The sequence below is a fragment of the Aptenodytes patagonicus genome, chromosome 3 (genome assembly GCF_965638725.1).
Source record: "Aptenodytes patagonicus chromosome 3, bAptPat1.pri.cur, whole genome shotgun sequence".
Classification (NCBI taxonomy): Eukaryota; Metazoa; Chordata; class Aves; order Sphenisciformes; family Spheniscidae; genus Aptenodytes; species Aptenodytes patagonicus.
In genome coordinates, this window is record NC_134951.1 from 120,714,123 (window position 1) to 120,847,683 (window position 133,561).

Here is a 133,561-nt window from a genome sequence, read left to right on the forward strand (position 1 = left end):
GACCAACATTCCGACCCCAACGGAAACTGGGGGGGGCCCTGGGAGGGCCCTGGGGTGGGGGTTCTCTCCACTATGGCCATGTCTGCCTTGCACTGGGGAGCCCAGAGCAGGACACAGCAGAGGGGAAGGACCACCTCCCTCCGCCTGCTGGCAGTGCCCCTTGCCTTGGGCTTCACCGCTGGTTCCTGGCCTCCAACTAGCCTTGGTGCCACTGGTCACCACCCTCTGGGCCCGGCCGCTCAGCCAGTTGTCCATCCGCTGCACTGCTCATCAGCCCACGTGCCGTTTGCTTTCTTCCAGTCTTCAGGCACATCTCCCTTTTGGAGCGGCCGCACAAGGCCATCTGCCAGCTCCCTCAGCACTTGAGGGTGCACCCCGGCGGGGCCCGTCAGGGCCTTGTGCATCTCCACTTTGCTTAAGTGTTCTCTAATCTCATCCTCTGCCACCTGACGGTCTAGCCAGATCCTCTTGCACTAAGGGTGCCTCTCCTTTGCTCCAGCCTTTCCCCCAGGCCTCCGGGGCCTGGGATGTCTGCAGGCTGGTCTTGCTAGGACCGTCATGCCGCAGGAGGGTTGGCAGAACCTAGACCAGCCTGAAGGGCTGCCGTAGCCTAGTGAAGGCCAGGAGAGTTTTGAGAGGGAGCAGCGTAAGTCCCAAAATGTGACCCTATGATGAGCTTCATCATTACATCTCTTCAGAGCAGCTTGTATGGGGGGGCTATGTTTTGCATCGGTGCTGAAAAGAGCCTTGATAACCCAGGGATGCGTTAGTTTCTGCCGAGCAGTGCTTGCACAGCGCCAGGGGCTTTTCTGCTCCTCAGACTGCCCCGCCAGCGAGCAGGCTGGGGGTGCCCAAGACGCTGGGAGGGGACACAGCGGGGACATCTGACCCCCAGCTGACCAAAGGGAAATCCCACAGCATACGACGCCGTGCTCAGCAATAAAACTGGGGGTGGAGGTTGGCGGGGGCTGCCCTTGCTCGGGGACTGGCTGGGCATCGGTCGGTTGGTGGTGAGCCGTTGCTTTCTTGTGCATCACTTGTTGTTCTTGGGCTTCATTTTCCTCTCTCTCTCTCTCGTTTGTTGGTTTTCTTTTTCTTAACATTTCTTTTTAAATTCTAAAACTCTCTTTACCTGAACCCACGACTTTCCTCCCTTTTACCCTTCCGATTCTCCCCCTGCATCCCACTGCGGAGGAGTGAGCGAGCGAGCGAGCGAGCGAGCGGCTGCGTGGTGCTGAGCTGCCGGCCAGGGTTAAACCACAGCAGCCTGTGAGCAAAATAGTTACCTACCGACGGTGAGAGTGCTCACCCTTCCTCCCCCGTCACGGTGCGGGCGTGCCCTCTGTCACGCCGGGATGCACAAAAGCCTCAGCAGTCCGGCTGCTGGTGGAGCCGCTTCAAAAGCTTTGTGGGTGAGCTGAGGCATTTCTACCGCCCAGCGTGGAAGTTGAGCTCTACCATTGCCGTGAGTTAGGGGGCTCTGAGGAAAGTGCCCGACAATCAGTGTGCAAGGAGGATGGCTGCAGGGGACAGCAAGCTGCAGGTGACGGTGGCTGCATAAGGACCTTTAGCCCTTCCTGGCCACCGTGCCCTGCCCACGTCTCGCCCTCGCTCTGACCTCATGGCGCTGCTCCTAGGAGGTACCCAAAACTCACCAGGACGTGGTCCTGGGCAACCTGCTCTAGGTGAGCCTGCTTGAGCAGATGTTGGGCCAGATGACCTCCACAGGTCCCTTCCAGCCTCCACCCTCCTGCGTGACTCTCTGCTCTGGTTTCACTCCTAAAGGCCCTCAGCTCAGCCCTGATGCCCGCTGGAAAGGATGCGGGGACAAGGGACGATCCCCAACTCCTCCCCGAGGAGTCATCACAAAACAACAGCTCCCCACTCCAGAATATCCTGTGGCAGACACAGTCAGGAGAGAGAAAAGAGCATTTTATTGTGGACTTCAACTGTGGGGGCCCAGGAGTCGCAGCGGTTCAGCCGGCGAACATGAATCGGCACCTGCAACGACAGAGTCAGAAAGCTCTGATAAATCCATAAAGGCAGGAAGAGGCAGGCCTTTTGTTCCCCTCTCTTTGGGGAACACAGGTTACGAGGAATTGCTCATGGCCCAGAGGAGAGACCTGGTGCTGGCATTGGCTACGGGATGGCTCTGGCGCCTTATCCCCATGGCTGATGCCCTTAGAGACCTGCGCGCGTGCAGAGACGCACAGTGCCCCTGTGCCACGCAGCAGGGCTCCATGGGGAGCTGCCATGGAGTTCTTTCCAAACCCTGCGCAGCACCATCCCTCGCCGCCCCTTGCCAGCGAGTTGGACTGACTTAGAGCAGCAGCAGCAGTGTTGAGAGGGAGAAAGGTGGGCAGCAGAGCCTGGCACACACCTGGGCTTCCTGACCTCCTGCGCCTTCCTGCGTCTTTTCGTTGGTCCGTCCCCCAGAACTTTTTCTCTCTTCCTCCTCTTCTTTTCCTCGCGGCTTTCACTCTCCTCTCCCCAGGCCTCTTTTCTCTTGCGGTTGCTTCTGTTTTCCTCGTGCTGGGGAGAGCCTGCAAACCTGTCCATCCCACAGGGGTATTAGTTAGGGAAAGCCACGATCCACTGGAGTCAGTTCCGATTTTAACCAAAGCGGGCTCATTTTACCTTCTCTCCTCTGAAAGGCTCGCCAGTTCTTCTGGGCGCCCCAGGGAGTCTGCCGCGCTCTGGGGGGCGCTTGGAGGCATAGCAACGGGTGCCTACAACAGAAACGTTGGAGTTGGCAGGTGGCAAGAGACGACCGGGAGCGGTAGGCGACTGTTTGCCAAATTGCCACCTTAGCTCTCCAGAGGAGATCCCTTTGGCTGGCTTGCATCGGCCACGTTTCGCACCGTCCCCCCGCCCCCCGCAAAATAGACCCCACGAAGCTCTGACGAAGTAGGACCTGAGCAAGACCCCTTTGAAGCTGACAGCTACTCCCCTCTGTCTTTCTGCAGGTATTTTGTGGGCGTTTTGTTTGATGAAGCACGTGCCCAGTGCATTGGAGAAACAACCTTGCCGGTTTTCCGTACTCTGTATCGTCCCGGGGGGTGGAGGAATAACCCAAACAGGCAGCAGCTCTGCTGCCAGGCAGAGGCAGAGCAGCGACTTGGCCTCATCAGAAACGCCCCTCCTACACCAGACACGCTGTCCCAGTGTCTGGGGAGCTGACATACCTCTCCCGTTTCAGACCCCACCACCGTCTCTCCCCCAGCTTCTTTGAGGACAGCGAGCAGAGAGGGGGGTGCATGCGGCAAGGCTTCTGCCTCACGCTCGCTGTCTGCTGTGGCTGCGGGGACACTTGGCTCTTCCAAACGCAGATCTAGAAAGAAAAAGCGTGTGCAGCAAAGTGACTTTGTGGAAGTAAAAAACAGCTCAAGCAAAACCCACCCGGAGCCCTACACCACTTCTGTGTTCAGCCCTCTGATGCCCTGTCTGCAGGCTTCAGCTCATCTTGCAGAGCAAACCGTTCATGCCCCGAGAGGCAGTGGCCAAACAGAGGCGACGGGACAAGCGGGGCTGAGAGGACAGCACTCGATGCCCAGCCCCGCCAGAAACCACGCTGAGGTTTCTGGCGTCGCAAGCCCCAGCCTGTCACAACCCTCGGTCCCTCCTCTTACCGCTGGATCTCTCCGTGGGGGCTGGCGACTCCTCGGCTGGTGGGCAGGAAAGGTCAGTTGTCTCCTCCCCAAAGACGTCCCTGCAGTTCTCCACCAGAAACTCCACCAGCACCTTCACCTGCACACATCAAACCCTTGGTCTCAACCCAGCTGCCTGAAAACGGACCGAGCAGCCTTTCCCACTCCTGAGCCTTGCCTCTGCGCAGAAGGCTGTGGCTGTGGGGCTGCTCTTCCAGGCAGCCACCCCAGCAGCATTTGCTCAAGGGAGGAGGCATCCAGAGACCCCTGAGCAGCCAAGCTCTGACGGGCCGGGAAGGCTGCAGCCGGCTGCTCAGTACAGCGTACCTTCTCAGCCACCTCCAGCATGGCCTCCAGCGGGAGCAGGTCCTCGTCGGCTGGGCTCAGCAGGTTGGGCCCCACGCAGATGGCCAGGTTGCTGCAGCTCATCCTGCTGGCGGACGCGTTGTGGCCGATGTGCTGGAGGAGGGACAGCAGCCGCTTCAGGAGGAGGAGGTTGGCTGCAGGCAACTTCTCGGCCACCCTGAGGGAACAGGAGCACAAGGTTCATAAAGCAGATGTTGCCCACAGCCGTCCCCCAGGCTTGCCCAGGGCCGGTGGGAGCCAGCGGCTGTCTTGCGCAGCTTTCCAGGTGCCCTCAGCCAGCGGTCAGGGCTCCTGCTCAACAGGCAGGCTGCTGCCCGCGCTTACGCTTTCAGCTCTGAGATCTTCTCCTCCTTGCTGGTCTTCTGCATCGCTGCCATCCAGTCCTCGTAGAGGTCGTTCACGAGGAGCTTGGAGGGGATGCTTCGGAGGAAGTCCTGCAAGGCCAAGGGCTCCAGCTGAGCCTTTGAACACTCCAGGCCAGCCAGGAGCTCCTCCAGCTGCAGGTCAGAAGCGCTCACCTTCAAGATGACGGCCAGCAGCAGCGCGGGCTGGCTTCCCAGGTTGACGTCTGCGCCGCGGTCCAGGGCCTCCCGCAGCTCCCGAAGCGCTGTCCCGCTGGCAGCTCTGCGGAATATCCCTTCTGTCGACGGCCCTTGCTGCTGCAGGACAGCCAGCAGCTCCTGCGGGCGAGGCAGGAGGCCAGTTGCTTGCCTGAGGAGCTGCCTTCCAACAGCGGTGGCCAGAGCTCTGCCCCAAACGTGGCTCCTTGCTGGGGGTGAAGACCCCCGTCCCCGGAGCTCCTGGGGACACCCACCGCCTCTCCGGAGCAGCCGGAGGGAGGGCTGGGGACCCCTGTCCCGGGCGGCTTACCTGGATGGGCTGGGGCAGCGTGCCGTCCTCCCCGCAGAGGGCTGCCAGGGGCTGGCCGAAGAGCGCCCTGCTGCAGCCGGAGCCCGCCTGCCCTGGCGCCTGGGCAGCGGCCGGGGTCCGCCGCAGAGCAAAGGGCCAGGGCAGCCCCCTCCTCCTCCTCCCGCTGCTCCCTCCTGCTGCAAAGGAAAAGAGAGCAAGAGCCCGTCAATGGGGACCGCCAGGCCAGCGCTCCCGGAGCCTGCCCTGCCCTGCCCTGCCCTGCCTGCAGCGCGGTGCTGAGCGGTGCAGCAGGAGCAGGACGGGCAGGGAGCCAGCAGCTGGAACCACGGCTGCGGCTCAGCAGCTCCGGCACGGAGGCTCCTGAGAGCCGGCGTGCCACCGGGACAGCCTGGCCCAGCCCTCGCCCTGCCCTCCTCCAAGCTGTGGGCAGCAGCAGAGGCTCCGTGTCCCCGCAGAACCACGTCCAGCGGCCGCTGCCCAGCGGGTGTCCTTGCTCCTCCAGGTGACGTCCTCCCTTGGGCTGCCCAACCTGCATGGCGACACTCAAGGGACAAGTGAGCACAGCGCAGCCGGTTGCAGGAGGTTGCCTTTCTTTCCAAAACTCACCTGGTGAGCGGCAAAGTCCCCCTCTGTTGTCAGACGGGACCGTCGGAGGCCCTTGCTTGGGATCAGCCTGCAAGAACCAGGCTGCGCTTAGAGAGCTGCCCCGCAGCAGAAAGGGACACCGGCGAGCTGCCACCCGGCACCAGCAGCCTGAGCGCGACAGAGCTGGGACCCTCTGCCCTCCCGGGCTCTCTGCCCCGCGCGCCAGGTTTCCTCCCAGAGCCGCCAGCGAGGACGTGCCGGCGTTCCTGGTGGCTCCCCAACCCTCTCCGCTCCCCGCGTGGCAACGTGGGACCTTCCCTCCCTCCCTCCCTCCCTCCCTCCCACACAAGCTCACCCCACTCGCCGCACATCCCCGGCACCCCGGCACAGCCCAAGGCGGGTGGAAGGCAGCCATTCTCACCTCTGCCTGGCCCTCCATCAGCCTCTCCAGGCTCCTGGCGCTGAACGTCCTCCACTGGGCAAGAGAGAAGGAGTGGAAGAAGGTGAGCAGCGATGCCTCTGCTGCTCAGCTGGAGGACCAGTGCTGGGGGACAGAGCCCAGACCAGAGAGACACTCACGGCACGGCGGCGGCTCAGCTCCTTCTGCAGGAGTTTGAGCGATGGGAGACGGCTCACTCGGGCTCTCTTGGCTCCTTCTGGTGTCCTGTGCGCCGGGCAGGGACAGGGAGAGAGCTGGGTGAGCCCCAAGCCGCCTCTTCTCTCTTGTCAGGCAGCTCTGCCCGAGAGCTGCCCGCAGCCGCGGGGGCACCTCTCCCCAGCTGGGGAGCTGTGTTCCCCCATCCGGCTGCACCTGGAGCATCGCCCCGGCTTACCCCAGCAGCGTGCCCACCCACAGCTCCTTCCGCGCCCGGGAGCTGCAGAAAGAGAGGAGAAACCGCGTCAGCCCCCGCTGCCCCCCAGCCCGTGGGCAGAGGCGGGCGCCTGCACAGCCCTGCCCCGTGGGGAAGGACACGGGGCAGGACAAATCCCCGTGGGGCAGGACTCACCCAAAAGTGGCAACGCAGGAGCTGGTGGGCCAGATGAGGATGATGGAGGTCCTGTCCTCGCCGCTGCCTTCCTCCTCCTCTTCTTCTTCCTGCCCCGCCGCCTCCTTCCCGCCGCTCACCACCCACAGCTGGTCCAGGGCCAGGCGCAGCTGTGGGCGCACGGTGGTGCCGCCACGTCTGCAGAGAGGAGAGGCAGGCAGTGAGCTGGAGGTGGCCTCCTTGGGGTCCCCCCGGGCAGAGCCCTGTCCCACACCTGCCCTTGGGACGGACCTTGGTGCATGCAGCACCAAGGTCCCGGGGCCTGGGGCTGGTGCCAGGGTGTCCCTGCCCTGGTCCCAGGGCCAGGGATGGGGGAAAGGCAGCTGGGCTCTGAGGGTCTTACTGCAACTTGGCGACCACCAGTTCCTCCTGGAGGAGGAGAAGGCGCCTCTCGCTCCTCTTGCGGCCCCGGCTCAGCCGCACGTCCGCGCTCAGCACCGGCTCGGTGTCGGTGAGAGCCTCCCTGCAGAGCAGAGAGCGGCAGGCATGAGAAGGGCTGCTGGTGCGGGGCCCGGCCGTGCCCGCGTGTCCCCGACCCCCAGGGAGAGCCCACCTGGAGCCGCAGCAGCAGTTGGCCTGGCCCATCCCGCCCGGGACTGGAGGACCGTCGCCGTGCACCAAGGACGCGGCTCAGCCGGCGACAGCGAGGATGGGAAGCGGGATGCCGGTGCCGGTGCTGGGGCAGCACTGCTTGGCCAGACCCTGCCTCCTCCCAGCGCTGCTCCGTGCCAGCACAGCTCCGTCCTGCTGTCTCTGGTGGCTGTTGGCTCCAACTGACCAACATTCCGACCCCAACGGAAACTGGGGGGGGCCCTGGGAGGGCCCTGGGGTGGGGGTTCTCTCCACTATGGCCATGTCTGCCTTGCACTGGGGAGCCCAGAGCAGGACACAGCAGAGGGGAAGGACCACCTCCCTCCGCCTGCTGGCAGTGCCCCTTGCCTTGGGCTTCACCGCTGGTTCCTGGCCTCCAACTAGCCTTGGTGCCACTGGTCACCACCCTCTGGGCCCGGCCGCTCAGCCAGTTGTCCATCCGCTGCACTGCTCATCAGCCCACGTGCCGTTTGCTTTCTTCCAGTCTTCAGGCACATCTCCCTTTTGGAGCGGCCGCACAAGGCCATCTGCCAGCTCCCTCAGCACTTGAGGGTGCACCCCGGCGGGGCCCGTCAGGGCCTTGTGCATCTCCACTTTGCTTAAGTGTTCTCTAATCTCATCCTCTGCCACCTGACGGTCTAGCCAGATCCTCTTGCACTAAGGGTGCCTCTCCTTTGCTCCAGCCTTTCCCCCAGGCCTCCGGGGCCTGGGATGTCTGCAGGCTGGTCTTGCTAGGACCGTCATGCCGCAGGAGGGTTGGCAGAACCTAGACCAGCCTGAAGGGCTGCCGTAGCCTAGTGAAGGCCAGGAGAGTTTTGAGAGGGAGCAGCGTAAGTCCCAAAATGTGACCCTATGATGAGCTTCATCATTACATCTCTTCAGAGCAGCTTGTATGGGGGGGCTATGTTTTGCATCGGTGCTGAAAAGAGCCTTGATAACCCAGGGATGCGTTAGTTTCTGCCGAGCAGTGCTTGCACAGCGCCAGGGGCTTTTCTGCTCCTCAGACTGCCCCGCCAGCGAGCAGGCTGGGGGTGCCCAAGACGCTGGGAGGGGACACAGCGGGGACATCTGACCCCCAGCTGACCAAAGGGAAATCCCACAGCATACGACGCCGTGCTCAGCAATAAAACTGGGGGTGGAGGTTGGCGGGGGCTGCCCTTGCTCGGGGACTGGCTGGGCATCGGTCGGTTGGTGGTGAGCCGTTGCTTTCTTGTGCATCACTTGTTGTTCTTGGGCTTCATTTTCCTCTCTCTCTCTCTCGTTTGTTGGTTTTCTTTTTCTTAGCATTTCTTTTTAAATTCTAAAACTCTCTTTACCTGAACCCACGACTTTCCTCCCTTTTACCCTTCCGATTCTCCCCCTGCATCCCACTGCGGAGGAGTGAGCGAGCGAGCGAGCGAGCGAGCGGCTGCGTGGTGCTGAGCTGCCGGCCAGGGTTAAACCACAGCAGCCTGTGAGCAAAATAGTTACCTACCGACGGTGAGAGTGCTCACCCTTCCTCCCCCGTCACGGTGCGGGCGTGCCCTCTGTCACGCCGGGATGCACAAAAGCCTCAGCAGTCCGGCTGCTGGTGGAGCCGCTTCAAAAGCTTTGTGGGTGAGCTGAGGCATTTCTACCGCCCAGCGTGGAAGTTGAGCTCTACCATTGCCGTGAGTTAGGGGGCTCTGAGGAAAGTGCCCGACAATCAGTGTGCAAGGAGGATGGCTGCAGGGGACAGCAAGCTGCAGGTGACGGTGGCTGCATAAGGACCTTTAGCCCTTCCTGGCCACCGTGCCCTGCCCACGTCTCGCCCTCGCTCTGACCTCATGGCGCTGCTCCTAGGAGGTACCCAAAACTCACCAGGACGTGGTCCTGGGCAACCTGCTCTAGGTGAGCCTGCTTGAGCAGATGTTGGGCCAGATGACCTCCACAGGTCCCTTCCAGCCTCCACCCTCCTGCGTGACTCTCTGCTCTGGTTTCACTCCTAAAGGCCCTCAGCTCAGCCCTGATGCCCGCTGGAAAGGATGCGGGGACAAGGGACGATCCCCAACTCCTCCCCGAGGAGTCATCACAAAACAACAGCTCCCCACTCCAGAATATCCTGTGGCAGACACAGTCAGGAGAGAGAAAAGAGCATTTTATTGTGGACTTCAACTGTGGGGGCCCAGGAGTCGCAGCGGTTCAGCCGGCGAACATGAATCGGCACCTGCAACGACAGAGTCAGAAAGCTCTGATAAATCCATAAAGGCAGGAAGAGGCAGGCCTTTTGTTCCCCTCTCTTTGGGGAACACAGGTTACGAGGAATTGCTCATGGCCCAGAGGAGAGACCTGGTGCTGGCATTGGCTACGGGATGGCTCTGGCGCCTTATCCCCATGGCTGATGCCCTTAGAGACCTGCGCGCGTGCAGAGACGCACAGTGCCCCTGTGCCACGCAGCAGGGCTCCATGGGGAGCTGCCATGGAGTTCTTTCCAAACCCTGCGCAGCACCATCCCTCGCCGCCCCTTGCCAGCGAGTTGGACTGACTTAGAGCAGCAGCAGCAGTGTTGAGAGGGAGAAAGGTGGGCAGCAGAGCCTGGCACACACCTGGGCTTCCTGACCTCCTGCGCCTTCCTGCGTCTTTTCGTTGGTCCGTCCCCCAAACTTTTTCTCTCTTCCTCCTCTTCTTTTCCTCGCGGCTTTCACTCTCCTCTCCCCAGGCCTCTTTTCTCTTGCGGTTGCTTCTGTTTTCCTCGTGCTGGGGAGAGCCTGCAAACCTGTCCATCCCACAGGGGTATTAGTTAGGGAAAGCCACGATCCACTGGAGTCAGTTCCGATTTTAACCAAAGCGGGCTCATTTTACCTTCTCTCCTCTGAAAGGCTCGCCAGTTCTTCTGGGCGCCCCAGGGAGTCTGCCGCGCTCTGGGGGGCGCTTGGAGGCATAGCAACGGGTGCCTACAACAGAAACGTTGGAGTTGGCAGGTGGCAAGAGACGACCGGGAGCGGTAGGCGACTGTTTGCCAAATTGCCACCTTAGCTCTCCAGAGGAGATCCCTTTGGCTGGCTTGCATCGGCCACGTTTCGCACCGTCCCCCCGCCCCCCGCAAAATAGACCCCACGAAGCTCTGACGAAGTAGGACCTGAGCAAGACCCCTTTGAAGCTGACAGCTACTCCCCTCTGTCTTTCTGCAGGTATTTTGTGGGCGTTTTGTTTGATGAAGCACGTGCCCAGTGCATTGGAGAAACAACCTTGCCGGTTTTCCGTACTCTGTATCGTCCCGGGGGGTGGAGGAATAACCCAAACAGGCAGCAGCTCTGCTGCCAGGCAGAGGCAGAGCAGCGACTTGGCCTCATCAGAAACGCCCCTCCTACACCAGACACGCTGTCCCAGTGTCTGGGGAGCTGACATACCTCTCCCGTTTCAGACCCCACCACCGTCTCTCCCCCAGCTTCTTTGAGGACAGCGAGCAGAGAGGGGGGTGCATGCGGCAAGGCTTCTGCCTCACGCTCGCTGTCTGCTGTGGCTGCGGGGACACTTGGCTCTTCCAAACGCAGATCTAGAAAGAAAAAGCGTGTGCAGCAAAGTGACTTTGTGGAAGTAAAAAACAGCTCAAGCAAAACCCACCCGGAGCCCTACACCACTTCTGTGTTCAGCCCTCTGATGCCCTGTCTGCAGGCTTCAGCTCATCTTGCAGAGCAAACCGTTCATGCCCCGAGAGGCAGTGGCCAAACAGAGGCGACGGGACAAGCGGGGCTGAGAGGACAGCACTCGATGCCCAGCCCCGCCAGAAACCACGCTGAGGTTTCTGGCGTCGCAAGCCCCAGCCTGTCACAACCCTCGGTCCCTCCTCTTACCGCTGGATCTCTCCGTGGGGGCTGGCGACTCCTCGGCTGGTGGGCAGGAAAGGTCAGTTGTCTCCTCCCCAAAGACGTCCCTGCAGTTCTCCACCAGAAACTCCACCAGCACCTTCACCTGCACACATCAAACCCTTGGTCTCAACCCAGCTGCCTGAAAACGGACCGAGCAGCCTTTCCCACTCCTGAGCCTTGCCTCTGCGCAGAAGGCTGTGGCTGTGGGGCTGCTCTTCCAGGCAGCCACCCCAGCAGCATTTGCTCAAGGGAGGAGGCATCCAGAGACCCCTGAGCAGCCAAGCTCTGACGGGCCGGGAAGGCTGCAGCCGGCTGCTCAGTACAGCGTACCTTCTCAGCCACCTCCAGCATGGCCTCCAGCGGGAGCAGGTCCTCGTCGGCTGGGCTCAGCAGGTTGGGCCCCACGCAGATGGCCAGGTTGCTGCAGCTCATCCTGCTGGCGGACGCGTTGTGGCCGATGTGCTGGAGGAGGGACAGCAGCCGCTTCAGGAGGAGGAGGTTGGCTGCAGGCAACTTCTCGGCCACCCTGAGGGAACAGGAGCACAAGGTTCATAAAGCAGATGTTGCCCACAGCCGTCCCCCAGGCTTGCCCAGGGCCGGTGGGAGCCAGCGGCTGTCTTGCGCAGCTTTCCAGGTGCCCTCAGCCAGCGGTCAGGGCTCCTGCTCAACAGGCAGGCTGCTGCCCGCGCTTACGCTTTCAGCTCTGAGATCTTCTCCTCCTTGCTGGTCTTCTGCATCGCTGCCATCCAGTCCTCGTAGAGGTCGTTCACGAGGAGCTTGGAGGGGATGCTTCGGAGGAAGTCCTGCAAGGCCAAGGGCTCCAGCTGAGCCTTTGAACACTCCAGGCCAGCCAGGAGCTCCTCCAGCTGCAGGTCAGAAGTGCTCACCTTCAAGATGACGGCCAGCAGCAGCGCGGGCTGGCTTCCCAGGTCGACGTCTGCGCCGCGGTCCAGGGCCTCCCGCAGCTCCCGAAGCGCTGTCCCGCTGGCAGCTCTGCGGAATATCCCTTCTGTCGACGGCCCTTGCTGCTGCAGGACAGCCAGCAGCTCCTGCGGGAGAGGCAGGAGGCCAGTTGCTTGCCTGAGGAGCTGCCTTCCAACAGCGGTGGCCAGAGCTCTGCCCCAAACGTGGCTCCTTGCTGGGGGTGAAGAGCCCCGTCCCCGGAGCTCCTGGGGACACCCACCGCCTCTCCGGAGCAGCCGGAGGGAGGGCTGGGGACCCCTGTCCCGGGCGGCTTACCTGGATGGGCTGGGGCAGCGTGCCGTCCTCCCCGCAGAGGGCTGCCAGGGGCTGGCCGAAGAGCGCCCTGCTGCAGCCGGAGCCCGCCTGCCCTGGCGCCTGGGCAGCGGCCGGGGTCCGCCGCAGAGCAAAGGGCCAGGGCAGCCCCCTCCTCCTCCTCCCGCTGCTCCCTCCTGCTGCAAAGGAAAAGAGAGCAAGAGCCCGTCAATGGGGACCGCCAGGCCAGCGCTCCCGGAGCCTGCCCTGCCCTGCCCTGCCCTGCCTGCAGCGCGGTGCTGAGCGGTGCAGCAGGACGGGCAGGGAGCCAGCAGCTGGAACCACGGCTGCGGCTCAGCAGCTCCGGCACGGAGGCTCCTGAGAGCCGGCGTGCCACCGGGACAGCCTGGCCCAGCCCTCGCCCTGCCCTCCTCCAAGCTGTGGGCAGCAGCAGAGGCTCCGTGTCCCCGCAGAACCACGTCCAGCGGCCGCTGCCCAGCGGGTGTCCTTGCTCCTCCAGGTGACGTCCTCCCTTGGGCTGCCCAACCTGCATGGCGACACTCAAGGGACAAGTGAGCACAGCGCAGCCGGTTCCAGGAGGTTGCCTTTCTTTCCAAAACTCACCTGGTGAGCGGCAAAGTCCCCCTCTGTTGTCAGACGGGACCGTCGGAGGCCCTTGCTTGGGATCAGCCTGCAAGAACCAGGCTGCGCTTAGAGAGCTGCCCCGCAGCAGAAAGGGACACCGGCGAGCTGCCACCCGGCACCAGCAGCCTGAGCGCGACAGAGCTGGGACCCTCTGCCCTCCCGGGCTCTCTGCCCCGCGCGCCAGGTTTCCTCCCAGAGCCGCCAGCGAGGACGTGCCGGCGTTCCTGGTGGCTCCCCAACCCTCTCCGCTCCCCGCGTGGCAACGTGGGACCTTCCCTCCCTCCCTCCCTCCCTCCCTCCCTCCCACACAAGCTCACCCCACTCGCCGCACATCCCCGGCACCCCGGCACAGCCCGAGGCGGGTGGAAGGCAGCCATTCTCACCTCTGCCTGGCCCTCCATCAGCCTCTCCAGGCTCCTGGCGCTGAACGTCCTCCACTGGGCAAGAGAGAAGGAGTGGAAGAAGGTGAGCAGCGATGCCTCTGCTGCTCAGCTGGAGGACCAGTGCTGGGGGACAGAGCCCAGACCAGAGAGACACTCACGGCACGGCGGCGGCTCAGCTCCTTCTGCAGGAGTTTGAGCGATGGGAGACGGCTCACTCGGGCTCTCTTGGCTCCTTCTGGTGTCCTGTGCGCCGGGCAGGGACAGGGAGAGAGCTGGGTGAGCCCCAAGCCGCCTCTTCTCTCTTGTCAGGCAGCTCTGCCCGAGAGCTGCCCGCAGCCGCGGGGGCACCTCTCCCCAGCTGGGGAGCTGTGTTCCCCCATCCGGCTGCACCTGGAGCATCGCCCCGGCTTACCCCAGCAGCGTGCCCACCCACAGCTCCTTCCGCGCCCGGGAGCTGCAGAAAGAGAGGAGAAACCGCGTCAGCCCCCGCTGCCCCCCAGCCCGTGGGCAGAGGCGGGCGCCTGCACAGCCCTGCCCCGTGGGGAAGGACACGGGGCAGGACAAATCCCCGTGGGGCAGGACTCACCCAAAAGTGGCAACGCAGGAGCCGGTGGGCCAGATGAGGATGATGGAGGTCCTGTCCTCGCCGCTGCCTTCCTCCTCCTCTTCTTCTTCCTGCCCCGCCGCCTCCTTCCCGCCGCTCACCACCCACAGCTGGTCCAGGGCCAGGCGCAGCTGTGGGCGCACGGTGGTGCCGCCACGTCTGCAGAGAGGAGAGGCAGGCAGTGAGCTGGAGGTGGCCTCCTTGGGGTCCCCCCGGGCAGAGCCCTGTCCCACACCTGCCCTTGGGACGGACCTTGGTGCATGCAGCACCAAGGTCCCGGGGCCTGGGGCTGGTGCCAGGGTGTCCCTGCCCTGGTCCCAGGGCCAGGGATGGGGGAAAGGCAGCTGGGCTCTGAGGGTCTTACTGCAACTTGGCGACCACCAGTTCCTCCTGGAGGAGGAGAAGGCGCCTCTCGCTCCTCTTGCGGCCCCGGCTCAGCCGCACGTCCGCGCTCAGCACCGGCTCGGTGTCGGTGAGAGCCTCCCTGCAGAGCAGAGAGCGGCAGGCATGAGAAGGGCTGCTGGTGCGGGGCCCGGCCGTGCCCGCGTGTCCCCGACCCCCAGGGAGAGCCCACCTGGAGCCGCAGCAGCAGTTGGCCTGGCCCATCCCGCCCGGGACTGGAGGACCGTCGCCGTGCACCAAGGACGCGGCTCAGCCGGCGACAGCGAGGATGGGAAGCGGGATGCCGGTGCCGGTGCTGGGGCAGCACTGCTTGGCCAGACCCTGCCTCCTCCCAGCGCTGCTCCGTGCCAGCACAGCTCCGTCCTGCTGTCTCTGGTGGCTGTTGGCTCCAACTGACCAACATTCCGACCCCAACGGAAACTGGGGGGGGCCCTGGGAGGGCCCTGGGGTGGGGGTTCTCTCCACTATGGCCATGTCTGCCTTGCACTGGGGAGCCCAGAGCAGGACACAGCAGAGGGGAAGGACCACCTCCCTCCGCCTGCTGGCAGTGCCCCTTGCCTTGGGCTTCACCGCTGGTTCCTGGCCTCCAACTAGCCTTGGTGCCACTGGTCACCACCCTCTGGGCCCGGCCGCTCAGCCAGTTGTCCATCCGCTGCACTGCTCATCAGCCCACGTGCCGTTTGCTTTCTTCCAGTCTTCAGGCACATCTCCCTTTTGGAGCGGCCGCACAAGGCCATCTGCCAGCTCCCTCAGCACTTGAGGGTGCACCCCGGCGGGGCCCGTCAGGGCCTTGTGCATCTCCACTTTGCTTAAGTGTTCTCTAATCTCATCCTCTGCCACCTGACGGTCTAGCCAGATCCTCTTGCACTAAGGGTGCCTCTCCTTTGCTCCAGCCTTTCCCCCAGGCCTCCGGGGCCTGGGATGTCTGCAGGCTGGTCTTGCTAGGACCGTCATGCCGCAGGAGGGTTGGCAGAACCTAGACCAGCCTGAAGGGCTGCCGTAGCCTAGTGAAGGCCAGGAGAGTTTTGAGAGGGAGCAGCGTAAGTCCCAAAATGTGACCCTATGATGAGCTTCATCATTACATCTCTTCAGAGCAGCTTGTATGGGGGGGCTATGTTTTGCATCGGTGCTGAAAAGAGCCTTGATAACCCAGGGATGCGTTAGTTTCTGCCGAGCAGTGCTTGCACAGCGCCAGGGGCTTTTCTGCTCCTCAGACTGCCCCGCCAGCGAGCAGGCTGGGGGTGCCCAAGACGCTGGGAGGGGACACAGCGGGGACATCTGACCCCCAGCTGACCAAAGGGAAATCCCACAGCATACGACGCCGTGCTCAGCAATAAAACTGGGGGTGGAGGTTGGCGGGGGCTGCCCTTGCTCGGGGACTGGCTGGGCATCGGTCGGTTGGTGGTGAGCCGTTGCTTTCTTGTGCATCACTTGTTGTTCTTGGGCTTCATTTTCCTCTCTCTCTCTCTCGTTTGTTGGTTTTCTTTTTCTTAGCATTTCTTTTTAAATTCTAAAACTCTCTTTACCTGAACCCACGACTTTCCTCCCTTTTACCCTTCCGATTCTCCCCCTGCATCCCACTGCGGAGGAGTGAGCGAGCGAGCGAGCGAGCGAGCGGCTGCGTGGTGCTGAGCTGCCGGCCAGGGTTAAACCACAGCAGCCTGTGAGCAAAATAGTTACCTACCGACGGTGAGAGTGCTCACCCTTCCTCCCCCGTCACGGTGCGGGCGTGCCCTCTGTCACGCCGGGATGCACAAAAGCCTCAGCAGTCCGGCTGCTGGTGGAGCCGCTTCAAAAGCTTTGTGGGTGAGCTGAGGCATTTCTACCGCCCAGCGTGGAAGTTGAGCTCTACCATTGCCGTGAGTTAGGGGGCTCTGAGGAAAGTGCCCGACAATCAGTGTGCAAGGAGGATGGCTGCAGGGGACAGCAAGCTGCAGGTGACGGTGGCTGCATAAGGACCTTTAGCCCTTCCTGGCCACCGTGCCCTGCCCACGTCTCGCCCTCGCTCTGACCTCATGGCGCTGCTCCTAGGAGGTACCCAAAACTCACCAGGACGTGGTCCTGGGCAACCTGCTCTAGGTGAGCCTGCTTGAGCAGATGTTGGGCCAGATGACCTCCACAGGTCCCTTCCAGCCTCCACCCTCCTGCGTGACTCTCTGCTCTGGTTTCACTCCTAAAGGCCCTCAGCTCAGCCCTGATGCCCGCTGGAAAGGATGCGGGGACAAGGGACGATCCCCAACTCCTCCCCGAGGAGTCATCACAAAACAACAGCTCCCCACTCCAGAATATCCTGTGGCAGACACAGTCAGGAGAGAGAAAAGAGCATTTTATTGTGGACTTCAACTGTGGGGGCCCAGGAGTCGCAGCGGTTCAGCCGGCGAACATGAATCGGCACCTGCAACGACAGAGTCAGAAAGCTCTGATAAATCCATAAAGGCAGGAAGAGGCAGGCCTTTTGTTCCCCTCTCTTTGGGGAACACAGGTTACGAGGAATTGCTCATGGCCCAGAGGAGAGACCTGGTGCTGGCATTGGCTACGGGATGGCTCTGGCGCCTTATCCCCATGGCTGATGCCCTTAGAGACCTGCGCGCGTGCAGAGACGCACAGTGCCCCTGTGCCACGCAGCAGGGCTCCATGGGGAGCTGCCATGGAGTTCTTTCCAAACCCTGCGCAGCACCATCCCTCGCCGCCCCTTGCCAGCGAGTTGGACTGACTTAGAGCAGCAGCAGCAGTGTTGAGAGGGAGAAAGGTGGGCAGCAGAGCCTGGCACACACCTGGGCTTCCTGACCTCCTGCGCCTTCCTGCGTCTTTTCGTTGGTCCGTCCCCCAGAACTTTTTCTCTCTTCCTCCTCTTCTTTTCCTCGCGGCTTTCACTCTCCTCTCCCCAGGCCTCTTTTCTCTTGCGGTTGCTTCTGTTTTCCTCGTGCTGGGGAGAGCCTGCAAACCTGTCCATCCCACAGGGGTATTAGTTAGGGAAAGCCACGATCCACTGGAGTCAGTTCCGATTTTAACCAAAGCGGGCTCATTTTACCTTCTCTCCTCTGAAAGGCTCGCCAGTTCTTCTGGGCGCCCCAGGGAGTCTGCCGCGCTCTGGGGGGCGCTTGGAGGCATAGCAACGGGTGCCTACAACAGAAACGTTGGAGTTGGCAGGTGGCAAGAGACGACCGGGAGCGGTAGGCGACTGTTTGCCAAATTGCCACCTTAGCTCTCCAGAGGAGATCCCTTTGGCTGGCTTGCATCGGCCACGTTTCGCACCGTCCCCCCGCCCCCCGCAAAATAGACCCCACGAAGCTCTGACGAAGTAGGACCTGAGCAAGACCCCTTTGAAGCTGACAGCTACTCCCCTCTGTCTTTCTGCAGGTATTTTGTGGGCGTTTTGTTTGATGAAGCACGTGCCCAGTGCATTGGAGAAACAACCTTGCCGGTTTTCCGTACTCTGTATCGTCCCGGGGGGTGGAGGAATAACCCAAACAGGCAGCAGCTCTGCTGCCAGGCAGAGGCAGAGCAGCGACTTGGCCTCATCAGAAACGCCCCTCCTACACCAGACACGCTGTCCCAGTGTCTGGGGAGCTGACATACCTCTCCCGTTTCAGACCCCACCACCGTCTCTCCCCCAGCTTCTTTGAGGACAGCGAGCAGAGAGGGGGGTGCATGCGGCAAGGCTTCTGCCTCACGCTCGCTGTCTGCTGTGGCTGCGGGGACACTTGGCTCTTCCAAACGCAGATCTAGAAAGAAAAAGCGTGTGCAGCAAAGTGACTTTGTGGAAGTAAAAAACAGCTCAAGCAAAACCCACCCGGAGCCCTACACCACTTCTGTGTTCAGCCCTCTGATGCCCTGTCTGCAGGCTTCAGCTCATCTTGCAGAGCAAACCGTTCATGCCCCGAGAGGCAGTGGCCAAACAGAGGCGACGGGACAAGCGGGGCTGAGAGGACAGCACTCGATGCCCAGCCCCGCCAGAAACCACGCTGAGGTTTCTGGCGTCGCAAGCCCCAGCCTGTCACAACCCTCGGTCCCTCCTCTTACCGCTGGATCTCTCCGTGGGGGCTGGCGACTCCTCGGCTGGTGGGCAGGAAAGGTCAGTTGTCTCCTCCCCAAAGACGTCCCTGCAGTTCTCCACCAGAAACTCCACCAGCACCTTCACCTGCACACATCAAACCCTTGGTCTCAACCCAGCTGCCTGAAAACGGACCGAGCAGCCTTTCCCACTCCTGAGCCTTGCCTCTGCGCAGAAGGCTGTGGCTGTGGGGCTGCTCTTCCAGGCAGCCACCCCAGCAGCATTTGCTCAAGGGAGGAGGCATCCAGAGACCCCTGAGCAGCCAAGCTCTGACGGGCCGGGAAGGCTGCAGCCGGCTGCTCAGTACAGCGTACCTTCTCAGCCACCTCCAGCATGGCCTCCAGCGGGAGCAGGTCCTCGTCGGCTGGGCTCAGCAGGTTGGGCCCCACGCAGATGGCCAGGTTGCTGCAGCTCATCCTGCTGGCGGACGCGTTGTGGCCGATGTGCTGGAGGAGGGACAGCAGCCGCTTCAGGAGGAGGAGGTTGGCTGCAGGCAACTTCTCGGCCACCCTGAGGGAACAGGAGCACAAGGTTCATAAAGCAGATGTTGCCCACAGCCGTCCCCCAGGCTTGCCCAGGGCCGGTGGGAGCCAGCGGCTGTCTTGCGCAGCTTTCCAGGTGCCCTCAGCCAGCGGTCAGGGCTCCTGCTCAACAGGCAGGCTGCTGCCCGCGCTTACGCTTTCAGCTCTGAGATCTTCTCCTCCTTGCTGGTCTTCTGCATCGCTGCCATCCAGTCCTCGTAGAGGTCGTTCACGAGGAGCTTGGAGGGGATGCTTCGGAGGAAGTCCTGCAAGGCCAAGGGCTCCAGCTGAGCCTTTGAACACTCCAGGCCAGCCAGGAGCTCCTCCAGCTGCAGGTCAGAAGCGCTCACCTTCAAGATGACGGCCAGCAGCAGCGCGGGCTGGCTTCCCAGGTCGACGTCTGCGCCGCGGTCCAGGGCCTCCCGCAGCTCCCGAAGCGCTGTCCCGCTGGCAGCTCTGCGGAATATCCCTTCTGTCGACGGCCCTTGCTGCTGCAGGACAGCCAGCAGCTCCTGCGGGAGAGGCAGGAGGCCAGTTGCTTGCCTGAGGAGCTGCCTTCCAACAGCGGTGGCCAGAGCTCTGCCCCAAACGTGGCTCCTTGCTGGGGGTGAAGAGCCCCGTCCCCGGAGCTCCTGGGGACACCCACCGCCTCTCCGGAGCAGCCGGAGGGAGGGCTGGGGACCCCTGTCCCGGGCGGCTTACCTGGATGGGCTGGGGCAGCGTGCCGTCCTCCCCGCAGAGGGCTGCCAGGGGCTGGCCGAAGAGCGCCCTGCTGCAGCCGGAGCCCGCCTGCCCTGGCGCCTGGGCAGCGGCCGGGGTCCGCCGCAGAGCAAAGGGCCAGGGCAGCCCCCTCCTCCTCCTCCCGCTGCTCCCTCCTGCTGCAAAGGAAAAGAGAGCAAGAGCCCGTCAATGGGGACCGCCAGGCCAGCGCTCCCGGAGCCTGCCCTGCCCTGCCCTGCCCTGCCTGCAGCGCGGTGCTGAGCGGTGCAGCAGGACGGGCAGGGAGCCAGCAGCTGGAACCACGGCTGCGGCTCAGCAGCTCCGGCACGGAGGCTCCTGAGAGCCGGCGTGCCACCGGGACAGCCTGGCCCAGCCCTCGCCCTGCCCTCCTCCAAGCTGTGGGCAGCAGCAGAGGCTCCGTGTCCCCGCAGAACCACGTCCAGCGGCCGCTGCCCAGCGGGTGTCCTTGCTCCTCCAGGTGACGTCCTCCCTTGGGCTGCCCAACCTGCATGGCGACACTCAAGGGACAAGTGAGCACAGCGCAGCCGGTTCCAGGAGGTTGCCTTTCTTTCCAAAACTCACCTGGTGAGCGGCAAAGTCCCCCTCTGTTGTCAGACGGGACCGTCGGAGGCCCTTGCTTGGGATCAGCCTGCAAGAACCAGGCTGCGCTTAGAGAGCTGCCCCGCAGCAGAAAGGGACACCGGCGAGCTGCCACCCGGCACCAGCAGCCTGAGCGCGACAGAGCTGGGACCCTCTGCCCTCCCGGGCTCTCTGCCCCGCGCGCCAGGTTTCCTCCCAGAGCCGCCAGCGAGGACGTGCCGGCGTTCCTGGTGGCTCCCCAACCCTCTCCGCTCCCCGCGTGGCAACGTGGGACCTTCCCTCCCTCCCTCCCACACAAGCTCACCCCACTCGCCGCACATCCCCGGCACCCCGGCACAGCCCGAGGCGGGTGGAAGGCAGCTATTCTCACCTCTGCCTGGCCCTCCATCAGCCTCTCCAGGCTCCTGGCGCTGAACGTCCTCCACTGGGCAAGAGAGAAGGAGTGGAAGAAGGTGAGCAGCGATGCCTCTGCTGCTCAGCTGGAGGACCAGTGCTGGGGGACAGAGCCCAGACCAGAGAGACACTCACGGCACGGCGGCGGCTCAGCTCCTTCTGCAGGAGTTTGAGCGATGGGAGACGGCTCACTCGGGCTCTCTTGGCTCCTTCTGGTGTCCTGTGCGCCGGGCAGGGACAGGGAGAGAGCTGGGTGAGCCCCAAGCCGCCTCTTCTCTCTTGTCAGGCAGCTCTGCCCGAGAGCTGCCCGCAGCCGCGGGGGCACCTCTCCCCAGCTGGGGAGCTGTGTTCCCCCATCCGGCTGCACCTGGAGCATCGCCCCGGCTTACCCCAGCAGCGTGCCCACCCACAGCTCCTTCCGCGCCCGGGAGCTGCAGAAAGAGAGGAGAAACCGCGTCAGCCCCCGCTGCCCCCCAGCCCGTGGGCAGAGGCGGGCGCCTGCACAGCCCTGCCCCGTGGGGAAGGACACGGGGCAGGACAAATCCCCGTGGGGCAGGACTCACCCAAAAGTGGCAACGCAGGAGCCGGTGGGCCAGATGAGGATGATGGAGGTCCTGTCCTCGCCGCTGCCTTCCTCCTCCTCTTCTTCTTCCTGCCCCGCCGCCTCCTTCCCGCCACTCACCACCCACAGCTGGTCCAGGGCCAGGCGCAGCTGTGGGCGCACGGTGGTGCCGCCACGTCTGCAGAGAGGAGAGGCAGGCAGTGAGCTGGAGGTGGCCTCCTTGGGGTCCCCCCGGGCAGAGCCCTGTCCCACACCTGCCCTTGGGACGGACCTTGGTGCATGCAGCACCAAGGTCCCGGGGCCTGGGGCTGGTGCCAGGGTGTCCCTGCCCTGGTCCCAGGGCCAGGGATGGGGGAAAGGCAGCTGGGCTCTGAGGGTCTTACTGCAACTTGGCGACCACCAGTTCCTCCTGGAGGAGGAGAAGGCGCCTCTCGCTCCTCTTGCGGCCCCGGCTCAGCCGCACGTCCGCGCTCAGCACCGGCTCGGTGTCGGTGAGAGCCTCCCTGCAGAGCAGAGAGCGGCAGGCATGAGAAGGGCTGCTGGTGCGGGGCCCGGCCGTGCCCGCGTGTCCCCGACCCCCAGGGAGAGCCCACCTGGAGCCGCAGCAGCAGTTGGCCTGGCCCATCCCGCCCGGGACTGGAGGACCGTCGCCGTGCACCAAGGACGCGGCTCAGCCGGCGACAGCGAGGATGGGAAGCGGGATGCCGGTGCCGGTGCTGGGGCAGCACTGCTTGGCCAGACCCTGCCTCCTCCCAGCGCTGCTCCGTGCCAGCACAGCTCCGTCCTGCTGTCTCTGGTGGCTGTTGGCTCCAACTGACCAACATTCCGACCCCAACGGAAACTGGGGGGGGCCCTGGGAGGGCCCTGGGGTGGGGGTTCTCTCCACTATGGCCATGTCTGCCTTGCACTGGGGAGCCCAGAGCAGGACACAGCAGAGGGGAAGGACCACCTCCCTCCGCCTGCTGGCAGTGCCCCTTGCCTTGGGCTTCACCGCTGGTTCCTGGCCTCCAACTAGCCTTGGTGCCACTGGTCACCACCCTCTGGGCCCGGCCGCTCAGCCAGTTGTCCATCCGCTGCACTGCTCATCAGCCCACGTGCCGTTTGCTTTCTTCCAGTCTTCAGGCACATCTCCCTTTTGGAGCGGCCGCACAAGGCCATCTGCCAGCTCCCTCAGCACTTGAGGGTGCACCCCGGCGGGGCCCGTCAGGGCCTTGTGCATCTCCACTTTGCTTAAGTGTTCTCTAATCTCATCCTCTGCCACCTGACGGTCTAGCCAGATCCTCTTGCACTAAGGGTGCCTCTCCTTTGCTCCAGCCTTTCCCCCAGGCCTCCGGGGCCTGGGATGTCTGCAGGCTGGTCTTGCTAGGACCGTCATGCCGCAGGAGGGTTGGCAGAACCTAGACCAGCCTGAAGGGCTGCCGTAGCCTAGTGAAGGCCAGGAGAGTTTTGAGAGGGAGCAGCGTAAGTCCCAAAATGTGACCCTATGATGAGCTTCATCATTACATCTCTTCAGAGCAGCTTGTATGGGGGGGCTATGTTTTGCATCGGTGCTGAAAAGAGCCTTGATAACCCAGGGATGCGTTAGTTTCTGCCGAGCAGTGCTTGCACAGCGCCAGGGGCTTTTCTGCTCCTCAGACTGCCCCGCCAGCGAGCAGGCTGGGGGTGCCCAAGACGCTGGGAGGGGACACAGCGGGGACATCTGACCCCCAGCTGACCAAAGGGAAATCCCACAGCATACGACGCCGTGCTCAGCAATAAAACTGGGGGTGGAGGTTGGCGGGGGCTGCCCTTGCTCGGGGACTGGCTGGGCATCGGTCGGTTGGTGGTGAGCCGTTGCTTTCTTGTGCATCACTTGTTGTTCTTGGGCTTCATTTTCCTCTCTCTCTCTCTCGTTTGTTGGTTTTCTTTTTCTTAGCATTTCTTTTTAAATTCTAAAACTCTCTTTACCTGAACCCACGACTTTCCTCCCTTTTACCCTTCCGATTCTCCCCCTGCATCCCACTGCGGAGGAGTGAGCGAGCGAGCGAGCGAGCGAGCGGCTGCGTGGTGCTGAGCTGCCGGCCAGGGTTAAACCACAGCAGCCTGTGAGCAAAATAGTTACCTACCGACGGTGAGAGTGCTCACCCTTCCTCCCCCGTCACGGTGCGGGCGTGCCCTCTGTCACGCCGGGATGCACAAAAGCCTCAGCAGTCCGGCTGCTGGTGGAGCCGCTTCAAAAGCTTTGTGGGTGAGCTGAGGCATTTCTACCGCCCAGCGTGGAAGTTGAGCTCTACCATTGCCGTGAGTTAGGGGGCTCTGAGGAAAGTGCCCGACAATCAGTGTGCAAGGAGGATGGCTGCAGGGGACAGCAAGCTGCAGGTGACGGTGGCTGCATAAGGACCTTTAGCCCTTCCTGGCCACCGTGCCCTGCCCACGTCTCGCCCTCGCTCTGACCTCATGGCGCTGCTCCTAGGAGGTACCCAAAACTCACCAGGACGTGGTCCTGGGCAACCTGCTCTAGGTGAGCCTGCTTGAGCAGATGTTGGGCCAGATGACCTCCACAGGTCCCTTCCAGCCTCCACCCTCCTGCGTGACTCTCTGCTCTGGTTTCACTCCTAAAGGCCCTCAACTCAGCCCTGATGCCCGCTGGAAAGGATGCGGGGACAAGGGACGATCCCCAACTCCTCCCCGAGGAGTCATCACAAAACAACAGCTCCCCACTCCAGAATATCCTGTGGCAGACACAGTCAGGAGAGAGAAAAGAGCATTTTATTGTGGACTTCAACTGTGGGGGCCCAGGAGTCGCAGCGGTTCAGCCGGCGAACATGAATCGGCACCTGCAACGACAGAGTCAGAAAGCTCTGATAAATCCATAAAGGCAGGAAGAGGCAGGCCTTTTGTTCCCCTCTCTTTGGGGAACACAGGTTACGAGGAATTGCTCATGGCCCAGAGGAGAGACCTGGTGCTGGCATTGGCTACGGGATGGCTCTGGCGCCTTATCCCCATGGCTGATGCCCTTAGAGACCTGCGCGCGTGCAGAGACGCACAGTGCCCCTGTGCCACGCAGCAGGGCTCCATGGGGAGCTGCCATGGAGTTCTTTCCAAACCCTGCGCAGCACCATCCCTCGCCGCCCCTTGCCAGCGAGTTGGACTGACTTAGAGCAGCAGCAGCAGTGTTGAGAGGGAGAAAGGTGGGCAGCAGAGCCTGGCACACACCTGGGCTTCCTGACCTCCTGCGCCTTCCTGCGTCTTTTCGTTGGTCCGTCCCCCAGAACTTTTTCTCTCTTCCTCCTCTTCTTTTCCTCGCGGCTTTCACTCTCCTCTCCCCAGGCCTCTTTTCTCTTGCGGTTGCTTCTGTTTTCCTCGTGCTGGGGAGAGCCTGCAAACCTGTCCATCCCACAGGGGTATTAGTTAGGGAAAGCCACGATCCACTGGAGTCAGTTCCGATTTTAACCAAAGCGGGCTCATTTTACCTTCTCTCCTCTGAAAGGCTCGCCAGTTCTTCTGGGCGCCCCAGGGAGTCTGCCGCGCTCTGGGGGGCGCTTGGAGGCATAGCAACGGGTGCCTACAACAGAAACGTTGGAGTTGGCAGGTGGCAAGAGACGACCGGGAGCGGTAGGCGACTGTTTGCCAAATTGCCACCTTAGCTCTCCAGAGGAGATCCCTTTGGCTGGCTTGCATCGGCCACGTTTCGCACCGTCCCCCCGCCCCCCGCAAAATAGACCCCACGAAGCTCTGACGAAGTAGGACCTGAGCAAGACCCCTTTGAAGCTGACAGCTACTCCCCTCTGTCTTTCTGCAGGTATTTTGTGGGCGTTTTGTTTGATGAAGCACGTGCCCAGTGCATTGGAGAAACAACCTTGCCGGTTTTCCGTACTCTGTATCGTCCCGGGGGGTGGAGGAATAACCCAAACAGGCAGCAGCTCTGCTGCCAGGCAGAGGCAGAGCAGCGACTTGGCCTCATCAGAAACGCCCCTCCTACACCAGACACGCTGTCCCAGTGTCTGGGGAGCTGACATACCTCTCCCGTTTCAGACCCCACCACCGTCTCTCCCCCAGCTTCTTTGAGGACAGCGAGCAGAGAGGGGGGTGCATGCGGCAAGGCTTCTGCCTCACGCTCGCTGTCTGCTGTGGCTGCGGGGACACTTGGCTCTTCCAAACGCAGATCTAGAAAGAAAAAGCGTGTGCAGCAAAGTGACTTTGTGGAAGTAAAAAACAGCTCAAGCAAAACCCACCCGGAGCCCTACACCACTTCTGTGTTCAGCCCTCTGATGCCCTGTCTGCAGGCTTCAGCTCATCTTGCAGAGCAAACCGTTCATGCCCCGAGAGGCAGTGGCCAAACAGAGGCGACGGGACAAGCGGGGCTGAGAGGACAGCACTCGATGCCCAGCCCCGCCAGAAACCACGCTGAGGTTTCTGGCGTCGCAAGCCCCAGCCTGTCACAACCCTCGGTCCCTCCTCTTACCGCTGGATCTCTCCGTGGGGGCTGGCGACTCCTCGGCTGGTGGGCAGGAAAGGTCAGTTGTCTCCTCCCCAAAGACGTCCCTGCAGTTCTCCACCAGAAACTCCACCAGCACCTTCACCTGCACACATCAAACCCTTGGTCTCAACCCAGCTGCCTGAAAACGGACCGAGCAGCCTTTCCCACTCCTGAGCCTTGCCTCTGCGCAGAAGGCTGTGGCTGTGGGGCTGCTCTTCCAGGCAGCCACCCCAGCAGCATTTGCTCAAGGGAGGAGGCATCCAGAGACCCCTGAGCAGCCAAGCTCTGACGGGCCGGGAAGGCTGCAGCCGGCTGCTCAGTACAGCGTACCTTCTCAGCCACCTCCAGCATGGCCTCCAGCGGGAGCAGGTCCTCGTCGGCTGGGCTCAGCAGGTTGGGCCCCACGCAGATGGCCAGGTTGCTGCAGCTCATCCTGCTGGCGGACGCGTTGTGGCCGATGTGCTGGAGGAGGGACAGCAGCCGCTTCAGGAGGAGGAGGTTGGCTGCAGGCAACTTCTCGGCCACCCTGAGGGAACAGGAGCACAAGGTTCATAAAGCAGATGTTGCCCACAGCCGTCCCCCAGGCTTGCCCAGGGCCGGTGGGAGCCAGCGGCTGTCTTGCGCAGCTTTCCAGGTGCCCTCAGCCAGCGGTCAGGGCTCCTGCTCAACAGGCAGGCTGCTGCCCGCGCTTACGCTTTCAGCTCTGAGATCTTCTCCTCCTTGCTGGTCTTCTGCATCGCTGCCATCCAGTCCTCGTAGAGGTCGTTCACGAGGAGCTTGGAGGGGATGCTTCGGAGGAAGTCCTGCAAGGCCAAGGGCTCCAGCTGAGCCTTTGAACACTCCAGGCCAGCCAGGAGCTCCTCCAGCTGCAGGTCAGAAGCGCTCACCTTCAAGATGACGGCCAGCAGCAGCGCGGGCTGGCTTCCCAGGTCGACGTCTGCGCCGCGGTCCAGGGCCTCCCGCAGCTCCCGAAGCGCTGTCCCGCTGGCAGCTCTGCGGAATATCCCTTCTGTCGACGGCCCTTGCTGCTGCAGGACAGCCAGCAGCTCCTGCGGGAGAGGCAGGAGGCCAGTTGCTTGCCTGAGGAGCTGCCTTCCAACAGCGGTGGCCAGAGCTCTGCCCCAAACGTGGCTCCTTGCTGGGGGTGAAGAGCCCCGTCCCCGGAGCTCCTGGGGACACCCACCGCCTCTCCGGAGCAGCCGGAGGGAGGGCTGGGGACCCCTGTCCCGGGCGGCTTACCTGGATGGGCTGGGGCAGCGTGCCGTCCTCCCCGCAGAGGGCTGCCAGGGGCTGGCCGAAGAGCGCCCTGCTGCAGCCGGAGCCCGCCTGCCCTGGCGCCTGGGCAGCGGCCGGGGTCCGCCGCAGAGCAAAGGGCCAGGGCAGCCCCCTCCTCCTCCTCCCGCTGCTCCCTCCTGCTGCAAAGGAAAAGAGAGCAAGAGCCCGTCAATGGGGACCGCCAGGCCAGCGCTCCCGGAGCCTGCCCTGCCCTGCCCTGCCCTGCCTGCAGCGCGGTGCTGAGCGGTGCAGCAGGACGGGCAGGGAGCCAGCAGCTGGAACCACGGCTGCGGCTCAGCAGCTCCGGCACGGAGGCTCCTGAGAGCCGGCGTGCCACCGGGACAGCCTGGCCCAGCCCTCGCCCTGCCCTCCTCCAAGCTGTGGGCAGCAGCAGAGGCTCCGTGTCCCCGCAGAACCACGTCCAGCGGCCGCTGCCCAGCGGGTGTCCTTGCTCCTCCAGGTGACGTCCTCCCTTGGGCTGCCCAACCTGCATGGCGACACTCAAGGGACAAGTGAGCACAGCGCAGCCGGTTCCAGGAGGTTGCCTTTCTTTCCAAAACTCACCTGGTGAGCGGCAAAGTCCCCCTCTGTTGTCAGACGGGACCGTCGGAGGCCCTTGCTTGGGATCAGCCTGCAAGAACCAGGCTGCGCTTAGAGAGCTGCCCCGCAGCAGAAAGGGACACCGGCGAGCTGCCACCCGGCACCAGCAGCCTGAGCGCGACAGAGCTGGGACCCTCTGCCCTCCCGGGCTCTCTGCCCCGCGCGCCAGGTTTCCTCCCAGAGCCGCCAGCGAGGACGTGCCGGCGTTCCTGGTGGCTCCCCAACCCTCTCCGCTCCCCGCGTGGCAACGTGGGACCTTCCCTCCCTCCCTCCCTCCCACACAAGCTCACCCCACTCGCCGCACATCCCCGGCACCCCGGCACAGCCCGAGGCGGGTGGAAGGCAGCCATTCTCACCTCTGCCTGGCCCTCCATCAGCCTCTCCAGGCTCCTGGCGCTGAACGTCCTCCACTGGGCAAGAGAGAAGGAGTGGAAGAAGGTGAGCAGCGATGCCTCTGCTGCTCAGCTGGAGGACCAGTGCTGGGGGACAGAGCCCAGACCAGAGAGACACTCACGGCACGGCGGCGGCTCAGCTCCTTCTGCAGGAGTTTGAGCGATGGGAGACGGCTCACTCGGGCTCTCTTGGCTCCTTCTGGTGTCCTGTGCGCCGGGCAGGGACAGGGAGAGAGCTGGGTGAGCCCCAAGCCACCTCTTCTCTCTTGTCAGGCAGCTCTGCCCAAGAGCTGCCCGCAGCCGCGGGGGCACCTCTCCCCAGCTGGGGAGCTGTGTTCCCCCATCCGGCTGCACCTGGAGCATCGCCCCGGCTTACCCCAGCAGCGTGCCCACCCACAGCTCCTTCCGCGCCCGGGAGCTGCAGAAAGAGAGGAGAAACCGCGTCAGCCCCCGCTGCCCCCCAGCCCGTGGGCAGAGGCGGGCGCCTGCACAGCCCTGCCCCGTGGGGAAGGACACGGGGCAGGACAAATCCCCGTGGGGCAGGACTCACCCAAAAGTGGCAACGCAGGAGCCGGTGGGCCAGATGAGGATGATGGAGGTCCTGTCCTCGCCGCTGCCTTCCTCCTCCTCTTCTTCTTCCTGCCCCGCCGCCTCCTTCCCGCCGCTCACCACCCACAGCTGGTCCAGGGCCAGGCGCAGCTGTGGGCGCACGGTGGTGCCGCCACGTCTGCAGAGAGGAGAGGCAGGCAGTGAGCTGGAGGTGGCCTCCTTGGGGTCCCCCCGGGCAGAGCCCTGTCCCACACCTGCCCTTGGGACGGACCTTGGTGCATGCAGCACCAAGGTCCCGGGGCCTGGGGCTGGTGCCAGGGTGTCCCTGCCCTGGTCCCAGGGCCAGGGATGGGGGAAAGGCAGCTGGGCTCTGAGGGTCTTACTGCAACTTGGCGACCACCAGTTCCTCCTGGAGGAGGAGAAGGCGCCTCTCGCTCCTCTTGCGGCCCCGGCTCAGCCGCACGTCCGCGCTCAGCACCGGCTCGGTGTCGGTGAGAGCCTCCCTGCAGAGCAGAGAGCGGCAGGCATGAGAAGGGCTGCTGGTGCGGGGCCCGGCCGTGCCCGCGTGTCCCCGACCCCCAGGGAGAGCCCACCTGGAGCCGCAGCAGCAGTTGGCCTGGCCCATCCCGCCCGGGACTGGAGGACCGTCGCCGTGCACCAAGGACGCGGCTCAGCCGGCGACAGCGAGGATGGGAAGCGGGATGCCGGTGCCGGTGCTGGGGCAGCACTGCTTGGCCAGACCCTGCCTCCTCCCAGCGCTGCTCCGTGCCAGCACAGCTCCGTCCTGCTGTCTCTGGTGGCTGTTGGCTCCAACTGACCAACATTCCGACCCCAACGGAAACTGGGGGGGGCCCTGGGAGGGCCCTGGGGTGGGGGTTCTCTCCACTATGGCCATGTCTGCCTTGCACTGGGGAGCCCAGAGCAGGACACAGCAGAGGGGAAGGACCACCTCCCTCCGCCTGCTGGCAGTGCCCCTTGCCTTGGGCTTCACCGCTGGTTCCTGGCCTCCAACTAGCCTTGGTGCCACTGGTCACCACCCTCTGGGCCCGGCCGCTCAGCCAGTTGTCCATCCGCTGCACTGCTCATCAGCCCACGTGCCGTTTGCTTTCTTCCAGTCTTCAGGCACATCTCCCTTTTGGAGCGGCCGCACAAGGCCATCTGCCAGCTCCCTCAGCACTTGAGGGTGCACCCCGGCGGGGCCCGTCAGGGCCTTGTGCATCTCCACTTTGCTTAAGTGTTCTCTAATCTCATCCTCTGCCACCTGACGGTCTAGCCAGATCCTCTTGCACTAAGGGTGCCTCTCCTTTGCTCCAGCCTTTCCCCCAGGCCTCCGGGGCCTGGGATGTCTGCAGGCTGGTCTTGCTAGGACCGTCATGCCGCAGGAGGGTTGGCAGAACCTAGACCAGCCTGAAGGGCTGCCGTAGCCTAGTGAAGGCCAGGAGAGTTTTATGAGGGAAAAAAATAATTCCCTAAGAATGTGACTGTATGATGAGTTCCTGTGGCCATGGGCAACTGGGCATCGCCACTGTTTTCACTGCTTTGTCTTATGGTCGGTCTTGCCTTACATTGCTCGAACAGGTATGGTCTTCACTTCTCTTTCAGCAGTTTAGTGGGGAAGCAGTGGCTGAGGTTTCTAATCAGCAGCAATGCATTGTTGCCACCTGCTTAGCAAGGAGGTCCCTAAACCACTGTGCCTCCATCAGGGGTGTGCGTGGCTTTCCCTGGATTCCCTGTGCCTTTGCCTGGGGCATTTGCAGTCATTCCCACCCTATGTCTGCAGGTCTCCCTGGGCCACTGCCATGAGGATTACAAGTGCATCTTCTCTCTTTCCAAAATGGGAAAGCCATGTCTTGTTAGGGGATAAGGAGAAAGAGGATAAACAGCAGTCACTAATAATTTAAAATATAGATAGAAAGAAGACTTTTTGACATGCTGATACTTATCGGTAAAAGCCCTTTAGCAGTCTTTTTCCACGTCCTCTGGTAGATGTGATGCAGGCATGATACATCATGGTCATGCATCTCCATCTTTAAAGTCATGAGCTTGGACTGAAAATCACAAGATTTTTATATATTTGTACATAACCGTCTGTGCTGGTTTTGGCTGGGGTAGAGTTAATTTTCTTCATAGTACCTAGCATGGGGCTGTGTTTTGGATTGGTGCTGGAAACAGTGTTGATAATACAGGGGTGTTTTCGTTATTGCTGAGCAGTGCTTACACACAGTCAAGGCCTTTTCTGCTTCTCACCCCACCCCACCAGCGCGTGGGCTGGGGGTGCACAAGAAGCTGGGAGGGGACACAGCCAGGACAGCTGACCCCAACTGACCAAAGGGATATCCCACACCATATGACGTCATGCTCAGCATATAAAGCTGGGGGAAGAAGAAGAAGGAAGGGGGGACATTCAGAGTGATGGCGTTTGTCTTCCCAAGTAACCATTACGCATGATGGAGCCCTGCTTTCCTGGAGATGGCTGAACACCTGCCTGCCCATGGGAAGCAGTGAATGAATTCCTTGTTTTGCTTTGCTTGCGTGCACAGCTTTTGCTTTACCTATTAAACTGTCTTTATCTCAACCCAGGAGTTTTCTCACTTTTACCCTTCCAATTCTCTCCCCCATCCCGCCGTGGGGGAGTGAGCGAGTGGCTGTGTGGGGCTTAGTTGCCGGCTGGGGTTAAACCACAACACGGTCCTTTTTATTTGCCACTAGATTTCAGTTGTTAGGAAAGTAGCCAAATTCTCAAATTGCTAGAAACTGCCTCTTTAAAAAAAAAAAAAAGCTTGAATAAAATAAAAGCCAGGTATTTGTGAAATGACAAACACCTCAAAACTGAAACTGAAAGACAAAAGAACCAACATTATGAGATTCATGATAAAATTGTTAAGACATGATAATACCAAAGAAGTCCCAAATAAGACACAGCAGGAAAGACCAGCCTCTGATGCATTTGGACATCAATTCTCTGTTGAAAGGACTGGAAGAGCTGAAAGATCCTGAACGTGAACAGCCTTCAAACAGCAAGTAATGCCTTATCTGACATGCCTTTATGTACGTGCCCTTGCTTCCTGGTGCAGACTCCAGTAAACAATCTGCAAGACAAATATTTCTGATATGCATGTGCTCTGCACCAGACGTGCAGCAGTTCTGTGTGCGACCAAATGACTCACTCACCAGGACCTCTCCTTAAACACCAGTTTACACAATCTCTGTTACTGAGAGCCCCAGAAAACTGACTTCTCCACTTGGATTCATGCACAGCCACAGCTCAAACCCCTAAGGGCAAGACTCAGACCAGAATAATTCAGGGGGCAACAAGAAGCAAGGAAGCCACATGAAATAAATGTCAAGAGGGAGGTGCTGCTCCTGGCCCTGGATTCCCTCCTCCGTCCATGAAGGTGTGACAGCACTAGCTTGTGAAAGCGCACAGGTGTGCTAAACACCCTCCCCGCACTGTCCGTACCGATAACTGTCATTTGCCTTTCCCACGGGTGAGCGTGGGAGGGCAGGCTTATGAACATTCCACAGGTACATGGCACCCCGCACTTTAGACTCAGTATGCAGTGCCAGGGGAATCCATCCTCGGGACAATTTGAAGCCACGCGGCAAGAGGGCAAGTACAACATCTCCCACTCTGCTCTCCCGCCCCTTGCAGCACGCCGTCAGCGCTATCCTCTCCCAAGCCCTGCCTTGGACACGCACCCAGGGCAAATTTATGCAAGGCTGGGTTTGGTCTCCCAGACCTCTGCCTGAGGATTTGCAGTGCCAAAGCTACAAAGGACAAAAAAACCCACCCAACCCAAATAATTGTTTATCAGCACTGCAGTTTTACTGCTGTAATTCTGAAAAGGAGGAATTCCTCTGAACTATAATATACTTGGCTCCAACCACTGAATCAAACTTATTCCCAGACGTTCTCCTTTATTGTATTACTCAGCTTTTCCCGAGTCTTACAAAAACCAGGACTTTGGTGCCTTGCCACCCAGAAACCAAAGGAAGCTTCCACGAAACCAGCAAACACCTCCCATCTTCTCACCAATGTCATTAAAAAAGCAAAACAAACCAGGGAGGTTGTACAAGTCAGCCTATAAACCCAGGCGTGAGGAGAGCAATGTCAGTGGTAATGGGGCAAGAAAGGCAGGATAATTATACCACACCAAAATTGCGATCGTGCTGCATTCCTTTCCGGTGAAGGCCAGCTAAGAATTAGATACACCTTTTTAAATCATCAAAGGGAGTGGCTGCAAGATACAAGGTGCTGGGATTAAGATGAAGTTCTGGGTTTGCCAGTTCTCAGCAATGGCTTTGGTGGCTGGGCTGGGCATGTCGTTAACTGTACCCAAATGGCATTCACACCATGCCACTTCTTTTTAATCTTTATACAATTCTCAGTATTTCAAGAGTCCCAGGCTCCCACTGAGCAAAGAGCTGTACAAACCCAGAAACAGAAGACAATACCCATCCACAAGTTTTTTTGTACTTGGTCAACCAGTCAAGTTCAGTAACTTGTACCTCAATATTATTTCTGTGGCGCACAAATATTTATCATGTTGCTCCAGCTACTACCACTACTGCATGCTCAGGCCGTCAAGCATGAAACCTCAAGAGCTTCCCTGTCGAGAAGGCTGGTACAAATACTGAACGGCGCCCATTTTGCGCAGACGATTTAACAAGGACTGCATGGGTGAGGGAACTGATTTGACTCAGACCTCTCCCTTTTTCAGAAGAACAAGTGCAGGAGCTTAGATGGCAGCACTCACCCTGCAGCCCTTTGCAGAGGGGACCCTGCCGGGAAGCTGGGCCTCGAGGAAGCTCCTCCGTGGGCAGGAGGCACAGTGCTGCCCAGAAACGCAACCCTGCTCCACAGACCGGTGGGCAGTGCAGAGGTAGGTAGTCCTCTTCTGCTGGAGAATGCCTCCCTAGGAGAAACCACAGGAGCAGCCATCACACAGGCAGGACAGCAGCACACAGAGGCAAAGCTCCTGCTCTGTCTGCCTCACCTTGTTTGTGGTGCAAACAGGATTTTCAATATCCTCCTGAGCTGTTATGGGGCGAGAGGAGAACGTGGCACAGAAACAGAAAGGCACAGACCACCAGTGCTTTAAAAACATGGGAATGTCCTCCCCCATCATAACTTCATACTGCAGATTGTTCCAGTCCATTTTTCCATGGCCAACAAAACAAATGTTGCATTTGTCCTAGTTTTCGGAAAACACACCAAAAAAGACAAATACAAGGCAAAGCAGGTAGCCAAATGGCCAAGTCTTGCTATTTATTACGAAATGAAAAGTTCAATTAAAACCAGCTACAAAACAAAGACATAATGATGACCTCTCTCCTCACAAGAATTCACGCTTTGGCACAAACAACTGACTGGCCTGATTTTATGTCTAATAAATTTAATCTTATCCAATAAAGTGGCTCCCTGTACAGCAGAGGAAAAGACGAGGTGTTCTGAAAAGAGCTCTTTGGGCATCGTGTAACACTGTACCATTAAATAAAAATAAAAAGCTTAGGGCTATTTCTGTTCTCCCTTAGGCCAATAGAAAAAAAAGCATAATGCAGGTCACATCAGCATCAGTGAGGTGAGCAGCACACAGGAGCTGACAAAACCACCAAGCTAACTCCAGTTCCTCTTTGTGGTGAACTTGTGAATGCACTCAACTCACCACTCGAAAGCCAACTGTTTCTAATGTGCAATGGTTTCATGTTACTGCACTGTTTATGAATCCAGTCTCCTTGCAGAATTTGAGGAAGGTGCTTTTCCACGTGGCGATGACTGACACCCAATGTTTTGGCATGAAGAAAACAGTCCAGTGGTTTTCCCATACCGAGACCTGGGCCACAGGGATGCCCGCTGCCTTTGTGTCCAGCTGTGCTGGTACAACTGAAGAAGCCGTGACTTCAATACGTGACTACCAACAGAGCTGTATGCATAAAAATAAGCTTCTATGAGCCATCTCCAGCTGGGCATCCAGAGATGAAAACATCCTCAAATTAGTGGGCACTACTGAAAAAGTAACCAAGCGTCTAAACGCTTGCACAATCTGTACTCACTCTCAGTAGCTCTTGATTTCTCAAATGGCGTCACCTACTGATTGCAAGTGTTTCCCAACGGATACACACCGTCATATTGAAACCCTAAATATTGCAGTGACTTAGCTTCTTCCACTCCACTTTACACAACATGAGTAGTTAATCCTCAGAGTGCCTCAAAGGAGGAAGGACAGCGACATTCACTAACCCAGCCCAACGTGCAGGTAAGAGGCACAAAAAGCCAAGCGACCCATGCGAGGTCCTGCAGAAAGCAGGCCAAGCCCAGTCGCTGTGTCACGTTGCCAAAGGCATGTTCATGCCACCAAATCCCAGCAGTGAGGAAGCCAGAAGAAAGCCTTCCTCAGTTCCCCCCCCCCCCCCCCCCCCGGGACCCTAAACTCGTCAACAGGATCATTACAGCATGCTTGCCGGGACAAGTCACTCCTGCTGTGGTAAAGGCGAGGGATTCCTGGCATGGCATGGCACAGCACGGCACGGCAGCCGCAAGCAGGGTCAGAGCTTCACCGTGCCCTCAGCAGAGCAGGACACCCGCAGACACCGCCACGTTGCATAACTACAGACACTGCATGTAAACAGGAGCTCCCGCTCCGTAACGAGCCATCGACAGCCGACCGACTTATGCAATTACCGTGTCTCATTAGGAGGTTGGCGTGGAGGATTTCAAAGGAGCTGCTGCCCGACTTGGCCGAGAGGCTGCAATTCGCCCAGCAGCCCGCTCAGCAGCCGCCCGCAGCGAGAGGCTGTGCCACCTTCCGGCGGGAGAGATATGTCCCACCAAAGCAGCCGCTCGGGGACTCGACCCCCCGAGGGTCCACGCCGTGACATGGAGGGGAGTGGGGTAACGGTTCATTTTGGGGGGGCTGAGCCGCCTTTCCATCTCTGGTGAAGGGGAGTTACCCAAGACGCCCGGCTCTGCCTCTTCGCCGGGATATCCAAGCTCAGAAATAAAGACGCTCCCTGAAATAAGGGGCGCGGGGCTCTTGTGGCTCCTCTCCAAGCACTCATCACCTGCAGGCCCCAGGTGATGGGTCCCCGGGTCCCCCGCCAGCCCGGAGGCCAGCCGGGCCCTGCCAGGGCCTACCCCGCGCCCACCACCGCCACCCCCTCCCCTGCTCCAGCCGTCCCTCCTCAGCGGGGCCGCGGCCCGAGCGCGGCCAGGCCCGCCGGGCCGGGGTCTCCCCGCTCAGGGCCCGGCCCCGCCGCGGGGCAGGCTGCGGAGCTGAGGAAGCGGCACCAGCCCCCGCCCTGCCCGGCTCCCCCCCCGGGCCAGGGGCTGGGCTCCCCGCCGGGCGAGGCAGGCCACCTCCCCTCCTCCTCCTCCTCTTCCTCCTCCTACTCCTCCTCCTCGCCTTCCTACTTCTGCACCGGCTCCGCTCCGGCTTCGCCGCTGCCCCTCAGCCGCCGGGGCTGCCACGGCCCCCCTCCCTCCCTCCCTCCCTCTCCCCCGCCCCCGCCGGTCCCCCTCCGCCCCGTCCCCAGCGCCGCCGCCGCTTCCACAAGATGGCGGGGACCGTGGCCGAGCGGGACGCGCTGGTGAGTGCCGCTTTGCCCCCTCCCCGGGGCTCCGGGACGGGGCTGGGGGGGGGCGGACGGGCGGGTAGGGCAAGGTCCCCCACGGTGCGCACCTGCGGGGCGGGGGGGGGGCCGGGAGGGGTTCCGCCTGCCCCTGCCTCAGCGCTCTCCTTTTTACCTGCAGAAAATAGAGGACGGGCATTTAAACAACTCCCTGGGATCCCCGGTGCAAGCTGACGTGTACTTCCCTCGCCTGGTAAAGCACCTTTACTTGGGTTTTTTGGGGGGTTTATTCGTGGTTTTTTTTTTTAACCCCTTTACCCCCCCGCCCCTGGCTGCACAACGGCGGCCGCTGCTGATGCCGAGTTGACCCTCGCCACCCTCCCCGCTGTCCTTTCCAGATCGTCCCCTTCTGTGGGCACATCAAAGGAGGAATGAGGCCGGGAAAGAAGATCTTAGTTATGGGCATAGTGGACCTCAACCCCGAGAGGTAACACCCGGGCGGGTCTGCCCGCCCCGGGGGCGCTGGGCCTGGGGAGGGGGCGAGGGGGGAGGCCACACGCATGCACACACACACACAAACATACACACGGATCCCTCCTTTCTGGAAAGGGATTATTTTTATCATTTTAAATATAGCGTGCTGATTTCTCCTTTGACCCATAGAGGGGGCATTTCTTTAAGGGATCCTGTTTCCCAACACTTCACTCGGGAGTAAAGGAGCATGTAGAGCATATATATACACACATATATGCACAACGCACATGCTCACAGATATATATATATATGCTATAACCATGTTCTTGTCCCTGCTGAGCTTTCAGAGCATTCCCCGAACGAGCTGAGCTGTCACCCCCCATGCCGCTATATCGTCAATGGCTTTAATAAGCTGAGAAATGAGACTGGTGGCATTTGGGGCTTATTTGCTTCTTTCTGGCTGAATGAGAGCCATTCTGTTTGTGTTGCAGCTTTGGCATCAGTCTGACTTGCGGGGAGTCGGAAGATCCTCCTGCGGATATAGCTATTGAACTGAAAGCCGTGTTTACAGACAGACAGTTTGTCAGAAACTCTTGTGTAGCCGGAGAATGGGGGGAAGAGCAATCATCTATTCCTTACTTTCCATTTATACCGGACCAGCCTTTTAGGGTGAGTACCAGGCTGACAGCGGCATGTACCATATCTGATAAAGCATAATATGGTCAGTCGCAGCAGAACCTGACTTGCCTCTCGTGAAATCCCAGTGTAGACTGCACTGCTCCAGTTGAGACACCGGTTGCCGGATTGTTTGTATCGATCAGAAGTAGCGTGGAGATCCCGCTGCTGCGTGCAACTGCAGGCAGTTCAGATGGGGCTATGATCACCTCACCAGGGTGCTATGACAAGTCGGAGGTTGTAATACTGCGTGATGAAGCGCGCTTCCTGAGCTTAGTTTTATAGCTATAAATTAAAAGTACCTCTATGTTATTAGTGCACTACAAGTTATTACTGGAGAATGTAAATACTCTGTGGGACTGCTGTATGTTTTGATGGTTTTTTTAATGGACATAGTGTTTGCAATTTAGTGCAGCTAATAAGGATCTTGTTCATCCTTTGTCTGCAGGGATGTTACACTGAGGTTGACCTTAGCCCTTCGTGGTAGCAGATTAAACAGCTAAGCAATAGTGGTATTCTTTTCTGAACCCTGGGATTAAATCTCCTGTCAAATTAAGTCTGTAGTCACTTCAAAATGGTGTACGTGGAAATACTGTGGTGCAAGGGATGGACTGGATTGACCTAGAAGCAGATTCCCATCTGTAGTGTTTATGGTTATGTGAAGATGTCTTTGCAAATCAGGACTAACAAAGTATGCAGCTGCAGAGGGCTGCTTCTCTCTCAGCGGCTTCACTACATTGAGGAAAAAAGGCTGCATGCCTTCTCCATGTGGCTGACCCAGAAAAACCCTCCTCCTCCTCCTCCTCCCCACCCCTCTTATGAAACCTCGCTGGCCCCTCTGCTGAATGCCAATGCTCTGGCCAGCTGCCAAGCTCTCTTAATCCTTCTTGCCCCCAAGACAATCTCCCCCAACCCCAAAAGCTCACCATCTCCCCAGATGCTTGGGCTTTGAGAGGGTGTTTATGACTGGTTTTGCTGCGAATCGGTTGCGCTCTACTTGCTTCTACAAACTCTCCCATCAGAACTGGCAACACCCTTTGGTGCGTGCGGGACATGCACTTGAAAGGGCTTGGAGGCTTGGTCCTGCTCTGGCTGAGGGGGTTATACTACCTGCTGCAGCGGGTGGTGGCTGGGCCCTCGGACAAGCCAGACAAATTACCCAGAGCACGTTTTGTGGGTGTCCCGCTAATGACAGTTGACGTTAGAGGACAGCAATATTGCACGTTCAGCATGAGATACTGTAGAAAGGGAGTTCTTTTTTTCCCCTCTTTTTTCCCCAAATGCACAAATGGAATTTAGGCTTCCAATTGACTTTGTACCTTTGATGGTCTCCCTCTCAGTGAATAAATTAGACTATTAAGTGTTCTTGCCAATTACTTGTGATCCAGTCCAATTACTGTTCTGGCGTGGCCCAGGGTGATCTGAAAAAATGGATCGTAAGCAGTGTTGAGGCTAACCATATCTTTTACATAACAAGGCCTAAGGCTGGATGCGCCTGCCGCGGTGACACAGGAGCTACGCGGCAGCATGGGCACTTCCCTGTTACATGGTGTGCTACCAGGTCCCCAGGAGCTCAAGCTCTCCTGGACTGTCTGCTGCCACTTCTCCCACTGCAATGTGCCATAAGTCAGTCAGGCTTTGGCTCACTCAGTTTATCACTGGCCCCGTTCCCATTTTTATATGCTGTAACAGCAGCAGAGTCAAGTGCCTGGAAGCAGCACTTCACCGCAGACTACCAGCCTCTTGAAATGACCCAGGATTTACATGTGGCTTCCCTGCAGATTTTCTTCTTAGCCTGTCTGGACCTGGAGGTCTCCAAGGGCCTGTACGAGAAGCGCACGTTCTGTGCCCTCATATCCCTGCTTCCTGCTAGGGCAGCTCCAGCGAAGCTTAACTATGGGGCACCCTCTCAAGCCACCCCTAACATCAGGAATCTCCCAACCTGTCCAAGCCTGTTCAGCTCCAGGCTTTGTTGCTTTTCCAGAGCATTTCTGCAGGGCTCTAGGAGGAGGGATGAGCTGTGTCCCTCCCTGATCCTGTTTGTGCCTTGTGCGAACTGTCTAGCTGAATCCAAGCACCACATTTCCCTCACTGCAGCCCCGGTATGGAGTCTAGTCCAACAGGGAGTCCTGGGCTGACTGCAGCCACGGTAGTGAAGGCTTTTTAGTTTTGCAGCAGCTGCCTGAGTATGTGTGGGAGGGGAGGGCAAACCTATCCCTCCTCTTGTGTTTGCTCTCTTCCAGTAAATTAATGGAAGTGTGGAAAGCATTGCAGAGGCAACTGCCCCCTCATTCTGCAGCAAAAAAAAATTCTGTAGAAAGGAATGCAAGATTTGGGTTGGAGACCAATTTCTTCCCCCTGTAATTAGCAGTTTGAGTTTGTTTCTGGCATTATACCAAGAGGCAAAACCTCCCTGAAGCCAGTGGGACTGGGTTCCAGTCTCCTTCCCGCCACGACAGTGTGAGATTGGATTAACGTCCTTGTGAAGTAAGAGCATAGTCTAACTGGTGTCATGGGGGCAAACTGGTCTCAGCCCTGGCTGTTATGTGGCACATAAGTAGCAAAATGTGTAACTGCACCAACACTATTTAAAGGCTAATGGAATGCTCTTTGTATTCTGTGAAATAACTTCCCGGTTACACTGTGAACAACATGCTTCATCATTTTATTTTTTACAGGTTGAGATACTTTGCGAGCATCCCCGTTTTAGAATATTTGTGGATGGACATCAGCTCTTTGATTTTTACCACCGTATTGAAACACTGTCAGCAATTGACACGATAAAGATAAATGGAGATCTTCAGCTTACAAAACTTGGCTGAGCTTGTTAGGAGTGCAGATTCCAAACCGGTTCAGGTGCCATCGTCGTTTTGGAGAAGTGACAGCCGGCTCTGGACACAGCTATGGTAGGAAGGCTGCCCCGTTCCTTTTCCGCATGCAGTTCTTCACTCCTGTGCCAATGAACCGGGCTGTTGTTTATCCTAATGAAGAACATTGTTGGTTAATAGACATTGAGCCGTTTTTCTTGGATCAAAATAGCCCACCTGTGCTGGATAATCAAATTGGAATGGATTCAGAAAGACTTGCAGTCTTGTTTCAAATCTCACAGAAAGGCAATTTCTGAAATGCAGCGCTAAAACCGGTTACTGAACAGCAGTGACAACAAAAAAAAGTTTTTCTTTTGCAAATACTGTTTCTGCACTGAAGTGGAGTAGTGTAGCACAACATAGGGCCACGTGCTGACGTCCTTACCCGGGGCCTGAGCCTGGTTCCATGGAAATTGATGGCAAAACTCCCACTCACTTTAACGGGGTACAATCAAACTGTCTAGTCCTTAGTCAAGCACAATTCCCACTGATTTCTATGGGATTTTTGCACACGCCTGGGGGCCAGCTCTTCTGCTTGTGTAAATCAGCATTACCTTCATGGCTTGCAATGGAATTTTGCCGATTGCTCCCAGCTGCCGATTTGGCCCAAGGACTGTGCAAAAACTGAATGAGGGTGTGAGGACACAGCCTGTGTATTTTAGTCAGGGTATTTGCATAGAATGTAGATCGTAACGAGTTTTTGCACAATGTATTGTTAATACAATTTTTAAAGCTTATCTGTAGTTTATTTATTTATACTCCTTGTATGTATTATTAGTAAAAATGAACAATCTTACTGATGGTTAAGAACAGCAAAGTGTAAACATTTTGAATGTACAAAAATGTCTTAGGTTCTTTGGGTAAGCTTTACGTATCATTCTTGAAAAAACATGTTTCCTATCGAACATTTAGTTACATTTTAATGGAGCCCTCTAGGCCCTGGGAAAATGTGGGCACAGTAGTTGGTGGGGGTGGGGGGAACTCTTTGCATATTCACTAGAAACTGCTTTTCAGGGCTTACTAACTTTGCTGCACACGATAGGTTTGAGTTAAAGTCGATCCATTTTAAAAAATTAAACAGCAGATTTGTAGGTTTAACTGTGCTTTTATAACCTGAGAAAAAGTTAAATTTGGCAGTCTCTTAGTTCAGAAAGAGAACCAGCCTCTTTCCAAGGGAGATGGGAGATATTTTGCACTTGTTTGAGAACATATTCGGCCTTTGATATGACAATTAAAACTTGTCTAGACAGCCAAGTTATTAATGCTTGAAAATCAGCTACTGCACATGAATAATAACTTTTCAAGTAGCTTTTTAAATAGTAGGTATAGCTGTATAAACACAGTCATTGCGTTACACTATAAATGAACACAGCCACTTTTCTTGAATTCTTTAGGACTAAATAGACTTTTTTTTCCTTGGCTGCTCACAATAGACTATAGCAGGTCTTTCTGAGTAGTTATAATCATGATATAAACATATATTTAGGCAATTTTGAAAACATGTAATATAGGGACTTTCTAAGACATAATACAAAAACATCCTTTGTAGCACAGTATTTTAAAAAAGAGAGAGAAGAATCTCACAAACAGAACTACGTTAAACCTGCAATAAAGCTGTGGTTTAAAGCAACCAGAACTGGAATATCCAAAGTTAAGGGTAGAATGCCAGTTGCAAAGCCTCATTTTGCGCTAATTTGGCCTGCAGTTAAGAAGCCTTAGACTGCAAGCTGAAATTCCAACTGTGGCTCTAGTCCAAAGCCTGTTGAGGTCAATCAGAGTCCTCTGAGCATAGACGCCTGATTATTATTTCATGCAAGTGCAAATCTCTTTGTAAAGCCAGGGGGGCGTTGCTGCTGCTGCAGACAAGTTAAGAATGAGGCTGCCACCTATAAAATACAAGTTAAAAATGGAATTTTTAGCCTTAACATTGACATTCCCTGACTTTTCCTCCTTTTTCCAAATTAAGAGAGAACCTGTTGTTTTCCAGATGATTTTTTAATCTGGTGTGTGGCTTTTAAGTTGTACATCAGATTCTATTTGTACTCCAGATTGAATCTTGATATGAAATGTTCCTGTCTTGCTCTGTTTTTACTCTTTTACATGATACATGATGACTGTGTCATTTTCCATTGTATAAAGAATGCTGACAGTGTTTCGGTACAAAATATATTCTTAAAAATTATGATGATGATGATGGTGATGATAATAAAAATCCAAGGGAAAGGTGCTTCTACATGAGGTGTTTGGATTTTTCTCCAGCTTGGAAATGCTGTATGGTTCCAAAGGAGATGAAGGCAGAAGACGAATTCTGTTTGGAGAGGTATTTAGCACCCTCCCTGCCTAGTGCGTTCTCCAACTAGATATGTAAAGCCAGGTTTGCTGATGCAGTGCCATTGCCTGTGGCTGTCCTGCTAGTCCAAGTGGGCCATAAAGTAGGAGGCTGGAGAGAGTAAGTAGCACCATGACCCTACAGTAGCACAAAACCAAAAGGGATCTCCCTGACGGCACAACGCCAGTAGAGATTTCCCCTCCATGCCTTTACCGTAGCCCAGAAAAAGGGATTTGGCTGATTTGAATTTTCAGCTGCTTGGGATTCCTGGTAGCAGGAGTAGGTTAGCACAGCCCTCGGACTTCTCCTATCCTGCACAGGCTTGGCACAGCATAGTGTCCAGGCCAGGGATGCTGAGATGAACTCATTGCACCACCATGTCAGCGGTGTCTTTGTCAGGAGCAAGGGCCCAGTGATACTGCCCTGCCTCTGTTCCCAGCCGCTGTGCTGGGCACTCCCGTTTCTTCCCGCTCTAGTAGGAGACATTTTCCTGTCTCAGGAAAATGCTTTTTTGAAGCTGATTCTGGTTTTGGCTTTGCATAACTCTACCAACCGCAGCACCCACCACCTGATTCTGCCCTGTTGTGGTTTCCGAGCCTGGCTTCGAGGCAAGAAGGGCTGTGAACCCACTTCTGATGGGTTGTGGTTTGGCTGAGAGCTCAGGAGAGGGCAGAAAGTCACAGCTAAGGCTTCCACATCTATTTGTCTGTCTAACACCAGTTTGGAAGCCTTTTTATTTTTCTTTTGCTCTTGGGCAGTACCAGGCTATGGCAGGCGAAGGAAGGATGATGTCTATGTATCCAAGGGCTGTTGCACTCATGCTCGGTTTACGTTGGCTGACCGCGTTCAGAAGCTGCTGCTGAACGCTGCGATGTGCAGTGTAAGTAAGTCAGAGAAAACCGAGGCCTTAAACTTTTCTGTTCAGTTGAACTTTGAGCCAAATCCAAACATTTAAGATGGAAGACTATGCTGCAAAATTTATATCTGAATTCTTTGGTCTCCACAATTTAGGGATTATTCAGATCTTCATTTTGGATATATATCCTACCAGACCTGAAATAAGACTGTTTCCAAATTGGGCCAGGTTTTTAAAATGTTTTTCAGTCGGGACAAGTAGTCTGTGAGCTTCTTGGAAGCTGCAATTCTTCAGGACTAAGTGAGTGTGTGAACCAACTTTTGAAATCTTATGCTAAAATTTATTAGCTGAATATTTCCGTGGTTTCCTCTGAATGAGGAAATTAATTCTGAAATGAAAGAAGCCTTGAATGGGTAAAACCCACGTGGAATGGAATCCCTGAACTTAGCATAGCTTCATTTTTTCCAAAGAGGAAAAAGAAAATAAAACAAAAAAACCATGACCAAATTATTTAGTTACGTTTGGAATTGGCTGTGATAAAGCTGATTTAATTAGAAAAAAAAAAGAGGTTATTGCCTACTTAGAAAGAGCCTTGAAATACTTCAGTATCATGTGAGGTAGTCTGTATCTAAACATATTTCACATAAATGCTTTTTCACAGCCAAGTTGTTAAAAATGTTACAAAATACCTTCTTTTTGTGTCACAATTAGAAATGTTTGCCCCAGCTTGAAAGAACATTTTGTATTAAATATTCATGTTGTCTATGTGAACTTGCACTAACATATATTATATTCTCGCTCTCCTCCTTGACTAGCTTGAGAAGAAATAGGCGTAATATTGCTAAACCGGTTGAATGTGACATCTGCTTGAGGCATAGCATCTTTCTCAAGGGCTGTTTTGAGTAAACAGCCTGAAAACCAAAGGGAGAGCCTGATTCACCATTCTGCTGTGCCAGCTTTCCACCCCTGTCACTCTTCTGCTGTGAGGCTGAGACTGAAGCCCTGAGATTTTATTGTAAGAGAGGAGCACTGAGACTTCTATCTTCTGGGATTTAAAACTGTTCACTGTGGAGGAAACAAGAACAGAGTAGCCACAGCACTCTCAAGCTTGGTAGTAAGGTTGGGGTAGCATGATGTGCTGTAGTCCTAACGTAGCATGAGTTCAGAGGGAGGTAGTGGGCATTTCAGAGCCAGCCAAGAGCACAGGCTGTGGAGCTGCGTGACAGTTTCCCAGGGATGGGCATTTGTGACATTGTTAGCTGCCACCTTCTGCAACCCCATACTAGGACACACAGCAAAAAACCAGCGTTCCTTGCAAGTTTGGAAGGCATGAATGGGTTCATGTTCCTACTCGCCTTCTTTAAAAGAGGCTCCCAAATAAATAATAGGAAAATTTAGGAGTAGCCATGCCACTAAGGTATTTTTTTCCCAAAGACATTCAAGCAGTGTATCTGATGTGGGGCTCATCTTACCTCCCACCCATGAGAAGTGCTCCCCACAGAAAACTACAGCACTGCTTTCTGCACTGAGGCTGGTTACAGTGACCTTTCCATGCAGAAAACTGCAGAACCGCAATTCTGCTGAGCCAGTTAGTGGCGGCTCTAAGCAACCTCCCAGCACCCCTGGAATTGATATGACAGTATGAGGAACAAGAGTCATGCTGAGGGCAGCCCTAAATGCTCACTGTGATAAGCACAGAAGTTAGGAAGAAAAGCTACCCAAGTCTAGGAACAGTTAGTGACCTGACGAGGTTTTTTGTAATCGTGGGTATTGTTCTGATTTTCTCATGTGGATCAGAAAGTGTACAGGTAAAAGTCACTTTGCAATGAATGGTATGTGGGGTTAGAACCAAGGCCAACCCAAACGGGGAGAAAAAATGAGCTGCAGACGCTTTATCTGGCTTTGATACACCCTCCCAGCTCCTCCCAGCAATCACTGCTGTTATGAACATACACAATTACTACAACAAGGAGATTCAACAGCATGTGCAAGATCAAAATAATAAACTCACACTTTGCCACAGGTTCTCCCTAGCTTCTGTTGCTAGGCCTCTCCATCTGTCTGTCAACAAATAACTATATCCTGCTGCTTTTAAAATCCATAACAAAAATCCCTTTGACTTTCACGGAAATAGGTCCGTAAGAAAAGGGGTATTTCTAGCTCTCCCTCTCCAGTTATTTTCAGCTGGAGCATACTCTAAAAATCTATTCTTTCATTCTCCTGAGTTTATTTTTAAGTGTGAATAGAGGACTATTTCTGTCTGCTTTATCCATTTGATAGAGTCAACAGAAAGCACTGCCTCTCTCTGCTGCAGTAACATGGGTTTCACAGTTAGCCGATGAAATGTCATACATTCATTACCTTCTGATTTTAAAAAGTGAGGGTGTGCACAAAATGACCTGGCAATAGTAGTAATATGTATCATTTACCACAGATCTATTTTTATGTGTTGTGCCAATTTCATAATGAACTTTTAATAACAATAAAACATGAAATCTTCACTAGGTTGTTCTGTCTTTTATCTGAATTATTAATGCTCATTACACACCCTCTTGACTTCTTTAACTTCTGGCTTCTTTTATCTGCTGACTGTTTTTCAGATGTAGCTAACTCTTTCCCTCATAAAACTGCAGTGTGAAACTTTGGAATTAGATGTGTGGCTTTGGTAGCAGATTGTGTAAAACTCCTTTACAGTTTAAATGCACTATACAGAACATTAGAGGAAAGAATAGCTTGCTTACTCATGCAAGACTCCTGCTGACATCACTGGGCAGTGTAAGCCTCAGGAGCTAACAGGCACGACTCAGACCTTACGGCCAGGCCATGAGACACAGACGGCTGATCGCTTTTGCATAGGATAAAACACTGCCCGTCAGCAGTGTAACTCACACACACGCTTCAGTTCACTCTGGTGGGACTGGATTCATGGGTGAGGGTTACGTGTTGAGTAAAACCACCAGATCAGCTCCAGAGATACGTTATTATGAGATCCAGTGTTTCACTTGTTGGCACGATCCTAACTAAAGTTCACATTGACCTGAGTAAGTGCAAGAGGAAACTTTAAGGTCTCAGCTTCTTTCAGTTAAAGCTATTGGAAAAATTCTGCATGACCCAAATGGGAAAGGATTATGCCCTACATCCAGTTGTGGCTGTAAAAAATGAGTGAGGTTTCTGAGAGAAACCTAAAAATCCAAACAGCACTGAAGCAGCAGATGAACGGGATTTGAATACAACTAGTCCTGTGTTTTTTCTCCTGATAAAATGATTATGAATCAGATGCTCCCCACATAGTTCATCCTAGCTCTAACCCACGAGCATGGATCTGTGGCCATCCCTGCTCAAAGCCAGACTGAAATTGGCCCTTTGTTTACTATACACAATCCTAAAAGGGGATATGTTAAGACATCTAGAGATTCCTAGTTAAAACACAGTATTAGGTAACCTACATGCAAACCAGAAATAAGGCGGAGGACAGAGGTAAATACACACAACAGTCAGAAATGGCTGTAAATGGTGTAAAAGCAGCATCTATTCCCCACCAGACAGCAGAACAGCAGCCATGTAAGTACCTGGGGGGATTTTCAAAAGGGAGAATATATACAACCAATTTCACCACTTGCATTGGCTAACTCCTATAGAGGCCCTTAAGGTCTTGTTTGACCTGTAACACTGAGTAAACTACAGGCATGAGTTTTGGGGGGAAGGAAGGGAAGTGGTTGCCCACCCCATTGAGAGCACCTTATGTAGCAAGTGCCATATGTCTTTCTCTCCCATTCAGATCAGTACTACAGACGCCTCACAGCTGGGCCTTATTTTGGTGGAGTGTTTCTGAGCTTGAAGTCAAGCCAATTCATGTTGAGGGATTTACTCACAGGAATACCACAAATATGACTCTTTGCTAGCAGTGCACTGGATCTTATTTTTAAATTATGACTTTCACCACTCTTCTAAGAATAGAGGCTGGCTCTGAAACACCATGTCGGCTCCAGCATTCTCCAATTACATATTTCTCATCCTGTTCAGGTTTTGAGGCTTCAGTTTCTGCACCAGTGCCTTGCTAGACCAGGGCTGTGATGCTGGGGGGGGTCATTCTGTGAAAGACCCTGAGAAGGAGGTGTCTTTCAGCAGCTCTCTTCCCAGCTGGCAGGAGACCTGTGAGTCTCCCTGAGCAGTCAGAAGCGACAGTGAAACAGAGCTATGCTGACTCCTGGTTTGCAGAACAGGGCTTCCTTGCGACCCTGAAAGATAGGAGCAAAAGCCTGGTTAATTAGAAAAACTTCACTGAAGCTGAACAGTAAATCTCAGCAGCAGGGAAAAGAGGACAATTTCAGTACTAGGCAATCTGATACTAACAGCAAAGAGCCATGCTCCCTTGGTGACCAGAGCCATGGGCAGGTGTTGCTTCGATTGAGCAGAGAGGCAGAGCTCCATGCCGTGGAGCAGCCTGTCACCAAGTGCTCATGGAGACGCTGGAGGCTTCCGAGAATGCTCAGTGGCTCTGCTTTCGCCTGGCTCCAAAAACCCTTGTGATGGGAGAAAAGCCAGTGCTGACAGTATTGTAATGTATGACAAGCTACAGTAGCAGCTCCAGCACTGCATGCTCAAAGAGGCAAAAAGGATTCTTTCCTGGCTGCTCTCTAAGAAATTTTCTGTTCAATGGGAAAGATAATCACTGCCTAGAAGAGATCCAGACCAGAACTAAGGACAGAATATGGCTCTAAGTAGAAGAAAGATTCTTAGGAAAGTAACAGATTCTTTACAATCTCCAGGGGAAAATGAAATATTTTAATTTAAAAGTACAAAGGCCACAACAAGGATAATGGGGTTCCTTTTACACCCCAGCTTTGGAGGAAAGATACGATGAGCTGTAATGGCTACAAAACAGACTCCGAGGGGCAAAGCTGGGAGCTGCTCTGGATTATTGCATAGGTGCAGAACTCAGCTTCCACATCCATTCCCCTCCATTTCCACTGCCTTTTCTCAGGAGTGGCACGAGAGAAAACTGTTGCTGGAAACCGCACAGACAGAGGAATTCTCCTATTGCTTCAGAGCTTTATGTGTCCTCCTCAGACACCGACCAAGGTGTACTTTATTTAGTGCCACTCACTGAAGAACTTCAACGCACTGACAAACTTTACAATTAGTGTTAATTCATGAATGCTCCTTGCCATTTCTAGTATTACTGCTGTTATTCTATGGGCAGGGAGAGGGAAGAACAGAGATGTAACAACAGTTTCTCAGCAATCAGTGCTGTAATTTGGAATATACTGATTTGCACACACCTAATGTCTCATCACTGTGACTTTTGGCTACAACATTGAAGTTCAGACTCCCAGGCCCCCTCCTTCACTCACCAGGCAGACGTTATTTTGGACCAGAATATCCAACAGTAAGATTGAGTAATGCCATACACTGTGAGTAGCTCCTCCGGGATCAGAGGGGCTATTTGTAATGCAAAATACTTCCAAAATATGATTTTTTTAAATAGTAAAAGTTGAATGGCATTCTGTCAATTTTTTTGCAGCCTCCACTGACCCACAGTGCTTTCACCTGCAATTTAAATAATGCAGAAGAGAAGCTGGAACATGAAGATCAGGTTTCTTAGCAGGGAGTTGTTTGCTGCACCTTGAATTCAAAAGATGATGTGCACACACATTTTCCTAGACAAAATACAGCAATCACATCCTGAGTGATGCAAACAGGTAGCTCGCTCTCGATTTCAGTGGAAGTACACTGATTGATAGCAACTGAGCACCTGCTGGAGTATGAACTGGTTTAGGGTTCCCACAATAAACCTAACCTCTTTGAGCTATTCAGAAGATGCTCTCAGGCAAAATAATGGGATTCTATTCAGCAAAGGGAAGCACATGATTGTTTTAATGCATTGTACAGCTGAAGCTGTGATAACATAGGCTAGAAGATGATGTTTTTAAGTGAAAGGGAAATCAGTTGTAATTATAATTGTTGTTGTCTTTATGTATTACCAGCTGTATTGATTACCTTTATCCTGTGTGTCCCTGGCAACTATGGAACATGATACATTATCTCATGCTAGTGTTGGAGAGCAGCAGAGATTGGTGTATTTTTAGAAACAAGATTCCCACAGTGTAATTGTAGCAATTGGATGATCATACACATACATATTAAAATGCCAACAGATGAACTCCTGGACAGTGCCAGCAAACATTTCACTGTTTGGGGTAGGAGGAAAGGGCAGGAAGGAACAGCTCAGAAGTTCAGCAACTGACAAGCACAGCATTTTTACCTCTAAGAGTGTCCTCTGAGAGCTGTGTGGCTCACATTGGCCAGCGTGAAAGGGAAGCTGGTAAAAAGCAGAATCTCGCTTTCCAGGATGAAGAGAGGATGCATTTGCAGGTCTGTGTCCATATATCTCCTGGCTCACCTGGTCCCATAACACGTGAAATTATATCTCTGTACCAGTAAAGAGAACTGATGGCCATCTATAAACATCCTTCAAGGGCTCACTCCTGGGTCTCAGCTGCCAGTGGGCAGTGTTGGGTTGCCTGTGTTGCACAACAGGGCATGGTGCAGAGGTCCCTGGCTCACTAAATCGCATCAAGGCTGCAGAAGTGCAAGGCTTATTGCTGGTCACAAAACTACAGATGCAGGCACGCAGTTGGTAGGGCCAAGTTGCCTGTAAGCAAAGTCAGTTGGGAGGTAACCAGGAGGTGCCTGTGCAGAGCAGATGTGCAGCAGCATCTGTTGGGAACTTGTATGTCTCGTAAAGCAGAAGATCCTGTTTCAGACTCTCTGGGAATATCAGCCAGGTTAACAGTCCTGTCATTGGGCTGGTTTAGACAGGAGTTGTACAGGACCAATTAAGGTCTGAACCTCTCCACTAAGAGCCAACCCAAGTGTCCCTAAGTAGAGCACAATATGGGTTCACTTGTAGAAGAAATAACTAATGTACACTTAAAGCATTCAGCAGCCATTCAGGTAGGTGTCAGAATGCCAGATATCTTCCAGTAGACTGTTGCTGTATTCAGTATAAATAAACTGATGATCACAGGCCATCACAGGAGCATGGTGACTATTACACTCAATAAAACCGGCAGTCCAAATAGTTCACAGTCTTTGGCTGTGCTAACTGGAATGTTTTTTCGAGGACAGCACAAGGGATGCTGGGGAGACAGCTATAGCACAGCCTGACCCAGATTTTTCTTTCAATTCTCTTCAAGTACAATTGGCCTGAGACCTATGCAGTGGTCTTGAATTTTATGTATTTATCACTGCAGTAGGACATGTTGGTGTTGGAGGCTATTAAATGCCTAATCTTTTTCAGAATCCTGTTATGTTTATGCATGCTGATATTGTTCATGAATGGCAATATACTCCATGCAAAGAAAATTCCTCTCTGTCTGCCTTCAATGTACCACTCTTCTGTCTCATTATATGCCCTTTTATCCTTTAATAGGTGGATGAATAAAGAGAAGACCCTGACCCACCTTCTCAGTGTCATTTAGCTTTCTATACACTTCCATCATATTTATTATCACCTTCTTCAAGGCACACAGTCCTTTTCAACCTAATGACCAAACACCTAATGCCTGGAAACTTTTCTAAAACGTTTTAGCACATGGCTTCAATCCACACTATAAGAATTAACAGTCACCACAGCCAAAGTAAATTGCAGGTGGTAATATATTGCCTAACATCCTGATGTAAATGTAAGATAAAGGCCTACTCCAGGGGGTGTAGTGCATGAAATCCAAGTGTACAGGCTTTGCATATCAAGTTGTATCTTCATTTCAGAAAAGTCTCTAATTACGCTGAAATTTGTGCTTTCAAGCTTTCCTACACCTGGCCTCCAGGAACCGCCCCCAGTTAACTGCAGGCAATGACTCCCTCCACGTCATTCTTTCCCCACAGGGGATTTTAGACACTGAATCTACATAGCCACGGCACCAGACCAAATGGACCTTCAACTCCTCAGCCTGTTCCCACCTGCCTCTGGCCAGCCTCCAAATAATTTTTGTGGCTTCCTTTATGTTCAAGCCATCTTATTCTACCTGAAGTGCTGGAAGGGAGTAGCCAGATCTGGCCTCTCAGAGCATCCCACTCCACAGGGAACATCTTGTTCTGCAGAGGGCATGGCAGGAAGAAACGTCCTTCATGGCTTTCAGGGTGACGTGAGCGAGGTTTCAAATGGGAGGCCACAATTTTCACTGCCAGAGACTGCCACCCATCTCAGGCATGTAGCAGCTCCACTTGCCCTCTTCTAAGCTGCTTGGTTTAGACCTCAAACAGATCCAAAGGGAAATTCCAGATACCTTCACAGGTGAACTTCCATATACGGCCATGAAGCCACAGGCTATGACAGTTGGCATGCAGATACATATCAGCATGCCAAAACTTCCACAGCAACATGTAACTAGTATACACAAATACAATTACACACGCATTTATTGGGAGAAGGTAGTAGAGTGACTCGAACATGTGTCAACAGCTTCCCAGGGTGAGGATTTAAAAGAGCTATTTGGTGCAATAAAGTCTGATGCTTAATACACAATTTTCCGCAAAGGCGGCTTTTTTTGCTTAGGCCAGCTGAGTGGCTACATTAATGGGAAAACTGGAAGCCTTTTACTGGGTGAGTAGTAGCTGAAACTGCAGGGGTATTCATGCTGCCTTCTGCAGCATCTAATTTCAGCTGTGGTAATTCAGTCTGGTCTCTGTGGGTTCCCTATATAGGCAGTGGAAAGAGAGACACTTCTCCAGACGATGACTTAGCAGAGACAATTTTGATGCCCTGAATGGTCTTCCAGAGGCCTTAGCTCCAATGTTTATACAGGGACCTTGAGGACACTCGCCTTCTACCAAACACCCAAATGTAGATGCCTGATCTCCCCTTCACACACATACACACCCTGTGTTTGAAGTAAAAAAAAAAAAAAAAAAAAAAAGAGAGCTGGGAACAGCAGACCACAGATAGGTGACTCCAGATGTTTCCTTAAGCACCTGCTAATAGGAAGGAAACCACCACCCTAAGAAAGTGAAGAACAGCAAAGGCTTTCAGTGCTGAAGGCAAGAGGGTTATGCATCACTCACACAACAAAGACGACACTTGCAATTCTGCTTCCACAGGGGTTCACCTGTCCTGCCAGGCTTGGAAAGAGATCTGAATAAAAAGCCCTGGAAGGAGCCAAGGCACTTAGGGCAGCACCTGTACAACATCCCTCTTCAGCATCCCACAGGTGATGCAAGCATCTTCTACACATAGGAGTAAGAAACACAATAAGCTTTATCAACTAGAAACGCTAAATGATGTGGAAAGGGCTCTATAAACATGTGACCTTTATTTATTTTTAATTACTTTGCATATTGCTGAGAGCAGAGTTTCCTGTTAGCCAGATCCAAAGTGATTATTGGTTATGGGAACTTTCAGTGGCTTTCAAGCAGGTCCTGGATTGCCAGAAACAGGTGGCAACAGAAAAACACCGTGTGCCTCCCCTTCCACCAAAAGTAAAACCAGATAAAGCAGAATCACATTTCAAGAGAGCAGATTTATCGTTTTGCTTAAACTGAACAGGGTAATTTTTTTATCCCTGTCCTTTTTGAACTGTTCAGCACCGGCATATAAAGGAAGATACAGAACAGCGCCTGAGTTCTCAGAACCCAAGCTACCAAATAGCTCTTGGCTGGTGGGTTTCTTTGCAAACAGCACTGGGAATGCTAAATGTTTCAGTATTCAGCCTTCATTCCTTGGTGGTCTCTTACTCTTGAATGTAGAGGAAACAATGCTGGTACTCTACTGATGTCAAGGAGGTTACAGCAGCAAACAAATCTGACCTGAGCTGTTTTGGGTTGCCAGTTTTGTGCATAGCTTACATTTTATCACTCCAAAATGGCTGAATGCCAGAGATGGGTGAATGATCACTGGCTCCACAAAGCCCGAGCCAGCCTGACAGGTGTTTCAAAGTGCTTTACCAAAAGGTATAAATACCAGGTATTAATTATTAAGTGACCACCTTTGGGGGAATGGGACAGAAACAATTTGTTGAGCTCGGTCTCAGCTAGCACCAACGCTATGATGTATGTGAACGTGCTCACCCTCCCATAAGGCTGCAGCCTCTACAAAGGAGACGGAAAGGGCAGAGCGCCTGAAAACAGAAAGGGAACAGGCCTGTGTCTCTGCACAGAGATAACAGCCCTCCAGCTGCTTATTTAGCCACAGCCAGAATGCATCCCATTTTGTGAATCTGCCAGCACACAGGAGAAAACCATAGGCATGAAACCCCTTGCTCAGCAGATGCAGGACACAGGCTTTTCACTTTCTAAGACAATATTATTTTATATGCAGTATTAGCTAAACTCAGGAGTCCTGACGTGTTCTTACTCACTTCAAATTCCTTGTCTACTTTGTCCAACTAAAGACTGAGCAAAGATTTGGGGCTAAAGACTGATGGACTGCAGAAACAGAGGGACAATGATATGTTCATCTATTTTGTTAAACCTGAAGACTTTGGAGACTTTGGAGATACAAGACTTTGCATTTACAGGCATTTTTTATTGCCAGTGGGGTTCAGGATGGTGAGGTCTTTGAAGCTTAGCGATTCAGAGCCTGAATCTTTGGGTTTTTTTACTTCTGCCTATTTTATACTCTTCATATCAAGATAATCCATTTTAATACACCCCATGGAAATGAGGGGAAAACCCTGATTCCTGACTAGGTTTAGGGCTATACTAAACCTTCCATGGGCAAAGATCTAGGCAAGGGTTGTCCTACTCTGACAGAGTGACAGCACTAAGGATGTAATTTAAAGATAACAGAATTCAAAGAAGGAGATGTCAAAGAAGGACTGGGACACAGTCTTTTGGGTTTTAATTGCAGTTGGCTCCTCTGGACCATCCTCTGGAGGAATTTTACACAGGAGCAGTCCATTAGCTATAAAAGACCATGCACAAAAGCCTCAAAGAAAACACTCTTCATGCAGAAAAACAATATTAATCACCAAAAAAGCAGGTATCACTTTCTTTTCTTTTTGTCCTTTGCAAGAAAAGTGTAAATACATACAGACAGTCACACACAGATTTATTCCTGACCTTCAAAACGTTTTTAATTCTAATGAGTCCAAAGCCTACATACGTGGGTTAGGCAGGTATCACTGCAGCCTGTTGCATTCTATCAATAGAACAACTTACAACCTATAATCCCTTGGGAGATCCCTCTCTTCTAGTAACCATTGCCTTGGTAAAACAGTGATTCTGTTTTTTCATAGCTGACCGATACCAGTGCAATGGGAAATGCAAACAGCACCTTCGTGCACCAAAGAAAGTCCTGTGGTGGTGATGTTTGCTTCTTCGGCTGTGAAATGGTTGAATTCAACATCAAGGTATTAGATCAGCCAAAAAGAATCATGGGAATAAAACCAGTACTCAAAAGCTCACACAAATGCTACGTATTTTCCACACACTAGCACTAGCTGCAACAACTGCAGAGATTATTTTCTGTTCTTCGTGGGACTCACTCATTCACCATCATATTTACTCTAACCAAATTATGACTCCCAAGGGAAACCTGGAGACTGCTGTGGAGCCTTACCCAGGGCCAGCATTAGACTGGAGTCCAACACAGCTCTGACCTACTGCTATCTGCTCCCTCATATCAGTCCCAGTGCAGAAAAAAAAACAGTCATCTTTCAGCTCAGGGTGTAACAGTCCAGCCTATCCCACAGAAAGCCAGGCTTGACACTTTTCACACATGAAGCTTTCCCACAGGCAAGAATGAGCCTCAAGAAGCTGTAGAGATAAGTTTATAATGCAGTGATGACTCCTTCTACACAATCAAGAGAGAAAAACACACCACAGACACTTACTGCACTGGGCCCCGGGGCATGCTTGTAGCTGTGCGATGCTACCAGAATACACATTAACAAACAGAGCAATAACAAGGTAATAATCGTGAAGGGGGAAGAAACATATCTGATTCACTCTTAAACTGAATTAAAGGCACCACGGTAGCTTGCACATAACAGAATCTGACTCAGGAGAAACTGGTCCAGCTCTGTAAAAGCAAACCAGCCCTAAGGCAAACCTGAGCACGAAGTGACTCTTTGTCATGTGTTGTAGGGGGTTATCACCCTGGGTTTTTTTAGGTAGCATAGAGTTGTATCTCTGCCTGCAACTCTGTCAGGCTGAGAAAGGGGGACTCTCCAGAGAAGTGGCCTAGCTAGTAACAGCATATAAATTGTCAGCCAAAACCAGAGATGTGTAAGTAACACAGGCCTCTCTGAAGGCGCAGCCTGTAGGGTAATTTAAGCACGTCTTGATGGTGTAGAACTGTGGAAAAATCTTCTCAGTGTAACCTGCTGTCAAACTGCATCTGAAGACATTTATACGGGAAAAAAGATCAGAAGACTCGTGGCTCTGCAGCCATGAAGTGGATGCACCATCCATCCCTGACTGGCTGGCTACGAGCAAGAGAAGAATAGGTCAGTTTGCCACAGCTTCTGCAGCAGGTTCAGTTTATATCTTCCTCATCCCTGAAGCGACCCTGCAAAGGGCCATCTGATAGCAGTCGAGCTCCATCAGCACAATTCAGATAAAACGATCCCAGAAGGTACAAGAGGACATGCTAGAGGGGGAGCAGTCATGTGCTAAAATGCCTACGTTATTTTTCAACAAAAGCTGGTTCACATCCTACCATCTCTTTGAATAAGCAGAACAAGCATCTGACTGCTGAGAGATCTCTGCAATGCTCCTGAAACTCCCTTCTGCTCCACCATGTGATGATATGCACAGGAGTCTTTGCTCCTTGAAAAATCCAGGCTATTGCCAACAGGTTTTGTATCAAGAATTAGTTGCTGCTCAGAAAACTTTGGATGATCTCATAAGTTGCAACATTCCCTAAGTGAGACAGGCTGCCGAGGAGACAGAGGTTTGATTTTGGGAGATAGCTGCATCACTAGCAAGGTCATGCATCTTCACTCCTCCACAGAGAAGGATTTGTTGGAAACTCAACCCAGTACAGGGTAAACAGTGAGTTACTGAGAATATGCTCTCTGCCCAGGGGATTTCTTCCCAAAGGAGACAAGCCCCTTTGCAGCAAAATATGGATAAATATGGATAAAATATGGATTGTGGCCAAATTTGGAAATAATTATATCTGCTCTGCTCACATAACATTCCACAACTGGGCAGTTGGACCAATGCCATTTCCATGCAAACCAATTGTAAGTCACCATCGGTCTTTCATTTAAATCCACTGAACTGCTGACTTGCATCTGACCGAACAGACAGCAAATACCCTGTGGCCTACATTATAAACAATTCCATAAATGCAGGGAAATCAAGACAAAAATGCTCCTTTGAAACATCTGGCAATCAGCTTGTGTTGGAAAGACGGGTCTTGGAGCTTTTGGTGCTGTTTGGAGCCGTGTTTCCAACTCACTAGCACCATGTACATGGAAGAATAGGGGTATGAGAATTCCTCAACATCTAGATTTGATCTCAGATCCCTCTTTGGCCAGATGACGGTACAGAGCCCAAGCTGGTGCTCTGAAAATAGCTCTCTCTCAGCTATGGTGGGAATCGAGGCTCCTTGCAACAAGCACTAGACCCTATAAATTGATAGGTTTATTGTGCTTATTAAACTTTTTTTCAGTTCAGTGGTTAAAAACTGAAAACCATGAGCCAAATTCACTGATGCACATCCCTTGAGTTCAATAAGGTTAGAGATGGGGTGGCTGCAGCTCACTGCTAAGATGCACATTATGTCCCTTGAAATGACACAGGTTGCACTTAGACTGTACACTTGGTGCAGAGATGCAAGGAACGGCAAGGGGAAGCGCTCCTTGGCAAGGGCTCCTGCAGAGCACATCAGTGACACCACGTAAGCCTGCTGGGATCATATCCACCTACTAGAACCAAGGAGCTGGCTCAGAGACAGCACCCTTTTCCTAGCACTGAAACCCAGTTAGCCATGATTTAGAGAGAGGGTTCCTACTTAGACCGTGGTGAATTTAAACAGATTGCTCAGGCACTTGGATTTACCTAATCTCATCTTTCCTAGCTCTCCTTGTGGCAACAGAGCTGGTTCGGCTGCTCTCAGGAGACCTCTGACTGATCCTGGATATTGAAGGGGTGAGGGTTGGACCTCATCTCCTCATCTGCCCCGCTGTCTTTGTGCTTGCCTTTGTCATCCTGCAGTTTCCCCTCTCTGACCAGCTCTCCACACTCCCTTCTGCATACTCCTTCCCACGTTCTGCCTGTTCTTGCTACAAATGCCAGGGGTTCAGTCTTGCTTCTTTCTGCTTGTGAGATAACAGCAGGGGACCACACGGAGACCAACAGACCCCTGTGTCTGAGGGTCTCATCCTGGCTGCTGGTACAGCCAAAGGCCGTTGCATGCAGGACTCCAGGGCAGCTGCAGCAGATAGTACTTCTGTTAGCATTCAAAAACATTTTGGCTATTTGGAGCATGGTATTTTCTCTCTAGATTCTGTCTTGTTGTTTATCATTTACCTATGACAACAACCCTGTCAGTTAGGACCAGATATGGCCAATCTCACATATTTCTTGTACAAGAGCTTTCCAGAAAGCAACCCTGTTTTTCTGAGATCTACCTTTGCTATGTGCCTACATCCCAGATGCTTTGCATCTCAATGAACATAGATCAAGAAAGCAAACCCATTGCAGAAAAATATGACAGAGGATAAAATTGACATATGTGGTACTGAAAACAGGCATCAGATACAAGTCTGAAAGACAATGAGAAGGATTTTGACAAATATCTGCAAAGGGAACCACTTTCCTTGCATGGCAGTTGCATTTGAGACAGAAGTTGTCATTAACCCAGAAAAACCTCAGCCGTTTCTGTTTTAAAACCTGGAACTGAATCCTACTTTCACTTACTTTTAATGGACTTTTTGCCATTCACTGTAAAGAGAAAAGGGCATGATCTTTGGAAAAAAAATTCTCAAATTATTTTTATTGATATGCATCACTGCCAGTCACACAACATTGGTTCATGAGGAAAACTTGTCCAAAACACCTGAACCAGGCACCTGAATTTCACTGGCTGTGCTGACATATAGATGTGAAATGAACTTGTGCGATTACAACAGGATATTGCAGGTCTTCTTATATATATATAAAAAACAGCTCTAGAGGTAAGTTTCAATTTTGCTAAACCTCAAAAAAAACCCCTCAAACTCTGAAATGCCTTAGAAATGAAAAAGCCTTAAAATAGATGTTAATAGAGATTACAGGCATATATATCTTATTACCCTGAACAGCTCAGTATGCAAGAGACTGCTGTAATAGTGCCCATCACATACACAGAGTTAGTAGTTTGTACCTCAGAATTTCCTACCAGCTGATCTACAAGAGTGTTTGGAGGCTCTTGACTCCTGTCATCACAGAGAGGAGCTGATGCACAAGGCAGGAGGATGGCTATGGAAATCAACTCACCTTTGTCCAATAAATAAATTGGATCATTAAAACAGAATAATGGTCTTGAACCATTTTAGCACTTTTCATCTTAAATGTACAAAACTCACAAGCCATGCCTCTTAAAGTCAAGGGACTGTCTTTAAATGAATAATTTTGATTTCTTTTCTTATTGGCTTTCTGCATGTAGAGCCTGTATTGAAAAAAACAATTAGTCACAATTAGGAAAGTTTTTCTCTGCTACTGACAGAGCTAGAAATCTTGCTTTCCTGCTGACGGTTGAGGTACTCACACAATACCATCTTCTAGGAGAAGGAAGTATTGTCAGACCTGGGAGGAAATAGTACATGTTGCCTGTACATCATTTTAGCTGTCCATAGTTTGCTGGGCTGTTACACTTGTCAGCTGTTTTTTTCTTCTCAGCTTGCCTGAGTAACACAGTTAAATTAGGGCTGAAGTCAGATTGTTTTCAGTCTGCACTCCTCTTAAAGTTTGTTATATCTCCTTCACACCTGGACATGCCAGCACTGCCAACAGCTTGCCAGTTTTTGCCAGCTACATTGGTTTGTCTATTGCCTCTTCTGACAAGCCTTGCCACCATTAAAATGTACATACACTAAAATACACTTTGCACACACTGCTGATGAGTTACGTATAGAAATATGTTGAGGCCAGGTGTACGCATAGTATTGCCACACTGAAGTCATTAACTTCTGCCACTTCGAGGATGTGGTCTAGACCACAGCAGGAAAAATGGGGCTGTTTTGACATTATGAGCTGGTTAATCCACTGGGTAGCCCTCATATGGCAAGAATGTGAGCATGCATGTTCATTAGAGGCTCCAAATCAGCTGTAAACATGGTTGAGACTCAGAAAGGAGTTCCTTAGAATAATAAAAAAAAAAAACAAAACCAAACCCAAACAAACCTTCCCAACAGTGTTGAGTGTCAGCAACCCTATTCTTGCCCAAATAAGCCTGAGCCAAAAAGTCAAAGCAGCTACACGCACTTCACATGTAGGAGATTTCTAAGACCCACCTAAAATAACTGCCATTTCATCTGTTTTCTGTAACTACATAGGGTTCTTTGTAGTTAACACATTTAGGATTGTTTAAGGACAATTCTGGGATTTTTTAATGGCTTGTGAATCACAAGAGAATGGGCTGCTGATGTAGTAATGCCTTCTAGCTTTCATAGCTATGACTCTAATAAAGATAGCTAGGGAGATTTGTATAAAACAGTAACAAACTTGCACTCCAAACAGAAGATTTATATGTCACATCTAAAACATACTTTATAATGTTTTATATTTTATGCCATTGCAAGTAGAACAGATGGAGACAGTCCCTTCCTTGAAGAGCTGGGAAAAGCTAAGACACCTTTGTTGGATCCCCAAAACAAGAGAAACCAGTGCCTGGTCATTCTGCATGCCCGGAGGTCAATGCTAATGAAAGTAGCAGTGATGCAGAAGACGTAGGCATTTGAGATGTTCAGAAGAGTACCTCAGTGCCTCCAAATAGGTTTAGGAGGAAACAGGGACCGCCACATAGGGGTTATCATAACAGCTAACACCTAGCACGGGGAGGCCAGGCTCAGCAAGTTCCTTTCACTGCCAGCAGAGAGACATGTGAAGACCACATGGAGCAGGAATCAATTCAGGCACTGTTTGAACTTCAGGGAATGGGGATCCTCAGGATCTTTGCTGCACAGCCAGCTTACAGACCCAGATGGGCTCTTCACAAGGGGGTTCCCGATGCGGTTGGGGAATGCCCTGGGGCCAAGAGGCGTTCCTGGCTCCCTCAACTCTAACACAGACAAGAGCTCTGTAGTGTCCTGCGGAAGAGCCGGGCAGGATGCACTGATTCTGGATGGAGCTCAGGGCACCAACCACTGCTCAAAGAAACAAACATCAGCTGCTCATAAATCTGTTTTACCACCTTGCGATGCCAAAGGACAGATCATCAGTGGAGTTTAGTAACAGGCTGCTTAGTTCATTCTCTGCTCAGCTGCAGCTTTGTTTAACTTAGTTAACTAACAGTAACTGCACAATTTTTCTTTTACTAACTGTTGCCCATTTAGAAGCAAGCGGAAAGTACATATTATTCATTCAGCTAGCTTTGACAATGCCCACCTTATAAAACCACAGCCACAAACAATTTTCATGTAAAGCTTTTGAGGTTGATTGGCGAATTCAGTCAGACAAGCTCTTTCTGTTTGATAATGCTGTAGCAGGGGTTATTTCAGCTATAATGGTCTAAGGTAAATGCAGTTTTACTGAATTAAAAACATTTCAGAGAACTGTGCCAATTCAGTTTCATGTCAGGATGGGAAAAAGTCAAAACATTCTGTGAAGATAAACTGCAATAGTTTGATTTCCTGTTTTCAACTTGCTTGATTTTTTTATATTTCATTTCCACAGAAAAATTTAAATTAGTTAGCATTGCATTGACAATAGCACAAATGAAAGCCTTTGGCATTAGTGAAATGAAATTATCTGGTAGGTCCAAAGACCATTTAAAATTCATTCTACGGATAATTTCAAACCTTCAAATGTCCAATTCAATTGTGAACTTAAAAAAAAAAAAAAGAAAAGAAAAGTCAAGCATCACAATTTCTCAGGAAACAGACTATCTAGTTTCTGATCAGCAGCGTTGCCAGACTCAGCAGGGAGGGAAGCAAACTGCCTGAAGTTTGAAGATTTATCTAGTCTTTGATTACAGCAAGTTTCTTCCCCATACACTGAGCGGGGAAGCCAGAAAAAGCTTGCACTGCCAGGAGCCATGTTGTACTGTAGATATTTTTGAAATTTAAAAAAAAAAAAAAGGAAAAAAGAAAAAGAACTGCACTATCCACTGCTAGCGATCCAACATCTTTCAGAAGATATTCTGCATTACAGTACACAATATATGATACAGCTTATAGTATAACTAAGAGTTACATTCAGGAACCGTGTTGTAAACTCCAAAATGAGAAATAAAAAGCTAAATTATTTCCCTTTAAATACTCAATTTGTTTGAGAATTATGAATTACTAAGTTTTATGAAGGACATGGATGTAGACCATAAGAAGTTCTCCATGCCATCCTCAATTCCCAACCCAGAAGGAGTGTCTGAGCCTCCAGACCAAGCGGCGTTTTGGAAAACAGCCTTTCTGAAGCATCTTGACACACCACGATACCTTTTTCCATTTGAGACTTCTGGGAAGGCTGCGCCCTCTCCTGACAGTTTAGGACACAGCAGCAGTAACTGATAAAGCTGCTTTGCTGCAGCTAAGTCAAGGCTGGACCTCGGAGTTACCAAGACCAGTCCTGCTCGACTTAAAACCTCTATTGCACTATGCAGAGGGGCCTCACATTGAGACGGATATCTCAAAATTACAACGTTTTTTCACCATACTGTAAGAAATTGCCTGGAAGTATACGCTTTAAAAGAAAAAAACACCGTATGTTTGAAAATGGATAGAACACCACTCTAGAATAATCTCCAAATAACATTCAGTGTTTACAATCCATGCAATTCTGTACAGGGAACTTTCATATGTTGAAAATATAACCTTGAAATTAGTGTTGTAACCCATGGATTCCATTTCACAGAACCAATACATAATATGGCTAATGCTATTATGAAGAGTTGGTCTGCCTTCGTAAGCAAATGTAATCTCCTTCAACCAGCAAAGCTTATGCAGGAATGACTAAAGAAATCCCACACATCTCGTCAATCATTCACACTATGCTTAAGTGAAGATCACCTTCATTTTTTTATGTGGAATGCTTACCTCTCGTCTGATCCTACATTCAAGTTAAATGAATTTTAGACTCACAGCTGCATACTGATTAAAGCTTCTGGTCCTAGAAACTAGTAAATACCACCAAGAAAGAGAAGGAAATTTCCCTCTGGTCAAACTGGCAGGGACCATTTGGAGGGATTTTCTGCCTTTCTTTGTAGCTTAGGATATGAGTCACTTCCTCAAATTATCTGGGAATTTTACTTAACAAATTTCCTTCTATTCTAGGACCTAATTAGTGACACTGTCGATCTTTTTGGCTCTCTTCCTGTGGTACATAGTTGTGCTTCTGACTTTGGTCTTTTCCACAGAAGGGCTTTACATTTTTTTTAGGGTGCTGGGGCTCAGGTTGCTGTCTGGGGAGTTTACAGGCAGTGTGTTTATTCTGTATGTTCATTCAAATCATTGATACATCAGCTGTATAAGAGAAGATAATTATTACATTACCTCCTCTAATTATATTATTTACAATGTCACCATAAGGATGATTAACACTCATGGCCAATGACCATCAACTAAACACAGCTGGAATGGGAAACGATTCTTCATGGACTAACACTACACACCGAGGTATATTTTTGGCCTCTGGAACTTAATGGCTACTGCCAGATATGGGAAGAAATGATCTAGTTTGTCTGTTGCTTTACAGCACAGTATTTCACTGCTTGTCTAGATTCTTCTCTGCACCCTTATGATTTGTAAGACACGTCATTGTACATTGGGTGAAGGTCAAAGATCTTTGACTGCTAAATCGCCCTACCTTCCAGTTCCTTCACTGCTTCTTCTGTCCTGCCAGGTCAGCACAAGCTTTACGCTGCATTTCTGACACTAAGCTGAAAAAAAGAAAACAGCCACCAGGCGGCGAAATGTAATACTCATACATCCTCATTAATAGTCACACAGCCTCATTAATAGTCACCGATGACTATCTTCAGCTACTGTAACAGGATTCCTAACGTAACAGAAACATTGTATTAACAATATAATTTCCCCGTGCTTCACAAAGGCCTTATATTGCTTATTAAATTAGCAGATTAATTATAATTACTCTTAAATGCATTTGAGGCATTTTTGTTCCACAAACCTATCTCAGACATGAAAAGTTGTACGAATAGCCTTGTTTTAAGCCTTCCTCAGCCAAACTACTGTGTGTTTAAACATATGCTTAAGCCTCTGTAGGAACAAAACTTTAGTATTACACTTTGATCACTATTTTATTATTGTAATTTGCCAGCATGTTGTAACTGCTGTACAGTGTTCAGTTCACGACTGTCAAAGGATGTACGGCAGGCTTTGCACGTTATTTAAAAGCATGTTATGCATTTTTAAAGACCTAATGTGCTGGTAGTTCTGACAATATTCACCAGTACAGTGTAAACAGGTATTAGAAAACAAACAAATAAAAATATTTGAAAAACAGAAGCATGCATGTATTGTTATTTCTCATTATTTCATTTAGTGGTTTTGCTGTAATTGTTCTTTCACCTATGAGGTCAAACCATTGTCTATTTGTGCTCCTTGGGAGAAATGGCAAATGAGATATATATATTAAAAAAAAAAAAAATTAAAAAAATAGAGTATTTCCCTGTATGCCTTTTTGACAGTCTTTCTACTCCTTTTTACGGAATTTGCACAACCAACAAGCAAACAAAACCGTAAAAAGCCAGTTCAACTAAAGCATGATTTATCTGGTGTTGCACTTACAACTAGCCTATGTACACACCTTCCCTATGAAGCGTAGGCACTTACGGTACCTACAAATTAGGTACAAATTTGTACCAAGTTACTCTTTGAAGGTGGTAACGCTGGCAGACCCTGATGCCTAAGAGTCGAGGTTTCAGCGCGATGCAGACAGGCCCTGAGGGACTCGACCTGGACTAAGCAGTTTGCAAACTCTGAAGTTGAAGGAACCCTTGGTCACGAGGCATAAAAGGTGGAATAGTGGTATGGCAGCCTGTTCCAGAGGTGGGCTGCGGGATCATACATATGGGATCAGACTACTCCCCCCTAAACTTCAAAGGGGCGAAACTTTGCAGTAAACAATTTCCTATGCAGAAATGCTTGCCTAAGCCTCATGACTTGGAAATGAAACCCTCCCACAGCGCGGGCATAACCACGATCGTGTTCGGGGCGGAGAAGCTCCGCCGGGGTCCTCACCCCGGTGCTACCGGTACCACAGCGCCGCTGCCACCCGCGAAGCGTAGCCCTTCCGCCAGCTCTCCTCCCGCCACCTCCCCGCACCGCCGGCCAGCTGCGAGAAGGGATTCGCCCCCAATTCCCTATTTCTATTTTGGATGGGGGTTTTATGTCACCGCCTGTTTTCGGCACCTCTCCGCGGGCAAACGCCCGCGCGGCCCCGGGCCCCCTCACGGGATCCCTGACAGGATCCCTGGCACGGAGCGCAGGCAGCCCCAGCGCATGGCTTCACCTGGCGCAGCCCACACGACACTCCTAGGGGGAAAGAAAAAAATAATAATTTTTTAAAAAAATTTAAACACCTCATATTGCCTACACCGGGACACGGAAAACACCGCGTCCCGGCGCTGCCCTCTTCCTCCCGAGCTCAACATGGCGGCCGCGGCGTCCCCCACGGCATCGCCTCACCCCTTGTCCAAGATGGCCGCCCTGCCGCGGTGGAGGCGGCTTGCCAGCACTTAAGATGGCGGCTGCGCGGTTAAACCACCGTCTGCCTTACCCGGCGGGGGGTAGGTATCACCGCAGCAGCGTTAGTCGCTCGTTTATTTATTTATTTACGTGCCCGCCGCGCCGACCGCTGCTGGAAGTGACGCGGCTCCGGGGGCGGTGGCGCGGTCCCTGCCGGGAGGCCAAGTGGGCGGTGGCGGGGCAGGAGGCGGTGGCCGCCGGGAGGGGGCCGGGCCGCAGCGACGCGGTTCCTGTTGCCGTGACATGGGTTCCCCCTCGATGGCGGTTGCCGCGGGAGGCCTCAGATAACCGGCCGTGTCCCCTCTCCCCTTCCCTCCCTCCCCCTCCCTGCCCGCCGCCATGCCCGCCCGGGCTCCGCCGCCCCCCGCACAGCCCGCAGGTAAGAGACGGTGCCGCCGCTACTGCCGAGCGGGGGGCAGCTGGTTTCCTCCGGGCCTGGCTGGGGAAGGGCACCCCCTGCCCCGCAGTGGCTGGCGGGGACCCCTTGGGGCTTCACCCGGGGGCTTGCAGCGGCCGGGGCCTGCCAGGGCATCGCGCTCTCCGTCCTTCCCACTCCGCCCTCGGGGGAGGGCGGTGGGGCCGGGCCGCCCTGCCAGGCGGGAGGGCTGGGTAGGGGCGTGAAGCCCCGTAGCGCTCCCCTCCTGAGGCGCGTCTCCCTCGGCTCGTCCCGCCGCGGCTGGACCGAGGGGACGGGCCGCGGCAGGGCCGGCTTCGGAGCCGGGCGGCTTTGTCCTTCGGCGGCGGGCCCTGGGCGGGGGTCGAGCGGCGTTATGCCGCTCCTCGCAGCGGGCGGTTTTCCGTAGCGGCTCCGGGCGGGATGGCAGCCGGCCTGGGGCGAGTGCCCCGCGTTTTTGTGGGGTTCAGCGGGGCCGCATCTGGAAGAGAGGGTTCAGTGGTGTGGTACAAGAAGTTGAGCTGTCCTGTGTGTTTGGTTTTTCCTGGTAAGCTTTCTTTTTTAAGGGGCGTAAAGCGTGTCAGTTGCTAAATGCATCTGAAGATGACATGCTGAAGCAGAGTTATGATTTTATTTTTTTTAGAAGTAATGCCATTCTAAAATGGGATCAAATTGCTGAAATGCTTATTAGATCCTGACACTTAAGTGTGCTGTTATAAGCGGCTACCTGATGAACCAAAATATTCTTTTTCCTTAGAGAAGACAATTCCTTAAACCAAGGATTAAACCTTGGGATTCCTTCAAAGTGTCAGTAAGTTGGCTTCTTGATGGTGACAGCTCCTTCCTTCCAGCTTCAGCACAGAAATTGAAACCTTCAGAAGTTTGACGCTCCTTTTAAAGCAAACCTCTGTTCATAAATGAAGGGACTGTGTAGAAGAAGCATCGTTGACAAGAGCTGTACTGCGTTGGTCGTATAAGTTTTGTTTCATGCATGGTTTACAACGTGATGTGCTTCATTAGAACTGATTTTTTTCAGCTTCTGAAAAATCTGAGTTCATGGTGAAGTGAGTTTGATGGATGCTGGTTTCTAACTGGGCTGGTCCTTGGAGGTTGAACAAAATTAAAAGTATTACCTCTTTGTTTTATTCTCTGGACATATGAACTAGACTTGGAAAACCTATTAGCCTACTTTAAACATAAAAATGTTAGGTTGTATTGTTGGCGCACACAGAAGTTTATATGTATGCTCATGCAGCTAATGTGTAGGTAGCGGTTCTTCTTCCTGAAGTTGGAGCTGTACCTGGAGGAATATATCATTAACTGGGAGAGCCAGGGGAAGAGGTGAAGTACCTGCGGCTACTGAGGGGTTGGTTGTTTGGTTTGGTTTGTTTTTTGGTTTTTTTTTAAACATTTCTTTTGTATCAGTGAAAATAAATAGCATAAAATTGAGGATATGAGAATTTAAACTTAAAAATATGAAATAACTGTATAGTAAAGGGACTTCAGAAAAGCTAATGTCGCTATGGTGTTTCCATTCCACATGATGTTTGCATAAAGTACACGTTGTATGACCTTCTAAGGTCATGTGAAAGTATGACCTCTTCTTTTTACTTCCTTAATTTGTTTATAAGTAAGCAGTTGAAGGATCTCGGCCTCAATAGATCAGTTCATGCTGTCTGATTTTTTTATTTATTTCATTTTTGCTCAGATCATGGTTTCATTTCGCAAAGGATTTAATAGTCTATAGAATTCAGTTATACACAGTGGATCATATTTATGTTACGTATTTCTGTTGATGAAGGCAGTGTGTGATCTTACATTTATACTTAAAAATTTCTTTAGTAACTTACTAAGTTAATGCAAGCATTTTAACACCCTAATTACAGAAATAATATTCTGAAATTTTCAGTACTTTGAAAAGACTTGTCTTTCACAGTGGAAATAATAGAGCAGCTTAGATGGACTTCTGTCAACTCTTTGCCCTTTCCTCTTGAAATATTCATAGAGGTCTCCTTGCAGATATGTAGTGGTATCAGTTGGAAACCCAGCGGTAAATAAATTGATGCTGGATCTGTTTGTTTTCACTATACTCAGCGGCATAATCTTCTTTCAGATACTCATTATCTTTTTCGATAAAATGTTCATTCCTTTCTGTGCTATTGTATTGTTTGACAACTTAAACTATGTCTTTGTGAACGGTTCAGCACAATGATATGCTAACCTTTTCATGGGGATTCAAAATACTCATAACTTTCTGGATAGTCCTCTTAAGAGAAGTGTCTTAGATCCTACTCATTGCTAGGTTTCAAAAATTTTGTCTGTTAATTTTATTTTTCCTTTGTGCAGAAAACACACTGTGTAAGCTGTTCCTGTGTACACAAAAAAAAGGCCTTGAAATGTGCCTTGTTTGAAAACTGAGAGTCTCATTTCCAGTAGGCTTTCTTCCATGCTAATGTCTTTTGCAGTTAAAGTTTTGGATTGATACTGCAAGGAATGTTTCTGTATTGGTACCAGTTGTAAGGTGATGTAACAAGTCTGCTTCTGTAAGGCAAATAATTTGGATTTTTTCAAATCCAAGGTTCCTGTTTTGGAAGAACCACAAGGAAGGGCAAATCTTGTCTTCGCTTTAGTACATTTGAAAGTCAGTATCAGGGGGAAGGAGATGTGAAACCTCAAGTTCTTATGTCTATTGAAAAGTAATGGAAAACAGATTTTATTCTTTGGAGTATTAGGTGCCCCTCCTGTATTGTGTTTTTAATATGAGACAATGTCTGTAGGTGGCATAAATGATGAATAATGTAAGCCTGTTCTTGCTATGTGTTTAACTTGCTTCAATCAGGGGGGTTTTTGCCTTTTTTTTTTTTCCCTCACCTACTTGTTCTCTGCATGTTGAAGAAAATATTTGTTCACTTAAAAACAAGCAAAAGTTTGCAGTAATGAAAGGAAGACCTATGGTTGTTCTCCCTATGCAACTGTATTTCCTCTGCCAAGATGTGGGAGAACCTTTCATATAAGGGTGCACCTCTGGGCAATTGTAATCTGCTCTTTACCGTAGTCTATGTGAAGTTTGAAAGGTTTATATGTGATGGAGAACATACTGCTCTGTAAATGAATCTCTGAGAACAGTTGACCTTAGGTAATCTAGTTCTAATACTTTCTAATCCAGCATCTTTTAGTCTTAATTTAGAACAGGTTCCCAGCTAACATATTTGAGGGTAACATCCAGAAATAGATTTTCTCACTGAGTTGAACACTGTTTTAAAAGGAATTTAAGAAATGGTAAGAATGAAAACATCCCAGTTATGTGTTACGACATCTGCCTTTACACATTGTATGGATGTGTGCTGTACATTGGACACAAATATTGTGTTCCCACAGAGCCAAATTTTAAACCTGATTGACTTTCCCAGCCAGCTGTGTTTGCCTATATGAATTAAAAACATGCTTGTTCTTGCAACACTTTCCCCCCTGTCTGTTTATGGGTTTAGGTACAGACAGTGTCTTTATCTGCAGCTGTTAAAGCAAGTCAGTAGATTTTGAGTTGAAACATTAAATTTTTTTGCTTATAGTAACTTTATAAAAATAACCTGGTCTTTTGGTTTTGGGCAAGTGATGCTATTCTTGGTTAAAAAAGAGTTTCATAACCTAACGCAACATTTAGATTCATATTTTTCAAACATTCCTCTGGTTCCACAGCTAAGCCAAAATGAAATAGGGAGAAGTGAAACAGCACAACTACTGAAAGTATGTGTTTGACTGCTTCTTTATATAATCTAACAAGTAAGATTTAACGGAAGATATGTATATTCCAGATCTGTTTAAATTCCGCATTTGTGCCACCTAACTTAGTCTTCCTGTATTGTCAGTGATGAGAGGAAGAGGAGCACTGTCAAAGAGGTTTGAATCTTGTATGGGCTGAATTGTCTGAGGATGTCTGGTGTTTACTGCCGGCCTGGGGAGGGCAGGAGGACAGGAAGAATGAGCTGCCTGAGATAAGTGCCTGAATCCTCATGGCAGTCTCCTGAGTTTTGTTACTTTAATGTTCATTTTTACATACAACACTTTCTAATAGAAGGTGTGTAGCATATTCGGTATTTGTTGAAGCCACAGTAATGTACAGTGGTATTGATTAATTCCAAATGTCAGGTAATGGGAAATAAGGCTGAGATACGTTTGCCTTATTGGAACTGGAGAACATTGTTTTCCTCAACTCGTATATGTCCAAGCAAAAAAAAGTGCTCTGAAACTCCTGCTTTGGGTAATGGACCTTCTGGCTATAACAGCATTAGATTCAAAATTGAAAACATTGATTTCTCAGAGGCTTTATGAAGTAAACATTTTCTTGCTGTATTTTGTTTGCTGGTAACTTACTTTTATTTTTGGAATAAGCTTATTAAACCAATTTAAGAACATATTGACTTCAGCGTGGACAGTGACTCTCTCTAGAGTGGGTTTGGGTTGCAGAAATGCTATTTTAATAGACAGGCTCTCCTCGTTTACAACGGCCCTTCTAGAAACAAGTTCAGATGCAGAAAGACTGTAAATCCATTTTCCATTGTTCATAAGCCAAAGAAAAGACAAAGTTATAACAGAAGAGGACAGCTTTTCCTAATGGAAGCCAACATTTTGCTGTAATGAGAGGTCTAAATCTGGCCCTTACTGCGGTATTTTTGGTATCTGCTTGAGGAATTCCCTTGCAGTAGAAGAGTTAAATGTTCTTGGAAGGATCAGATGCTAGTAGCTAATGACTTGAATCCATATCCTTGCCATTGCAAGGCTTTTACTGTAGGGCATTTTAGTAACATTGTCATTTCTGTCATGGAGATCTTGATCATGCCATTTCTGATTATTTTGTTTTCTTTATGATTTAAGCGATGGGTTGCTTAACTCAGCTTTGCTTTCAGAATAATCCACAGCTGAGAGGTTATCCATTGCTTTGCTAATGTTCATCTGAAGTTAAAGGGAACATTCTGCTCTACAAGGAGTTTCTTCTTTTGAATTTACATGCCTCGAGTATTTCTTTAGAGATACTCTTTGTTTGTGGCCTCCCAGTTTTTCAGGTCTTATGTAAGAGCCAAACATGCTATTTCAAGTTTTGCCTTAGAAAATACACAGAGAAGGAACTATTTATACCTGCTTTTGTGTATTGTAATTATTTTGTTCTCTGCTGCCATGTCTTTGTTAGACTTACTATTGTTCTACAAAAAGGTAATGAACAAGGATGTGATCTATGTATGAGGAAAGCAGATACTGTTCCCTATTTACTGCAAGCAAATAATAAGATACCCTGGTTTGATAAGTAAATGTTTTAGAAACCTAGTTAGTGACGAGATAAAAGAAGGGTACGCATTTTGTCTTTCCGAATCCTTGCCTTGTCAAAACTTAAGTCAACTACTACTCTTATCTTTTCCAGCATTACTGATTTCTGTTTTCTCTCTTCTTTTGAGTGTTTTAAATTAGCCTGAGTTAGTCTTAAATTCTTGTGACCTTAGAAAAAAGGTTTAAACCAAGAGGTGCAGTAACAGAATTGAATCTTACTAAATTAATCAGCAATTTTTTTTTTCTTTAAAGTAAAATGTCAATATGTATTCATAAGTGTATTGGTGAATTACATTTATAGTATGACTTTAACAGTGGTCTTCTATTTATGATGCTGAAATTTGTTTGTGAAATTCCTTCATAATGAATATCAAAGTATGAATATAAAGAAACACATGGAAGAAAGAAGTTAACTAGTGTTTTCAGCTTTAAAAAAAAAAAATAGGTAAACTGCAGAAAATGGCATCTGAAAGAGAACACAATTCTTTAATAGTTTTTTTCTGGAAAATGTTGGACAACTGCATGTCACGAGGAATTGATGGAAATCCATCATCAGTCTAATATTAAACTATTGTGATCTGAAAAGCCTGCTGACACTTGTCAAGGTAAATCTGTGATTGTGGCTGAAATAATCCAGTCTAAATATGAACACTTAAACTCTGTCAGATTCTTCACTTCAAGGTGTAAGGTCTGATGCCAGAAACCTGGGTTGTTGTGTATTACAAATCATAGAAGTAGCTGCTTTATTATGTGCAAGTAAAAACTGTTATAATTTCCTTCAAAGAAGAATCCTTACTATATAGTGTGCTGAAAAATTTGTGGTTTCCATTTGTTTAAAATTTGCATGTTTCAAGAATGTTTAAATGAACAGATAAGTGCAAAAGTGCATGTTTAACTTCATAGCTGACTTACATTTGAGAGCCAGTTCCCTCAAAAGTATGGGGAAGATAAATAATCTGCATATCGGTCATAGATTTGTTCAAATCTGCTTTGAGTTAAATCACGTTTTGGGTTAATCACTTGAAATAACAGGTTTGCAAAATTATATAGCCTGATACCTTGACCAAGCATATGTCTGAGTTGGGTATAAAGTACTACAGAAGATGAAGCCACAGTTCCAGCTCTTAGCCCCTATTTGAGATGCCAGATTAGAAAAGCAGGGATTAACTAAATGGATTAATGAACAAAGTTGTTGCTCTGTCAGACCTGTGGGTTTTCACGATGTTAATGTTCCAGTGGATGGTAACAAATTTGGTTCAATAATTTATGGTTGGCAGGTGGGACGCTTTTAAAAGTTGAGAAAAGGGATCACAATGAAATTCTTTCTGAAGAAAACTACATAAAGGCTAAAAATTCCCATGCTGTTTTTTGTATTGCAAGGAGAATTGGGATTATGCCCCGTTTAAAAAAAAAAAAAAAAAAAAAAAAAATTATCATTAATTAGTCAGTCAAGGGGAGGGGGAATACTGGTATGACTTTTTTCCTTCTGTTACACCTTGAGTATGATATTCTTTTGAGTTCTGTAAACAACAATTAAATTGTGTTAACATAACAACGTTACACTCATATATAATACAGATTCATACATTTTGGAGCTCTTTAACTTCAGCTTTTAAAATGCAGCTGTAATATCATCGGAAATAGCTGACGTTTAAAAAAAAAATATACACAAGTCCATACAATTGATGATGCAGTTGGTTCTTATGGGTTAAACTGATTAAACTTGTAGTAGACTATCAAACCAATGATCAGATTTTTAAATGCACAGTTAATGTTCCTTGCAGATCCTGTTTTGGCAACTGTTATTGAAACATATCTGGAGCAGAGTATTGTGCTACTGGACTGCTGCTGTGTAAATGATCCCTGTGATGTTTTAAAAGTGCTTTGAAATGAAAAATTGAAGGAAGTTTCTTCTCTATGGCAGCAAGTGCAGGAGAGAAAATTTTTAGATGGTCAGAGATCTTCCTACATGTTTGATTGGGCTTTGGCAGTCTGCCTCCCTTGCCCCGTGCAGCCTCTTCAGGTTATCTTTGTCCTGTGCTTGTCCCTACTATTCTTGTTCCTTGCCTGCCTTTTTTTATGTTAACTGGAAAGAAAAGGAGTCTTATGGGTAAATTCCCTTTGACTGTGATGCTTGCTGCTCTCGTTATTCAGTTTGTTTTCTGAATGCTGCATCTTGGGATTTTTTTAGATCATCCTTGCCCCTAAGGATTTTCTCAACTCTACTATGATTTATTTTTAGCTGAGGTTAAGATAATAATACAGTAAATAGTCAACAAAAAATATGGGTAGAGTTGTTATGATGGATAATATATGGAAGTGTGTCCAGTGCAGGATAAGAATTAATTTTTGTCGGCATTTCTTGCATGAGATCTTCTGATGTTAAGTGATGGAGCAGTTACTAATACAGAGCTGAACGTCATATTTCAAATAACTCAAGTGAAAACCAACTTATACAAGCCTATAAATCTGAGAAGATTTAAAAATAAAACAAAACATGCATGCTTTTGGTGAAACATACAGGCAAATTTTCTTTTTAATGGGAAAGTTCAGAAGTTCTTTTTTTCAAGGCCTCTGATTCATAGTGTTAGGATATGTCTTTAAGATACAGTAAAAAAACCCAACAAACCCAAACTTTTCAGTTAGGCTTCGTTGTTTAGTCTGAGTCATGATGACTGCAGTTTTGTTATTTAGTTTGTTTAAGTAATACCGGCCTATATAATGCATAAATTAGGAGGCTCATCAGCATCCTCCTGCATCTAATTCCTACCCATAAAGCTATGGTAATCTAGGTAGGCCACTGAGCTGGCAGTGCTTCTTAGCCAAGAAAGAGTTGCATCGAAAGAGTTGATCAAAGTCCTTTTCCAAGATTTTAGAAAACTTTAGGCTGTAGGAGTACAATGTGGATTTGTTTTATTACTGAACCAGCAAAACCATACTTTAATGTCATTCTCTATGTACAGGGTTGTAAGTTGGTGTGCCAGTTGAAAACAAATTTGAGGTTGCTTCTGTCTGCAGCCTTTTCCTCCCCTTCTCATGACTTCTCATCAATAAAAATAAGGTTTCTTGTCTTCCTGGATTTAATCTCCTTTTTACTTGAATATAATTGCTTGCATGACTTGATTATTCTAAAACTGTTTCAAAAGAAGAAAAATCTGATCTGTATCCACTTGGAGTTATTTTATATATAGTATGATACTTTTGTGTTAAACTTGATCTTTATTACTCGTACTGCATGGAAAGCTTCAAGACTGGGTCTTGTGGACTTCAGAAGTCTTGGTTTCAAAATCAAATGTGTTAACTTCCTAGCTTTAACTTGTGTCCGCACACAAGCATTTGACTTTCTTAAGCATGTAATGTTTTATAGACTACCTGTTTGAGAGTAATTGAAATATTTAGGGATTTTAATTGCGTTTCTGCTTCAAATTTCTGTGGGTTTAGTTATATGGCTTTTTTGTTCCAATGTAAATCAACATGCTGTAGAACTGTCATTTTCTATTTTAAAATCTTTTCTTTCTAAATGGCTTTAGAGATGTGTTTTAGAAGGCTTGTACATCTCTGCCTAATAAAAAATACAACATCTAATCATGTGATAAAATTACTGTTGAGGTTGCAATGGCTTCAATCATAGTACTTGGTCTTGGTCAAGGAGCTGCTTATCCCACCCTCTGGTATTATTCCCCAAAAGCCAATCAGGGGTGTTTTTTGCAGGACTCATGTTTTCACCTTCCTTCTTGCCAGCCATTTCATTGTTTCTGTTCAAGCTTCTTTTACTTCTGGGATGATGAAGGTTTATATCCAGTCGGTGCTGGACTTGAAACAGTGTTGAGGGGTTTTTTTGTTTGTTTCAAGAACTAGTTTCTTGCCTTTACAGTCTCTTCAGCTTTTGTCACATGGGGTAAGGTGATAAAATACCATGTCAACTGAATTTTCCAAATAGGTGTAACAATTTTGTTAAATTTCAGGAGGTTTAATAATAAATTTATGCTATTGTCTACTGAGATTCAACTGGAGACTCATGAACTCAAATTTAGTTACAAGGGATGATTTGTTATAACCAAATAAACAGACTCCTTTTTTTATTAAAAAAAAAAAAACAAAACAAAACCAAGAAATCTTTTTGCTTTTCAGGAACTGGGGGGGAGTGAGTCCCATCCCGATTGATGCAGTTTTCTGTCCTTTCTCATAAATGTCAGTGTGTTACTAAAGAGCTACTGATTCATGACCCTAGGAGTCATGAATTCCAGATACAATGCCATTCACTGTTGAACCAACTCCCCTCTAGCTTTAAATAGTGCTATCACCAAGATAAGGTACTTTGAGATGAGCACAGCTAATATATACCAATATCTACCTAACCAGTGGTCTTTTTTTTTTTTTTTTTTTTTTTCCCTCTCTCTACAAAAGAACAACCAGCACTTCCACCTACCAGGGCATATCTTTGTGTATAGCATATGGATCTTCCTCTGCAGTAAAACATTCAGAAAGCAATTGTAGTCTGGATATACTGGGTGTTTAATCTTAGTGTTGTTGGCTGACTGCAGTAGACCTTGGAAAATTTGGATATAAAGAAGGAATGGCTGCTCTGATAGTTACAAAGAAGAAATGCTAATATCGTATTTAGTGGATTGAAAACCCAGAAGCTTGGAAGGTGAACAGGTTGGAGCAATCTCAGTGGGAACTCAAAGTCACACTCTGCAGACATCTTGGAAAAGATCTTTACATTCATGTATGACATTAAACAGCAATTGCTAGACCTTGGTGTAAAAGGGAGAGTACGCTTGAGAGATGAGGCCTCTGAGATAAGAGTGAAGCTCTTCTCTCAAATACCTTGTTAAGCAGCTGGTGCTGAGTAAGCCTATGTGGGAGCTTGTTGACAACTTATTCTTTATTCTAAACAAAATTCCTTTGCAGTCTTCTTCAGTTTGCGTGTGATGTTACAAATTACTTCATGGTTTCATCTGATAAGCATGATGTTCTTTTATAACTGCAAAACACCCTTTTAAAAAAAAAAATGTAGGTATGTTAGTCACCTTAAAGATGCCAGACTTCTGTGGCAAATACCAGGAGTTGTTTGGCTCAAGTGCTGTGGTATGGTGTGCTTGAGAAGAACTGCAGAGCTTCATTTCTTCTTGTTACACCCTTTGTGTGCTGCTGTTTAGGTGCATGTACAAAGTTGTTTGCTAAAGATGTTGGAGTTAAGGATTATGTTTTATCTGTGTTTCAGAACTAGTATTGTAAAGTCTGCACTTATTTGAATTTCTATCCACCAGAATATTTGCTAATATGTATAGGTTGTTTCCACTCTTTTTTTGTAGATAATGTTTGGTATGTTGTTACAATTTATTCATGACAAGTGTCATTTGAAATGGAAAGAGCTTGGTTGTAGCTCTCCCTTTAAGGGCTCTAAGGTATGCACTGGTTACGTGATGTGTACAATTGTGAATCTATAAATAGTAGTAGTTATTGCTTCATTAATTACACACAATATTGAAAAAAATCAAGATCACTCTTTAGGAAAGAAAGTTTTCTATCCATACCTTGCTTGTTAATGTAATGGTTTGCAGTGTTAAGATGGAGTTCTTAATCTGTTTCTATCTAGGCCATGGGAATACTTTCTTTTTTTTTTTCCCCTCTGATTTAGTGATTTGCATTTAAATATTTTATGGATAATCTTGCTCCATTCTGCTTTTGAAAATAAGCTTTGATGGAGAAGTTTGTTTTGCTCTAGGCTTTGCTGCTGCTCATAATGGCATTTCCCAACTGGCGGTTCATAAGACAAAAGCAGGCTGGCAGCAGCAGCTGTGGAGACAGTGCGCGTTGGCTTGCAGTTATCAAATCCAAAGAACGGGGAGACCTAACAGAAACCCATTAATTGGTAGAAAGAAACTTAAACAGTAGAGCAGCAAATCATAACTAGTGATTATAACAGCAGTTCCTTCCTCCACTTCTTCACTGTTTCAAAGCTTAAGGAAGCATCTTTCAGAGTCTTCAGAGCTATTGTCTGAAGGTGCCTTAAGTACATGACTGTTGAGGCATAGTCCATCAAGTGGCTTAATTTGTCGCACAAACAGCTGAGTGCACTAATGAGTGTGGGAAAAGATGGACCAGGGTCATTGGCTGTTTTATGAATTGTGGGTGACAGGAGGTAGAGAACTGATGGGTTAAAACTGAGATTAGTTGTGTTGGCGTGTTGCTCAACAGCTCAAGACAAACATGATTTATGTTCTGGCATTTCAGCACTGTCTGCTGAGAATATGATCATGTAGTAGTTTACAAGAGACTCGAACTGTCCTCAGTAGATTCTTTGTGACTTCTGAAACAAAAGAGTTGGTTAGAAAATGGGTTTGGGGAATGTTCCTTTCTCATATCTAATATGGACATTGATCTATACGCACACTTTTAAAATAAAATGTGAAACAGTAAAAATAAAAAATGAGATGATGAAAGCTAGCCAAATTCTAATATACTTCTTTTTTTCCCTATTACAGAAATACATTAACTTTGAAGTGGAACTAAACAATGGAACCAGATATTATTCGAATGTATTCCTCATCCCCTCCACCACTAGACAATGGAGCTGATGATGATGATGAAGATGAATTTGGAGGATTTTCTGGTGTAAGCACTGCTGGAGTAGCTTTTGCTGATTTTGATACACCAGACTACAGTCATCCAAAGGAGGAGTTTATACCCACAAATCATTTCATCCCACTTCATGATTATTCTGACAATGTAGCTAGCATTACAACTTTCACATCTGTTAAAAATGTTAAAGATAAAGACTGCATTGCAGAGCTTCCTACTCTTACTAAGGAACTTTCTGATATGTCAGCTACTAGTACCAGCAAAGAAAAATCTAAGTTTAGAACTTCAGGTACTACTTTAGAAGATGTAAACAAAAGAGGGGAACAAAGAGACAACACTGGGAAATCGGAGGGTTTTTCTTCTCGTGTCGTTAGAACTGGTATAGCAGTTGAGAGCCAGGATGAGCAAATAGATGCTTGTAATGGTGAGAAACTTCCATGTCTAGAGATTCTAACAAATGGATTTGCAGCATCGGACCCTGTAAATCCTCAGGGAACAGAAGATCTAGACAGTATCGGTGACTCAAAGGGACTGAAAACTGTTAGTGCTCATAGTACTGAGAAAAATTTGAACTCAATGCCTAGCTCAGGTGAAGACTTTGCAGATTTTGCTACATTCTCAAACAAAAAACCAATCCATTTAGAGGGAACAGGACCTACAGTACGCAGTGTTCTTAATGAAAGAGACTGTCTGAGCATTCAGGAGAACAACAGAATAAACAGAGTAACTTGTAATGAAGAAGAGGTTTGCATTTCAGAAATCAGTTGTGAACAGGGTCCCTCAGCACTGGAAGATAATGAATTTGCAATTTCTAGTACGTCTCGAATAACTGGAAGTTCAATATGCACTACTGAAAATGGAGAATGCAGTGGGAGGAGAAGACAACACGGCACAGAGAATGGCAAAGATTTTACTAGGCCTGATGACTCTTCGCGAACAGAGGACATCAAGGTTGATGAGATCCGAAGCCTAAGCAGTGATCTTGCAGGAGAAAAACTGGGTGATTCTGAAGATCTTAAGAATGGTGGAAGTCGTACTGAAGTTGTAGCTTGCAGTGACGCACATGACGATGATTTTGGTGATTTTGGTTCAGTCAGCAATGTATCTCCCACCTTCATTAATGCTCAAGAATCAATAAATGCTCTAGATTTAGAAGGAACTTCCAAACAGCCCGCACATATTGGTGAACCTAATGATGAATTTGGTGAATTCAGGGACACAAGTACTGTTTCTCAGCAGCCAGCAAGGTTGGATCAAGCTGAACTAAATCAGACTGCTGACACTTTAGAATGTGATAATACCAGTAAAACTTCTGGCTTAGACTTCCAGCATACTACTGAGGTAGAAAATGGTGACGATTGTGAATTTGGAGACTTTGATTCAGTGCCAAAACCTCAAGATGAGACTGTTGCTTTTCAGGACTCTGATGACTTTGCGGACTTCAGTTCAGCAGGTTGTAACCAGGCTACAGACTGGAATGCTTTTGAAGATGAACAAAAAGACAGCTGTTCTTGGGCTGCCTTCGGAGATGAGCAAGCTGGTGAATCTCATCACAGAAAAGAGACGTGGCAGTCACATAGGACAGATGCGTCTGCCAGGATTGATGGTCCAGTATTACACAAGACTGACAGTTTTGCTTTAGCATCTTTCCAAGGAACTACCAGTAAGCAATCTCAAGAGCCAGCACCTTCAGTTCAGGTAAGGGTGTTCTTGATTTTGTTCAGTCTTGTTCTGCTCTTGTGCATATTGCTTTTCCTGGTTCCTGCTTCTGCGTACAACAAATATTTGGATGGTCCTTGTTTGTCTTGTGGGAGAGATTTAATTTGGTGGGTGAGATGGGCTGGTATGAAATAGTATGCTGTGTTTGCATCTTGTATCTTTTGCGCTGTTACTTCCTGGAGAAAAATGAGCGGGGTATGCTGGAACTTTGTATGCATTTGGTTTGATGATTGTATGTGGTCCTTTACATAAACTGATCAAAGGAATAATCCATCGTAAACATTTCAGAGCCTGTGATAGTTCTTCCTTTGCTTCATAGTTTACTGTCATTTGCGGGGTGCGCTCTGATGTTGCCTTTTCATAAAATAGTGGTGTGACTGGAAGCTGAGATTAATAGTTCCCAAAATTTTTCATCGCCATTCTCCATCGTGTTTTCAAAATCTGATTTAAAGTGATGACTTGATTTGTAAATAGCTGCACTCATTTGCTTAGAGCAGAGAGCATGAGAAAATATGACCTATGGAGTTCTGTCCCTGGTATTCCAACCCCTGGGAAGTTAACCATTTAAAAGTTATTTAAAAATAAGTCTCTGTTATACATTAATTGTGGGAAGTTCCACGTTATAGCAACATCACAACAATAGGACTGATGATTTCTTAAAGCTGCTGCTATATCTCATTAGGAGTTTTGGGGAGGGTGAAATAGATAGGTTTATTTCTTACCCCCACCCTCTACTGTTTCTACCTTAGTTGCTAAGTATGTATTAATTCCTTCCTAAGTCTTTTCACCAGTCATCTTTGAGATCTGTGCCCGCTTATACATAGTTAATTTTTAATATTACTTTTACAGAATTCAGAGCAACAATTTGAGTTTAAAATTCTCTTCAGTGCTGCTTTTTAATCATGTCATCCCGTGTGAGTAGTTCAGAGTATGCTCTGTCTTTTTGAAACGTGCAGCAACACGAGCAATAAAGGGTATTAGTGGTAATATGTGTCTGAAAGGTTTGGATCTTCTCTGGCAGTCAAAGGAAATGAGGCAAGTCCTTTCTTGCAGGACCTTGCATAGGCTTGGTGATAGCCCTGCCTCTTTCCGTTTCCTAACAGTGACAGGTGAAGTGGCTTTTCAGAAGAAAGTTGTGCCAGCCGGAGCTTTGCAAGCATCAGCAAATGGAATGGAGCTTTTGGGGCTTAGCTCTGATTTCTTGGTCATGTTAAAAGGTGTGAGCCTCAGCTCCTGACACATCTTTCGTGCTGTTTTGTGCAATGACTAACACATCAAATTTCAAAGTGGCTTTCTGAGCCAAAAAAAGTCTCGCGAGTGAACCTGCAGGTGGATTTTTGTGCCTATGCAAAACCTTGCTCATCATCACCTGAATGTGTGGGTCCATTTCTCAAGTTGAAAGCATGAATCTGTTGTTATCTATTCTGTTGGTCATTCACCCATAAAATTGGAGAGTACTAAGGTCATTAGTGCAATTAATCTAAATTGTTCCTGTTGCCACTTGAAAGACTGTCCAGAATCTGACAAAGAAATGGGGTGGGGAGATGATTCTAGTAAATCATCCATTTTTTTAGTTAATCATGCTATTAAGGGATAGTCTGAAGGTTTCAAACATTTAATTTTACTTACAATTTTCCGTAATTTTATGATGGAGTTTCAATAGAGAACACTTCTGAATGTAGATGTTTATAAAAGCAGAACCTTCAGATGTTCTGTAATTTATTTTTTTTTTTTCCCCTCCCCAAGTCTGCCTTAACAAAAGATAAAAGCGAAGTTACAATGGAAGTTCTTCGGTGATCTGTCATGAAGTCATACAGTAGTTTGGTTAGATTGTAAAGCAAGTTTTAAGACTTAAATATTTTTTTCATTCCTTCTCTTTATACTACAGCCAATTGTGACTGTATATATAAATATAAAGTGATGTTCTGCCTCCCTTGCCAGTGAGGAAGTACAACCCAAAGCGTGTTTTACACAAACAAGCTGTAGAGGAAGTTGATCTGGATATGTTTTCTCTGTTGCAATAGTTTCCTTAGCCTTGCAATGACTGTTAGTTAACTGAAAAAAAAAGATGAAGCAACTAACTCTTAAAACAATAGTTGCATGTTTTCAAAACTTACTTTGTATTCTGTAAGTTCTTTAAGTTTTGGAAGGGTCTACTGAAATCTTTTTACATTAAAAAAAAAAGCTTTGTTTTAATCTTAAGTGGTAATTCTGTTTTTAATCCATTGAGCCACAGTTTAGTAAGTTACATTTGGAAACATTGAGATTAGTTGAGTCAACATGAGCCAGCAGACAGTCTCAGTACTTTGAGTGCAGAATCTTAGTAAAATTAAACTCGGATTTTGATCAGCTTCCTTACTTTCACTGAGGTCAAACCACAAAATAACAGCATTTTAAAGTATTTGCTGATCTTGTTTCCCATGTATTAAAGTTGAGTTCTGGAGCTGTTTGAGGCAAAAGCAGAAACACTTGCATGCAAAATAAAGCTAGGGAGAGGTAAGCGAACAAGGTTGTTTTTATTACCCTGACCAAAGGAGGATAGGGAGGAGTAGATCACTTGCATCAGTGTATAGCTGGCAGATCTAAAAAGCACTTGCTGTAGCAACTTAAAGGGAGCAGGCTGTGCAAAGGAGAAATACTGCATGTGTTAGACACTTGAGATAGATGTGAAAATCGAGACCTTGGCTTAGGCTAAAGATAGGCTGGGATCATTTACAAGACACTGTATACACTTGATCTGTAATATTGAGGCTAGGAGAGTCACTGTAATATGGTAGTGAAATAATTTTGAATGGTGCATAAACAGAAAGACCTTAATGTAATTCTTTACTTCTCAGTTTTCTGCTTTTGTATACTTAGCCAGCAGCATTACCGTTTAATGTGGAAATGATGTATACAGCAATTTTCATCCTTCCAGAATGCAGCATGAAAGGAAAGTTATTTACCAGTAGCTCAAGTTCCCTTGCCAATGGTCTCTGCATATTTTCCTTTCTGTTTCCTTAGTTTGTATATTCTGGATGTGGAGGCAGCAGCAAAATTTTGTGCTTTCTGCATGTGGTCTTGATCGTAAGGTATATGTCAGGCAAACTGTTTTAAAGACTGTGGATTTGGTATAATGTTTAATTAAAAATTAGACTTTGCTTGAATTCAACTAATTAATCCAGTTTTTCTTACAAAATATAGAACGTAAAAGAAGAAAGTAAGGGGAAAAAGGTCACAAAAATTACCTTATATAGTGACATGTAGTGGCAAAAAGATCATTATGTCTTTTCTCCTTCGCCTTTGGTCTTAGGCTTTCTGAATCCTGCACACGATCTAAAACATAGGATTTGTAACATGCTGACTTCTTCTATTCGGTAGGGTTGCATGGAGGGGAGAAGAAAAAGGGCATGGTATATGGTAGTCAGTTAGAATTACTGGAAGAATTTGTAATCCCTTAGGCAAAAGTTCCAGTTTCAAAGGCTGATGGACACAGATACGCAAACTGTTGTTTGAACTCATATTAATACTAGCATATACATAAATCATTTAATGTCTGTCTTCAGCTGAAAAATACGTAATATTTGGTTTCAGTATAGCTGCAGGTTTGTATTTGAGATGTGCCTTTGTGTTCATTAAAACTGATTTAGGATGTAGTAGTGGGTGAATTGGTTGATCTAACAAGTTTTGAGTGAACCTGCGCTGTGCCATATGCATTAATCCCCTTTACGTGATCACATAACACACTACTAAGTTATGTTTGTAAGGAATATAAGGCTCATAGCACAGCTTTTTCCGTGAGATAGTGTTGAACATTAGTCAGTTGAGGGGGTTACTCCGCTGTATTTTGCGTTAAGAATATATATAGAACTTAGGCTGCAAAGCACAAGAGCAGTTATTACCTATGGTAATCATGTGGGTGGGTAATAGGGCTGTGCCTAGCTGTGTTCAAGGAGTATAGGCATCTCTAGAGGAGGAGGAGATGAATAATGGCTTGGTTGGAAGGCCAAAACTCTTACCTGGTTTATCTGAGAGTTAACAAATCCTGGAAAGGGAGGAAGGGAAAACTGAACAGTCCTCTAAGTGGGTTTTAAGATCCTCCGCATATTAGAGAGCCTATGCTCACAGGCTCTGCCTCCTCAGATTAATCAGACAGTGTGGGTGATGTACAGTTACTAAGCCACACATATGCATCAAGACAAAGAAAACCCTGGATCACTGTCACTTAGTACTGTCTTGGGCAATGAAGTCATCCTCTTGCAAAAAAGTAATTATGACCATAAAGACTTCAGCCTCCCAGTTCACTAAGATAAATTAAGATAGTGTTGGCTAAATTAAGTTCAGACAGTTGGGTAACAACTTGCAGTGTAAATATATCTGTCTGGAAAGGGTTTTGGGTTTTTTAATGTCTGTAGCACAGTTTTTAAGTATGTGCAGCTGAATAACAGTAGAAAACAGACCATTAAAAGTAGCCCATAATTGCTGTATTTCAGAACAGGTTGGCTAAGGGGATCTTACAAAAGAAAATAGTTTGGGAGGAGGTTGTTTTAGCACTTCTGTTTATATATCACAGAACAAAATTATTTTCCATTTTGTATGCATGTTTCACCTACTATACTTCCTTTCAGAGCCTGACTGAAAAGTTAGTACACCACCACTAGATAATAACAACATGACTGACTGAGGTGGGAAGTCAGTTTTATGTAGCCTAGATAAATAACTGTTAAACTTCACTTTGCCTGCATGGAAGATGCAAGATTTGATACATTCTTCAACTGAGGGAGAATAAATGTGCAAGCCTTCCAGCAAGGAGGAGGGAAACAACTTCACATTTCTACAGTGGACTTCCCTGTGGTTTGTAACTCTCTCATACCAAACAGTGAAAAAAACATAGAAGTCGTTGTCTTTCTCAAGGCACTAAATTTTCAGATTTGCTTTGCAGCCAAGCTCAAGATCTTCATAGTTACTTTTTAAAAATGTTTTTTTTGGATATTTAGAACTATCACTGCCACCTTATAACTCTTCAAATTATTGTAAAAAATTTTTACTCTTCATTTCTTATTGGTGAGGATTTTTAGCTCTTGTGCCATGGTACTTGATTGTACAACTACATAGCATCCTCTTGCTGGCTTGTAAATCTCAGTTTAGGACCAATGTTTCCATTATAAATTACCTGCAGGAATAAAAATTGAAACAATTCACTTTTTTACCTTTAAGAATTTTATGTCACCATCTTAAATGTAACTGCTTTGGGGGGGGAGGGGGGCGGGAGGTTGGGGGGAAGGGAGAAAAGCCATCCTATTTGGATCATGAGAAATTAAACTAGTATTCTTTGTAAGCTTTGCTTCTCTCTTTACTCAGGAGTTTTTCTGCCTGCAGCTCTTCCTCCATTGCTTCTGGGAAGGTGCTCTGTTTGCTAAGCAGAGCCTGCACATCAGAGAAAGAAATAAATTGTTGCTATGTGGAAGGCAAACTGATTCTTAGTTTAAGCAGTCCATAAACCTTTCCAAAGAAAAAACTGCCCACATTTAACTAGAAACTTAGTGATTTGTTTATGTGCATTTAGTTAACTGTTCAGATTTGTTTCTTCATGCTTGAGCCCAGAAGATTTTGAGACCCACTGAAGTTGATTAGTGTGTTCCCCATGGTGAGTTGCATTCACTGAAATGAGTTTCTCAGCTCCCCTGTGTTAACTGCATGGTCATGTAGTTTATCTCTTAAAGAAGAAAAAAAAAAAAACAAATAAATAAAAAAACCCCACATGTGGTGAAGGTACAGGAGCATATGGCAATTTAACTCCACACAGGCAAAGGTGCTGCTAGAAAATATGGTTTGGTTGTTAGAAAACCCAGTAAAGGGAGTTTCTCATTTAACCTGTGCTTTATTTTGTTAAAATGGTCATAAATACCTGTGTTAGGGACTCTCCAGAGTAGTGGGTTCATGATTTAAAATAAATAAAATCTGTCTGATTAATCAGTTTCCTTTCTTGGCTTCTGGCCACTGAGCTTTGTTCTGCCGCTTTGTTGAGAGCCTTTACTCGGCTTCTGAATTCTAACTAGAAGCTGATCATGTCCATATGGACTTAATTCCTTTCCTAAATTATGCATTTAGCATCTTGGATCCTTCATGTGCTCATTTCTGTCTCCTTTCTTATGTTTTTCTGTTGGATAAGATTTGAATATCTAAATACTCTCAGTAATTTAACTATTACACTGGTTTTATTTATTCTTAGGTCTCCCAGTTTTGTGTTCAATTGACGCAAGCAGCCCAGAGCTTGAGTGCTGCTTCCTTCATAGCCTCTTTCCCTGGCAGCAGGAAAAGGAGGGCTGAAGGTGACCTCTGCTTTTGACTCTCTCCCTTCCTAAAGCACCTCTGAAAGCTGCCAGAGCAGAGATGCTGCAGTCTGTAAGCAAGAGTGGGATGGGGAAATGAGGGATTGCATTGATGAATGGGGCTGTCCCCTCCGATGGAAAGTGGGGAGGAACGAGGGACAACGTGGCACTCCACTCTTGAGCTTCCAGCATGAGGAGAAGCTCACTGGATGAGCTTTTGTGTCTGCTCCGCAGCTCATGTGTGATTGGGACCGTGGAGAGAAGCAAGAAGTCTTTCCCCACCCCCCGCCTTGCACAGAGTTCCCTGAAACTTCACCCAGAGAAGCTTTACAGCAGTCATATGGTGAAAACTTCAGTCTGTATCAACTATTTCTGTAGTGTAGCCCAAGTACATTGTCTTTATGGCAAGTTTTAATATATCCTTTTCATAGCTCTGAGGAGAGGCGGTGACCTGTCACTGTTGAGTTCACGTGGAGGTGGCTGGGGAGTATTTAGTGCGCTGGATGGACAGTGTAGATTTGCTGTGTTGAAGGAGTTCATTGATTCTATAGTCTCATGGTGGACAAGAAGAGAAAAATAAATTCTGTAAAGCAAGTACTTTGGCCTTTCAGTTCTGAGGGCTGGATCTTGCCCCCTGTTTAAACCGCCAAGGAGATAAATTCTAATCCTGTGGTTATCATTTTCACTTGAAAGTCTGTTACGTCTGTGATATTTTTGTTGTTTCAGGTGATGATTACCATGTACCTTAAGTGTTTATCAAAAACTTTTATGCTTTCCCAGAAACTATGGGGCTTTGAGTTTGTCACTGTTTGAAGAATCACGGTTAATTTTTAGCATGGCAGCTGTAGCCTTCTTTCACATCTTCAGTATGTGCCTTCAAGAATTACTCTTCTCAAATGGCAGTGCAGAACACTCACATATTAAATATTTTTAGTAACATGAAAAGTGGAGAAAAGTTCTTGTTTCCTTTTGTGCCTTTTTTTTCCAAGATTTTTCATCCTGAAAGACAGGACTCTACTGTGTATGACAAGTAATATTTTCTAATGGTCCATTTTGTACAAACAATAGATTGAGGTTTGTAGAAGATGGACATTTCCACTAATTTCAAAATCTTGGTAATGCCCTATATACCTGGGAGCTGTGACCACAGGATTTCATTACCAGTTAGAAGAACAAGTTCAGCTGCTTCCTTTAGGGACACTGCCACTGCCCGGGAGATGTGTGTTTGTACGCTCGTCCCTGTGTCCATTTGCACACATAGAATTAATTACTCTGGTTTGCTATGGAAACCGTTCTTCTCTATCATATATAAATAAGGGCTAAGCATTTCTGGAAATTTAGAAAAGATGAAAGGAAGTGTAAAGAATGCTATAATTAACCTGTTCCTGAAATTTTGGCACAGTAAGAGCTCAGATTTGAAATTGGGTGTTGACTGAGATGCTGCTTGGTTCCCAGAGACTTTCTGTTAATTCTTTCATTACCTAAGTGAGCATATTCTTAGTCGCTAGCGTGTTCTCAAATGTTGATCCTTTTCAAGAAACATGATGCCTTGCTGTTTTCATGATCAAATGTCTTGCGTCTGCCACTTCCTTTTTACTGGGGATATGTATTCCTGCTGTATTACAGAAATGAAGTAAGCATCACCTGTTCATGTAAGATGATATATTGTAGGCAAAGTTAAGTTTTAAAACTTAAGTAGAGCATGCTTTTATGTGCTGAAACGTTAGGCTAGAATCTGGAATACTGTTTAGTTTTACTTCCTAAAAATGTAAATTAATGTCTTAGTTCTGGTCAACAAACACAAAACAGCCTACAAGTAATGTGACAAGTATTGTAACTTACTGTGCGGCCAAAATGATTGGGCATTAAGAGATGATTAAAAGGAAAATTACATACTGTAGAACATGACTCATTATGGTCAGAATATACCAGTGAGGTAATGAAGAGGAAAGGAGGAAAAAAAAAAAGTGAGTCAGGTATGCTGTGTAATTCAGATCCTTTGATAGTATAGTAATTATGGTATTTTGACATTATGCTTTGCAAATAACCAAACCTGGTGGCTGTCCCTGTCAGGCATTTCTTTCACAGGTAGCAAAACTGAAGAGCTGATGTTCTAAGCAAGTTAATTTTCCTGCTTTTTGCAGTTAGAGGCTGAATAGGGAGAATAGGCTGAACAGACTTGGTTCACAGTTCCCGACTCATCATCCTGACTCCAATACGGAATCAAGATATTCTGATAACGTGGTGTTTGCCTCTGTGTTATGTTTCCTGTACTATGTTTGCTGATATACATGGTCAGTGGTTTGCTTAATTGAGACAAGAGACGAGGCAAATTTTCAGATAAAAATTCAAATGAGAAGTGTTGTAGATAACTATTACAGTTGTGAAGCAGATATTCTGGTGCATAAAGGCTTGTCCCAACTGTATCGGTTGGTCTAATTAAAATATGTAACTTCAACCTACCAGCCTTGCTTCTCTGAACCTTAAATCATTTCAGTTGTAACAAAAACCTCTGTCTGAGGTTTATGTTTGTAAATTCAGCATTGCTGCTGGAATATGCTGCATCTCCACAGGAGGGCTCTGCTGGCATAGCTATCCTAGCACACACTGTGGGATGGTCGTGGGATTTTCACCTACTCAGTTTCTTTTCCATTTTTTTCCCAGTAGAAAAGCGGGTGTTGGAGCTGCTGGGTGCTGCCCTGTGTGTGGTGCTGCAGACCATTGGAAAAATGGCTGTTGAGGAACTCCAGACTAGAAAGATAGAAGTGCTCCTTTTGTACCAGGCTTGCATCTCCTTCCCCTAGCAAGAAGAGAGATTCAGGTGCTGCTGTCAAAAAAAAAAAAAAACAAACAAAAAACAAAACAAAACAAAAGACATTGAAAAAAAGGCTTTAATTTCATTTTTATGAGCATACCTTGCAATTGATACTTTTTAATGAATGTTAAGAGATTGCCGGTTACCTGTTTTCAGTGGGTTGAACTGGGGAAAAAAAAATATATTCCATGTCAGTGGTATATCTGATGTTTGAGACAGTTCATAGAGCTATAATAAAGTTGAAATTCTGTGTCTATATGGAAATACAACAGAGAGAAGAGATAGAAATGTAAGGGAAGAACTTAAAAAGAATGAAAGTGTACTAAGCTTGTAAAAAAAAAAAAAAAAAAAAAGGGGGGGGGATTTTTATTTTGATTTTGTGGGGGTGGGAGGTTGTTTGAGGGCTTTGTTTTTAATATTAAATCCGTCTGCCAAGGCCCACGTGGCAAGAATTGGAGCATTCTCCAGTGCGTGCTGTGGAATTGAAATGCCTGGAAACCATTAGTACCAATATGTGCTGTTTATATTGCTGAGACCTTATCCTACCCAACAGCAGTGATCGTGGCACTGGTGGAGAGAAAAGCAGGAGACATTTGCTGTGTTATGAAACTTAAGAAGCTTGTCTGCCTTCCTCAGATGCTGAAGTTTCCTTTCTCCCAAGGGACACTGAAGTGATGGCGACATCAAGACACGGTTGCAGCTACTGTGACAAGCAGGAAATCCTGCCTAGTCTCTCAAAACCAGGGAATATAGATCTGTAGCCCTCCTGCAAAACTCCTCAGTATTTGTATTTACATACTCTTGGTGTGAGTTTATAAGGTAAAGCAGCAGAAAGAAGGTCAGACGAGAGTAACGTAGATAAAGTTGTGGTTATGCAAACTGTGCTGCTATCTAGCTGGCTCCTTATTCAGCTAAAATAAAACTTAGTGGGGATTTTTTGTTGTTATTGAAGTTATTTGGCTAGGATAGAAACATTCCCAAGGTTGGCTTTTAACCCCCACAGGATCGCAGCATTCAGCCTCAACTGTCTGAATCATGAATGGGAGGAAAGGGAAATTGCTTGGAAGAAAGTAATTCTTCTATTTAAATTAAACTCTAACATGTGAAAACACAAATAGGTTTTGGGGCAAGAAATTAAGGCATTAAGTAATTCTTCTTTTTCTTCGTTAGTTTTTTGTTCTGGAGAAGTACCAAACAAATCTTACAAATACTTTTTGACAAATAATATGTTTAAATGCCTTAGACTTGGCTCTTCTGCGTTATACCTGACTATCACATGAACAGTAGCAAATGAAGCTGGGGATTATAGTTTTCCTACATCTGAGTCATAGAATCATAGAATCACTGAGGTTGGAAAAGACCTCTAAGATCATCGAGTCCAGCCATCGACCCAACACCACCACCCACTAAACCATGTCCCTAAGTGCCTCATCTACTCGTCTTTTAAATACCTCCAGGGATGGGGACTCAACCACTTCCCTGGGCAGCCTGTTCCAATGTTTCACCACTCTTTCAGTAAAGAAATTTTTTCTCACATCCAATCTAAACCTCCCCTGGCACAACTTGAGGCCATTTCCTCTCGTCCTATCGCTTGTTACTTGGGAGAAGTCATTGAAACTAACAGTTTTTTAGGAAGTGTGCAGTCTTTGGACTATAAATGTTTTTTTTCTTACCATTTTTGAAGTTGTTATCATACCATGAGCATGTTGCACATCAGGCTAAGTTTTGTGGGACCTTTAACTGCATACACCTTATAAGAAGTGAAGCTGTCTTCTGAATCAACGTTATGTCTCAAGTTTGGATTGAAGTGCATTGTCATTAAGTGAAATGATACTGGTTTTGGTTTATATTTCAGATAATGTTCAATACCAAGCTTGCTGAAAAAATGTGTTCAGTAAAACTCTTAGGATGTGTAGAATTGGAGACTTTTAACACATCCTAAGTAAATGTAGCTTTATACTCGTTGCACATCTTTTCTGCTAATTTATAATAAAGAGTGACTCTGGTAAGAACTGTTCTGGACTCTTCTGTAAGAGCTCACTTTGCAGAGGGCAAGATTCTTACTGTTTCTCAATAGCTACCAGCCTGTATTTTGGTGCTTATAAAAAGTCTTGTGATCCTCTGACAGTTATATATTTTGTGGTAAGTGAAACTTTGTATCAGCTATGTGTTGTTTTCCATCTTAACTTATTTTTATGATTTTGGACTCCTTTTCTTTAAAGCAGTTAACAAAACTTGACATAAATATTTTCTCTTTGATATAGACAACATTGCTAAGTCGTCTGGAACGAATATTTGAAGTCTGTTTTCCTTCCATGCCTGTTCTTGAAATGGAAGAAGAAATAAGTTCCTTGAATTGTTTGTTGGAAGGAGGTGACAAGCAGATGACAACTGAGGAGACCTTAGCAAATACTGGGTAAGAAGCCATAATGCAACAAACTTAAAATGAAGTAGAAACGTGTCTTCTATAGGAACTTAAAACATATAGCAGTAATTCAAAATTAGTTGTTTGCTTCAAGTGTTTTGAAAAACTATCGAGTAAAAATTAGGTATCTAGTAGAATGCTTGTTTTCAGTGACTATGTATACCAGGAGTATTTCACTGAGCATATCGACTTAGTCAGCAGCATATCATCTTCTTTTAAGTGATGTCTCTGAGTTAATCAGAATATGTCTTATTAGTTACACTTGATATGAATTGCTATATTTATTCATGTGATGATGAAGTCTAAGTAGGCCTTGTCCTGTCTGCTGTGGACATCATTTTCCAATTATAAGTCTGAACTATAATTGTTCTGAGAAGACTGTGCAGTTTTAGTTCCCCTGGGTGTTGTGCTTGGGCGTAAGTTTAATTGGAATGTATAATAAGTCACCTGCATTAAAACTAGAATAAATATTCAAGGCCACTAAGCTGTTATTCCTGTTGATAACTTGATTTATGATGGGTTATATAGGGAACTGATGGACGTGTGGACAGAGCTGCAGGATATCCATGATGCATATGGGCTGAGATACCAGTGGGGTGGCTCCCACAGCAACAAAAAGCTTTTGTGCTCCTTGGGAATCGACACAAGAAATATTGTGAGTCTGTCAGTAAAACTTGCTTTCTAAATAATGGAGCTGCTTTAAATGTAGAATCAGGTGGAAGTCTTTTTGTGTGAATGCTTGTCTCTTAATTGCATAGCTGCACTGAACATGGCTTTTCATGACAGACCATCTGACAACTTAACTTTTTATAAGCCCTATTAATCTTAAAAGTTGCATTAGTTTTTAACCGTTGTGTTATATTTAACATAGTATTTACTCTCTGATATTAATCTTATACAAGTTATATAACATTGAAAAAAATATTATCATCACTGACACAGAAACTCTTAAGTAAACTTTGTTGTTGTTGTTGTTTTATCAGCTCTTTACAGGCAACAAGAAACAGCCTGTTATAGTACCCATGTATGCAGCAGGACTGGTAAGCTGGTTTTGTTTTGGGGGGTTTTTTTAGTGTTATTTTTTGTTATAGTTCCAACAGCATTATATAATGATGTATATTAAATGACATTAAGCACCAAGTGTGCTGAAAGATATTTTTGTAAGTATGGTTATGGCTTAGGCATCAGTAGAAATGCTAGAAAAGAATCATCAAATACACAATTTTCATTATGTGTGCAAGGAGATACTTTAAATGAAAAAAGTATCGATTTACTCATTTCATAAAGCAAGCTATTTATCTGATAAGGTGGGCTAGCTAGTGTAAGCTCAGTTTGAGGCATTTTCTAAAAAAAAAAAATTTATTGAAGTAATGTATTAATTTGTATGCAGCGATAAAAAGTTCTTGCTGAATTTTAACTATTAAGTATAAGGTATAGATGTATAAATGTCAACTAAAACTTGACATGAGAAACTAGATCATTAAATAGTTGTCAAAAATGACAAAGGAACATGGAAATTAATCAAAACATCGATTCACATCAGCACTTGTGGGAAGCCCTGGCACTAAGACCAGATGCTTCAAAGGAAGGTTAAGAACTGCTAGATAGTTATGGTATTCCATTAAATGTGTGTAGGAAGTTTTCTCAGCGCGCTCGAGCATTCCTCTTTGTGCAACTCTTTCTCTGACAGACTGTTTGTTAATTACTTGATTGCATCTCAATACCCCTAGGTCAAGAGAGATGCATGGTAGTGCTTTGCAGTGTTCTTGGCATATTAATAAAGGACCCACATATATATATATATTAGGCTATTTATGCATACAAAAAGCATTGTATAGGCAGTATTGTGTTGCCTCAAGTGCTAAATATATGTATAGCAAGCATAATTTAGATTTCTGTAGATTGAAGGAAACTCAAGTAACCTAGTGCAGTAAGATCAACTGTTTTCACTTAAGCCGATATTCTGTAATTCCTGTTTGCCATTTCAGACTCTCTGCAATGTCTGTAGTAGTAAAAACATTCAGAAGATTTGCCATTTTTGCTAGTCTGAGCAGGATAAATATAGAATCGTAGAATCATAGAATAGTTTGGGTTGGAAGGGACCTTTAAAGGTCATCTAGTCCAACCCCCCTGCCACGGGCAGGGACATCTTCAACTAGATCAGGTTGCTCAGAGCCCCGTCTAGCCTAACGTTGAATGTTTCTAGGGATGGGGCATCCACCACTTCTCTGGGCAACCTGTTCCAGTGTTTTACCACCCTCAGCGTAAAAAATTTCTTCCTTATATCTAGTCTCAATCTACCCCCCTTTTGTTTAAAGCCATTCCCCCTTGTCCTGTTGCAACAGGCCCTGCTAAAAAGTTTGCCGCCACCTTTTTTATAAGCCCCCTTTAAGTACTGATATAGGCTGCAATAAGGTCTCCCCAAAGCCTTCTCTTCTCTAGGCTGAACAACCCCAACTCTCTCAGCCTTTCTTCACAGGAGAGGTGTTCCATCCCCCTCATCATTTTTGTGGCCCTCTTCTGGACCCGCTCCAACAAGTCCGTGTCTTTCTTATGCTGAGGGCTCCAGAGCTGGAGGCAGTACTCCAGGTGGGGTCTCACCAGAGCAGAGTAGAGGGGCAGAATCACCTCGCTCGACTTGCTGGCCACGCTGCTTTTGATGCAGCCCAGGATACGATTGGCCTTCTGGGCTGCGAGCGCCCATTGCTGGCTCATGTCCAGCTTTTCATCCACCAGTACCCCCAAGTCCTTCTCGGCAGGGCTGCTCTCAATCCCTTCATCCCCCAGCCTGTCTTGATACTGGGGGTTGCCCCGACCCAGGTGCAGGACCTTGCACTTGGCCTTGTTAAACCTCATGAGGTTCACACAGGCCCACTTCTCCAGCTTGTCCAGGTCCCTCTGGATGGCATCCCGTCCCTCTGGCGTGTCGACCGCACCACTCAGCTTGTTGTCATCTGCAAACTTGCTGAGGGTGCACTCGATCCCACTGTCTATGTCATTGAAGAAGATATTAAACAGTACTGGTCCCAGTATGGACCCCTGCGGGACACCATTCATCACCAATCTCCATGTGGACATTGAGCCGTTGACCACTACCCTCTGGATGCGACCATCTAACCAATTCCTCACGCACCGGACAGTCCACCCATCAAATCCATACCTCTCCAGTTTAGAGAGAAGGATGTTGTGGGGGACCATGTCAAAGGCCTTACAGCGGTCCAGATATAGATGATATCTGTAGTCCTTCCCGTGTCCACTGATGTAGTCACTCCATCATAGAAGGCCACTAGGTTAGTCAGGCAGGACTTGCCCTTGGTGAAGCCATGCTGGCTGTCTCGAATCACCTCCCTGTCCTCCATGTGCCTTAGCATAGCTTCCAGGAGGATCTGTTCCATGATCTTCCCAGGCACAGACATCGGACTGACTGGCCTGTAGTTCCCTGGGTCTTCCTTTTTTCCCTTTTGAAAAATGGGGGTTATGTTTCCCCTTTTCCAGTCAGTGGGAACTTCACCGGACTGCCACGACTTCTCAAATACAATGGATAGTGGCTTAGCAGCTTCATCCGCCAGTTCCTTCAGGACCGGCAGATGGATCTCATCGGGTCCCATGGACTTGTGCACCTTCAGGTGCCTTAGATGGTCTCGAACCTGATCTTCTCCCACAGTGGGCAGCTCTTTGTTTTCCCAGTCCCCACCTTTGCCTTATGTGGTTTGGGCAGTGAGGCTCGAGCACTTGCTGGTGAAGACCGAGGCAAAAAAGTCATTGAGTACCTCCGCCTTCTCCGTGTCCCGGGTAACCAGGTCTCCCATTTCGTTCCAGAGAGGGCCCACATTTTCCCTCATCTTCCTTTTATCCCTGACGTACCTATAGAATCTTTTCTTGTTGCCCTTGATGTCCCTGGCCAGATGTAATTCTATCAGGGCTTTAGCTTTCCTAACCTGATTCCTGGCTGCTCGGACAATTTCTCTGTATTCCTCCCAGGCTACCTGTCTTTCTCTGGAAACCTATGTGTATATATACACATACAAACACACATGCACTTTTATATGGTCATTCACACATAGAATATAAAAGGATTACATTTTTCTTTGGTATATATTAAGCCAATTTAATCTGTAGGTTAATTTTGTAGAGTGACTTCTACTGTCAGTTTCTAGGGCCATTGTTTTCTGATGCATCAAGGTCAGCTCATGTACTTCTTTGAATGTAAGCATGGTATTCTGATACAGAGAGATAAAACATCTCATAGCAATTGCTGTTTTCTTCCTGTAACATGTTTGTGAGCAAGACTGTGCTTGTACGCAACATGTGCAGTTACTTTTTTGCAACAGATTGTTGTTCCTGATTAATTATCTCCTAAATTTTTTATATACTTGTGCATGCAATAAGCTGGATAGAGATGAGATGGTGGTAGGGGGAAAGTGGCTTGCGGCTTTCCGTTGCCACACTGCTTCATGTGTTTCTCTGCTGTCCAAAAGAATTTATTTAACTGGTGGTTAAATTCTAAGCTCCCCTAACATGGAGTAGAAGCATTTGTGGGACAGCTGATCTTGGTGGCTGACTTCCTGCAATTATTTTAAAATACACTCGTTGCAAATCCAATGGTTTTATTTGGGGGTTTCTTTTCTCATACCTCATTGTTCTGAGGTGGTTTGCATGTCTCAGTGCAAACTTTGGTCTTTCTGTAGATCTCTTTCTGAATTTTATTCAGGAACACCAGAAATTTCAGACATTTTTTCATAGTACTGTTTAGCTTTGAACACTTTGTTTAAAATTAAAAATGTGGTTTTAATTATTTTCTTAATGCTTTTTAATGCATTTATTTCCATGTCAGTAATTACTGTTCTTGGTATCATTCCGCAAACTGGTAATTCAACTTGTTTCCTCTGAATTACTTAATTGTTGAAATGGAATGAATGCACTTGTACCTTCGTGATGGGCCCTTTGATATTTCTGGAATAGTCTACACACAATTGGGAGGAGATGATGTCACCTTATCAAGTAGCTGTTTCCTCCAGTTTAAGTTACATTATTGAAAGTTGGAAGCAAGCTCCAGCTAAGCACTTGGGTTTCTGTTACTGGCTCTAAAATGTTTCTTAGGCCTAAGGAACCAGGGTGATTCTCTCCCCTGCCCCACCTCCTTCTGTCCCCCTTGCTGAAAGTGTCCCAGAGATGTATAGTTACCCCCAAGTCCTTAGTTGAGGGTAGTACTACCTAGTAGTGTGTTTTCTTTTTTTTTTTGCATCTGCAGTTCTTGGAATATATATGTGTGTGTCTGTGTGTGCGTGTGACTTATTTTTTCCCTAAATTTATTTCTTTATTTAATTAGGGTATGTTAGAGCCTACCAAGGAGCCTTTGAAACCAATATCTGCAGCAGAAAAAATAGCTTCAATAGGACAGACACCTCCTGTATCACCAGAGATGAACACATGTACATCTGATCAGTTCCAGGTAAAAAATAGAGAGAGAAGGGGGAGGAGAGGAAAAGAGAGAATGAGAGGAAACAATGGGATGCTTTGCCTCTTCCTTCGTATTTAAAATCTCTAGATGATGTGTTCAAAGAGACCTGTATGTAAAGGGCAGGTGTTCCTTGTGTCAGATTGAAGTCCTGCTCTTGGATCTACTTTTCGTGTGTTGACTGGAAGGGAGTCCCTATGATAAGACCGCAGCAGTTGGTGGCCAGCATTTAAGAGTCCTGATGGATATTTACTGCTATACAACAAGCTGCTCCAAAAGGCAGTGGACGGTTACTTCCACAAATTTTAGATGTAACTTAACAGTTTTCCTTCCTCTGGCTAACGTCTTTCATCTTTGCTTTCTCTGAAGCTTATTGTAGGAGTCTGATACAAAATGAGTTCAGAGGAGTTTAGGAGTGAGCTTTTGAATTCCATGAATTCTGTTTTGTTGTTGTTGTTTTGATATTATGATATTAGAAAACCACTTAAATGCTGTGCATGTTGCGATGTGTGTGGCTGGCAACTAGCTAATGGGATATGCAGAGACATTTCATTTTCAGTGTCACTACAGTGGTACTCGGCACATATTCAGTGTCAGCTGTGTCCCTCCTTAGTGCAGGTCTTGTTTAATCTGCCCAGCATCTTTAGCTACCTGCTATGCTTGTGACTTCTGATTGAAGGCATTCCAAAATGAATTATGTCTGTGCTACACCTAACCTTAATACTAGGTACTTCTGAGTATAGTGATTTCCTTGCGCTCTTTGCTCTGCCATAGTGCAGAGCTCTAACTGTGACATGCTTGTACCAGAGGAGAAATTTTTTTTCATTGTGGAATAGCAGTATGTCAGTGGGCTCAGAACTGAGGTTGTTTTATATAGTAATATACATGTTTGGTGACGCTTCCTACACTGCTTCTCACAAATACTATAGCGGAACTGAGCAGCTTAACTGGGTATTAGAAAAGGTAACAGTAATGATTATTGCAACCAGTCTGAGCTGAAGAAATCACTTGTGTGATTTCTGTATATGAACAAAGTAGGAAAATTTCACTGGCTTTCTGCAGTGTTCAAAGTTCCTCTTTTTTTACAGAGGGGAAAACACAGATTAAAGCATACACTAAACACAGTGTAGAAAGCTGCAAGAGCCTCAAGTAGCAGCATCACTGACGTGTGCCATTTTCTTAGTTGCTTGGCAGTCGTAGTGCTGAGTGCTAAAAATAAGAACCTCTACTTATTGAAGTACCTTTTTTTCTCTAATTATGAATTTGTACTTTTGGGTACTCCTGCAGCAGAATTTCCCATTACTTGTCACAGTTTGATAATCCTGTCTTATAGCTTGTTCTGACAAGGCCATCTCAGTTCAATAGTTGTGGTCCGTGAATACGTACGAGAGGCTTCTATGCTATCTGTCTATACTGCTGGCCTTAGGTTATTTTTTTCCAAAAAGACAAATACTAAAATAAGCTTTTGGGGAACAGATGAGTTAGAGCTCTAACCATTAAGAATGCTAAGAGGCCACAGTTAAGTGACATTCAGAAAGTTTCAGGGCGTGAACGATCAATTCTTCACCTCAGAGACTGTGTTTCTTTCTTGGCCTCATCTTCCGTTAATGTTTGGTGGCTTCTGTTTGCTTTTGGGAAAATCCAGCTTCACTTCACGTGGTGCAGACTGCCTCTTAGGAATATTCCAGATTGTAGTGGTATTAAGATGATGTGCCCAAACTTTGGTAAACATTTTATTAGGAACTGTGCTATAAACATTGACAAATATGCAATGGAAATATTATAGGCAATTTTAGTGGACCCTGAAACTTCTTATTCTAAACGCAGGTAATTTAGGGACAACAACTTAGGTGTCTTTAAGCTTAACTAACTAATTACACATTAACTGGGTAAAACTTCTGAATTCCTCCATTTTCAGATGGCAATGATGATTGGTCGTTCTTATATTCAGAAACTTCAGCATATTGGCTTTCTTCTTGAAAAGAGAGGCTCTGGTTAATAGATTCCTATGCTTTACTTAAGGAAAGAAGAGTTCTCCTTTGTTGAAAGCCTGGCATTTATGGGACTTTTATACAGATCAGTGTCTGTGCATGTGCATGTATGACTTCCTGCTGAGGGAATAAGATTTTGGAACAAAGACTGTGATGATGCAAAAGTAGGAGTGGAAAGAACATTTTTAAAAACACAGAAATGCCTCCTCAGTTTTTTGGTTGTAGGCGAACAGAGGGAAGCATGCAGAGATTTAAAATAGAGACCATTAGAAACCAAAAGAATGAGGAAAAAAGCAGTAAATGAGCTGAAATAATTTTTCTTAGTTATTATATAAACTCTGTTTTGGTCTCCTTCCCTGCAGAGGCTCTCACTGGGTTGGTTAAACTGGAAATAGAGTGGACAAATTTCCATCTGAGCCATTTAAGCTGTAAGGACGAGGCTTTCGAAATGATGATTTCTCCTCTCAAGCAAGTTAAGTTGCTGACAGATCTATCACATTAGTTTATTGTATAAAGATGACTTTCGTAGACTCATTCTGTTTTATAGTTGAAGGTAGCATCTAAATTCTTCTTTGATCTGTTGTTTATCTTGACAATTGGGGGGGGTTATTTCTCTGTTCATCTGTGCTCATAACTGTAAGACAGTAAACAGAATATGAAATAATCCACTGATTACCATTGCCTTTATCTAAGCATGGTGTCTCAAAGACTTCGCAAGTCTGAAGTAAAAGGCTCTATCAAGGCACATCAGGTGTAAGAGAGAATGCCTGCTCAAATAGGCAACCTTTGATTGTGAAACCTGAGATAGGTACCCTTCTCTTCTGTTTTACGGCATCTGCTATAGTGGGCTTCTACACCATGGCCAAGTCTTCAGGCAGTGTGATTAAAATATATTCCAGGGCTTTTTAAAAAGGTTGCTGTCTAGACTTAATGTTGACTGCTTTTTCTTGATTTGATACTGTTCTCTGGCTACCATAGTTTTTATTTACCTCCTTCTCTTTGGCTTTTTTGCAAAAATTTCTCTAGATATTTCTGCTGTTTTGGTATTGCTTCAAAGCATCCTCTTCTCTCTATTTGGGACTATGTTTCTTTGGTAGGGCTTAGTGGTAGCTTTGTCCCAGCGTACAGGATAACTTTGGGATTTCTTACCTGCCTAGTTTTGCTTAGTAAGTTTTATATTGGAATAGAAATCTACAGTGACCCAGACCTTTCTAGAAGAAAATTACCAGTAATTCTTTTCTGCAGATGCCTATTACAGCACATCTGCATGCATGTAAGCCACTGAATTAGAGATCAGTTTATAATACAATATGTATCTTAAACTTGCTGGCTATTAGGGACTGAACCGTAATTAAACCCCATGGGGTGACAGTCTTTAAAAACACTTTTAATTACATAAGGGACCATCAGGACTTCTAACAATGACAGATGCAAACTACCATATGATTGGCCACCAGCCAAAGGCTCCATCATGGAACTGCCCTCCAGTTATACATACAAGAAAGATCCAAGAGTATATGTAGCTTTGTTGACAGAATGAGAGAGAAAGATTTGCAGGTAAGAGGTATTACAGAACTTGCTATTGTATCAGATATGACAGTTGCTTAAAGGTGGTGTCTGAGGAAAATAATTTTCAGTACTGTTGTAATTTTGCCCATGAATACACACAATTAAATGTATGAATTACTTCCTTGTAAACCTTTTTCTGAAATGTTTATAATGCTTATTTGTGGGATCTATCTAAATATTGCTATTATACTTGTATTACAAGCCCATCTATTTTTTTTTCCCCCAGCTTTAAGACAGAAAAATACTTCCTTTTTTTCTTTGTTTAATTTTCCTTGGGTAATTATTGGCACAGAGACAAACATTTACATTTTACTCCTTTGGATTATAAAAGCTCTTACATAATACCATTCTAAAATTACTGTGTGAAAACATCTCTCAGTTTTATCAAAGTGAAATACAGTGCAGTAAAACCAGCAGGTATTTTAGTTTCCTCTTTTTCACTTCCTTAACATTCAGAGTAGTACTCTGACAGCTGAATATACTTTTTCATGTTCTGTAATCTAAGATGAAGGGAGGAGTGAGAGCAGTTTGCCCTGATTCTGAATATCCTTCTAGATTGGGCACTTTTCCTTAAAGCATGTTATTAAAATACTGGTTGTAAATGCAGTAGTCTAGCAACCTTGCAATCTCTGAAAGACAAAACATTATATTCCCCTTTGCAGGGCATGTTCCTGTTGTCTGAGATTTCAATGCTGTGTTCAGGTGTCCCAGTATTGTTAGTTTTCTTAGAGCCGAGGTCACTAGAAACAGAAAATTCTTCCTTTCTGTTTAATTGGCTTTTGCCTCTGCCCTCTCCTTTCACTGTTTTTGCTATTGTATAGACCAGGGCTTGCCAGCATCCTGCATAGATGGGGTCTGCGTTACTTGCCACCACCCTCTTTTGCAAGTGGTTGAAGTCAGCAGGATGGCCTCATCCCACAGAGCAGACTAATATACTTAGTATACTCATTGATTTGGAGTCAGATTCCTCCCCCCCCCCCCCCCCCATTTTAGGAAGAATTCATCACATCCTTTGTCCTCTCCTTGGCAAATTTGAGAATCAAGTCATCATTAAAGGGAAAAGCTTGCCAGCCATTGGTACCACCTTTTCCATGCAATTCTGTCACACTTGCGAGTCCTGACTCGGTCTTTTGAGGCAAAATGTAGTGCGTGTTTTCCTCAGTAAGTGAGGGTTGGTAGGAAGCTACTTTGTTTCAATTTGAGTTCATTTTCCTCAGGGCAGAAAGCCACTAAATTGTCATACTCACCTCCTTTTTTTTTTTTTTCCTTTTTTTTTCTTTTTTTTTTTTTGTACAAACCCCTTTTAATGTTAATATATTTTAGGTGTGACAAACTTTAAACAAGCTACTGATGATAGTGATCATTATTTCATCAGGTGTAGCTTCCACACTGCTAACATTATGTTTCCATGCAAATAATTTCAATGCCAGTAATTTCATTACCAAAGCAAAGTAAAAAAAAAAAAAAAAAAAAAAAATGTAGCATCAGCTCCTTAAGCTCCATGGATTGAATACTGTTCTAGTTGTGCTCAGTACTGGAAATATTTCCAAGTCTTTAGGTAGGAAAGATTTTTCTAGGCCAGGCTTTTACTGTAAGTAAATACAGAAATCTCCAGCTCCCTTCATTTTTCTTTCTGTAAACATCTATCACCTAGCAAAAGCCTCTTACAGTTAGCTTAATTGTACAAAGCTAGCTTGGGTTGCTACAGTCTTGATTCATGAATCTGCATATTTTTTCAGTGTTGGATAGTTGAAAGTTTTAAAAGTAAAAAAAAAAAAAAAAAAAAATTAAAGCCTGACTTTCTACAAAAGCAAAGAGAAAGTATATGTCAGCCACTGGAAGCTTGACAACTAGTTTGGCAACTAGTGATGCGTTCTGAATAATGCTGCAGAGAACTTCCATTGCTTTTCTTCCATAAGTGTGATTGTTCTGTTAGAAGTTGAAGGCACATCCTTTCCCAGTACTTCTTGACAGTTGACTTCACTGGGGAGAGAGCAGAAATGTAATGCAGAGAATTAGAAAGATCAACTTATTTCAGACATTTCTGATACTGCCCCATCAGTTTGTGTCCTGAGAATACAGGAGGACAGCACTTACAAGTTACACTGCACCTGAACACACTTTCCCTGTAAAGCATGGTCCCTGCTGCTTGCTTGATTTACCTGTGTGTGTGTGCAAAAGACTTAACAAAAGAGGAAATGAAAAGGCAAGGATGGGCTCTCAGAAGGAGTCAATGTTGCCATGCTCCTCTTGTTCAAGCATTGTTACCAATGGTTTGTTTATATATTGGAATGAGTTAATCGTTAAAGGATAATAAGTCACCGGATTTTTTTTTTTTTTTAAGGGGGTGGAGTGGGGAGGGTGTTGATAGTTTGTCCCTCACATGTAGGGATTATGTCTCTTAAAAGCAAAAAAACCCAAAAGACTCGTGGGCTATTTAATGGTAAATAACTGATTTTATATATAATTAGGATAAAGCATGGATGTACAGACAGCTTTTGCTAATAACCGTATTCTAAATTTGCCCTATAATTGTGTATACATAACTTTTTATGCAAAATGCCTTGTCTTCCATGAAAGTAATAGTAGTTTAACTTTCAACTGTGCCTTAAGGTCTTTTTATCCAATTCATATGTTCTAGTTAATTTGCAAATCCTGTTTCAGTTAGAAGTTACTTAATCTGTACTGTTCAGAATTTAATGAGACTTCCTGTGGTAGAACAAGTCTACTTTGAATCTTTAGTGCATATTATGAAAATACAGACCTCCCAAAAGTTGGGGCTTGCTCATTTAGTTGTCTTTTTAGTATTTAGACGCTAAAGAATCTGTTGTTTGAACTGCTTTGCATTGTTGTAACCTGAACTGACTATAAAATCTGATTTCTGACTTTTCAACTCTAGGAATCTCTACCACCTGTCCAGTTTGACTGGAGTAGCAGTGGCCTTACTAACCCTTTAGATGGTACGTCTCTCCGTAGAGCCTCTAGCACCAGAGCTAGAGATAAGAAAGCTACAAAGTTCAGACAAACATCTATCTGCTGATTTATTTTTTTTTAAATACACACACACACACATATATAAAAATATATACAATACTTATTTCTTACTCCTAACTTTGGAAATTCAGGCTTTCTTTCTGATTAACTGTGCCCCTACGTGAAGTATTATGTAGTCTGAAAAACACTAAGTTAAGTATTATTTTAGATTCCTGCCATATGCTAATGACACAATGGCAATATTAACACTTCATTATATACATAACTGCAGATTATAATGAAACTCTGAACAAATGAGCATTTTAGATTGACAAGTTTTACTACTTAAAAGTATTTTTCACCAATGAACTATCTCTTTGGACATCCTTTGAATGACAAACTTGTGTATAGTGGCTACTTCAAAGCACAATATTTTAACCGCAAACTGTTTGCAAAAGATACACTTCTTGAGCTGAAAGTTTTCAGATTTACAGATAATTTTATATTTCAAAAATGTGACTTCATCTGTTATCACTTTTGCTTACACTCAAGAGCTAATTATAGCTAATATATTAAATTAAAGAGGTAGCTACGAACTTATTTGTATCTGTAAATGTATATAGTTATCACATAAAAGACCCTTCACCTATGTCTATTTTAATAGCAAAGTGAGTTGTGCCACCGCCTCCAGTCTCAGAAATGTAAGTGCATGCAAAGTAAATAAAACAAGTTTTGGAAACTTGTTTGATTGACAGACTAGAAACCTGTAAAGAAACTGATACCTTTATGAGGAGCCTGCTAACAGCAATTAATTCATGACACATAAGTTGTTCAAAAGCAGGCTAAAATAAACTGCATCTCTTACTGCACTGGTGTTGCCTCACGGTGTTATTTCAGAACATGTGGGATGTTAAGAGTTTGGATAGCAGTATCATGGTGCTGAAGGAAAGCCTGGATGGACCCTTCTGCTGTTGTCTGGTGTCTATTACTTCAGTCAATCATCATGCTTTCTTTTTAACAAACAACTTCTTTAAAATGTATCTTGGTTTGATTTCTGTTTTAGTACTAAAGGGGAACAGTATAATTTACCAGTGAGGAACTGGATATAAGAGTGGCATTTGTTACCCTGTGTTCACACTGCTTTAAGATAATGATAATTAATAGCTTAAAGCTGCTAAATAAAACTTTAAAGGTTTTTTTTTGTTCTTTGCTATTTGGGGATCTGCTAAGTCTTCCTGATGAAAGAATGGCTTTCAATTTCAGTGAGGGGAGAAAAAGCTCACTATATTCTATCAATTGACGTATATATTGTTTCCCTTTAACTGATCACATCTTTCTCTTTGGGTCGTGCTGGTTCTCTTTCATTTTTAGATTGAAATAAATATTTCTATTTTAAAGTTACTAGTGTTGATTTCCTTGCTGCATTGTACATGAGGAAATGTGCACTGAATTAAGTTGTTATCATTTTAGAAGGTACAAACTAATACTGTAAGCATTGTTTTCATGTCGATTTTTAAATTGCGTACTGAGTACTAATTATAACTTGCATGTTCAAGTGTGTGTCTTACCCCTTTTTACACATAAACCCCTCCCTTGGCTTACCTTCTATATGGCTGCCTACCAACACGGTCACTGAATTTCAAGCTAGTGGAGGTTCCACTCTTCTGAACCTTGATTTCTTTGGGCCCGTGGATGACAGTAGCTCTAGCAGCACCACCACAATCCCAGGTCAGCAGAGTGTTAAAACCACAAACGTAATACTGTAACGACTTGCTAAAAGCATGAGCACATCACTTGACTTTCCTATAAACAAGGAGAAATTTTACGCTGCATTTCTCTAAAATGTCTTTCTACTGCCTTTTTCCTTTAATCTGTGTTCTGTTTTCTGATGTTTTGTATCGAGTGTGAAGTATTTAAAAGGTACTGTCAGCTCTGTATTTGTCACATGCTGAAGGAATGAATGGCTCTTACGCTCTTGCAAATAAGATGTTAAAACACTTGTTTCAAATGAGAAATTTTGAAAGTTAACTTTTCTAAGCACTTGAGAAAAACTGAAAAATGCTGTAGATGTGACAATTCCCAAAAAATGAGGCTTGTTCTCTCTTTTGAATGAGTGTCTCCAAATTATAGGGTTATGATGTTATTTGGAAGATATGTGTGAATATAAAGTTATGGGGCTTAACATATCACAACCCCGCTGGTGTTTGCTGCTACCAGGAGGTTGTAATTTTTTTCTTTGTGTGAACTACTAATATTAATGATAAAGTGAAAAAAGTGTTTTAACAACATTTATAATGGAAAACAAGGATAGTTGCATGTTTGTGGGACATCAGAAGTTCATGAATGTTAATTATAAAACCAAAGCACTTTATCTGCAACTTACTTCCTTAAAAGGAGACAAAAACACCACTCTCTCCATTGAATAATATGTGAAAGTAATTGAATTCACTTATTGCATGGTTTTGACATGCTCTGAGTATTTTGCATGAGCTTGTGAAAACCTACACTTTGAATAAATTTCTGCAGGAATTTAAGGGAATATTTTGGGGATTTATCCCAGTGCATAGGTTAAGTAGATAAGGCAAATACGCTTTCAAGACAATACCTGAAGCCATGATAATCACTTTCTTCATAGGAAGGGTTTTTTTCCTCTTAGTGATTTTAATTTTAAAAACCCAATTTTTAAGAGACTTGGCGTTTTCCCACTTTTCAAATAAGAGCCTATAATTATTATCGTTTTTTTTTTTTTAAAAAAAACCTGCTTTTATGGTTTTGAAATCTGATCATTGAAGGCAATTTTATGGTATCGCATTCCAAATGTCTTTTTATTCCACCTTTGAGAAATGTCATTATCAGATGAAAGATGGCAGATTTGTTGTGGAAGTGATAGGTAGCAAATTCAAGATGCTTGAGTCTTACAGATTCTTTTGTAAGTGTGTGCAAGTCTATCAACATAAGTCATCAGTACCCAGTACGTGTACTGCTCATGCAGTCGGGTACATTCTTGTGTCCTGATGGTGTGCATACTTGAAGTGATTACTGGAGGGATGCTCTGTTAGCCTTTTACTGCATTTTTTTTATGTTGTTGTTGTTGTTCCATCAAGTTACAGGTATTATCACCTTCCCTGGTATGCCCTATGGTGCCTACTTTTGGTTTTTTGGTTTTTGTTTTTCTTTCCTCCTGACTTGTTTCTGGGAAAGTCATTTGTTTCTTGGCTTGCAGCTCGTGTGTTTGTGTGTGTGTTTAGGAGCTTTGTGTGGGGTTTGGTTGGCTAACTTTCCTTCAATATCTCATTAAGGTTTTGCAGTGCTTTCCTTAAATATTCTCTAATCATTTGAATAAAATGGAGAAAATGCAACTCAACTAAAATAATTGAAAGACAAATTGTTAGATCTTTTGGCTTAAAGAAGAAACTTTTATCAGAAGTTTGTTCTTTCTCTGAAGACTTCAATTTTACTTACTATAGATCTGTGCTGTATTCTTCTCAGTCCGATTTCATCAGTAGCCAAAATCACTTTTTATTAAATTTTGTATTCTACATCATGAACAGGGAGTTACTCATTTCTAGTATGTTCCCATAGATTTAGTGTATTGTTTTATTTTTCATGTTGATAGTTTAACATAAATGTAGCTGAGTAATAGGTGCCTAAGGAACAGTAAATTGAGCAGTGACATCGCACTACAATGAAAATGAATTCAGGACCGTAAATGTGGATATCTAAATGATGTAACTTATAAGGTTGCATTTAACATTTGTTGCAGAGTTGCATGTCAAAGGACTCCTTGTTTCAATTAGTTTTACAATTTGTACCTTAATGGGATTTCGCAGGCTTCTGCAAGTCAAAGTGTATTTCTTCAAGTCTTCCTCTCCCTGTTTGAACGTGGATGTTTTATGGAATAGCTGGGCTTTCTCCTATTTCCAAGTTCTGTAAACATCTGACAATACTTAAAGTCTTGGTATACTGGTCTCAGGACAGTACATATTTTGATGTTTTGCATGAAACTGGATTAAATTAACTTTGAAAATCCAGACTTAAAAAAATGTAGGTTGAAAGGAGAACTGATTAATTTCTAATCAACTCATATTAAATGGAGCAAATCTTTCCCCCCCAGCTCCTGCAGCTTAACCAGATGATTTTCTTAATTTTACTTTTTGGTCAGCTTAGTTTCCTGACAATGAAAGGGTACTTAACTTGTGCACAAATGATGAATGGTCAAGATAGTACTTGAGGAGAGTTCATGCAAAGTGGGCATGAGGATTATTAACTTCATTTGTTTGCGCATGTAGTACTGCAATTACTGGGCGGAAAAGGCAGGACAATAGACACAGGCATTTTTTTTTTTATTTAGTAATCTTTCAGTATTTCAGGAGTACTTCTAAAAGTGTCTTGATCCAGGCAAGTAAACTTGTTCAATACATTTTGTATGTTTTTGTCAACTCTGAATTTTAAAAATTTCAAGTGTTTTTTCTTTTCTGATTTCATGCTCTCCAAAAGAAAAGCAGTCTGTTTTTCAAGCTAGAAACCTTCAGAGATGTGAGAAGGTCTTATCTCAGCAGTATGCCAAATATGTTGCAGTATTGCAAGTAAAATCATCAGCACATCAGTTTATAAATGCTGTTTTTATATTAGGTGGTTACGTGGGACCATCGTGTTCAATTATTTGCAGCATTTGCTCTGCAGTAGTATGAAATGCTTCTGTGTTGTCCGAACCAGCTGGCACTAGTGTTACACTTGTTTAGAATGCAGGTGTCTATAAAACACAATGCTTTTGTACAAAAATTCTATGCTGTTTTTGAAAAATATTTGTAATTGTGGATGGTGCATATGCATACTTCATTTAAACCCATGAAGCATAAAACATGAAACTGTAACTAGAGGAATATCACCAATTTAAAATGCTTCTGAGCAACAAAATGTGTTATAGCAGTCTTTCCTCTTGATTTATTTTGATGGTTCTAATTCCTAGAGACTTTTTTAAAGAAAACATACTTAATATCTGGAAATTCTAGAGCTACTTCCTACTGAGATGTGATGCTTGATATTAAACAGGTAGAATTTCACCCATACATATGTTTGTTTTTGTTTTTTTTTAATGCATGTTTCCATTGTTCACATTGTTTTCAGAGTGACCTCTGCTGATAAAATTTGAAATCCATTCACAACATATGTGATGTCAAAATTTAGCATCTGACTTAAGATATCTGAAACTAGGAAATCAAGGCTGAAACATCCAGATACTTGATGCTTTATAAATACTTGAAAGGTGAAAAGGGAGCAGAGACTAAAAGTTTTGGTGGCATTGTACATATTAGTATGTAACTTTTTTTAATGCCATTCTACTTGTATGTATCATAAAAGCTCCTTTTCCTCACTTAAATTTTTAACACAACCCCTTGTGAAAAGCAAGATACTAAATGCACTCTAATGCATGCCAGTGTTGTGTATAATCTCTCGTTAAAGAGTTGGTCCCTGTTAACATACAGTGTTCTTTTAATACAAACAGTTGAGTTGAAATAATTGAAACAATCCATTTTAACACAGCTGACATTTTTACAGGTGTTTCACTCTAAAAGGTAAATCAAATTTATTTTGTTTACTCTTAGACTGAGACCTTGTATGCCAGACTTGATCCAATGTGTGTGTGTTTTGTGATACAACTATAAAAGGTACTGAAAAAGGGTGGGGAGAGAGGACAGTGTTTCAGAAATGCAGACGTGTTCTGTCATGTTCTTTTCATGTATCTTGAAATTATAAATGATTCAGATGTTTACAGAAAACAGTCTCTAGCAAGTTGGTCTGTGGCTAATTATGGCTATACTTGCCTCCAACCATCACTGATTATCATTTTATACTATAAGGTGTGGATCCTGAGTTGTATGAATTGACAACCTCAAAACTGGAAACTTCCAATGCAAGCAACAGAGTGACTGATGCGTTTGCAAGACTCATGTCCACAGTGGAGAAGGCAAGCACGTCCACAAGGTAAATGCTCTTTGTTGCACTTTTTTCTTCTTTTTCTAAGGGTGGCACGAAATGTGAGGAGTTAATGTATGTGCTATTCTAGGTCAGAAGTTCTTGAGTGATCAAAAGGCTTAAATTTAATAATTAAATTTAAATATAAAATTCATAGTACTGTAGTTCATATTTCAAATTATCGTAGAACTCTAAAATAAGATGGGAAACAGTTCATGAGCTGAAAGGAAAAGATCACCAGGACGTAAGATGAAAAGCTAGAGCCAAAGTCTGAACTGGAGGAAGCAACTTTCTGAAAAACAGAGCTGATTCCTAAGAATGGAAGGATAAACTCAACCACGCAGTTCAGTGTCCTAGGACTTTGACAGAAGACTCTCCTCGGTCCTCAGTGTAATTTATAGATACGGAATGTTCCACAAGTAAAATAAAACTGACTAATAATTATGGCAATATTTGTCCCTTCCCATATATTTCTAGCACCAAACATCAGATTCGTTTTGGTGATGCAAGTTAAGGAGCAAGCATGTAGTTGGTTTAGGATGTCTTTTCTGCTTCATGGATCTCATGTGAAGTTCTTCTGTACTTTTTTTATAGGTAGAGTCTATATAAAGGCTTTAGGTGTCAAATGTCTTCCTTGAAGTCCGGCCTGTTGAATGGGTACAGAATAGTCTCTCCATTTATAAGCTTGTATTCTTTCAGTTTATTTTTTGAATGTGTATCTTAGCAGTAGGATCCTGGACTGTCTTAACATGTAATTAATGTCTGTGCCCATTAAAAGAATTGCTGAGTGATTCTTACCAAGTAAAACGTTTCTATTGTTGAGGAAGTGCATGCCTCGACATGCAATAAGTGTTAGTTGCTTTGCAACTAATAGATAGTAACATATCCTCACTTGTAAGTGAGCTTTAGGGTTTATTCAGCACTCCAAAACTAAATAGATGCGTTTCCATGCAGCATAGCACTTAAAGAGGAGGCACAGTTGAAGAACTGTGGCAAACGTAGTGATTTGTAATGGTGGGAGATAGCTGGCTTTCTTAAAATGACTAAAACTATAATTTTCAAGAGCTCGTTTAAAACATGTTCTTTCATTGAGAAAATTATCTTGCTAGTTTTCCTGCAGTGAAAATGTTCAAAGTGAACGCTGAACAAAAAAGATCAACAAGCCATGAAGTTTCAAGGGAGAACCAGTAGAGGGAACTCCACGCTTCAATGCTGATTTTTGTGTCTCGGCTTTTGGATTGTCTATTTTTTCTATCCATGGAGTGCATATACTCTTTCTGAAGATACACTAGTGGGAAAGTTTGACTTTCACTAATTAGAAAACATAGTTACAGATGAAATATTTTTGTAATACATTCTAAGTCTAATTTAAAAGTAACCACAAATTCACAGCAGGACGTACAAACTCCAAATGTATCTTTATTAATTATTTTATCTCCACTCATAGATTTGTACCTGCTTGCTTGCTCTAAGATGTCTGAGCTTACTTTTTCTTCACAAAGGGACAGGGAAGTCTGCTTTGCTTAAATGAATGTTGACCTTCATTTTTCTGTATTGTTGTTTTTTTGATATGAGGGGTTTGGTTTTTTTCCAATGCCTCCACGGCACACTTGAAAGCTCTTACTTGCGCTGTTAAAGCTCTTTATCCAGATGTCAAAGTTCTGGAGAGCATTGCTTACTGATAGGAAGAGGTTCTAGATCTGTGCTGTAGCAATATATTGGGCTGTAGGAAGAGGCTGGGGACCTCAGACTTGGCAGTTAAGTTCAGACACACGCGAGGATTAGCCATTTTAAAGCAGCTGTTTTCACTGTTCAATACATTTTGTATGTTTTTGTCAACTCTGAATTTTAAAAATTTCAAGTGTGTTTTCTTTTCTGATTTTATGCTCTCCAAAAGAAAAGCAGTCTGTTTTTCAAGCTAGAAACCTTCAGAGATATGAGAAGGTCTTATCTCAGCAGTATGCCAAATATGTTGCAGTATGTTAGCTTTTTCTAATAAAATTGTTTTTCTTTTGAATTTTTTTTATTCTTTCTTAACGAACTGGAGACTTTAAAATAGGAGTGGCTGGGTACAGCCAGCTCAACAAGGATGACATTCATGCACCAACCTGGAAATATGGACTATTAGCTATTCATGATAACTGATTAGGGAAGATGTGGCCAGTGTCAACTTTAGTTGTGCTAAGGCTATCCCATGTCTGTCTGTAACTTGTCTGAACTCAGGGTCTTTGAGGATGAAGTTTAGAGTGAAAATACCATTGCTCAGCTGTAGGAAGCCATGTGAAGAGTCGTCTTGGACTGAAACAGCCCCATCTTTTGCTTGCAAACCAATCTCTTGAAGCTGGAAAGTCAGTTTCTCAGAAGGAAAGTGTTGGGAGAGGAGGGGGAACTTCCCCCTCAGCTTGAGCCTGAAACCTTGACAGTAGCAGTAAGCGTTGAAGGTCAGGGATCCAGTACAGCATTCCACTGAGAGAGACTCTGCAGCCTTGCCCAGTTCCATAGAATTGGCAGAGATCAGAAGTTTATCTGCTGTCTTTTTGAAGGAAAGCAGAGGACTGATACCCTTCCAAGAAATGGCCGAAGCCGTCATTTAAACTGGAAATACTCCTTGTGGGCAGTGTTGGATGGAGCAGGCTAACTCTTAATTACAGAGTGATTTTTTTAAAGTGCATTTCTCTAATCAACTCATTGTTGCTATTAAAGCCTGGCCTTGCTGGTGCTATCCAGAAAACCCTTTGCAAACATGAGAGATGACTGAAGTCCTGAAAGACTTGAACACTGCAGGAAGGGGTTGGAATGCAAAACAGAACAACGAGGTGTCAGTGACGCATCGACAAAGCATTCCCTATTTCTTGCTACATTTTCTTCCAACAACTTTCCTGCCTGTCAGTCTGGCTAATTTCTTCAAGCTTAGTGTTAACACGCCTTTGAAAAGGAAACTTCGTGCCAACAGGTACAGGGACTTGCAATTATTTGGTGGAGTAAGTGCATCCCTTCTGTCTTGGAAGGAACTGTAACCTAGTGCAAGAGAAGAGATGGATGGGGGCAAAGTGTTCTGTAAAAGGTAGTTTTAATACCTGAATAGGCAGGGACCCTGTTTTGAGCCAGGGCTGGGTCCTTTAATGGTTTAGTAATCAAAATTTCTGGTTCCAAGGCAAACAGAGGTGGTACAGCTGCTACTGACAATCCACTTAGGTCTCCGTTCTGTAAGCCACGGTAGCTAGAAATTAAGAGTGCATGAGTAGAAGCTCTGCAATGGCCCCCCGCAGACCAAGGTTTAGCAAAAGAATCTCTTGACAGTGGGAACATCTTCAGCAAAAGTGGTGACTGAAATTAATGAACCTGACATGGTTCTTTCTCTTGCCTCTATCAAAAGGCATCACAGTTATTAGGCAATTCGGTAAGTTTTAAGGGTGAAAACAGTCTGCAGTGATGATGCTACTTTGTCTTTTAAGTTTAGAGAGTTAGTAATTCTTTAGGGTTTACCCTGGTGATATTTGCTACCGAAGGTGCTGACCCTTACCCAGAAAGGGTACTTGCAGTGTCCAGTTTTATTGTCTTCTGGAGGAACCTGCTCCTCTCCATTGAGGAATGGAGACTTTAGGCTGTCTCATCCCTCTGAGATTATTTTTAAAAAGATTTTGAGCCTCATTATCAAGTCATTGTATCTATAGCTGTAACTTGGTCATAGTTAAATAACATTTGCTGTGTGTTAGCTTGTCCTTCTTTACAGATACTTTTTACAGAGCACATTAAGTAGGTAAATTACTGCAAAGGGCCTCCAGCCAGGAGGGGAGCATTCAGTAACTGGGTGAGATTCACATCTGACTGTGCTCACTGGTGTGCATGTTCTGCAGTGATGTTGCAGAGACCAGCTAGTAGAGCAAGAGCAATAACATTGTCCTGTGATAAAGGTCCCCCCGTATGATCACCAAATAAAATGCAGCACTGCCTCTGGGACCTAGCAGTGCCATTTCTTAGCATGCCACAGTTGAGCAGAGGAGGAAGAGGCATATAAATAGCAAGGAGTGTGTGAGCTCCCTCTCGGTGCCTGATTAACAATCACAGGAACTCCTTTTAATGCAGATCTCTGAGTCAGCCCTCTTCCTTTGGCTTCCTCTGTCAAACACTCCTTTGTTAGCTGTAAGTCCTTGATCGCTGGGAGTTTGTACCTTTAAGAGGCTTGTGGTAAGTGATTACTAATAGTGGCACCAGATACTGATAACACAGTGGTGGGTGACAACCACATTTCAACAGCTCAGAGATAGTCCTTCGAGTGCAAACAGAGCTGACTGTGAAGTTGTTAGAGAAGGAGGCACATACTGGCGCTCTGCTTCTTCCTTCAATAAATCCAGCACACAGCTTTGTTTATCCTCCAGAATTTGGTAATCTGCCTAACCAGTGGCTCATGAAATTCCACTGCAGCAGAGAAAAGAAAATATTGCTATTCTAGCGAAGGAAAGTCAGATTTAGTATCTAGGCTGCCTCATCTAGAGATCTTTCATCAAGTGGAGATTTCAAGTAGCAAACAAAAGTGATAGTTCAGTGTCAACACAATGATCAGTGATGTCAAGGATGAGTTTGACTCCAGCTCTTTTTTTTCTTCTCCTAGCTAAGAAATTCTGAGACTGCTGCTGAAGCAAACACGTAGCCCCTTGCTTTCCTCTGATCTCTGATCAGTTCAGGAAACAATCCTGATGGGTGCTGACAAAAGAAAATATAAGTACATGCTGCTTTGTGATCGGAGTGGTGATTGCCCTCATGGGCTCGGTTTAAAGTTTATAGCTAAGACGAGATACAGAAAGGAAATTTCTGAAGTGTTGTAGGGAAAGGCAGTTTATTTGGTTCAAGCCTTTTGACTCAGCTTTTTGCCCCAAAGATGGGGGAGCTTATTTAGCTAGAATTTCTAATGTCATTACAGGGTGCAGCAAGTACCTTTTTTGGGACTGGAATAACATTTGATGGGATACTCGGTTTTTCCTAGAAATAGGCAGCATTCTTCAAGATAAGCCAGACATCTGTAAAGTATGTGTGTTTGGGCAGGGGAGGGGGGTCTTCTGTAGCAGTCTGAGCCAGTCTTCGTTTTACTTAGGAAATGTGAGTTTCTTGCATAATAGTGAGAATCAAGCGACATGGGATTCAGACCTCTTTATTCATTTGTGCTCAGTAATTCTTGTGAATAATGCAAAAGCCAAAGTAAACACCAGTGATTCCCAAACTGCTGTGTGTATCATTATGGCTATACATACTACTGCACTGCAAAGCAAGTAGCTACAAGTTGTGAGCCACCTTTTGCTGCTGATGAGCCCTAGGGGGGGAAAAAAAAGGGTTTGTGGATCACGATGTAGAGCGGTATGATGTATAATCTGGGTACAGTCATGTCAGAAACACCGCATAAGTACCTTCTTTTTCTTTTAAAAGTATTAAGAAGTAAGTCAGGAACTTCCTAATGTCCTTTCAAGATTTTTTTTCCATTTTATTTTGAAAGATTATACTGGATTTAGGTAGTTTAGAACTAATGCTCCTATTGTCTTATCCCTAGAATACTGGCACAGTTGTTTCTTCAAGTGAGTAGTCCCAGAATGGCAGGCTGGAGCCTGCCAAAAAAAAAAAAAATTAGCATCTGAATAGGACATTTTTTTTTCCTTATTGCAACAATATTCAGGAGCATTTTGCTGGCTTCCTATGTTAACGTTTTGTTGGTAGGCAGGTAGGTATTATAACATTAGACTACCTTCAAGTAGCTTACAGAAGTGCCTGTCAATGGGAGACAAACTGCCAGAACATTGCTTCAATCAGTGGTTCTTTCAGTGATCCAAGGGATATCAGGTACTGGATTAATGCACTTTGTTCTTTTCTTCTCAACAGGAAGCCTAAGAAGGAAGAACATCTTAGTGAAGAGGCTGCCAAGGTGATTTCTACCCTTCCTGACTTAACTTTCATGCATGCCAAGGTGTTGATGTTCCCAGCCACATTAACACCTTCAACAAGCTGCCAAGAAAAGGTAGACTAAAGTGATGTGAATTGGACGTTTTCTATTGATTCCCCCCCCCCCCCCCCCCCCGTGGGTCGTAAAAAGCAATCTTGCTTTAATTAAAAAAAAAATCAAGTTCAGATGATTTGTTGGTAAGCAGCACTAGAAAGGTATACATAGTAATGTATATTTATTTACATACTGGAGTCCTAAATTTATATTAGAGAAAAATGTAAATAATTGGGGGTAAATCTTTTTGAAGATCTATTCTTTTTGTTGTGCTGGGGTGTATACATTTATGTCTTTGTGAAATACACTGGTGGTGTCCTTCTTACAAAACTTTAAAAAGTTTAAAAAAAAAAAAAAATCCTAGAAACATATAACGAAAACTTCAATCTTCACAATCTGTGAAGTCCCCCTTAAAGGTTTTCCGATTGCATTGAGCATCTTTTTCTTTCCGGCATATATTAAAATACGTGTTGCTGGGAAAAAAACAAAAGGTTACATTGTCCCTTTGTGGGTTTTCAGTTATTGTTGTTTCTTTAAAATCCAATAATTTCTTTAGTGTTTTAACAAGCTTAAGGTGTGTTTTTTTCCTTTCCTTCTCCCCCATCCCCTCCCCCTGTTTGATTGGTTGGCTGATCAATTTTTATGTTCTTAAACTTCAATAGTATGGCTCTGTCACTATATAGCCTTTTGAAAGGTATGCTGTCAGTAATTTATTGTTCCAGTTATGGACCACTGTCTAAACACTTGATTTTTTGGGGTCATTAGAAGGTTGTCTGCTTTTAATCAGTTTGATTTGGAAAAGAAGGACCAAAACTATATGAATGTCTTACAATGAAATTTACCTGTTAATTTTTTATGTTCTGTTGTACCACTATTCCTGTTTGATTTTGCACAGTGTAAAATGACATAATCATAGATTGCTATGGTTTTAGGCTGTATATACAGTAAAAAACTATGGGTTGTAAATGTCTGGGGAAATTCCTATGGAAAAAAGAGAGCTATGTAGAAGAACCTCTAAAAAGGTCAATGTGCATGCCCAAGGTCTTTTGAGATTTAAGTGTGTAAATTTCCTTTTAGCTTACACAAAATAAAATAATTTAAAAGATACATATGTATATAGTCTGCTATCTTTTTATACAGAGTGTATACATTATTCAAGTTTCTGTTGATGGTAAAATCAATGCACTGCATTAACAGTAGAACCTTCTAATTTGTGTTGCACAGTCCCACAAAACACACCTGTCAGGGTCCTGCAGAAGGAGAAGTAGGCTTTTCTTTAATTGTCTTGTCTCTTTGAACATGTTGTGTTGTAGTCTTTTATTTCTGTCTCCAACTTGCCTTCCGGCTTGTAGGGCGATGTGGCTCAAGACATGTCGATGTTTTGGGTTAGAGACTTCTTCAAATTAATTGGCAATACTCAGCTGTAAGAAACACAAATTATGGTGAGGTGAGAAAGGACAACTGTTTTTGCCTATTTCTTAGCTAGAAATAAAAATGTAAGCGTAGCATTCTCTTAAGTTTCCTAACATGTTAGCTTGCACTGTAGCTCCTTCAGCAATATCTCTTCAGAGGATGTCAGTAAGGCATGCTCTGGGTGCTGATATTTCTTGAGGGTGCTTTGCATGGGCGTACACTCTTCCCATGTCTAACCTTCACTATGTGCACAGCTCTTTAAGTGCTCCGTAGTCACCACCAGTTCATCACTTAACATCTGGTTCTGAGAAATCTCCAATGCATTTTCTTACCTCTTGAATTCTTTATCGTCTGACAGAACTTGGGTCAAAAAAGTTAAGGTTTGAGTTTGATGTCATTAGCTGGTAAGCGGAAACATTGTACTTGCAAAAAGAAGATTTTTCCTTCTTTGAAATGTCCTCAAGAGGTGAGTGCTGGAGTTCCACCTTTGTGAACACAGGAGTTTCAGTGAGTGGTGGCTACTCAGAATTGAGAGAGCAGCTCCTACGGTTGTGATAAAGTTAATTTGTAAAGGCTAAATTGGCTCCTTTGCCCTCTAATTAGTACTGTAGCGTACAATGCTGTGGTATCAAACTGCACCCTGTTGTAGCTGAAAAGGTTTATGCAAAAGCCATCTGCTTTCCCTGTAGCCCCCAAAACACTTCTGTTTGCTTCTGCTGCAGATTTTCATTACAGTACTGACTTCATGCCTGTTACATGTCAAAATTAGCTTTGCTAATCTCACAGGTTTAGCATAGTATTCTTTAGTGCATGCTTATTATATCATTCAGTTCTGGTGTTGGGCTGCTGTAGGTTAAAATCGGTCCTTTTGTTTTCATAACTGTGGCGTGTCCCTTGGAGCCAGAGTAGTGGTATAGCTGCAGCAGAGAGCTATAGCTATTGTTTCAAGGAGAATATGTTTAGGAGCTGACTCATGATCCTTGTCTGGCAGCAAGTGGACTGAAGTATTAAGGAGAGGTGGGGGTGGAAGTGCCAGCTGCAAGTTGATCTTTAGTCTCCTCACAATTGCCTCTAGAGGCAGCTGCCCATTTGTCTTCCAGTCTCCAAGTGCAGTACTGGTGGCCCACCATAGATGGGGGAGGGGGAAGAAATGGCAGGGGGAAAAGGAGATTTCTATTGTGACTGATGTACCAATCTGAAACTTTGTGAAACCTGGTACTACCTAGGGTGTGTTTATGGGGGTTTTTGTGTTCTTTCTGCCCAAAAAAAGAAGGAAAAAAAAAAAAAAAATTGCATCCCACAGACCTTCACGTTGCTGAAAGACATAAGTCTTCTATTTGAATTCAGCCACTTGAGGTGGATGCTGCTTGCCTTTAAAACATAGCATTGCTTTTTGCCTCCTAGCTTAAGCCACCTTCTTTCTTGTTGATTGTGGGATGGACAGACAGGCTCCTCTACCTCTCTCCTCCTGTCTTGTACAGGCAGCTTTGTTCTTATGCAGAAAGTTTTGTCTAGCAGATCCGGCTGCATCGGGGTTGTCCTTACATGCTGTTCCCATTGACACGGCATGCCTTATCTAGTTTAATCTTGCCAGTAGGTTTATGAGCAGAATGGTAATTGGTACTTTCTGCACATATGTGTTGCTGTGCATTGTCATCAGACATGTCAGTGTGTATCACATTCACTTGAGAACTAGTGTCATTTAATAGTGAGGCGCTTATGTGCCCATCCAACAGAAGCAGCAGAGGACACTCGGTTCAGATGCAATTGCCTGAGTTGGAACATGGCCATGAAGCAAAGTCCAAAACTCCCACTGTGAAGCGAGCTGCAGGCCCCTGAATGACTGCTAAGAAGAGCTGGACTCTGTTTGTATTATCCGAAAGACTGCACTCTGATGCTCAGTGGTTCAGCGCTGACTTACCGGGAGCATTACCACCTGCTGCAGGTGTTAGCAGTGCTGTACTTCCCACAGCACTCGAAATGTTAAGACCCTCTCAGAATATCATTAGCTTGACAGATTCATTTTGAGATGCCAAAAATAAAGCTTACAAATAATGTACGTAGATGCCCTCAAATGCAATTTAGCATGTACTGAAGTTAACCCTTCATCACATTGGATTGTTGTACAGAATTTTACCTGGTAATGAAATTGGCATGTGGAAAGTTTTGTTGTTGGACTGTAGGACCGCTGCACTTGGGCTGAATATCTAGCCTTTAGATAGATATTCAGTCCAAAGACCTAGTAGTCTTTATAGGATGTGAGGGAGACTTAGCTCAGTGCATGTAAGATGGATCAATCAGCATTGGCACAACCGCTTACATCTAGGTGCAACTCTTTTGTGCCAGTTCTCAGCTCTGCATAATTAGCTTTTAAATTTCAGAGCAGTCTGAAAATACAGGATAGTTGCAAAATACACTTGAATATAATTTATAAAAGCATATGGCATCTAATAATTGCATAGCACCTGCTAGGAGTGTCTGCTACCAAAGCAGAGAAGTTTTTCATAATCTGGCCTCTGTGCTGAAGAGCACAGCCACTAAAGGCAGCAGGCAGCCTGGTCTGCTCCCTTAGGTGAACCTGGAGCATGAAAGGAGATGGGGAGAAGCAACACATTCAAATTCAGAGGGCTAAAAACAGTGAGGAGGAGCTGGAAGAAAATACAAAGCAAGAGCTCAGGAGAAGCTCTGAGTAGGAGAAATAATAAGGTGAAGCAGGACTTGAAGTATAGGCAGCTGGGATAGCTATAGGAAGAGCAGGTGGTGGAGAAAGTGGGATACAAGCATGAGGAGCAGGGGCATTTGGAGAGGAGAGAAGCCTGGGATGGATTACAAGTGCACACACTGTGCCCACTGGCTGTGTTTCTCCAAAATCTGGAACTGAGCCTGAGAGACCCAAGTCTCTATGTTACTGTACTGCAGAGAAAAATGTGTCAAACCCATCGGGTGAGCGTAAGTTGCATGCGTCACAACAGCCGCGTTGCTATCAATTATTTTTGGTAGAGAGCTGGACTGCAGACATAAGGGTTTAAATGCAGCTGCTGGTGCATGCTTTAGCATTGGTACAAGTCCAGATGTTAGAAGACCTATTTTAAAAACTATTTTTAAATAAGGAGGTACATTATAAACCCAGACTGTAGGTATAAAATCAAATCCTCAAAAGCTAAGCTCCACTGCTGTGATTTGGAACTGCAGCTTCAGTCCTGTCATGCATCTGCAATGTGACAGTCATTACTTACATATCATCCTGTCTTCACCTGATCCTTGCCTCATGCCCTGTGCAGATTTATTCTAGTGCAATGAAACTCTTCTCTGCAGGGCCCCTGCTTCGTATAGCTAAAGAGAAAGGATGGTCTTATGTGGAAACTCCGGAGAAGGCACAGTGGAGTGTGATGCTCTCCTGGCTTCAAGCAGCTGGCCAGAACCAGCTTTTTTGCAGCAGGTCACTTGTGCATTTCTGTCATTTGGTGCCCAACGTGAGTTGCCTGATTGGGATGTACAGAAGTGCTAATTACTCTGGGACATAGCTTAAGCAGTTAAAGCTTTGGTGGTTTGATACACAGTCAGGGCTCTGCGACACCAGGGGTCAGGTGCATGTGCTAAGCACCCGAAACTGCTGGAGCTTTTGTTTTCATCTTGTCAACCTGTTCTTAAATCTGTAATATACATTGTTGTCCCTGCATTACAGCACAGTTGCAAAGGTCAACTGTTTGAAATGCTGTGCTCCTCTTTGTAGTTTGTCAGTGACATCTGAGAAGGACTCATCTGATATAGGTGTCACAGACATCTCAAAGGCATAGGGGAACGCTCACTGTCTTATGTCTGGATTCACTATATGGTCACCAAAGAGAAGTATGTTCCTAGTTTAGGGGCTCTGAATCTTCCTCTGGAGATCCACTGATTTTGTCAGGACTGTACTCACCTAACGTTAGGGCACATACCTGCAGAGGTTCCTAATATAGGAATTGAACTGTGTGCCTTAAATAAGGCTTGGGACTACATGTAGAATGTGAAGGGGTAAAAAAATGCTTCTCATTGAACTAAAAGAGACTGTGGTCCTGTGGAAAACAAAATAATGAGACTCTAAAGACTAATTCAAAGGAGAGTCAAATTCAGGTGGTATAGATATTTCTGAATATTTGCCTAAGCAGACTTAATGATCCCTTTTAGCATGGTTTTCCATGTGCTTAATGATCCTTTTGGCATAGTTTTGTATGTTTAGAATATGTACCCACGCATGCATGGGTGCAATAAACTGAACCGAGGCATCAAAATGAAGCTGACCCTCTCAGGCTATATGCCCTAAGGTACTCTGCTGGGCTTCTACCTGTGTCCTGTTTGTGTGACCAAGGTGGCATTTGCTGCTGACCTGCTACACCTGTGCTAATGCTGGCAGTTCAGCTGTTGTGACTGGTCCTTACTTGTTAGGGCTGGACCATCGGGGCTTTATTAATACACGTGCATGTGCAGTCCCACACTGCAAGCGTTTGCATAGTTGACACCAGGTCTAGCAAGCAAATCCCCTCAGAATACAAGTAGGTTTCCTACCAGGATTGTTGTCATTGTGTGAGCCTTGCCTCCCATATTTAAAGCAATGAAGTTATTGAATGGGGAGGGAAGGGGAAGCAGAGGGGCAGTTTCAGCTCAACAGCCTTGTCTGTGTCTTTGTCTCTGCTTTTCCAATGAAATGTGTCTCAATTGTTTTTAAATCTTTAAGTGATAAAACACTTGGTGTTTGTTTCCCTCAGACAGCAAAGAACTGCAGTGAGGGCAGCTTACTGAAGTCAGGTGTGGTTTTCAAGATGGCCTTAATCTCTCATAAATGGCAGGAAGTGTTGTCTCGCCTGAGCTGGTCTTCAGAAGGCATTACACAAGGGGAGAAAAGCAAGTTCTTTGGATCAGACCTTAATCTGTTGACTGGCCTCCAGCTGCTCAGGAGGATGCCTTATAGGAAAAGGAGGTGTCCAGCATACCTCAGGTAGTTGTGGCCTTGCGCCATAATACAGAAAGCACCACAAACCTTGCTGCAGTGCAAACCCTGAAGACCACTGCGGTGTTCAGCTCTGTCCTAATGAGCCATACTGTGTCAGAGCTGGCCTGGCTCTGCAGAGGGATAAGCCTTTTGGACTTGTATGTCGTATCTTGGGGAGAACAAGCCCTCCCATCCCACCCCAGCCACTTTTGGTGGCATTGTTACAGCAGTGCAGCCTGTTCGTATAAATATCCAAAAGAACATGCTATTCAGGATCTGCCCTATTGCTTGGGATAGCAACAAGTCTTGGCCACAGTGACACAGAGAAAAGGAGGGCAGTCCTGCTGCTCCTGTCACACACATTTATCCCAGCATGCTTTTCCGAAGTCAGTGGACAGCTATATGGTCAGAGGAGCAGGTTGATGTACGGTGGCATGTGCAGAAGACACGTGTGGTCATGGCAGAACTGGCTCTGTCTAGTGTCTATTCTAGTGTCCTATCAGGCTGTCACTCAGGTCTGCAGAGCTGTGATATTCACTGAATTGTAATTTTTGCTGTGGTTGGAGCTGGTTTTTCAGGTCTTTTTCAGTTGGGGAAAAAGAAGGGTGTGAGGAGACTGCCTGGAAAGAACAAGTGAATGCTGGCAGCTGTGTGCAGACACTCCATGAGTACTTGTACTGATTTTCTTACTCCTTTATGCTCACCAGTCCAAGGAGTTTACAGAAGATGAGGCAACAAGTTTTGCTGGATCTCTTCCTAAGGCCCTTCAGCTCCTCACAGCAGCCTTGGAGAAGAGTCAGGGAGCAGCTTCCACAGGAGTTCAGAGCAGAGTGGAAATATCTAACAGGCTCTTCCAAAAATGCAAAGGCTGGCTCAGGATACATAAGGCCTTTTCTGATCACATTTTGGCTTTTAAACTGCAGGGAGCCTTAGCATAAATACAAAAGTGTGGCTGTTTTGGAAATAAATCGAAAGCAGACATGGAGTGCCCCACACACACACACCTTCAAACCCCCCCTTTCCTCTCCCCCTCCAGCTCCAAATCTCATCAAACATTTTGTCCCCATCTCAGCAACTTGGACCTGAAACCTGTTTGCACATGAATTCTACTACCAAAAAGTTTTTTTCATGGCTGTTATTTGCTGAGTGCAGGGACTGTGTTTTCATTAGGAGCACTAAAGCCTTTTGTCACTTAGTTAATGCTGAAGCGAGTTAAGAATCAACGTGCAGCTGGCGACGGGTGTTTTGCAGCTGTTAGGACTATTGCAGGTTACTCCACTTTCTCTTGGACTGAGCTGCCTCCCTCTGACAATGGCAAAATGAGCAGTTGTATGACTGCTTTGTGCTCTTAAGGGTATGTTTTTCCTTCCTTTTGCATTTTTTGGGGGGTATCCCCTCTCTTTCTCTCTCTCCTTGTCCACCTAGATGAAGTCTGTTCTGGCAGCTTTCCTCCTCCTTTGGCCAGGGAGGAGGAAGCAGGGTGGAAAGGGAGGAACAAACAGCTGTCCTTTAGGTTTCAAATCAATGCAGCTCCTTAGCAGGCTGGCAGCGTGAGCTCAGTCATTAGGAAAGCTGCCCTTTCATTCAGGAGGCAGCCTGAGCCAATTCTCCCCCAGTCCAGGACCAAAGAGGTGGGGAGTTTTGTCCTTTCCAGCTTGTAGGACCATTGCAGCTGGCACAGGCTCCTACTTCCAGTGTTTCATTCATGCAGTGTACTGGAGGACCATGTTGGTGCTTTGGAGGTTAGCCTGTCTCAGGAAACTACTGAAATGTTGCAGTATGCGTGCTTGAATTCGCTTCTCTTTGTGAAAGCCACCTTCCCCTGAGATTGGGAGTGGATGTAGAAAGGAGATCTGGATTTTCCAGTTGAGCCCTGCTCGGGTTAAACCTCTGAGTTGAGCAGGTTTTAAGAAAACAAGATGGAAGGGGTCAGCCCCTCAGGCTGCCCCCTTGGCCTGCATGGGCAGTGCTGCGTAGCAGCTGGGGGTCCTGCATGTAGGGATAGGGATAGTGAATACCTGAAGCTCCGAGCGATTTCTGCAGACCTTACCTCAGTCCTGGTGAGAAAGATGGCATTTGCCTTTGCTTTCCAAAAATGATCCCCTTGCAGTTTTTTCTGTAAACCGCATGTGGATTGTGGCTCTGCTAAGCTGGTGTGTTGCATGTTGGGTTGCACTGTGTCATTTAAATGTGCAGGAAAATATACTGAACCCCCAGGAGAAAAATAGTCAGACCAGGGTTGGACTGATGCACACTTAGACTAGACCCTCACTAGCACCGGTGAGGTTTAGCACTGCCCAGGCCAGCCTAATGGCACTGCAGCATTAGGGGAGATAGTTCAGGACTTGCTGTCAACCTGTTTCTGAGCATTCTGATCTCTGAAGTGTGTTTTGATCTCAGGGACGTGAGTGGGGAAGATCGCAGCTGAAATCTCATTAGCAAATAATAGGTCTTGTGTGCAGAAATCTGCCTCGCTGACATCTTGATCTTATTTTGCCGCTTCTGATCAGCAGGGTTGAAAATTCATTCTGGTTTTGCAAGTGTAAACACAATGTCACTGCCCTGGTTTACAAGTGACGGTGGAAAGAGTCGTGGTATGCAGCGGCAAGGGGGATTTTAGCATGTTTACAGGAGGAATTTTACAGGTTTCTCAGTGTTGCTGTTAGAGAAGTTCATTTTTTGAGGGATACAGGAAGTGCTGTCTACAACTATGGGATTTGAAAGATAAATATGCCCCTACTAAGGCAGCAGATCCCATTTAGCTGCAGAAAGGTTGGTTAGTGGAAAAAGTACTTCTTTCTCAGGTGCTCTGTTGCTTTCTCCGTGAATTTGGGTGTCTAATACCCTTCTGCCACCTGGCATACTGCTAAGTGGTCCCTAAAGCAGTAATGGTCCTCAAATCTGAGAGCTTGCGGGGTGATGACATCACTACTGGCAGTAGATGAAAAATGAAGTAATGCAATGCTATACTATGCTGCCCCAAATTAAATATTTCCACCTTCAAAAGAATAGCCCTACTCTCCAAATTTTCAATAAACCTTTCAAGATGCTGTTGTGCTGCAGGCAGGGGCATATTTGCGGTGTGCTCGAACAGCACGAGGCATGTGAGGAACTCTAGACTGTACCTTAACACATGCATCCCCAGTGTAAAATGAGAGGGGAAGCTGTACAGCCATGGGATTGCATCGCTTTATATACGTGCATGTGATATTCTGGCCTTGCAAGCTTCCTGGTCCTCTGCGCTTGGGAAAGTTACACTGCTGGAAGATGGGTATCAATAGTGCCATTAGCTCCTTGAATTTGCAGGGTTGTAAGTGAAGGTGGTCTCTGCACTGAGATTAGCAGGGTGGTTCTGATTGCAAGGAACTCCTGTCAGCAGCTCTCCAGAAGTCTTTAAAAAAGAAAGAAAAAAGGACAACAACAAAAAAAAGGGGGGGGGGGAGCCTGTTTTTTCCTCTGTGAGGGCTGAGGTGGTTCTGCAGTGACAATGGTGTGACAGGCAGAATACAGCAAAGATGCACTAAGGGTTTCTCTCAGCCTGCTTCCCTGCAGCGAGCCTAGCGCTGACTTCCTTGGAGCAGAAGCATTAGGGTAAAGCTAAAGTGTTGGGAGGTGGGAGAAGACTTTGATTTATGTACTAATAGGGTCTGTTCAATCTTTGGTCTGCCTTGTTCTCTTATTTTCTGTCTGCGTTGCTTATTTTTGTCTCCCTGGGTACTTCTCCCAAGACTTCTTAGCTCATTTGTGTTTAATCTTCCCGATTTGTCTACAGCCTCGGCTGCTCTAATCTCTGCAGGTCACTGTGCAGTTTGCATGTTTGTTACTCCTTGGCTGTTTGCTGCGATCAGCACATTTGATCATGGTTGAATTTACATCAAAGAAACACCTGACAAAGAAGCAGGCCTGATAATAGGCTCTAGTTTCTTCTCAGCAACCCAAACAGGTAGAGGCGGACAAGGGAACACTGGCAGGATCACAAGGGAGTTCATGCTCTACTTTCAATGCGGCGTGCTTTGCTCTCCCGCCTGACGGAGCACCGCAGACCCCGCTGCTGCTGTAGGTTCCCCAAAAATAGAGCTGCCACTGGAAAAGAGGAAAACAAGACAGAGGTAGGCCTTGCTCTTCTCTTGCAAAACAAACCCATACCTGGGAAATTGTAATTAACTGGGGAGAGGGAGGAAAAAACTCTCCTGCAATTGCTGTTGTAGCCACAGAAGTGCAGCTCACGCATTACAGGTGCCCTTTTCCTGCAAGGTGAGTTGGCTCAAATGCTAGAGTCAAGAGAGATGCTACAGTCGCAGCGTGATTGTTTCCTGCTTCTTTGGAGTTGGTCAGAGAAGAGGCTGATAAATTCAAGACTGGCTTCTCTAGCAAAACACTTCAACTTAAGTGTCTGAATAGGGATTTTTCATTTGCTTTTGTTTGTATAATTTATGCTGCTCAGACCATTTTCCCTGTCTAGAGTTTGCTGTTAGGAGCTGATTTTATATAATGATCATATATAGTTCTATATGGTTATACACACATAACGATAGATACATAGAGATGGATATATGTGACATTTGGTGCAGCTGGGATTATTCTGTGAGGTACCGGATGCTATTTAGGTTGGTGCCAGGGTCCAGTACAGAGGTGTCTCATGTGGTGGGATGTCTGGAAGCTGTGAATTATGAAGGCAGGCTGTGCTAAAGCCCGGCTTAATTTTAAAAATACAGCAGCTAGAAAAACGCATCGCCTCGCTCCCAGTTCTTCCCTGGCACGTGAAACAATCGTATTCTGAATGAAAACGTGGATAAATGTGGATAAATCCCATCTATTATCTCTGGGCACATGTGAAGGGCACCGCTCCTTTCCCAGCCGGCCAGCCTGTGTCCCCATTCGAGGCATCAGAGCCATCAAGCAGTCTGTGTTAAACTCCCAGCAAAAGGCAAAAGGGGAGGGGGGTGAGGCCATCCAGCTTTCTGGAAGGGCGTATGGATGGATGCCTTTTCTTCTGTATCCCAAGGGTTTAACTCCTCGCTGCCCTGGGTCTCTCCATATGCCTGCTACATAGGTAGGTGCAACTACAGAGCACAAATAAGCAGAGACTTCACATGAAACAAATCGGGAAACGAAATGAGAATCTCACTGTGGCATGGCATTAAATCCTTGAATTGCATTAGTCTGAGTCGAAAGTCAGAAACCTGCATTCCGAGATTAAAAATAACACCGCCTTTATGAGAGCAGTGAGAATGCCTGCTAATTGTTGGTTTACAGGAGAAAAGCAGAAACACACTGAAAAATTGGCTCACAATAGCAGTTGCTGTATCATAATCTCCTGGTTCCTTTCTTGCCTTGCTAATAAGAACTAAGACTAATTTAATTTTTACAACGTCCCAAATCTGTGGCTATACGATTCAGAGACTTAATAAGATTCTCCTGCCGAGCCAAGAAAAGCTTAGTGGTTTTTAGCTTACTTTCTGCTTCTGGGTTTCAGGTTTGGGACATTTGTGCAGTGGCTGAGACTTTTTTTTTAAAGCCTGTATTTCATCAGGATTACTAATGTCTCTGTTTAAGTTATTATACGTGTAAATTGGTTGTGCTGGAGCTGGGTAAAATCTTGAGCAAAAAAAGCAAATTTTGGCAAAATGAAAACATTTTATGAGTTGTTCTGATTTGCCAAACTTTTTCTTTCTGGAGAGAAAAGAAAAAAAAACTGTTTTGTTTCAGCACTTTCCAAATGAAAGGCACTGAGATTTTTCTCTTTGAGGCAACTTTTCATTTTGAATGATCTTCGGCGCTAACTTTTGTAAAGGGCTGAAGAGTCAAAGTGAAACATTTGTTTCAGTCGACCCCAAATGATTTTTTTTTTTTTCCTTGAAACTTTTTTCAGGATTGCCAGCGAACCGAGAAATCAGTTATCCACCCAGCTTTATATACCATATACTGACAGAAACTTCAGAGCACCCCAGTGCCTGTTTATGTGGTGCAGCTGCCACTAAGCCCTCCATTTATATGTTGGTAAATTATTATGCTTCTCAGGGTTGCGTGAGATAGTAAACCATCAGTAAGCGCCTGGTTTTTCTCCCTTGGGTTAACAAGGAAGCAATGTTTTACAAAATACGTTTCTAACTTTATTCTCGTTGCGTGGCGGGTATTAACTTTGCTGGCCGATGTACGTTGCAGGACCTGTTTTATGCAGAAGGCGCACGTTAACCTCTTTGGAGACTTGGCTGTGTTAGGGGGAGGCATCGCGTTAGGAGCTGTTCTAAAGCGGCAGAGTTGAGCTCGGCTTCAGGGATAGCTGTACTGCAAAAAGATGGGTGCAATAATCAAGAAAAGATAAAGTCCCTAATTCCAGGGTTAACCACAGTCAAAAACCACATTTATTTTAAATGTGCTTTTCCTATGGTTACTCTGGGTGATAGATTATATATAAACATGAAGCTATTTATTTAAAACAGCTTAACTTATTAAACTTATTAAAACAGCTTAATTTATTTTAACCCTTTTTGGTAGGGCATCTTTTCCCTGTATAAAGAGTTATCTGCAGATGGCACAGGGCATTCTGGAACAACAGGGCCAAATTGCCTGTTTTACTGAAGCTGATGGGAAAAAGTTTAGATTAATTCCTGCAGAACAGACACTGTAACCAGAAGTTGTCGGTTCTGCTCACCTGGTACGGATTGCAAGTCTGCTGGAGAGAAAGGAGTCGCATTAAATAGGTTTGTTCCTGCTGTTCATCTTAAACCTTAATTTAAGCTTAAATCTTGATGCCTCTCAGTTGAAGGCCTTTAGCATTTAGAGCAGCACAAGAAAACAGGCTCAGTGTGTTAAGTGCTTCTGAGGTTGCAGGTTTTCCTTCATGCCACTGTCCCACTGAGAACTTACCAGCCAGCCGGGGTGCGTTTCAGCGCCCAGCCGTAACGTGTGAAGCTGGGTTTGCCTGGGCATGGGTGCAAGGCAGGCTGGAGCCACCGTGCATGCTCTGAACCTGGCGAGCAGGGCCAGGAAGGCGCTGGCTAGGCTGGGATTAACTGGACAGGGGTATTCTTTCTTTTTAAATTTTTTTCTTTTTATCCTCACCTTTGGAGAGCACTGACCCTGGCTCAGGTCGAGGCATGAAATGAAGTTAGTCGGAGCCAAGCGGATTCGCTACCCACCAGGAGCAGCCCATGGACTGTGAAAGGTCAGGTTTTCTCCCATCCCTTCTGAGGACACTTTAATTCAGCAAGTCCCGTGTCCTTGGAGCCCTTCTCCTTCCCCAGTCTCATTCACTTCATCCCCTGCACCTCCACTCCCCACAGTGACCTGTTTTCTAGGCTCCCGTTTGATCTCCAGGTGCCAGCTCCTGCCTGGAGGGAGCGGCTGCACAGCAGCCGTGCCGGGAGAAAGGTCACGGCAGGAGCACAGGGCGTGGGAGGGGAGGCAGGAATAAGAGTTTCTGGCAGGAGGGAGCAAGCTGGGACTCGCCGCCTTTCCGAGCTCATCCCCAGGGCCACATCGGAGAGCCGTCCCTCCTGCCCGGCACGTTTCTCTCCCTTTCTCCCCCACTCCTTTGCCTGGGATTACACAGTCCCGGGTTGTCTTTGCTTTTGGGTGTGGGACTTCAAACTGGTTGAACCAATTCGTAGCAGATGATTCACTGGACGTGTTTTGGCCCTCGCTTCGTTCCCGCAGCGTCTGTCAGCAGCTTGCAATTTTTACAGACGTGCTAGATGTCGTTCTGTATCGCTGCCATCCCGGGAGCCCCTGCCATGCACCAGGTGCTGCCCCGTCACACAGCGGGGATGTACAAATCAAAATCATACTCCTTTCTGCAAGTAGTTCTGTGTGTCCTGGTGATCCCTGACCCATTAAGTCGAGGCTTTTCAATAACCCAATTTGAGTGGCAGAGGTGATTAGGTGATTTTTTTGTTGTTGTTGTTGCATTAGGGTTATTCACTTAAATTGGACAAATGTAACCATCCAGAATTCGGTTTATAGTAATAAGCAGTGAGACTGTCGAGGCCACGCAGTGTTTGGGGAGTAATCTGTAGCGCTGGAGGGATGGAGGTGGTGTTTTGAACTCTGCTGAGAGCTGCTTCTGCTCTCTGTATTTGAGGCCAAGTGGTGGAGGGGGTCATCCAAACAGGGGTGGCCTCACTGCCCGCATTGCTTCTGCCAGAGCTGTCGCCTGCATCTGAGATGTCAAAAAGAGCAAACTGCAAGTTCAGCTCTGCCCCGGCTCCCCTGCCCTATTGCTTCCCTGAATCCTTTTCCTTTCCAAGGTGGGAGCAACCTGGCTCCCAGAGCAGCAAAATCCAGTTTTCCCTCCCCGGCTAAGGCAGCTGTGAGTCAGTGTGCTCGTGAGGTTAGTCAGCAGGAGGAACTGGTCTGAGGAACTGTGACCGTGATGCTGTTGGAGCACGACCAGCTCGGGTCTGTGCTGATGGTGTACCCTGGGCTTTGCTTTCTCCCCGTTTGACAGCGAGGGAGGGCAGGAGACAGAGCAGCTGCTGCTTGTGGAGGCCACTAGGACCCACAGGTAACCCCCCGAAGGCTTTTGAGATCCTGGAGTTGGGCTGCTCCTGTCCTGGCCTCCAAGCCTCTCCTTGGATGAAAGCTCCATAGCTGGGATCAAGTCTTGCTGCTGAAGCTGGATTATCTCTGGGCTGTGCTGGCCAGCCCGTGTGGTTTTTGGGTATCGCTGCTGCTTGCTTGCATTTGTACATGTTTCCTTATTGGGGATACGATCTGGGTCCAGACCCTGCTCTTGCTTTCATCCAGTGAAAGCCAAGGTCTGGCAGCTCAGCTCACCGGACCTTCCTTAAAGCCTGGTGTAGCCTAAAGCCGTGTCCTTGCAGCTGGATTCACAGAGGTCCATGCCTGTAGCCTGGAGGGAAGTAAGATGTTCTGATGTACTCGCACCAGGTGGTCTCCTGCTTTAAAAATGGAGTTACAGGATGGGTGTCCTCCAAATTGAGGAAAGGTGCTCCTCAGCCCTGAAATGAGAGCATTAACTTGTCTGTCTTCTCAATTTGGGGGCAGCCATCAGGGGCTGAAGTGACCCTCAGTCCCATTCAGAGCAGCAGAAGCAGCTTCTTTACGTTTGCTGGAGGCAGGAGGTGTGAAAGCTGACACACAACCTGTGCCGATTCCCGCAGGTTGGGCATCGGCTGATGCCACTGTTACAGGCAAGACCTCCCTGCAGCGAGCAGCCCTCCTGGCAGCCACCGCAGGCCTTTCCCTGACTCACTCCCAGCCCTACGGAAGGCTGCACTTAAAAATGGCTGTCTTGAAATCGATAGCCCCTCGTGTTCATGTTCTGAGCCAGCTGCCTGGCCTCGCTTGAAAATGCTGCTGCGTCTGCTAAAACAGTCAGGACTCGAAGCCCCCCCTCATCCACATCCCCCAGGCCCCTGGGTTCGTGGCCCTAATGCTGAAATTCCCCTCCCGATTTTTCCAAGTGGGGTCTCCTGCTTTTTTCCTCCCCTTAATTTAAGGTCATATTAGGCAGATCTGCTTCATGAAACTTTCCCACCAAACAGGGCAGGGGAAGAGATGCAGACCACTTAGAGTGACAATGTTGAAGGATTTAGGAGGAAACCTTTGATCCAAGTAAGGTGCCACCCTGGCTGCAACAATATTAACCCTTGGCGGGCCTGAGGCAGGAAAAAGGCGGTGGTAGGCGACGACATTAGAGTGGAGGGAAGGGGGTTTCATCCCTCCGTGCCTCCCACCCCAGTGCAGACCCCCACAGCAGGCAGGAGCAGGCAGCAGGAGCTGGCTGGCCACATTAGCTCTGCCAAGGAATTGCGAGCAATACAGTAAACTCTGTTTGGAGGAGCCCGCATAATCCCTTCCCTGTGCGAGCTGTAAGGCAGTGTGCAGGGAAAGCGAGACTGCCCAAGTATTGTCTTCTAGCAAACTTCCAGGGTTTCATGGCTTTTTTTCCTGCTCCCCCCCCCCCCCCCAATAAATGCAGAGCTTGGCACAAGCACAAAATCCATGTCATCCCCGCTCGCACCAGGAAGGGAGACGTAAACGCAGCAAGTAATGAAGGCTGTAGGCCAAACTGCGCAAGGGAGAGAAAGCAAGGGGAGGAACAGGGGGAGGAAGCCCAGTGAATAGGGGGAAAGGGAGAGGAAATAGTCTGGGGAGAGTAGCCTGAGGTGGGTAAAGCAGGGCCAGAAGAATGGAAGGAAATCCTCACAGAAATGGGCGATTTAAAACCTGTTCCTTCTGCGCCCCGTGATGTGCCTTCCCCTGGCAGATGCTCTAGATCTGGAGATGTTTTGGGGGGAATTGGCTGGCTTTTGGGGACATGTCGGTTGGAAAAGGGAGAGGAAAGGAGGACTAGGAAGAAACCTCACTGCCCATGACCCCAGAGCATCTGGTGTACCTGGAGCATCAGTCCCAGAGGATGAGTTTTGGAAGTCGGTAGGTGTGCCCAGCCTACTGCCACACACAGGGCTCCCGTGGCCACAGCGCACGAGGTCTTATGGCTCCTTCCCCCTCCCTGGCCATCTCGTTATTTGGAGGAGAAGGGAGGTGGGAGGAAAAACTCATGATCTTGCTGGCCTGCTGCCAGTTGCTAAGGCAGTTTCTTCAAAAGGGAGAGGAGCTGTGGAAGGAGGGAGCTGCCTGGAGAGGAGGCAGATGATGCACGCAGGGACCAGGCAGAGAGAGGAGCCTGCAGCCACCAGCGATGGAGGCAAGTGGGACCACGGGCTCAGTGGGAGCAGAGGCAGAGGAGCTCAGAGGAAAGGGGCAGGGGGGACCAGGGAGAAACAGCTCCTTGCACAGCTCAGCCATTGAGCCAGCATCCCTACGGACCTGTCTCAGCTGATCGGTTAGCTGTGGTTCAGAGCAGCTCTACGCAGCGTTGTCTGTGGCTGGAGGGGTTTTTTTCCCCAATGGCTTTTCCCCTCTGTGGTTTCTCTGGTGAGTATGAATGAGATGCGTGTGGTCCAGGGAAGCTGGCCCTGCTGCGTGAGCAGGGCCGGGAGCAGGGCTCGCTCCTGTTGCCAAGAAGGGGAAGAACACGTGTCCCTCCAGGCCTGGGTCGGACGTGCAGGTTAGAGGCAGGGAGCATTATCCCTCCTGGGCGAGGGCACCAGGAGCGTGGTGGGGCAAGGGTGCCTTTTGCTGTCCCCTCCTTGCTGTGTTTCTGTGTGTTTCTGCCCCACACGGCACATGCTCGAGCAAGGTTTGTGGAAGCTGGTGACTGCCTGGCCACAACACCCCAATCTTCCAATTATTTGGGCCCAGAGAGGAGCTTAGCGGCTGGTGTCAGCTGTGAAGTTGCTGCACTGGCTCGTGGTGATACCGAGCAGCAGCAGAGCTGAATGCAGACCTGGGCCAGCTCCGGGCCATCACTGCTGGTGGTCTCAATGCCTGTGAGGAGCTGCTGGTCTGCGCTGCGGTAGCTCCTCTGCCTGGAAAGCCCACTCCTGGGGCACATCAGCAGATGCACCTCAGAGAGGGAGGGACTGTCCTTCAGTCCTGAGGACACCCCAGACTCCTGTCACCCCAAGAAACAAGGTAAGTGCCGTTCTCCTCCGCTGTGGTGTCAGTGTGAGATAACCTCAGACCTGAACCTTGTTCGCTGCAGGTCAGTGCCTGTGCTGAACCCCAGCCTGCTTTCTCCTGCCCCCTGCGTAGGTGAGCTCGGAGCAGGGGCTGGTTGCAGAGAAATGCCTGGCAGCTGCCGGGGAGCCCTCCAGCTGGGGGCAAACACTAGAGGGAGGTGCAGCTCACCGGCTCCCTGCACGGATACCCCATTTTAAAAGCCCAGAGCGATGGTTTGCCCTTGCTGAGCTGGAAAGCTGAAAGGTCTGGAGTGGGTGGCAAGCCACTCACTTGAGGAAGGCGTAAGTAGGGCTCTGCATGTAGCCTTGACGTTTTGGGCTGGAGGCATCTCTTACTAACAAGTCACAAGTAAGAAAACAAGCTTTTAAATGGCAAGTGGCAACAAAATCGGAGCAGCTTTGGAAATGCAACAGCGGTATCTCCAAATGTCCTGCATCAGGTCGATGCACTGACAACTGGAAATGTCTGTACGGGAGCCGGCAGTGTGTCGGTTCAGGGCGAGCACCGTTGTACCCTGGAAGGGAGTGGAGACGCTGGGTGAAGTGTTCACACCGTAGTCTTGGGTGCGTTTCACCCCTTTGAGCGCGGCGGCGCTTGCTGAGCAGACAGAAATTCAATCCCTGGGCTGGCTTTAATTCTTCCACTTCTCCTTTCTTTGCGTTTCCCGTGCCCCGTGTCCCCCGCAGCCATTTGTCCCCGAGCGGCAGCTGGTGCGCAGGGCCCTGTGCGCTGCCGCTGCTGGCTGCCGCACTGGTAACATGAGCCAGTTTGCTGCAGCCGAGATGCTATGTGCGGCATGTCGGGACGGGGAAAACTTGCTGCTTTTCTGTCTGGTTTTTGGTTCGCTGTAAATCCAAAATGGAGCAGTCATGTTTCTGTGGGTGTAGGAGGCCGGGCGAAGCGCGTGCTGAGGGGCGGGAGGGGGGTGACTCATCTGCTGTGCACCGCAGCCAGGGCCAGCCCAAACGGCACTCCTGGGCTGCGCTCGCTGCTTTATTGCCACAAAAGGCTTGAGCCAAAGGCAGGGGCCAGATCTCCCTCCTGGCTGGCCCTGAAAGCAAACACGTCACCTGACGGGGGGGAAGAGGGCACCGATAAATGAAGCAGTGGATTAAGGTATCAGATGTTTCCTGCTGGGATTTAATGCCCTAAAGGACAGTGCATTGTATGTATTA

General features: G+C 47.1%; 5 protein-coding genes and 2 long non-coding RNA genes across 8 annotated transcripts; 2 read left to right on the forward strand and 5 right to left on the reverse strand.

Annotated features, from left to right (window-relative positions):
* Nucleotides 1–1,911: 1,911 nt before the first annotated feature.
* Nucleotides 1,912–6,079, reverse strand: LOC143158893 (T-cell activation Rho GTPase-activating protein-like). The gene is made up of 12 exons (XM_076335348.1): nt 6,048–6,079; nt 5,890–5,943; nt 5,490–5,556; nt 4,884–5,059; nt 4,532–4,693; nt 4,338–4,447; nt 3,975–4,170; nt 3,630–3,747; nt 3,186–3,331; nt 2,638–2,729; nt 2,381–2,551; nt 1,912–2,001 (listed from the first exon to the last, which is right to left on the reverse strand). The coding sequence occupies exons 2-12, from the start codon at nt 5,905–5,907 to the stop codon at nt 1,977–1,979; spliced, it is 1,281 nt and encodes a 426-aa protein (XP_076191463.1). The 5' UTR covers nt 5,908–5,943; nt 6,048–6,079; the 3' UTR covers nt 1,912–1,976.
* Nucleotides 6,080–9,200: 3,121 nt separating this feature from the next.
* Nucleotides 9,201–9,720, reverse strand: LOC143159113 (uncharacterized). The gene is made up of 2 exons (XR_012995111.1): nt 9,670–9,720; nt 9,201–9,290 (listed from the first exon to the last, which is right to left on the reverse strand). It is a non-coding gene; the product is annotated as an uncharacterized LOC143159113 (long non-coding RNA).
* A 6,766-nt stretch (nt 9,721–16,486) lies between these two features.
* Nucleotides 16,487–22,250, reverse strand: LOC143158894 (T-cell activation Rho GTPase-activating protein-like). Its single transcript, XM_076335349.1, has 13 exons — nt 22,126–22,250; nt 20,605–20,689; nt 20,447–20,500; nt 20,059–20,125; nt 19,459–19,634; nt 19,107–19,268; nt 18,913–19,022; nt 18,550–18,745; nt 18,205–18,322; nt 17,761–17,906; nt 17,213–17,304; nt 16,956–17,126; nt 16,487–16,576 (listed from the first exon to the last, which is right to left on the reverse strand). Exons 1-13 carry the CDS (start codon nt 22,248–22,250, stop codon nt 16,552–16,554), a joined length of 1,527 nt encoding a protein of 508 aa, XP_076191464.1. The 3' UTR covers nt 16,487–16,551.
* A 1,507-nt stretch (nt 22,251–23,757) lies between these two features.
* Nucleotides 23,758–29,525, reverse strand: LOC143158895 (T-cell activation Rho GTPase-activating protein-like). Its single transcript, XM_076335350.1, has 13 exons — nt 29,401–29,525; nt 27,880–27,964; nt 27,722–27,775; nt 27,330–27,396; nt 26,730–26,905; nt 26,378–26,539; nt 26,184–26,293; nt 25,821–26,016; nt 25,476–25,593; nt 25,032–25,177; nt 24,484–24,575; nt 24,227–24,397; nt 23,758–23,847 (listed from the first exon to the last, which is right to left on the reverse strand). The coding sequence occupies exons 1-13, from the start codon at nt 29,523–29,525 to the stop codon at nt 23,823–23,825; spliced, it is 1,527 nt and encodes a 508-aa protein (XP_076191465.1). The 3' UTR covers nt 23,758–23,822.
* A 6,320-nt stretch (nt 29,526–35,845) lies between these two features.
* On the forward strand, nt 35,846–42,124 carry LGALSL (galectin like). Its single transcript, XM_076335005.1, has 5 exons — nt 35,846–35,893; nt 36,057–36,128; nt 36,274–36,362; nt 36,841–37,018; nt 39,703–42,124. Exons 1-5 carry the CDS (start codon nt 35,861–35,863, stop codon nt 39,844–39,846), a joined length of 516 nt encoding a protein of 171 aa, XP_076191120.1. The 5' UTR covers nt 35,846–35,860; the 3' UTR covers nt 39,847–42,124.
* LOC143158707 (uncharacterized) lies at nt 39,661–64,862 on the reverse strand. The gene is made up of 3 exons (XR_012995050.1): nt 64,765–64,862; nt 63,027–63,099; nt 39,661–40,005 (listed from the first exon to the last, which is right to left on the reverse strand). It is a non-coding gene; the product is annotated as an uncharacterized LOC143158707 (long non-coding RNA).
* A 401-nt stretch (nt 64,863–65,263) lies between these two features.
* Nucleotides 65,264–114,522, forward strand: AFTPH (aftiphilin). Of its 2 annotated transcripts, XM_076335003.1 has the most exons (10): nt 65,264–65,309; nt 77,135–78,929; nt 90,341–90,492; nt 91,030–91,156; nt 91,485–91,541; nt 95,831–95,953; nt 102,419–102,479; nt 104,137–104,220; nt 108,354–108,477; nt 114,337–114,522. In XM_076335003.1, the coding sequence occupies exons 2-10, from the start codon at nt 77,166–77,168 to the stop codon at nt 114,479–114,481; spliced, it is 2,637 nt and encodes an 878-aa protein (XP_076191118.1). In that variant the 5' UTR covers nt 65,264–65,309; nt 77,135–77,165; the 3' UTR covers nt 114,482–114,522. The 2 variants fall into 2 exon arrangements, with proteins under 2 accessions (XP_076191118.1, XP_076191119.1); XM_076335004.1 differs by lacking the exon at nt 104,137–104,220.
* Nucleotides 114,523–133,561: the final 19,039 nt, after the last annotated feature.

Coding starts and splice junctions, on each gene's coding strand:
- LOC143158893 (XM_076335348.1), bottom strand. Junction 4,171..4,337: donor AAGATCTCAGAGCTGAAAGC/GTAAGCGCGGGC, acceptor CTGTTCCCTCAG/GGTGGCCGAGAAGTTGCCTG. Junction 2,730..3,185: donor TGGGGTCTGAAACGGGAGAG/GTATGTCAGCTC, acceptor TTTCTGTTGTAG/GCACCCGTTGCTATGCCTCC.
- LOC143158894 (XM_076335349.1), bottom strand. CDS start 22,250: ATGCACAAGGCCCTGACGGGCCCCGCCGGGGTGCACCCTCAAGTGCTG. Junction 20,126..20,446: donor TGATGGAGGGCCAGGCAGAG/GTGAGAATAGCT, acceptor TGGTTCTTGCAG/GCTGATCCCAAGCAAGGGCC. Junction 18,746..18,912: donor AAGATCTCAGAGCTGAAAGC/GTAAGCGCGGGC, acceptor CTGTTCCCTCAG/GGTGGCCGAGAAGTTGCCTG.
- LOC143158895 (XM_076335350.1), bottom strand. CDS start 29,525: ATGCACAAGGCCCTGACGGGCCCCGCCGGGGTGCACCCTCAAGTGCTG. Junction 27,397..27,721: donor TGATGGAGGGCCAGGCAGAG/GTGAGAATGGCT, acceptor TGGTTCTTGCAG/GCTGATCCCAAGCAAGGGCC. Junction 24,398..24,483: donor AGCCTTTCAGAGGAGAGAAG/GTAAAATGAGCC, acceptor TGGGATGGACAG/GTTTGCAGGCTCTCCCCAGC.
- LGALSL (XM_076335005.1), top strand. CDS start 35,861: ATGGCGGGGACCGTGGCCGAGCGGGACGCGCTG. Junction 36,129..36,273: donor ACGTGTACTTCCCTCGCCTG/GTAAAGCACCTT, acceptor TGTCCTTTCCAG/ATCGTCCCCTTCTGTGGGCA. Junction 36,363..36,840: donor GTGGACCTCAACCCCGAGAG/GTAACACCCGGG, acceptor TTTGTGTTGCAG/CTTTGGCATCAGTCTGACTT.
- AFTPH (XM_076335003.1), top strand. CDS start 77,166: ATGGAACCAGATATTATTCGAATGTATTCCTCATCCCCTCCACCACTA. Junction 78,930..90,340: donor AGCCAGCACCTTCAGTTCAG/GTAAGGGTGTTC, acceptor TCTTTGATATAG/ACAACATTGCTAAGTCGTCT. Junction 108,478..114,336: donor AAGGCAAGCACGTCCACAAG/GTAAATGCTCTT, acceptor TCTTCTCAACAG/GAAGCCTAAGAAGGAAGAAC.